At 48.1% G+C, this 141,528-nt stretch overlaps 3 protein-coding genes and 1 long non-coding RNA gene across 16 annotated transcripts in view; 2 read left to right on the top strand and 2 right to left on the bottom strand.

The window, feature by feature from the left end:
• Window positions 1-50,431, top strand: part of PEAK1 (pseudopodium enriched atypical kinase 1) — a 250,264-nt gene extending 199,833 nt beyond the window's left edge. For 10 of the 11 annotated variants that reach the window (XM_074296510.1, XM_074296507.1, XM_074296511.1 and 7 more), the window contains 5 exons: window positions 1-404; window positions 18,537-18,727; window positions 29,357-30,102; window positions 43,526-44,660; window positions 45,589-50,431. The exon at window positions 1-404 is cut by the window's left edge and continues 2,854 nt beyond it. In XM_074296510.1, coding sequence (XP_074152611.1) covers window positions 1-404; window positions 18,537-18,727; window positions 29,357-30,102; window positions 43,526-44,659 — 2,475 coding nt within the window. In that variant the 3' untranslated portion in view covers window position 44,660; window positions 45,589-50,431. Of the gene's footprint in view, window positions 409-18,536; window positions 18,728-29,356; window positions 30,103-43,525; window positions 44,661-45,588 lie in introns of those variants that run through there. The other variant, XM_074296516.1, reaches the window with a different exon arrangement.
• A 10,986-nt stretch (window positions 50,432-61,417) lies between these two features.
• TSPAN3 (tetraspanin 3) lies at window positions 61,418-119,696 on the top strand. Its single transcript, XM_074296504.1, has 8 exons — window positions 61,418-61,543; window positions 89,126-89,372; window positions 107,545-107,736; window positions 107,958-108,032; window positions 112,584-112,685; window positions 113,720-113,872; window positions 114,171-114,254; window positions 118,840-119,696. Exons 2-8 carry the CDS (start codon window positions 89,310-89,312, stop codon window positions 118,930-118,932), a joined length of 762 nt encoding a protein of 253 aa, XP_074152605.1. The 5' UTR covers window positions 61,418-61,543; window positions 89,126-89,309; the 3' UTR covers window positions 118,933-119,696.
• On the bottom strand, window positions 64,536-87,608 carry LOC141558781 (uncharacterized). Of its 3 annotated transcripts, XR_012487141.1 has the most exons (6): window positions 84,707-87,608; window positions 83,468-83,609; window positions 71,362-71,430; window positions 69,210-69,290; window positions 65,882-65,950; window positions 64,536-64,760 (listed from the first exon to the last, which is right to left on the bottom strand). It is a non-coding gene; the product is annotated as an uncharacterized LOC141558781 (long non-coding RNA). The 3 variants fall into 3 exon arrangements; XR_012487139.1 differs by lacking the exons at window positions 64,536-64,760; window positions 65,882-65,950 and adding an exon at window positions 67,621-67,828; XR_012487140.1 differs by lacking the exons at window positions 64,536-64,760; window positions 65,882-65,950; window positions 71,362-71,430 and adding an exon at window positions 67,621-67,828.
• An 8,485-nt stretch (window positions 119,697-128,181) lies between the features above and the next one.
• PSTPIP1 (proline-serine-threonine phosphatase interacting protein 1) overlaps window positions 128,182-141,528 on the bottom strand; it is an 80,515-nt gene continuing 67,168 nt past the window's right edge. Inside the window, exons 9-13 of the mRNA XM_074296503.1 lie at window positions 140,856-140,952; window positions 138,120-138,210; window positions 130,185-130,255; window positions 129,036-129,154; window positions 128,182-128,603 (exon numbers count right to left, since the gene is read on the bottom strand). Coding sequence (XP_074152604.1) covers window positions 128,472-128,603; window positions 129,036-129,154; window positions 130,185-130,255; window positions 138,120-138,210; window positions 140,856-140,952 — 510 coding nt within the window. The 3' untranslated portion in view covers window positions 128,182-128,471. The remainder of the gene's footprint in view (window positions 128,604-129,035; window positions 129,155-130,184; window positions 130,256-138,119; window positions 138,211-140,855; window positions 140,953-141,528) is intronic.

Raw genomic sequence — 141,528 nt, 5'->3', positions numbered from 1 at the left:
GAGGGCAGGAGGGCGGCCGACGCCAAGCCCAAGCGCTGGATATCGTTCAAGAGCTTTTTCCGCCGCAAGAAGACAGAGGAGGAGGACGACAAAGAGAAGGAGAGAGAGAAGGGGAAGCTGGTGGGCCTCGATGGCACGGTCATCCACATGCTGCCCCCGCCTCCCGTCCAGCGCCATCACTGGTTCACGGAGTCGAGGACCGATCCCAGCGAGAAGCCGTCCATCGTGTTCATGTACAGGTGTGACTCTGCGCAGGGCGAGCTGAACGCCGACTTGGACAAGCCAGGGGTGGAGCGCGTTGTGATTTCGGATAAAAGCGAAATGGAAGAGAAGGTCCTGTGGGATGCAGAAAAGAAAAAAAGGAGCCATTCTTCTCCAACTCATGTCCCCAAGAAAATTCTCAGGTAATCTATTTAGATTAGCACCATCTGCTGCTTCGGCGTAGAATGCAAAATGGGCTGCCAGGATGGGGAGCCTGAATGCCAGGATGGGCATAGATCTTTTAGGTGTCCTCAGCAGCTGTTTCCTAGTGTCGAGCTGCAAGCTCTAACCAATATCCATCTTTAGAATTGCATTCCCAGATTAGCATAATATTAGAAAGACCTGAGCATCCCGGGCAGAGGCTGCAGGCTCTGCCTCTTCAGCTGAGCAGGTCTGCCCTGCCCTGCTGCACCCTGGGAAAGCAGAACGGGTCATCGGAGAAAAGGCAGCTGGGTAAGAAATAAACAGTCAGCAGCATGCTGCTGGCAAAGAGCAAGTAGATAAGTGCCGGGGCCGCTCCTCCCCGCTTTGGGAGTGAGACCAGCCCATTGAGACAGTGCCTCAGGTTTTCACAAGCGCCTTCTCCCCTGTCCGGCTTGCTTAATGGGGGTGATGGTGGTTTGATGGCTGTCCTCTTCCTGCTAGACGCCCCATTCCATCAGTCCTCCCTGTGTTGTTAAAACCAAAGGAAAGGAAAGCCAGCCTGCTCTGCCGCCTGAGAGGAAGGGACAAGGCAAGAGAAAAAGGGATTGGGCCAGGGTACAGGCAAGGCAGGAGTGCAGCTAATTGTTTCCCTGTGCGAATGCTTCCCAGGGTTTTCCTTTCTGAAAGGTGGCAGCTTTTCTTTAGAGAATGCAAGGTTAGGTTTGAGATCAGTGAAGGGCCTGGGAGCTCACGTCTCCAACCCTCCTCATGGAGCTGGGGAAGCAGACCCCTCCGAGGTCACAGAAATGCAGTGGCCCTGTGACTCTCAGCCCAGGACCCTCGGTGTTCTTCAGGAACTCTGTGTTTCTCTGGAGAAAAGCCATGGAAGGCCACATTAGTAAGCCTCACATGGGGCAGGACGGCAGATGGTTTATACAGATCAATACATTGCTTTACTTCTTCATTAAGTTAGGGCGAGGTGTATTTATCCATGCCCCCCTCCACAGAGCTTGCCGTTAAATAAAGTCCACTCATTTGTCCTTTATATGGGGTTGGGTTTGGGGGCTTTGGATTTTGTTTTGTTTTGTTTGATTTTGGTTTTTTGTCATTCCTTTCATTGTGTTACCAAAGCCTATTAATTCTGTTTTGAAATGCCACATTGGGAAAATAATTCCGTACTTTTCGAATCTGGTCTCTTCTGGAACTGTGACTTGGCTGCATGATTGGGGGTAAAACAGAAGCCTGGAAGGCTCCAGTTCCAGTCCTGGCTCTGAGCTTTATTTAGTTGGGTGATCACTGAGTTTGCTGCTTTGTTTGCAGATGATACTGGCGCTCCTCCGGTGGGTGCTTTGTAAAGCACCCCATGCAGGGAGGGGGTGCTGGTCTCAAAGGGTCCCACAAAAAATGTCTCAAAATGGGCGTGACCATAGCGCCACCCATTGTGAACTGTAGTAAGAGTCAATATAGAGCACATTCTGTACAGTTGGTGAGGTAGAGAGAATTTTACAGTAAGGAAACTAAAAGAAAGCGGGGGCACCGGGGGAGATGCCATCACCCCTCAAGCTCCAGACTGCTTCTAGCAGAATGCTCTGCCATGTGACCAGGAGCCAGATTTTACAAAGAAGGAAACTGACAGATCTGGGCTTCAGCCCCGGTTTTCTGATCCAAATCCCTTTGTTCTTTCTGCTCTATCACAGTATATCCTCCATAATGCTCTGAAGTGAAAGCCAGGTATGTCAGGCTGGCCTGGGAGGGCGGGCAAAAGCCCTGCCTTCCTGTATCATACTTAGGAGCACTGAACTGTCTGCAGACAGTCCTAATAACGCCAAGTAGTAACTTAAATACTGGATGTCCAAGTGAACCTCGGTGTTGGGAAGGCCCCTGCAAAGGGTCCAAGGCCCAGGCGGCCCTAATAAGTAGGGCTCCTGCTCCTAATGATGGGGAGCTGCTCTCTTGAGAATACTCATTCCCCTTTTATAAGGTTCCAATTGTTAATTACATTAGGCCCGGATAGGCTTCTCCGCGGTGCTCACTTCCTACTCCTGCTTTAGCCTTCTGGGACCAGAAAGAACCATTATGTCTCCACTTCCACGAGGTGTCTTTCCAGAGGCCTGGCGCTCTCAGGCTGCACGTGCCCCTGACTTTCAGTTGCTCCCCTTCCAGGGGGGTTTCCGTCCCATAAGTCCTTCCAGAATGGCAGCCACCCAGCCTTCTTCGGAGGCAGCACCCAGAGCTAGATACAGAGCAGAAGTGTAACCTTCCTCCTTTAGCTGTGCTCTTGTATGCCCCAACACCCTTGTAGGTGAAGGAAATACAAACACAAAGAGAAAACAATCGCACCTTAAAAGTCTAAGGTATAAGACAAGAAGTACGTACAAAAGCATAGATGGAACACATGGCAAGTACATGAGTCCAAATAATTACAAGTCATTAAATGCATTAGTTGGTGAGGAGGGTGATGGCTGGGGGGAATTGAGAAAAACTTGTGCAGAAGGGAATGTTTGAGCTGCATCTCTAAGGAAAAGCAGAGTTCTGTGGCCAAGGCCAGGAAGTAGTGCAGCCCAGGCGTGAGGGAGGGCCAGTACCGAGCACCAAAGCCAGCGTGGAGGCCCACGGAGGAGGCCATGTGGGCAGGACTATGCCAGGAGAGGCAGGGCTTGTGGAACTGGTAAGATAAGTTGGGATTACAGTATAAATGTCTCACAGAGCTCAACAGAGCCATTTGTCCATGATTCCAGAGGCTCTAGGGAACCAGCAGAGTTCATAGAGTAAGGAATTCACTTGGTCAGATCTGTGCTTGGAGAAACGACTTTCCCAGCAATATGCGACTTCTTTTTTTAGCAAAGAATAAGTCAAAACTGCAAGCTCTACCTGCAGAAAGGTGAGGGATGTATCAATTCTCTCCCACAAAATTGTTAAACAGCATTGCCTAAATGGGCACCCAAGTTGAAATCAATACATTTGCATTTTCACTAATTATCCTATTTACTTAGATGCACACTTAGTATTTGCTTGTAGCAACTTGGGGAAGAAAAACATGACTGCCAAATGCCAACATTTGTGTTTCCTGTTTGATGACAGTGTAATCATTAAATTATCATTCCACAGCTGGGAACACACTGTTGAATGAGATGAAAATAAGGGTTTTCCTATAAGCAAATTAAAATGCCAAAGTTAAAATATAGATAGGAGGAGTTAAATATGGAAAATAATGAATTGTCACCGTGGCAGAATCCGAACTCAATCATTCAAGGAAGAGGTAGTCTGACAGAGCTTTCCGTTCCGGGGCCCTTGGTCAAATTTGATTCAAGGACCTGTTGGTTGAAAGCCCCTCTGCCCAACCCCTTTGTGCCAATTTAAGTGTGTTTAGTGGTTCTGAGAAAGCCTGAGTGGTAGACTGAGAGTCAAGAGACCCAGAGAGAGGATCACAAGTAAATAAGACAGGCTTTTATTTAGTGCTGATTTTGCCTCGGGCTTCAGGCCAAGCACTGGGAACACAGAGAGGCTGAGGACAATCCCTGTCTTCAAGGAATCAACACCTCTGGACAAACAAGTTATGGATGGCAGCAACTGAGAGAGGGAAGGCTGGAATTGAGGGGTTAGGGAAGGCTTCCTGGACAAGATGAGGTCAGGAGTTGGAGCAGAGCAGGGAAAGCACACAGCCAGTGAATATACCCGAGGTCAACCAACAGTGAGTCTTGTTCAAGGAACAGCCAGTAATCCAGGGTCACTGCATCAGAGCATATGAGGAGTGGGGTGGAAGGTGAAGAAGACTGGAATAGTAGAGGCGGGAAATGAGGTCATGGGGGGTTCTGCCCAACTGTTTTCTAGGTGGTCCGGGAGGTGATACCTGGAGGCCTCCCTCCCCCCAGCTGGGAGCAGAGAGGAATGGCAGTGTCGGGACTCTGCTTGGGCATCTGAATAGAAGCTGGACTTTCAGAGGGGAGGGTCTTGAGGCAGGTAGACCCATTGCCAGGCTGGTGCCAATGTGAAATGGCCTGGCCTTGCCAGTAGAAGGGGAGTGATGGGAGGCAAGAGAGACTGAGGAGGTGAGGAAGACACGGGCTGGATGGGCCCTCCCAGTAACAGTGAAGTTTGGAAGGGGAGAGGACTTGGGGGAAAGATAACTGAGTTCCATTTTGAACATGTGTTTTAAGGTATCTGTAGGACACCTGCTTCTGGAGGTCAGGAGAGAAATTAAAGGTGGATAAGTTTATTTGAGAATCAACATTGGACTCCCTCGTTCTTGTGCTTCCAGGTGACATGATATAGAGGGAGGAGAGAAGAGGGGCTAGCAGTGAACCCTGTAGGATGCCTACAGCTAGAGGGTATGGCAGGAGACTGAGAAGGAGCAGTCCAGTAGGAGGGATACCCAAGAACCGAGAGAGAAGAGAGCTTGGAGAAGAAGGGCATCAGAGGTTGCAGAGGGCCACAGTGATGAAGATTAAGAAAAGACCGTTGGGTTCAATAATTAAGAGATCATCAGTAACTGGAGAGGGCAGTTTTGATTGTGTTATGGATCCTGTTGAATAAAGGGAGTAAGAAAAAAGGAAATAGAAGAATTGGTTGTCAGCTGCCTTCTCAGGGATGAACACTAAAAACAGGAGAGAGATTAGATGGAGCTCCCAAGGAGAGAAAGATTAGGGGGTTTTGAGGGGGAGGGGGACCTGTGTTTGTGGGCAGTAGGGAAGCAGCCAGCAGACCAGGAAAGGCTGGAAAGAAGGGAAAGAGTGGGGATGGCAGGGAACAGTCTGTGGGAGCAGCCAGCATGCAGTGGGACCATTTGCACTGATAAAGGAGTTGGAAGAGCAGGGAATAATAGGCTACGATAGATGGTGTGAGCTAAGGAGGAGAGAGTTGGTAAGGGGTAAGGGAGGGAAAGTAATACTGCCTAGGAAGGACCCAGTCAGTGGTCGCCTGGTTTTCTCCACCTCCATTCAGCAGCATTTATGTAGGCACGAAGGCGACAAATGTTCAGAGTGACCTGAGGCTGAGGTTCACAGCGCACAGTCAGCCCTTTGATAAGGATGCCAGGAACTAAGAGAAGAAGTGTGATGTTCAACTGGTTCATCATGGAGTTAGGATGCGAAAAGGAGGAGGAGATGGTCTGAGAAGGGAGAGGACTGAGGGGCCGGGTGGACAAAGCAGGGTTTGGCCATGGAAGAGAGAGAGAGATTGTGGTGGAAGTCCATTAGATAAGGGGATTTCAGAATTTATGAACACGGAGATGGTGTATTTTATGGGGATGGTGGGATCAAATATATCGCCATCTGTGGGTATGCCTGAGGTGGAATGAAGAAGTCACGGGAAATAAGTCAGTGAGCTAAGGTTAGGGCTTTGAGGGGTATCTGTATGTATGTTGAGGTCCCTTAGAGTGAGGGCAGGAGGAAAGAAAGGGAATATACTGTATATCTATAGACACCCGTTTCCAGAATTTTGATCAGGGAGTCGATGTGAACCTCAAAGGAGGAGCGGTTACTGAATGATGACGATAGAGCAATAACCTGGAAATGGTTTAGGGAACAAGGAGCATTCCAGTTCCCCCATCTCAACCGGTGAGGAAAATGCAGCCAGGGCTAGGGGGGATGGCCACGGAGATTGCATCATCAGGGGGAAAGTCAGAACCAGAAAAGGAAAAGATTGGGAAAGAATTGAGATGAAAGCAAGTGTATTGTCTATGGACTAGGCATTCTGGAGAGCACAGTGAATGGCATAGGTAGTTTGGGAGTGGGATTTGGGCTGAGTTGATAGGAATAAGGAATTGGGCTGTGAGGGATGGAGAATGATGCTTGGATGGTGATCTATGAGATTGCAGAATCAGTAGAATGGAGAGAATATGATCAGAAAGCAGTTTGTTAATCATTAAGTGAAAGATAATTTCAAGGTTAATAGTATTCTCTCTGGGGGAAGTTCTTTCAGAATCTGGGGCAGTCCAGGTGAGGAGACAAGTACTTAGAGCATGGTTGGTGTTACTCTCCTTCTCTAGCATGGCTTCCATGGGATTGCCATGCCATTACTCTCCTATTCACTGCCAATTTCTGGTGCAAGTGCACCTTGGACATGGATCCCTAAGGTACTCCATTAGAAACTTCCTCTAAGTTCTCATATGCCCCTGTTTTCCCCAGGAATTTCATTCCTCATTCCTCTGCCTTTGACCCCAGGACATTTTGAACCTCTTTAAGTATTCAGAATTATCCCGTATTTCAGAAAGTCTTCAAGAATTCTAGGAGGTATACCCGAAGGCCTCACCCACACACATATATCAGTGGGGAGGGGCAAAGGTTATAAAAATGGATATAATTCAGGACGATGAGAGAACTGAAAAGAGAAACCCAAACATGGAAACTAATTATTGTATCAGACAGTGACAATTTTGAAGGGCTTAAAGCTTTGCTTTCATCTGATCATTCTTTCAAGGGTTAAGTTTGGAATAGTTTTATGTGATTATGGTCAAGATTCTGATATTTCCAATTTCAGTGCTGCACTATTAAGACAGGTCTTATCAAAGTCATCCTTTCATCCCTGAGGCTGTGTTGGCCTGCGAGGATCAAATTCTCATTTCTTCTAAAGGGAAGAAGCTCTAGACAAGAGCTTTCATATCTTGTTGCTCTCCTGAATCTCTTTTGTGCCAAAGAATAAAAGTTAGGGTCCATCAACATTTATAAATAGCACATCTATATTTGCTGACACATTTTTCCTAGAGTTTAGGGAAGGTCACAGAGTCCTTGAATTTAATTCAGAAAGAATGGTGTTTTAGAAAAAACTGATAAACTCTGGACTCTCTTCCTAATTGCGGATTGTAGTAGAACCTACTTTTATGTGGACAGTACCAGAAGCAGGCCATAATTTCTGTCATTCCTCTCATTGTTGAGCAACGTTGATAACTTAGGGGACTGGCTCACGGATATATAGAGTCTTACGTGGACCACAAGAGTAAGCAAGTTTCAACCTCGGAAACAGAACCGTTCATGCTGCCTACTCCTGGGGTTTTTTTTGTTTGTTTGTTTGTTTTATTTATAAATTTTTTGACAGTATATATGCATGAGTAAATTTTTTTTATAACATTATCCCTTGTATTCATTTTTCCAAATTATCCCCTCCTTCCCCTAGATTACAGGTAATCCCATACATTTTACATGTGTTACAGTATAACCTAGATACAATATATGTGTGTAAATCCAATTTTCTTGTTGCACGTTAAGTATTAGCTTCCGAAGGTATAAGTAACCTGGGTAGATAGACAGTAGTGCTAACAATTTACATTCACTTCCCAGTGTTCCTTCTCTGGGTATAGTTATTTCTGTCCATCATTGATCAACTGGAAGTGAGTTGGATCTTCTTTATGTTGAAGACATCCACTTCCATCAGAATACATCCTCATACAGTATTGTTGTTGAAGTATACAGTGATCTTCTGGTTCTGCTCATTTCACTCGGCATCAGTTGATGTAAGTCTCTCCAAGCCTCTCTGTATTCCTCCTGCTGGTCATTTCTTACAGAGCAATAATATTCAATAACCTTCATATGCTATAATTTACCCAACCATTCTCCAACTGATGGACATCCATTCATCTTCCAGTTTCTAGCCACTACGAAAAGAGCTGCCACAAACATTTTGGCACATACAGGTCCCTTTCCTCTCTCTAGTATTTCTTTGGGATATAAGCCCAATAGCAGCGCACCGCTAGATCAAAGGGTACGCACAGTTTGATAACTTTTTGGGCATAATTCCAGATTGCTCTCCAGAATGGCTGGATTCTTTCACAATTCCACCAACAATGCATTAGTGTCCCAGTTTTCCCACATCCTCTCTAACATTCATCATTATTTGTTCTTGTCATCTTAGCCAATCTGACAGGTGTGTAGTAGTATCTCAGAGTTGTCTTAATTTGCATCTCTCTGATCAGGCCTACTCCTGTTTTGAAATGAGTAGAATTCACTCTTTCAACAGACAATTAGGAAATAGGAAGAGCCTGTTGTGCTAGGATGATAACAGAGATGGGGAAGACAGTCCCTGTCTTCAGTGAACTTACAATCTAATGACACAGGATAGTAAAGGCACATTTTTCTATGGCCTGAAATTTGGTAGAATGAAGTGAGAAGGGAGGACACAGCCTCTCTGAGGCCTTCCTTGTATGGACAATACAGATGTTTCTAGTCCCTATTGTATACGATTGGTAGAAATCACACCAAGTACCACATGTGTGATTGATATTAGTGATGCAATGGTAGTTTATGTAAACTTTCAATATTTCATGCAGAGTTTCAATATTTTTTAAGCCCTTTACGTACACTTGTACAGTTGAACCTCACAAGTTCACAAACTGTTTTGACAAATTTTTAGGGCTTTTTTTTTGCAGATTAAGAAACCATCTTGCAAAGATCAATTGAGTAACCTACAACAAGTTAATGGTTAAACCAGGACTAACACATCAATTTCTTGACTCCAACACTGCTTAGCCTTATCTGGCATATTACCTAGTTCTCAAACATACCACTGAATAATTTTTGTTGAAATATTAGGGATTTCTGGTTAGTCTGGTAGAACGGAGCAAACCTTTTACAAATCAGTCTTTACTGAATTTAGAATGATTATACATCTAATAATAAGTGCCTTGGTGATCAAGGCTGATTTATCCACCAACAACATCGATAGTTATATGTTCTCTTCAGTGCGTTTTATGTGAATTTCTTAATTAATCCATACTCGTGTAAATGCTACTCTCCCCATTTTCCAGTTGAGTAATTGGATAAGAGGCTGGTTATTAAGAAGAACTGAACTTGGATCTGAAAACCTCATTCCTAACGTTGTCCTTAAACTAGGTCATTCTTGGACTTGGCCATCATCTACCATAGCGGGAACATGAGATTGATTGAAATAGTCAGACACCATTTAAAAGGCTTCATTCCGTAGACAGACAGTTTATCCCCACGTGGTTTTTCTTGATTTGATTTATTAACACAAGGGAGTAGGATGGGACTGAAAAGAACAAAGCCATTAAGTAGCATGGAGATTTTGTGCAGTGCAGTCCTCAGAAACCAATCATTGACCTCATTTGGGAGAAGTAGCACTGAGTTCCTGGAAAAATGGTCACTTTTCCTTCCCCCAAGTAACCACTCCACTAAGCTGGGGAAGAAAGGCTACACAGTTGAGGGCCAGGTCTTATTCTCCACAAAAATGGTGGCACTGAGAGCCCAGATGTACCAAAGCCAAAAGGATGTTGTAGAAGAGCTCTCTAGGTAGGATTAGACTGGAAGGCCTCAGAATTCTCTTGAGAGTTTGTGAACTCCACCAAGGAAATGGTGGGCACCCCTCCTACCCATGTCCGAGCCTGGTGTCTCGGTGGAGCTATGAGAGCCGGCAGAAGGCTGGCAGGCTGGCTTCCGGACTCATTGGAAAGCACCATGGAAGAGTGGGTCTTGGAGAAGGTCAGTGAAGATGTAAATGGGACTGTGCAGAGGGAAGAAGAGGTTGGATCCCAGCATGAGACACTTCGTAAGAATCTAAGAGAAGGTCAGGAAGCCTGATGATCATGTTGTGGGAGATTGTGGAAGTACATGTGGTGAGAGGCCCCACCCAGCCTTAAGTTTTTTGTTTTGACACTCTATAATCCGGGCTGTATCATGTAGCCTCTCTCTATTTCTCCTTTCCCCTCATGAAGGAAGAATGATATTTACCTGACCTACTTCATAGGACAATTGAGAAAAAAGATCTTCGCCAAAGAAACTAGATCTATGTAAACAAAGGAGAATGGAGACGACCTTGAGTCCTGTGACCTGAGTCCTAGACCGCAATCAGCCTGCTTCACCTTATAAAGCAGAGTGCCGGCCTGGGCTCAAAGGCTGCCTCTGAGACTTACTGGCTGCAAGTAACTTAACCAGTCATTTAATTAGCAAGTATTATTTAGGGTTTCCTCTATATTAAGTACAACATTTGTCCCTGGCCCAGAGTTTGCTCTTTGGTAAATTGAGGGGGTTGGACTGGACCCTCAAGTCCATTCTAGCATTCTGTGGTTCCAGGTGATAGATTTCAAATCAAATCTTCTCATTCCAAGTTCAGTGTTCTGCCTCCTACACCGGCCCCATTGGGTTAGACAGGAGCCACAGTTGTCCCTCGGGGGCAAAATCCTCTATTGGGGCTAATTCTCTGATTCTGATTCTCCCATGTGGTCAGCCACACATTGAAGTCTTACCCAGGTATCGCCATTATGAGGGATACTTTTTTCTTTTGGTTGATTTCCAGTTCTCATCGTTTTCTAACATAGAGTGCATCATTCATGTCATATTGAGGCAAGCAGCAGATGGACAGGCTGTCTGAGGCTCTGTCTTCCCAGGGTGAGTCAGAGAGATCAAACACAAGGACCAAAGCTCCAGAGCAAAATGTTCTTGGGAAATGGTTTTCTCAGTCCTCGTGCAGCCTGCCCCGTTTTTATTTGAATTTATCCCTCTACTCTGAGCTAATGACATTCTCATTCCCCTTATTAATAGTAATTAATAGCATACTTTTCAGGCACTCTTCTGGGATCCCTGAACACTTTCCTCACCATAAGTTATGGAGGGGAATCCCTGCTTTATGAGGAGCCCAAAGAAGAGGAAAAGCCAAGAATAACCTAGACCCTATTTCACAATCACTTCTGGAAGCCCATTCAGATGCTGCTCTCAGTGACTTTATTGAAATCTTCCTTAAACGTATTTTGCTTTTAAAAATCTCAGTCACATTTGTTGTGGTGCAAAATGTTTTGGGTTTTTGTTTAATCAAATCCATCTAATTCATCCCCTATAATTTTGTTTGTTTGCTCGGTAGATAAAATTGTATCCCTACCTTCCCCTCCCCTACACACATAAAACTGAGATAAATAACATCTTTTTCTTTTTAGTTTTTTTATGATTCCTTTTTTTTTTTATGTTTGCCTATGATCTAGCTAGAATTTATTGTAGTAGATGGTGTGAGGTAAGGATCTAATATACATGAGCTTTAGATTTCATAAGATTTAAACACCCAAATTTTCTAGTTTCAGGTATTTCTTTATTATTTAGAGCCATAGAAGAAGGGAATCAGAGGACCTAAGTTTTATTCTCGCCATGATGATTTAGGGGGCATGTCTTTATCTCCTTTAATATCTCCTACAATGGAATGTTTTGAGGATGTTTGATTTGATATTCCTGCCTTAGATGCTAGTCTCCCTCACAAAGTGAAGGCATCTTCAGTGTTTGCTGAACTGAACTGAATGTAATGCCAGAGAAGGCAATAGCTCGTGGGGCGGGGGGCTAACCTGATCATTTACAAGGTGCTTTCCTTAAAATACAACACAGGGAAGGCACCTATTATTTATTGTTCTTTCTTACAGGTAAGGAAACTTAAGCCCAGAGACCAAATCAGATCTGTAGCACTCTCCTAGACCCAAAATCTACTTGTCCGTCTTGGGTGGTCAAAAGTCTGGCCTGTCTCACACCAGCAAGAGACACATTTGTTTTTGCCACATTCTGTCAGACTTACTGAGTGGGAATTCATCAGTTCTTAGTTAAAGCTTAATCATAAGTGTAGAATGGCCAAATAAGAAGCTTGAAGCTTTGTCTCAAAGATTCCAGAAACCTAAAAAAAGGGAAGACTTTGAGATAACGATCAGTGGATACAAGACTTTTCTGGCTGAGAATGCCAATGACTGGAAAAAGCTGAGAATTAAATTGATGACCTGGAAAATAAGATAGGATTAAGAAATGTCAGACTGGTAGGAGGTCCTGGAGGCAAAGAGACAGGAAAAGATGGAGATTTTATTTTCTTTTTTAGTGAATTACAAAGGTGTTGGGATTTGATAACTCAGAAATCTCTACAGTGCATGTGCATCATGCATATGATATTTCTGCAAAGGCCCATCCTTATAAACCTCCCACAAGAATATGAACACACATCTTGGAGTAAGTAATAGTTTTTAAATTAGGTTTAAAGGGTATTTGAGATTAATTTAAAGGTTTTTTTTTTTCAATTTATATTTTTTCACTATCTTTCCCTGAGAGATAGCTGTTTAAAAGTAGTCTAAAAATGTGGATTTGGAAGGTTATAGGTTGGTCCTTGTGCGGAGGCTAAAGGTGTCTGCCCAATCCTAAAAGATGTTCTTTCCGGCAATTTATAACCTGAAAGTGGTTAGATGTTAAGACAAGTAGAACCTAAATTGAGGAAGGATTCAGAAATATAAAGGGCTTTAATCTTTCCTAATGTGGAACTTGATTTGCTTTTTTAAAATATGTTCAGATGTTTAACAGAATTTTTATGAAAATCTGTTTTGAATGAATTTGCCAGAAAAGGGGGGATTATTTTTATGAGATGGTATGGTGATTAATCCTACCACCTGGGTGAGCTTCCCGCAGGAGATTGCTTTTTGCAGCTTTGAATTATGTATGAATATTGCAAGGTGATGGGAGATAAAGTTACCAAGGGATTCATTTGTGAAAAAGACCAATCTGTAACAACATGATTGTTTCTGGGCAGCACCTTGACTATTTGTTCAACCATTTGAGTGAATGAATGAACCCATGTGATATCACAGACAACTAGCAGATATTAGTGGTAAATTCTTAATTTAATGAAAAGCTCATCAGAAGGGCATTTCTGAAGAGCCGTTCTAAGCCTGAGGCAACCTGAGAAACGTGGATATCTGTAGGTAGAAAACAAGAACCGGCGGATGAAGGGACACTGTGAATAGTAGCAGACATAGAAAGGACTCAGGGGCAGGTCTTGGCCAAGAGCAGACTCCTGGCGGGAAGGAGGACTTTCCATTTGCCTTTGTGTGACAGGATGAGAGGATGACTGGGTTTGGAGCCACAGGATCAGGGGTTGAAAGCTCACATTTGCCACTTGCTGCCTTTGGGGCCCTTCCCTCTCTGAGCCTCATTTCTGTATCTATAAAAAATTAGCTCTAGAACCCCATAATCCATTTATAGGGCATTTTGTTAGTTTACTTCTATCTTTTTTTTTTCTTTCTCTTTTTGGTAAGGCAATTGGGGTTAAGTGACTTGCCCAGGGTCACACGGCTAGGAAGTGTTAAGTGTCTGAGACCAGATTTGAACTCAAGTCCTCCTGACTCTAAGACCGGTGCTCTATCCACTGCGCCACTCTGCTGCTCCTGTCAGTCTTTCTAATGATCTTTAAATAGCATATTTATGGTCCGACCTCCCAGTCTTGAGTTTCACTCCCTGGTTGGGTCCTCCCAGTTTCAGAGGAACCTCGAGTTCCCAAGCCCTCATCGGTGGGTTTCCCTTCATGATCTATTGATGAATTAGCCCATCTCTGCTGACTGAGGTGGTAAAGTAAAAACACTTGAGACAAAATATCCTCCCAAAATTCTGTCCCACTTTCTCACGCATGTGCACAAGATCCATGGGAAGGAGAGCGTCAGCTTAGTGAGCACATGTGACGAAGAGGTAAGTCCCAGCTCCTGAAACTCCTGGAATTCCCTTGGCTGGACCGTTTGCTGGGCTCAATGGTAGTTTTTGCCTCAGCTCTTCCTAGCATTGTGACCTATAGCCAGCCCATCCTTGGCTCTCAGTGCAGACAGTGCCCTAAACTGCTCCAGGGATGCTGCTGGGATTCCAGTGGAAAGGTGGAAAATCCTCTGGATCTCCAGAGTTCCCAGTGACCTCCTTTAACCATATGTGGAGAGGGACAGAGAAGCTGAGGTCAGAGCTCAGGCGGTCTCCTCCCAGTCTAAGCAGTGCCTTCTCAGAGATGGCTTTCTCCCTTTTACTAGACTTCCAACCCCCAGCATGACAAATATCTTCAGCCAGTCTGGAATCTTCTGTGCTTTGTTTTCAGTTAATTCGATGGCTCATCAGAATCATCTCAGCGCAACAAGCCCTTTTCACACTTAATTGGAAGCCTTTTGATTTAATTTAATATAGACCTACTCCCTGGTTAAGATACTGGCACTTTAGGTAGGAAGGGTAATTTTACTTAGTCAACATCATCCTTTCAATTGAATATTATTTCTGAAACACACACACACACACACACACACACACACCTGCCCCTCTTCACAGAGAAGGCATTGATGTATATCATGTCAGGACCTCACCCACTCCTCACTAAAAAAAAAAAAATGTAGTTGGCAAATAACAGAAGACAACATGGAACCAGCCGTGCCAGACGCTGCTGGGGGCCTGAGGAGGCAAAGACAAAGAAAAAGCTATTACATTCACATGGGTGACCGTGGGGAGATCCATTTTAGGCAGTTCCTGAGAATGGTGGCCAAATTACAGGGGACTGAGAAGTGAGTGGGAGATGACGAAGGAGACAAGGAAATAGCATTTTCTAAGGGTTGGTAGTGAAAAAAGCAAGATTTGGGGGGATTTGCTTTGTTTTGTTAAGAATGGAAGAGATGTGGATGCATTTGTAAGCCACAGGGAAGATGCCACTGAACAGCCACAGAAGAATTTGGAAATGACAGCGAAAAGAGAGAACAGAGGAGACTTGTGAAGTACCTCCTCCTTTGTACTGACCGTCTTGTTGTGTATTGGGTTTCTTAGAACCCTCTTGTTTGATTGTAAACTCTTTGGGACAGACATTTATTTGCTTCATCTTCATCATTCAGTACATCCCCAAGTAATGAGCACTGGGTTCTGACACATGGTATTCACTACTAGCTGTTTGAATTAAATTGGATTAGATTTATCTGTCTCTGGATTATTCCAGGCAAGATTTGAGGGCCACTTTGTTAATGAATAATGCTATTTTTATGAAACATCATTTTATTAACTTGGATACCTCGTAGATTTTTAGATAGGCATTTATTAAGTGATTCCTGTTACCAGGCATTGTGCTAAGTGATGGAAAGAAAATATAAGGAAGGGAAAAAAAAAAAAAACAACAACCCCTTCCCTCAAAGAGCATATATTCTAATGGGGGAGTGGGGCACATACATGGGAGAAGGGGGGGAGAGGGAGTGTTTCTATATAGGACAGAAAGGACTCATCCAAAATTAATAGATGGCCTAAAATGCATAAAGCTCCTGACAGTTCATGATGAAGAGTTAAGATTTCTTGGTTTCTTTATCCCTGCTGCTTTTCTTTTTCTCTTGTTGCTGGGCAGTGACTCTGCTAACCGATGTGTGATCCTGCTGTCGGTTCTCTGTTGATTTTGAGGATCTACATGTTTCCACATCTAAGCTTGAGCTCCCCAAACCTCTCTGTCCTCCCTCCCCCTGTAGTTATAGTCATACAAAGAATCCTTCTCTCCTCAAGCTTCAAGCTCTCCTGTCTCATGGTTGCACTGAAAGCATTCCACCTTGCCTTTAGCCACTAGTCTTACTGAACCTCAGCAGCCATGAGAAAAAGTGGGTGATGTTATTTTCATGAGCTTTGGGTGGTTCGTTGGTTCCAAATGAAGATCCTGTTAATGGACTGGCTCATCCACCTGGGCCCCACTTCAGATGAATCTGTGAGAATTAATCAGCACCATGTCAGCGTCACTTCCTCTTCTGAAGTTCTCACAGTGGTTGGCCCAGTTCCCAGGCCCTGCCCCGAAGGTAAAGGTGAGGGTGCAGCAGGTGACATCACCCCACAGAATTCAGATCTCTTGCTTGTAGCTCGCCAGAACTCAGTAAGATCAATGGCTCACAGACTCTCTGAACATGATTAACAGACTCAAGAAGGTCCTGAGAGAATTTCCTCTAATGGGGAATTGTGTGAGTGAGTACAGTGGGTGAGTCTTTCTTGATTTTTTTTCCCTGGTCCGTGTTTGGTAGAGCACTTGAGAACTGGTGCTTGTGCTGCATGTGTGTGGGAATGAGCCTGCCGGGAAGGAAGGAGCCTCCCAGACTGAGGTCTGCGTCTGGCAGCTTAGAGGCTTTTCAGGCCAGCAGAGCTGTGGGCACATTGGCTTCCTTCACAGCTCCCAGGTCCCATGAGCAAAGCAGACAGGTAAGTGCAGAACGGCAGGGGCCGAGCCAGCAGTGAGGATCCTAAAAAGGTTCTGACCTCTGTTCAGCGATGGTCTCTTTGCAAGGAGGAAAGAGGTGGAACATTAAGGACCTCATATCACCTTTTTGGGACCCTCTAAAGCTGGCCTCAGTTGGAAGAAAAATATCTGGGGCATTTAGAATTATCTTTTTTAATGGCTGCTATTTCTTTTTTAAAATCACCTTATTCACTGCTTTGTAATTAGAAATGTTTTGCTTTAACTCTCATATCTGGCAAAAGAGCATTTCAGTAGAAAAATGACACTTTTCTGTTTGAAGCATGTCAAATACTAATCTGTGACCCATAATTCTGACTGGAAATCACCTGAAATGTTGTCTTTTTGAAATGCCACATGGACCATTGTTTACTAACATGTTTCTGTGGGTCCAGTTTGTGTCAAATAGCACGGAATACTCCAGGTAGGAAACCAGAGACTGCACACCTCCAAGTTAGGTAGAAGTTCTCACTGTGGTCAAATTAGGGACACTTTTTGGGGTGGAAGAAGGCTTATTTCAAATTGTAAGCTCAAGAGGGAACAGATGCCAAACTGGAGGGATCTTTAAAGACCCTCTAGACCAGTCATCTGTCATTTGACAGATGAGGAAATGGGCCTAGAACCATGACTCGGTATGCTCGCAGTCCTTTGGGTGGCCAGCAGAGTTCAAACCCTTGTCTTCTGATGTTCCCTATAATGAAGCTCTTTCCAAAGAATCCTTCTAATCCTGTGGGTTTTTTTGTTTGTTTGTTTTTTAATTTAATGGCTACCCCATTTAAAACAGACTTTAGATAAAGCTATATCACATTAAATTAGCCTATTTGGCATGGGCTTCCATGTTCAAAGCTATACTTGTAAGAAGTCACTGATGACTCTGTTGCAGGCTCCCTGTGGGAACAGGGGGCCGTTCCCCAGCATTCTCCAGGGGCCCTTATGCTCACGCACAATCACTAAATTCCTGGCTCACTTCCAGTTAGGGGTGGGGAGTGGGTGCAGCTGGTTCTGCCATGCTGTGAAGTTATATTTTTGAATATCTATAGCCAAGAAACTTCAAGGCATACTTTTGTCTTAGTACATGTATATTTTCATTAGAGAAAAACTGATCGGAAGGAACTCCTTGCCCCTCAGAATTGCTCTTTCAAACACATAAGTGATAGGAGCTTCACCACAGAAGGCTAGACAGAGATCTATTTCCTTTTAAAGGAATCTCCTCAAAAAAGTACTCACAACCACCCTCATTGATTACTGCTGGTGGACAAGCTAGAAGTAGCATTGAAGGCTATGTGTATTCTTTGCTCCTGCTACCTTTCATCTACCCAGAAAATAGAATGAGGCCATGATTCGGACATTTAACTGAAATGTTGTCAGTGGAGAAGACGGTTTTAAAGGCCTCTTAGAACTTGGTTCATTTTTTTCTCTTAAACTGTGCCAGCTAAAGCTGAGTGTGGGAGAAGGAGCCTGTCCGTGCCCAAATTTGCCAGATCAGCCCATTCCTTCACCGCACACATGGCAGACTCTCAAGGGCCCAGGTTGGGGTGGGGACAGGAAGCGGGAGCTGCCAGTCGATGAGCTGGTGGGAATGGACGTGCAGGCGAGGCAGGAGAGCAGGATTACCCTGGCAGGCGTACAGCTCTGCTGGCACCTTGGAGTATCTGTGGAAGGAGCGTCAGGGCCCTGGACTAGAATTGCCCAACTTGGGGCAGGAGCTCTCTTTGCTCTTTTAGAGAGAAGACTAGGTTCCCTTAAGACTCAGGTGCCATTTGCAATTATCTGAAGGGTTGGCAGAAAAATTAAACTCTTTTCCGCTTGGTCCTAGAGGACAGAACTCAGACCAATAAGTAAAAATGAAAGCAAAGCAAATTTCCATAAACTGAAGCAGGAACTTAGTGACTCTGCAGCTTTCTGCCAGTGGGCCCAGCTGCCTTTTGAGCAGGTCTTTGGACAGGCTGAATGGCCTTTGACAGTGATGTTGTGGACCAGATTCATGCTTCAGGTGAACCGGGGCCACCTCGGAAAGCCCTCAGTCAGTGAGCCTCATGGGAGAAGACGGGCTACAGCCCCAGGCTTGGGCAGCCCCATTTCTTCAGGGGGGCCCTAGATAAAGACCATTTTCTTTTGTTTCTTTGGGTCGTGGATGATTTTGAGAGACTGAGAACCTGGTGTGACCATGATCTTGTTTGTTTCAGTCACGTGCCCCACGAAGGGACGGTAGAGGGCCCTTCTCGAGTTCCCAGAACAACTCCCGTGAAGGAGGGCGGCAGCAATGCGGTGGGCACGCCAGCCCCGCCCCCACCCACCCCAGAGAGGGAAGAAGGGAAGGAAGAGGCCTCGGACCCTTCAGATGAAAGCCCCTGTAGTGCCACGTACAGTAACCTGGGTAAGTACCACGCAGAGGGCGAGCGTGAGGGGGTCTGGTCCTAAGGACACGTCCCCAATCCAGCAGAGAGGCAGCTCATTGTCTGCCCTGTGAAGGCAGGAGCTGAGGAGGAGCCCACTGCATGCCAGGCCCCGGGGTAACAGAGAAGGGAAAGAGCTGCCAGCGGGCCTGTACATGGGAGCTAGGGCAGCAGCGGTGGCACGACGGACACACATGTGAGCGGCCTAAGGAGAGGCTCCTTTCTGAGCCGAGGCTGGAAGGGCAGGGGCTGCCCGCCTTCTGTGGGAGGCATTCCTCCTTTTCTGCTCCCATGTGTGTGACCCATCACCTGAGGCTGGCAGAGCCCTCTGGGTGTCCTCCCAGTGAGCCAATAAAGGGGGTATCACAGGTGCCGCTGTTGGCATGGGCATCCCCCGCCCAGGGCCTTACAGCCCCATCTCAGGCAATCTGTAGCCTGCCATGATGGTGAAAATATCACCGTCCTGTGGCCAGCCTTGAGATGCCAGGCCGCACTGCCCTCAGCATGCTTTCTCAGCGTGTCTGCACCATGTCCTGACTTGGGGAAGGGCCTTCCGGCGTGAGCACTCCCTCCAGCACAACCCTTGGGAAGCCCGGGATCACCTCTACCCCCGGGGAGACTTCAGAGCTGGTCTCTGTGGCACTGGCCTGCTTTTAAAGTTGCTTAAAACCTGTGAGATCAGGGATCTTGCCCAGCAATGGTTTCCTTTGGGCAACTGTAACAGGAGCTCTTTGCACTGGCATTGATCTTCAGTAACTTAATCCATCGTCTTTGGGCTCCAGGATGATTTCCCAGCCTAATGATAGAATGTCACTTTAATCAGACCTTCCACATTCTCCCCATGTTTCTTAAGCCTATCTCTAAATGTCTGGGAGAAAAAAGATCACTTGTTTCTTCTGTGACATATTGTGTTTCTTTATCAGCCCACTGAGATCAGGTATACATAATGACTTTTTAGTCTGTCAGCAGCAAGTAGGAACTTTCACCCTTCACAGCTCAATAGCTTGGCAAAAGCCCATCCTCCACATTGCTCTCTGGAAGAGCTAATTGCTCTGTGCCTTTAAGGAGAGAATCGTGCTCAGAGCCCAGGCCAGCCTCCTTAATGAAGCCTTCCTTTGGTGGGGAGAACAAGCCTTCAGTGAGCAAACCAGAAAGGAAAAGGCTGCCACGAGGCAGAGGGGATCCCGACGTGAGTCTGGAGAGCCCCACACAAAGCCGAAAGGAAAGAACAAAAGTCCCAGAATGCTCGGGGCTGGAGAGCAGACCAGACGCTCCACCGGGGAAGGATGCTATGGCTTCTCATGGCCGTGAGGCAAGAGCACACCCAGGACTGGGCAAAACAAGGGAGGAAGGGGAGCGTGGCATGCCGGAGCCACAGAGGCTGACCAGAACAATACGGAGCTCTTCTGACTTCCCAGATGTAGTAGAGAAGCTCCTGAGAGTCATCACACCCACTGCAAGTGTAAAGAGAGGGCCAAGAAATAACTAAAAAGCATTGCTGATGCAATGCTTGGGACAACAAGCTAGTGCCCTTAGGAGCTAGCTAGTGTTTTCTATCATTTGTTCCTCAAAATCAAGGCAGATTTAGAAGCAATGATTAGGGACATGGTTTTGAAAGTAAGATCTTTATTTCTGGAACACAACTTAAAAGACAAAAATGTTACATGTAGTTTTCTCCCTTCTTCCATTTACATTTAAAGCTCTTTTGATTACATTTTCAACACATCACGTGTATGTCGACACTTTGGGAATATATATATGTATATGTTAATATGTGTAAGTGTGTGTATGTGTGTGTTTTTGACCTCATGAATATCACTGCATTTTAAGATGAAACCCCTGGCTGGAATATGACTTTGAAAGACTGTGCCTTATCCAAAAGATACAGAATGACTAAAATGGGCCTTGCATGGGCAGGGGTCTCCTGGAGAGGATTAGCTACACACACACACACACACACACACACACACACACACACACACACACACACACACACATTTTATTAAGGAGATACATTCAGATGAGGAAATCCAAACACAGAAAGGGGGATGACCGTTAAGAATATTTTAATTTGCCTTAATTATAATTTTATCCTTCTAAGAAATGTCAGAAAGCCAAAGGAGGAAATTCCATATTAGATCTAATTCTTACCAGTGACTCCTGCAAGTGGTTTCAGAAGTGGAGCTGATAGGACTTTGAGGGGCAGTAACTACATCTTAGAATTTGTGATAGAGAAAGAGATGGAAATCTGAGAACAGTCTTACTTATATTCTGAGTTTGGGGAGAAAAGATCTCAAAGGGATCAGCAGAAAGAAGAAAGAATCTGCTGAATTCAGCCTAGGAAGAGGGAGAAAACTCTTAGGAATTAAATTGTAAGGAAAGAGAGAAACCACTTCAGTGAGTAAGGAAAGGGAGAGATGGCCAAAGATATCACGGTAGATGCACAAGGGAACTCGCCAGTTAGAATTTAAACTTGGTTAAAGGGCTTGTAGATGTGAGGGACCAACGATCAAAGATCTCAAGTGTAATGAATGTAAAGGGGAAAAAAAGAAGCCAGGAAGGAAATTTATCAGTACTACATCTCAAACTCTGCTGTTGATCAGCAATTTTTCAAAAGTTTTTACACAAATAATAGTAGAAATTAGGAGGTTACCAAGTAGTTTTAGGGGAAGAAATCTCTGCAATAAGCTTCTCTGATAATGATCAAATGAGATTATATTTATAAAGCATTTAGGACAGGGCCTAACTCACAAAAGGCACTATATAAAAACTTATCCTCCCTCCTTCCTTCCCCTTTTCTCCTATTCAAGAATTAAGGATTTGGTTTAAATTTACAAATATTAAGATCCATTCCCCAACAGATAAAATAGTCAAAAGATTGGAACAAGTAGTTTTCAAAGGAAGAAATGCAAGCTATTCAATATCTTTATGGAGAAAAGTTCTAAATCATTAATAATTAGAGAAATGCAAATTAAAGTATCTTTAAGATTCCTTTTCACAGATTGGCAAAAAAGAAAATGACAAATGTTAGATGGACTATAGGGAAATAAGTATATTAGTACATTGTTAGTGGAGCTGTTAAAGAGGTCCAGCCATTCTAGAAAGCAATTTGAAATATGCTCCAAAAGTTACTAAAATGTGTGTGACCTTTGACTAGCTATACCACTACTAAATCCATACCCAAAGCTACCAGAACAGAGGGAAAGGATCTTTATCGATAGAAATATTTATAGCCACTTTTTTGTGATAACTAGAAATTAGAAACTAAGAGGATTTCCCTTTATTGAGGTGACTAAACAAATTGTGGTATATGAATATCATGGAATATACCATAAGAAACTATGAAACAGATATTTTCAGAGGAAACTGGGAAGACCAGTATGAAATGATGCAGACTGAAATGAGCGGTACAAGAAAAACAATTTATGCTAATATTAATAATAGTATATGGAAGAAACAACTTTGAAAGAATACACCTATCAGCACAATGATAAACCATGATTGCAAAAGAATGAAGATGAAAGCTGCCGTTGCCTCCTTTCACAGAGGTGACAGATTTAAAACAGAGGGGAACACAAATTTAGGACCTGGCCAATACAGGATTTCACTTTGCTGGATTACATAATGATGTACTGAGGGCATTCTTTTTTATTTACTCAGTGGTGGGAGTTGTACTATAAGGGACAGATTAATTTTTCTATTGATCATATGATGTGCCATTTTTATTTCAGCATAATTTGTTGCTTTGCAGTAATGTTCCTCTGAATTAAAAATCAGGCACCGAACCAGATGCAAAAGAGGAATAGTGAAAAAGCACTAACCATCTTGCTACCAAAAATGGCTATACTGAGGGTCTGTGATAATATTACTGTTGTTTGGAAGAAATTTAACATACTTATTGGGGGGAAAATGTGTTAAATACCCAGGATTTTAAAAAGGCACCATCTGCATTTTTTTAATTGATATGTTGTATAATAAACTTAATTGTTTTGAAGTGCAAATTGAAAAGTTAAAAAAAGCAAGGGCAGGTTACAGAAAAGGAATACAAAAATGTGAACACCATCTTCTAAGAAGAGAACTATAGCTTAAAGTTCAGAATGAAATGAAAGTGGCAAACAAGATTGGGAATCACCTAAAGGGGAAGGGCTTTTTTTTAAGCTGTCTTGGGAGAAAAAGGAAGAAGTGCCCCAGAAACCTGAAAGTCCCCCTTAGCTTGGAATTCACCCATTGGCATCTCCCGTGACTGGACTAGAAAGGATAGTACCAAAATGTTCTCAAGATATAAATAACTAAGATAAGTTAGGAGGACTGAGACTATTCCTAGCTGTTCCTGGGTTCCATCACCAGAGTCGTCTCAATCTATGCTGTCAGTGATTTCTAAGAGAAGAAAGGCGCAGGACTAGAGAAAAGCAAATGAGTCCACAAACTAAAGGCCAGTGAGTTTAATCCTTTGGTTCCCCAGAACTTGCTAAAAGATGTCATTCTAGAGAACACAAAGAAAAGGAGACGGTGGTCAGGATGATCGAGCCCTTTCCTTGTCAGAGGAGGTTACTAACCTGATAGAGCAGGGGAATGCAGCAGCTCTGGTCGGCTCGGAATTGAGTAAAATTTTTGACAAATGTTCATCTTGTTCTTTTAAGAAAAATGAAAGGATGTGGGCTAGACAGTAATGTAATGAGATGGATTCCAAGCTGATTGAATGTGAGGAGTCATTCATTCATGGCTCCATTTCAACGTGTGGTGATGTCTCCAGTGGAATGCCCAGGGATTTATGGTTGATACTGTGCTCTTTAATATTCTATCAGGCACAGATGGCACGCTTATCAAATTTGCAACTAACACAGCTCGAGGGGAGACTTGGAGTACCAAGTCAGGATTCAGAAATGTCTTTTTAGATAAACTTGGGGGAAAAGTTCACCTGAAAAGTCTCTTGGGGGTTGAGTAAGTCTGTGGCAACTCAGAACAATAACGCGTTCTCAGGCCACGCCAGGCGAGGCAGAATGTTCAGAACCATGGGAGAGGCAGGTTCACCTAAAGTATTAGGATTGTTTCAAGGTGACATCTTCTAGAAAGGATATCGATAAACTTGAAAGCTTCCAGAGGAAACAGCCACAGGATGAAGGTGCGTAAGATGACGCCATTTATAGATGAATTAAATGAAGACACATTCTTAACCTGAAGAAGACAGTACTTAGGAGCCTGGAAAAGCTGTCACATGGAAGAGACTTGAAGACGTGGAGGAGCTAAGGGCAAATACCATCTCACGTGTCAAAGTTAAGGGAGGGTGAAAGAAGATAGTAAACAAAGTCAGCTCTTAGAACGGAAGCATTGGAGCGTGAGAGCACTTTAAAGAAGGCTTGGGAAGAGACACAAGTGTTTGAGGAAAATGGAAGACCAGAAGAAAACTGGATAGGATCTGTGAAGATATGACATCGTCAAAGACAATAGAACTACCACCTTGCCTGGGTTTTGGTCCAGCTCCACATGGGCTTCCGGAAAGTAGGGAGGGCGAGAGATTCAGTGAACGCCAGCATCTACTGACTTCTGTGCATGAAATGGTTACGATAATTGTCCACACATGGGCTGTCCTTCCCAAGGATGTGAAACGGGAACAGGCAGGCTTCTTTACAAGTGATGTTCCATAATAAACTACTTTTGCTATTAAGAAACTGATGGATAAGCTGCCACGTTTACTGTTGAGTGATTTAAAAAATAATAATGATGGATAGAGCAAAACACCAGCTTTTAGGGTGATTTGAGGTTTTCTCCAGAAGGCCAAAGGAGCTTAATTCTAGAGGCAGTTGAGTCTGACCTTCCCATTATATGGATTAGGAAACTAAGAGTTGTTCAGTGCCACCCAACTCCTCCAACTCTGAATCCAATGGTGCTGTGTTCACCGTGACAAATACATGTGGCCCATAGAGGGATCAAACCCATAACTTGGGTCTTACCAAAACTAGCTCATCCATATTTTCAAATTATTGACGGTTCCTTTTCCAATGAAGCTTCAGACAAGGAAACATGAGCTTGTCATGGGCGATTGTCTCTCCTATGAAGGAGAGCCAGCAGAGAGCCCGGGTTGGAGAAGTGGCCCCATTCCGTGAGCTTCTCCACCCACACAGTGTGCCAGGAAAATGGGTCAGTGTGCTGGCCGGACTTGAGAAGTCATACCTTATTCACTGGGAATAATTTAAGTGTTGGTTACCATGCCCGGTGGGTCACCCAAGCACCTTCCTTTTTCCTCATAGTTGGGAAGGAGGAAAGCTTGGAATGAAAGTAAGCAGAACTCCGCCACCACTTCTTGGTCCTAATTAGATAGCCATTCCCGGCCTCAGGGTGACAGAGGCTCCTTGTGGGAGGAACTCGGGGATGGTGGGCCACATCTTAGTGTACACAATATGTATATGAATGCACACATACACACAATTTCTGATTTTCATTTAACATTTCAGGAAATATCCTTAGCACAAAGCTTCTTAAACAGTAGATGACGACTCCATCTGGGGTCTCATCACTGAATATGGTGGTCCTGAAATCATGATTTATTATCAGGAAATGTTTGATTTTTATACTTGTTTTATATACCCATGTATCCAGGCCACATAAAAATTTCTCACACAAATGGACTTTGTGAATGGAAAAGGTTTAAGAAGCCCTGCTCTAGCAATTGTGCTGACTCCCTCACTGGCACTTTATGTTGCCATCCTTCATGTAATGTGATGCATTATATGAGCCTTTAATCCACTACAGAATCCATCAGCCCCATGCAGGAAGTGCCTAAGTCTCATCTATATTCCATGGACTCCCACCCAGGAACCTCGCACAGTACCCCACAAATTACAGGGATTTAATTAGATTTATTGGGGGAAGGAGTAGATAATTATCATGGCTTACCTAGAGTCCACTTCCTAGTGTGTAAACAACTTGATTTCCAAAACTGATTATTTCCTTACTGTTCATTTCTCTTGTGCTAATGTTCTAGTAGGCTCCAAGAGCCCTGGTCATTCTTCCCAACTCCATCCTGCAATGGGTAGTTTTGAGCAGCCCTTTGGTTCTGGGAACGGGTCCCTCGGATGCCCTCTTTGCTCTCTCGGTTTCTCCTGCCACTCAGAGCTTTGCACAGGGGCCTGCCTCTTCACAAGCAAAGGGAGAGGGATGGTGATAAAGGAGCTGCTTCCATATGAAATGATTTCTTTTTAAAAAAAAAAAATTACAAAAGGCAAGAGCTGCAGCACAATGTAGCCTTTGTCTTCAAAGAGACACCAAAATGGAGAGTGTTCAATGTTACACGAGGCCTGTTGAAAGCTGAGTTTTTGGACTGGCTCCAGAGGCATGAGAAGAATGTGCAGAGGTGAGAGTTTAAAATAAAAACAGCTCCAAAGCAAAGCATTGAAATGCTGATCCAGATGGTTGGAATTCATTTGGAAGAACTTGCCTTTCTTAGGGGAAAAAGGCTTGGAGGCTTGAAGAACTTCCCGACCTAATAACACAAGCTGTGGGCTTGGGGAAGTGGTTTTATTTGGAGCAAAAAAATCTGCTGACCCTCACATCCCAGACTGCTCTTAGGGGTCACTCGCTACTGCCTAAAAAGCAAGGAAACTGGCATTTATTTCCCACCCTTGTTCTGGACTGTCCCTTTGGTTACGCAGCGTAGCAGGGACTGTTAGTCAAGAAATAGTCTGTTCACGGTCAAGGATCCCAAGCAGGCCAGCAAAAGTCTGACAGCTTTGGGTTCATCTCAGCCACGGAGTATCACAAAAATAAAAAAAGCGCCCAGTCTCTTCTTGAACTTCCTTCAGTCAGCATCTCTGCTGCTCGTTACTGTCTGGCCTTTCCACCTCTAAAAGCCCAGGTTCACTAGACATTCAAGAATGGAGACTTGTCGCTCTCATCTCCCAGAAGCCAAGAAAATGGAGAGGGCTTATGGATCAGGTGGGGAGACCCCGTCCCTGCAGGAAGTGGGCTGGGCAATTCAGTGAATGCCATCCCCTTCTTTCCCTTTGGGACTCCAGGGTAGCAAGGGTGGGAAGGGTGGGACCAAACAATCTCCAAGCTTGTATAGCAAACATTCCTAGGAGGTGAGTTCCTGTTCAGTCAGCCGCAGTGTGCTTCCTTCTATAGTCTCTTTTAATAACGGGTCACTTCCAGCCCTAAAGAATCCTCTATAATAGAGCTCCCTATATTGTCAAAAAATACGACTGCTTTTCAGTAGCGGAATGGGAGATCTCCAGCTCTCTGTGTGTATTGTGGTCATTTACGAGGCCCTTTGTGGTGAATGGGAATGCATTATTATAATTACCAGCGAGTCTGTGTGGGTGCCTGCCCTTGATTCAAGGGGGCATTGTGCTGCGGTGCCGTTTTTCTTTTTTTTTTTTAATCCCTGATTCTTCTCTTTGTTATTTCATTCATTGGGAGCTATTTGCTGAGTCTGTGGGACCCATAGGAGCAGCGTTGTGCCTCCAGATTGATCACACGAGGTCCATAGCATCTCTGTGTGCTTTCTTTGTCTCCCCCACCCCGGCCAGTGAGTCTAGAAGCTGCCAGTCGCTGGTGGCGTGTTCTTCCAGGGAGAAACCCAGGTCCTTGTGGGCCATGGCTGTTCTGTAGTCGAAGAAACGGCCTGCCAGCTTCTACTTGAGGTAGATGAATGATCTTTGTGGGTATTGATGTCTTAAAAGTCATTTCTCAAAGATTATAATTTATTTACCCCAAAAGACGAAAAACAACCACTTGGAACAGCAATTTAGTGCATCTGCTGCGGAACCCTACATCATTCTGGACCTTTGGGGTTAGAGCTGGAGCCCCTGTGATACCTGCTTCTCACTCAGCCGTAGCAGCCAGAAAGGCGGCTGGGTGGCAGAGGATAGGGCAGGTCGCCCAGAATTAGAAAGACCCTTGTCCTCAAACACTAACGTTCTGCTCTCAGACGGTCACTTAACTCCCATCTGCCTCTGTTTCCTCAGCTATCATATAGGGATAATCATAGCCCCTGCTTTGTGGAGCAGTGATCATCTTTGTAAAGCAATCAGCAGTGCCTGGCACATGTTGTGTGCCCATTTGGGGTTTTCCTGGAAGAAATACTAGAGTGCTTCACCACTCCTTCTCCAGCCCGTTCTTACAGATGAGGAAACTGAGGCAAATGGGGTTAAATGCATTGCCCAGAGTCACACAATTAGCAAGTCTTTGAGGTCATGTTTGAGCTCGTCTCCCTGACTCCAGGCCCAGTGCTGCATCTGCTCCACCTCCTCCCTGCCCCATGCCTGACCGTAGTGTATGTTATGTCAGTGTTCATTCCCTGCCCCAAGGGGACCTGGGGGCACCATCACTGCTTTGGGAAGAACGGACATGACCGTGGGAGTTCTAAGAGCCATCACAGATCATCTGTTCCAGCCTCCCACTTTACAAACGAGGAACCTGATCCCAGAAGCCAGGTTGTGGTCCAGAGCATGACTCCTACAAAGCCTGGCGCTCCTCCCTGACTGGCACCAGACACGCCAGGGTGCTTGGCGCACACACATACGCACACACGTGCTCTCATGTAGGCCATCCAGCTTGTCACATGCACACACACACAGTCTTTGCGGCGAAAGACCCCCGTGTCCGTGCACCTGCTCCCAGCACTTGGGGGGCTAAAATGGCAGGTAAACCACTGTCAGGAGTTAGACCCTCTCCAAGGGGACTGGGGGACTCGAGTCCTGTTGCTCTGGTAACTGCAGTCCTCACCCCGCCTCTCCTTCCCTCGGGTTTGTTACAGGGCCCCAGGCCTAAAGCGCTGACGGGGTTCGCTCTGGCCACAGCCCCTCGGCCCTTCTCTGTTCAGCTCCAGACCTGCCCGAGGCTGCCCCCGGCCTCCCAGCTCAGACTCCACACACCTAAAGCCGAGCTCATCACCTTCCCCAGACCTGCCCTTCCTTCTCCTGTCTCTTGTCTCCTCTATGTGGAACCTAGAAATTATCTTTGGCTCTTCTTCCCTAAACCTCCTGTAACCGCTCATTTAGGAAGGTAACTCTTCCACTTCCAACCCCCACCCCGGTGCCCCCTTCTCCATGGGTGGCACCGGCTCCCCTCGCTGCCTCTGCAGACTGTTCAGTGAGCTCTCCCTGCGCCTCGGTCCGGCCTTCTGTGGGCGCCCCTCGGCGACAGGATCTTCGGGGCTCCCTCGTCCAGGTCAGACTCTTTTGCTGAGATGTCTCCCGGCAGTCTCCCTCCCCAGCCTTATCTCAGACCTCTCCCATCCAGGCTCTGCTTCAGCCAGACTGAACCCCGCCTGCCGCACCCTCACTCTAACTGTCTTCGGGGCCTAGATTGCCTCCCTTCCCCTGTGTGCCTGAAGATTTTCTGTCCCAAAATTTAACTTGGGAAAACCTAGATTTTAATAGTTCTTGTAGATAAAAAGCAACCGGAAGTCAGGACTGCCTCCTCTCTAAATACAAGTACAGCCTTCCCTAGAAGTACTTTGTACTTGTCATTTCCTCTGTCACAAAGCAGGTGAACACGATGGGAACATCTCCTGCCCTGCCAGGTCCCTGCTTTCCCAGCTGAACCCCCAGGTCACAGGGCCTCTGATTGCTTTTCCTTTTAATCATGTTTTGTGTTATTCTTTTCAACAGGGCAATCCAGAGCCACCATGATCCCCCCCAAGCACCCTCGCCAGCCAAAGGGAGCTGTGGATGATGCCATTGCTTTTGGGGGAACCCCAGAGCAAGAAGTAGCCCGCCCCTCCCAGGCCACGCCACCCCCCCTGCCAAAGAAAACCATTCTGAGGGCCAACACGGAGCCTCTTCCCAAAGACCTGCACAAGTCCCTCGAGAACAGCCTGTGCCTGCTGGCCAACCCCACCTATGACATGGAGGCCCACTGGGACGCCAGCAGCGGCGGCTCCTCCCTCAGCTACGAGCTCAAGGGCCTGGAGAACGAGTCCTGCGACTCGCTCGACAGGGCGCTGCCCAAGGACAGACGCGCCAGCACCACGGCCCGCAGCGTCTCCAGCCTCACCGCCCTGGGCACCAGGGAGCGGTTCTGCACCAGCACCGAGTCCCTGACGGGCCGGCGGGGGCCTCAGGGCAAGCTGGGCCGGAGCGCCCCGAAACCCCAGAGGACGGTGCTGTACCGCGGCATCGAGAACCGCGAGGAGGTGGTGGGGAAGATCCGGAGCCTGCACAGCGACGCCCTGAAGAAGCTGGCTCTCAAGTGCGAGGACCTCTTCATGGCCGGGCAGAAGGACCAGCTCCGCTTTGGGGTGGACAGCTGGTCCGACTTCCGGCTGACCAGCGACAGGCCCTGCTGTGAAGCCGGTGACGCCGTCTACTACCCAGCCTCCTATGCCAAAGACCCGCTCACCAGCTACGCCGTCAAGGTAAGGAGGCCGCAGTCTGGCCACACCCCACGAGTGCCCCGGCCTCGGCTCATGTGCCAGCCCAGGACCACGGCCATGGCCAGGAGCTTCACTCAGACTCGTGGGGTGAGGTTTCCAGAGCGCGTTTATTACGTTGGACTCTCACGCTGCCCAGAAGCAGCCCTTGTGATTAGGCCCATCTGCCAAAGGGGACCATGTGGCCACCCCCCTACTAAGTGTCTTAGGCAGGATTTGAACTCGCCTCCTCAACGCCAATTGTGAGGTTCCTTCCTCTTGCTGTAATGTAGGGGATAAACACATGCGAATTCAGTATCTGTGATATGCCAGTCACTGTGCAGGGGCTTGTGGGCACAATGGACTTGTGTTCCAGGAGGCAGAAAACAAGTGCATACGAAAAGGCCCTTGAGCAGCATCCTAAAGGAAGAGAAGGGGTGAGGAGGGAAGGCACCCCGGGCATGGGGCTAGTCAGGGCAAAGGCCTGGAGGCAGGAGATGGAGGCTCACGTATGCGGGCCAGAGAGAAGCTTTCAGAGCTGAACAGAAGAGTCTGCATGTACCCCGGGGGGGGGGGGTGTCACAGGATCAGAGCTATTTCAGTATAAGGAGGGGGAGCTGTGATGGGGGGGGGGGCATAAGAACATTATAGTGATCTAGGTAAGAGCTGATGAGGATCTGGCTGCGTGAGGGAGGAGGGAGGGCTGGGTGGGGAGGGAAGAAGGTGGGGCTTCAGCCCTTGAGCACGAGGCCTTCAGGGCACCTAGAAATGGCAGGCGATGGCGGCCCGGAGGCCTGGTGCCCTTAATAGTACGTCTGTAGACCTAGCCGCAGATGGTGGGTGGCTCTCGGGAGCCTGGTTCCTGGAGCTGCTTTACTTCTAACTGGAATCTTGACTCTGCTCCTTCCTGCCCCTTACCTTGTTTAAGGGAAAACTCAGGTCAGTGCCACAGATTCAGGAAGCACACAGTAAGTGCCTAATGTGTGCCAGACACGTTGCTGAGGACCTCCCTGACATACCCGGAGGCCGTGGGTGCGTGGGGACGAGGCCCGGCCTGGGGGTCGGACCCGGGTCTGAGCCGAGTCTGCCCCTTCCAGGATATGTCATCTGGGGCGTTCACTTAGGCAGATTGTCAGCGTTCCCATCTATGAAATGGAGCTAGTCCTACTTGCTGCTCCAGCCTCATGGGCAGGGATTGGATAAAACGTTTTAAAATTTGCTGGAAATTGTAAGAGCAGGAACACCTTTGTTGCATGCAAAACTAGTCTGGGTCTGCGGTTCATCATCATGGGCCTCCTCCTCACCCGCTCTGCACTCCTGTGGTCTCATCTCTTTCTTCTGAGTCCCCAAAGATGATGTGGGCTGCAGGCCCTTGCTCATGTTCTTCCGAGGTCTCCGCCAAGTACCAGCTGCTGGTCTTTATGATGTGACTTTTTATTAAAAGACGCATTTTTAAAAGCCATATTTTAAATGCTCTATGATCTGCTGGCATTCCTGTTCTGGAGCCTTCTTACAGCAGAGGGGGTGATCCTGGGTTCTCGAAGGTCAGGTGAGTGAAATGCAAGCTTTGATGATGTCGTTTCTCCCCGCCCCCCAAGCAGGAGACGACCGGCCTCCCTAAGAGCAGAGAAAGGTCAGCTGCCAAGTGATGGATCTGTTGGCCACAGCAGCTTATAAGCTTGATGGATCGTGTCATGGTGATGAGGAAACAGTGAAGGGGGGACCAGAGGGAGTGCAAGGGGAAGTCCATAAATGCAAGATTTTTCCAGTTCCATGAGCCCTGTTCATTAATTCTGTTCCTTAGCTCCAGAATGATTACATAGCTAGGTGGTTGTTCCAGCTGCATCTGGTATCTAAAGGACATGTGCTATTCTAAAAACCTTTAACGTGTGTTAGAAACAATCACTTTACCTGTCAAGCTAATACACAGGTTGGTACCAGAGCCTCTTAGCTCCATTCTCTGCAGTTTTCTCCCTGAGACCTCTTGTAATTAAGTGTTCCATAGAATGTGAGAGCTGCAAAGGTTCTCAGGGAGGATCTAATATGACCCCTGCCCCCCCTCCCTCCGCAGGGGAGGGAAGGCGTCCAAGAGGTCAAGGGCCAGTTCAACTCGGACCCAAGGCTTGTCTCCCAGGCCTCTGGATTTTCCGTTATAGCCGCATGCTGTCATGTCAAGTGAGTCAGTGTTTGTGAAATGCTTTGAAAACCTCAGTCCCATAGAAATACCAGTTATTATTTAACACACGCATTAAGCAGAAAAGCAAACTGCAGGGAGAGGCCGCTTCTCTGTGGGTAATGGAGCATATTGCCAGAGGAGACATTTTAAGGTAATAGGTGACACCGAGGCGCTGCCCCGTCGATGCGCTGAGTGATGGTGGCCTTCCTGTTACAAGATCACACCTATTCAAGGAGGGTCCTCAAACTCTCTCTTCCCTCAAAATGACTGAGAATAGGGCTTGGAGAACATTATGTGATATTGCCTGGCAGTCTTGTCTCATTTCCAAATCAATGGTCGGGTATTGATTTTTTTATTTGTAATGATACACAAGTAATCTGCAAAGAACAGGTGGTAGGTGCTTATAGGATGTGAGTTACCATCAGGTTTGGGGAAGGATGTGTTACTTAAATCCTTAATGTAACTCTCTTTGATGACGGTGCTTCTGGGCCTTCCCAGAAACAAGATAAATTATCTAACTCTGGGAAACTATTAGAAAAGTAGCATAGCGTGACCGAGGGGGGATGGCCTTGGGAAGCAAGGATGGTTGGGGTCATATCCCGCCCGTGGCATTTACTGTGATCCCCAGGAAGGCCTAGATGGGTGATGGTCTGCCCTGGTGGAGGGAATGCCTGCCTTAGCAGTCGTGGGTCCTGTGGCCAAAGGAACCCCGATCCTCCATCTTTCCCAGCTCATATGGGCTCTAGTCGTCCTAATTTTTAAAAAGTGCTTTCGTGCTCTTGATAAAATGTATCCTCGCTCATATTTACTCAGCACTTTGTGGATGACAGAGGATTGCGGCTTTCCTCACGACTGTCCCATAAATTAGAGCAAGAATCGTATCCCTGTCTTACCGGGGATCAGAGAACAAAGCCCCTTCCTGAAGACTCCAAGAAGGAGAGGCGGTCAGACCAGCATTTGATTCCTGGACATCTACCTGCCTCCGAGGTGTGCTGCCTATGGGTGGGACTTAGTTAGGGTCAAGGGATCAATGACCTTGAAAGTGTCACCGAGACAAATCCCTGTTCAGAGTTCCATAACCTTATTTTTGACCAGAGGGTTTCCCATAAAGTACACATGTGATTCAGCAGCTGAGCGCTGAAAGCGTTGCCTGCTGGCCTGAGCTGCTCAGAGAAAGAAATGCTTCTTTCCTTCTGTCCTTCAAAGAAGGGATTGTGCTCCTGGGCTTGTAGGCCTTTCTCCTACATGTTTGTTCCATTTTGGTCTTTAGATGTAATGATGGAGTTTGATTATTTCATTGCCAACTTTCCCCTTCACGGCGTGGCCATATTTTTGTCTCCGTGCCCCAGAGTCTCCCGCAGGGCCTGGCACACGGGATGGGCTTCACACACTTCTCTGCTGCGGTTGGACATTCTGTAGAATGTTTTTCACAATTGGTATTACAGCCATGGAGCTTTTAACTGTAAGGAACCTTATAGATCATCTGGTTCCATCTGCTTATTTTACAAATGAGGACACCTAGCCCTGGAAAGATTAAATGGCGTGCCCACCGTTCCAGGGGTAACAAATGGCCGAGCCTGGACTCAAGCCAGGGGTCTTCAGGACTTTCTCCCCCTCTTGTTGTCAAGGAAAAGAAGGTTCTACATCTGAAGGCTTGAGTGAAAGCTACAAATTACTGACAATCTCAAAGAATCTCATATTCAAATTGCCAGAAAATCGGAACATTAGCTCCCTCCATTCTTTCTTTCATTCCCAAAGCAATGTTCTTTCCGGTAAATTCCTGTGACCTCCCAACAGTAGCCGTAATCAGTTTTATGTTCCCAGTGAGCTGACTCTCTCCGTGGCAGCACATTAGTGTGTCTGAATGGCGAGGGCTGGGCTGTTTTCACATTAATGGGCGTAGCCACGGTGTGGCAAAGGTTTGCCCCATTTTCCATCTTATGATTGTAAAGTTGAATTTTTGAACGCAAGCATAAAGAGCCAGAAAGTCTCTCTGGTTTAAGAGCCATGTTCTGGCCCACCCTTGGGGTTTGGGGGGATCCAAACTCTGTGATCAGACATGCTACTACCCTTCCCATCTTGGTGTTGTCTGCTGTCAGAGTGGCTAAACCTACTGTCTGTGTGGTTATCCAACTCATTGATTAAAATGCCAAACAGCAAAAGGGCAAGTCCATAATTATGGCCCATTCCACTGGAAACCTCCTTCCAGGTTGGGATGGGGCTCTTAAGGAGGCCTCTTTGTGAGTCCAGCCGTTCAGCCAACTCCAGACCCGTCTTAACTGAATATTAGCACATTGACAGAGGCGCCATCCAGAATCCCTCTTTGGAGAGTAAATGGTTGTTTACGTAACCATCAGTGAGGAAGACATCACCGGGGAGCTGGAAGGGGTGTTAATCAGGCTGGAAGGCAGAGCTTATAGTCCTACAGTGACAAAGGGATGCAGTTTTTGGCATTTAAGCTCATTCACTCATATTGGGGGAGTAGATCAAGAGTGATCAGATATTTGGAGGGCAAGAGAAGTATTAAAATGGCCTGTGAACATCTTTTTACTACTTTGGGCCTCAGTTTCTCTCTGTGTCAAAGGGATTGAATTGGGTAGCCTGTGGTGTCTCTTCAGCACTGAATTACGGGAATCTGATTGATTCTTGTTGTGGCTACTGATCCCTTCCCACTTGTTACTCGTATGTGTATGTACTCGTAGGGGAGTCTGTACTAGATACAGTGCCAGAGATATTTCACGTAAACTTGACCCCCTTCCCAAATCTCAGTGGAACTAGCGAATAGACCTTTGGCTAGAAAACCAGTAAAATCCAAACACAACATCTGCAGGCCCCAAAATGGCATCCCCAGCCCCGTTGTTCCCATGGCTGAGTTGCTTTCTAGGATCTCAGGCCAAAGTTGAAGAGACTTGAAATCATCTCATTTAACCCCCTCATTTTAGAAATGAGGAGACTGAGACTTCCAGTGTATAAAGGGCTTTGTCCAAGGTCTCACAGAGAATAATTCTCCATTCTTTGGACCATATCTAGACCGTATCCTTTGGAACTACTGTTTCTGATAAACGGGCCTTTCTTCAAGTGAGAGCCTGAGTAACTTAACTACACTCTTACAGCCGGCCTGGCCAAGTGCCTTCCAGGAAATCTGACCAAAATTACTTCCAGAGGACCATAACAAATCGAAACTAATAAAAATACAACTAATAAAATTTATCAGTTAATTGCTGTTCTGTCTAAAGTCCACAGAGCACTGCAGATCCTCGCCTTAGCGGCAGCCTGCTAAATCCTTTAGAAGTGAGGTTCTGGGAAAACCGGTATGCCTGTTATTACAGTAGAATGACTTCTTAGCTTTTAGCTCTCCCAAATACCTGGCTAAAAGTCTGGAACAATCCAGGTGACCCATGGAGACCAGCATCTTCTCTAGCTCTGTAGGCTGCAGAATCCCAGTTTATCTTTTTCCAGAGGATGATGAGAAAGCAAGACACTAACTGAAAAAGCATTAACAGAAACAAGTGGGACTGGTCAGAATTTCTAGCTATAGACATGGGTAATTAATTACTAGCTTACTGACATGGAAGGAACTGAAAGTTCCAATTTCTTAATTTAACATAAAACTCTCTACACTGAAACTACCCACAGTGATGAATCAGCAGAACTTCTCTCCTCTCCTACCCCAAACGGCACACGTGTTCCGAGCTGCTGGCACTCAGTAGCCGCCTCATTTCAGGGCCGAATGCATTCCAAAGTGCCCAACAGGCTCCAACCTTGTCCGCTTGCCACACATTGGTGCCATCCTGTGGCCTGGGTCATAACCCAAAAGTAGAGGCCTCCAGGGAGCCAAAGGTTGTTTCACCTTTCACCTCATGCAAGTCCCATATATAATCTCTGCTCCCAAGAACATCAAATAAAGTGAGTTCTAATCTTGACTCTAGGCAGACTCTTGGACAACTTTGTCCCTTGCTTTTCCCAATCTGTACAACTGTGACAAACGTTCCCCTTGCACTCAAACGTCCTGCCATTTTAACTTAAGAATAGAAGTTTCTTTTAGGTTCTAATGTATATATTGTAAAGAGAATCCCCAAGATGTAAGATATGTACAAGGTAGTAAACTTCTCTTCTAAGCATAGGAATGGATTTCTTGAGAATGGACATTTTTATAAGAATTGAAGTTCTAAAGTATGAGGCCCTCCCCAAACTTCCTAGTACATCCTCACTACATAGAATGTTTCTTAGATTAGACACACGTAACATTATATTCACCCTTCATATAATCAGTTTAGTAAGCTCAAGTGCGTGTCCCCCAGGCCCAGGGCATCATGGGTTGTTAGAGATGGAAGAGACCGCTGTGGTCTTCAAGGTCAGGCCCCCAGCTTGCTTTCTTAGTAAGGAAGTTGCGTGCATGTGGCTGGTCAAGGTTACACTGCTGGTTCAGTGGCAGAGCCAAGATTCAAATCCCATTTTCTCTTATCTAGTCTAATTCTTACTTCAGTACCATGATTTTCTATCTCAATCTCCCTTCCTCATCAAATGATTCATAATATGTGATATTATCCCAATTTTCACATTTGTGCGCTCTGGACTGTCCCTTTGTAAATTTAGTTCTATAAGTGTAATGCTCCAGAAGCTCCGAGGTACCGTGCCTTCAATTTCCCTAAATCATAGGATTGTCAGATCAAGAGCCCAAAAGGCTCATGGGTGGGAATGTTTTACATAATCACACATGTATAACCAATCTCTGGTTGCTTATCATCTCAGAGAGGGAGGGAGGGAGGGATAGAATTTGGAAATCAAAATTTTAAATAAAAAAATATTAAAATTTAAAAAAACCAAACAAACAAACACCCAACTACAGGACCTCTTGAGAGAGAGCTGAGGTCCGGAGAGGAAGTGGAAGTGGCCAGTCACAGGACGGGGTGGGGGCCAGGCCTTCCCAGCAGGTCACAGAGCCGACACCTTTGGGGCACTTGCCACAGCTGGGCTGGGCGCCATGTCAGGCTCTGGGAAGGGCCCTGGGTCCTCTCAGGGGGACTGGCGTCACTTTGGGGGCTTTGGGGTTTCCTCGGGTGGCTCTGCCTTTGTGTAATTGGCAGACTGGCCCAACGGTGCCCAATCGTGGTCCACAGCGGTTCTCCTTTTCATCACTCGGCAGTTCCTGCCTGGCAATGTCCCTCTCACTGAAGGTTCATCGAGGCCCAGTAAAATGCCCAGGCGAGGCAGAAGAGCACCCCCTGCCAGCACATGGACGTCAGCCTCCTTGGCTACTGGATCCGGCGTTTCTCACAAGTGGAGAGTGACCCAGCCCCGGGTCCCATGGGTCTGTCTGCAGAGGTGTCTCCACTCCCAGCACTGCCCCAACCATGCACGGAACGTCAGCCATTGCTGCTGATAAGTTCTCTTCCCAGGATGCTTCCCAGGGATGTCCACACTGATAATGAGGCAGATGCACGCGTTTCCAGAGCCAGCTCGTGATTTGGAAGGCTCTGAGGAAAAGTGAGGAAGCGGAAAGGAAAATCCCCATGGAAGGTCTGCAGAGCCGTGTGCCGGCCTCGTTGGGTTCAGTCTGCCATGCCGGGGGACCGAAGCGCCTCCGTGTAATTGTCTTGGGAAGATTCCGAAGGTCTCCTGGCAGGACAAGTGCCGGCCACTGAGGGCCTTTCTCCAGTAAACTGCCAAGCCTCCAACCCTGTCAGGCTGGCCACGGTGTTCGAATGTACACTTGTCTGAGGACTCGGGCAGGCGCTCGCAGGGAGCTCAGAAGCGGTACAAGGGCCCTCTGAAGAATTTGGGAACTGACCGAGACTTGGGAGACGCTGGCCCAGGACCAGTGAGGGGCCCAATCAAAGAAGACACTTCAAGTGCCGCAGAATTGCAGGAGCTCAAAAGAAACGGGAGACGCCCAGATTCAGAGAAGAGCTCCGATGGACCGTTTGTGCCTGACCTGAGGCTGGGATTGGCTGGACATGCTGGGCCTTGACCCCCAACAGAGCGATCCTCTTTGATCCTCTTCAGGCAGCAAGGACAACAGGCACCCAGCTGAGGGTTTCACGCTCGTAGTCGCACACCAGACATGCACAGGGGGCAGTCACCTCCCCACACCTGGGCTTGAGTTCTCCTTTTAAAATCTCAGCATAAGGCTTGGACAGTTCTTCCAAAAATCAGCATCCCCCCTTTGCCTGGAACGTGGGTAGAGCAGTTACCATGAGCAACACTGACATGGGGCCTGCTCCAAAAGGAACAGCATCCATTAAAGTTTTCAGAGATTGCATGTGCAGCGAGACCGCAGGAAGACCTTCCTCTCACCAGTCGAGGCTTCTGGTTTTATTTATAGTTCAACAGATCTTTGCTGTTTCTATTGCTAAACTGAACGTGCAAAGATTATAGGGAAATGCAGCTTGAGACTGTGCCTGTCAGTTTCTCTTCTCCCTTTTCTGAGCAAAGGGTCGCCATGCTGAGCTCTGCCCTCTGGCATTTGAGTATCAGGCTTTTTCCCAGGGTCTTGCAGCAGCAGCATCTTAAAGAAGAAAAGATATGGAAACCAGAGCGACTGGCATTCTTGCCCTGCTTCCTTTTGCCCTGGGATCCTTCTTAACCAGCTGAGCGTCCAGCTGCTCTTGGAGTCCCTTCCCATGAAGGCATGGGTTGGTGCTTGTGGATCAGCCACCCAGTCAGCCAGCCAATTGCCTCTTTCTCTAGAAGTGAGCACCAGAGAGAACCGAGGTCCCCAGGATTCCTCCCCCAAACTCTTCAGCATCCCAGGTTTACCCTGCATGCTATTCTTGGGTACCACTCTGACGTGGAGAAAAGGACCTCAGCAGGAGTGCTTATGCCCTGGCAGGCGCAGCACTGTGTTAGGAATGCTCCCTCAAGTGCTTTGCCAGCTAGGTTTCCCTTCCTGTTCAAGAAATGTCCAGCGCAGAACCTGCTCAGGTTCAAAGCAGTTTTTAAACTATTTCCCAGAATTCTTGGGGGGAAAAAGCATCAGAAAGAAAAGGGAAGGAAGTCATTTACTTAGGCATTACAAAAAGAAGTCTTGTAGTATATTACAAAGCCTTTGAAGTTCATGGTTTGTTCCTACTTCAGAATGATGAAAGGCCAGCAGGCCTACAGAAAGAGCTCCTGGTTGTCAAGGGACCTTCCAGATTACTCTGAAACAACCCTGTGACTATTGTCTGAGCTCCACCCCTATACTGAAGAAGGGACTTGAACGTTTTTCAAAAGAATAAAAAATGAAAAGGCTGAATTCAGAGCTCATTCAGGAGGTTCAAGAAGTGAATTCATTCCCTGGATAGAATAAAACACTGGGCAGAAGAAAGAACGGGACAGAATATTGTCCATTTGTCCTAGCAACAATACTTTGCTTTCTCAGATAACTCTTTGAGGCTAGAAATTTATCATTGGGAGGCAGGTCATTTAGGTTTGTAGAAACTAAAACAGTCAAGTTATTAATATTTGAAAAAGATCTACTATGTAGTGCACAGAACATTATTTCTTAGAATTTAATACTCCTATCTAAATTAACATCATAGTGGGCTCCATAATAGAGATTTATGAGATACCCATCATATGAGAAATCCGATTATGGAAATCTCCATAGGTCTGTGTGCTTAATTGTGACTGTTTTGATGGGTCTAAACCAATTAGAAGCCCTGGTATTTTTCCCCTGTTTCTCGGCCCAGAATTCTCTTTCCATTTACCCTTAAAATCATTGACCCATTAGTCTTCTTCTAAATGTTGCAAGATAGAGAGATTAGGCAATGCTGGCCTGTTCAGCGTAGCTATCTGTGTGGAGACCGTTCCCTCCCATCCACACAGCCAAATGACTGACCGATTTGTCATTCTTTCTTTGTAAATCATTTTGAGAGTTCAGCTGGAGTTGTGAGAAGTGAAGCATAAGTTCAGGTGGGAGTAGCCATCTTTTTATTATCCACTCAAACCTAAAGGTTTAAAGAAAAAAGTAATCCAAATGAGAATGGCTTCCCCTATTTGCAGGCTACAAAGCTGTGGATATCCCAGCAAATCTCGGCTTGATGAGAGTTTTTGTCAGCTTAGTTAGATTTAATCATCCTCCCCCCCCCCTTTCCCGTAGCCATCTACAGGCAGACCCTCATTCCCCCTGGCGTTCTGACACACAGGCCTCTGCCAGCACATTGACCGAGCGATCAGGACGTGGCATCCGTGGAAAGATGGAGGTCGTGGGCAATGACCACCTCTTCTGCTTCCAGACAGATCCACACGGAGCATAACTTCCCAGAAATCTCCTTCAGGGAGCACAGGCAAGAAAAATGACTAGAATTCTCAGAACCAAAAAAAAAAAAAAAATGGTTTTCTTCCTAATTTCTTATTGTAAAAATATGCAAATGTTTAATGCTCATACCATTGTCAAACCTGGATGAGAAGGGAACTCGTTAGGACATCAAGGTTCATTCCTATACAAATAAAAATTTACCTTTCACCAAACTTGGATAGAAACAGAGGCCACTAGCCCATACATAAGGAGCCCTGCGGCAGATGGTAACTTAGAAAACCACATCAAAACATCCCCTAAGTTTAATTTTGTTTTTATTTATTTTGTTAAGCACTTCCCAGTTATGGCTTCATCTCATTTTCAGCACTAAGACACGTGTGTTCATGCAAGTGTTTGGAAAACTAGGGTGTGCTCTCTAAATTTTCGGTCTGGTCATTTGGTCTCTAGATGGTATTTCAGAATAAGGGTTTGATGATGTCTTTGGATTTGTTGAGGTTAATATTTAAGTTATACATGGTTCTAAATACAAGCCAGGGATGTGAGGATGAGAGCTCTTGGATTCCGTCAGGCCCAGAATGTGGGGGCGAGGCTCCGTGCTGGCCCCTCGGCCCAGGGCTGCTGCCGAGGGCCCTCCTGACTGGAGCTCTACTCATCTGGGAAGGGAGGGGTCCTCAATCCTCCTTCCAGTTCAGACCTGAACGAAGGACCCACTGGTGCTGTTTTCCGGCCGTGGGACTCCAAGCTTTGAGCCTTATTTTCCCCATCTAGAGAATGAGTTTGCTAGACTAGCCACCAGGAGTCTCTGACTGTCTCGCAACCTTTGGACCTTCAGCTGGACAGTTTGGTCTTCTCCACAAATGGACCTTGAAAGCTATTGCATGACAAAGTGATGGGAGTGGAGGAGCTCTGAAAGAGCATGAGCCATACGTAAGAAGTTCCTTGATCAGCGTCCCACAGAAATGCTGCAAGGCAGGCGGATGAGCACAAGCCTCGGGGCCCACACTGGCCAGCATGGCAGCCAACCCAAGCAAGCTACAGGGGCCGTCCTCTGGGATGAGGCTCCTGGCAGGGCAAAGGGAGATAGGGAAAGGGTTCACAGTGACCAAAGAACCAAGTGAGAAACAGCCCCACCTTCAAAGAGCTCTGGGCCACGCTCACAACGGAGGCTAGCTGTGATTGGAGAGTGAGTGATTCTTAAAGAGCCCCAACACTTTCTGTGGGAATCCCAGCCCTTACTGGCCAAGCACCTTTTCACACCCCTCCCCCCAAGGCTAATGAAGAAACCAGAGGCCTGGTGAGTAGGGGGTCAAAGTGGACCCTGGAACCCAGAGCCGACCTTTATTCCTATAAGTCTCCACCCTGCTGCCTCTCCACAGTCAGCCCCGAATGAACAACTGTTTTATGATGTCTCTTTGTTTCTGTATTCCTATGGCCCTATCACTGGCAATGAGGCACTCGGCAGCAATAAATATGTATAAATACCATAAACCAGAGAGGCTTCTCTCCCCGGAGACTCCCTTGCCTTTGGTCATCTCTCAGAAAATGTACATTTGAGTGGAAATCAGAGGGTGAGATTCCTCAGAACTGGGGGTCCGCTATTCCCATCCTCCTAAGAAAATGATGCATTTTCTCTTCTTAAATAAAATTGACTAGAAAATGCATCGGGTAAATTTGCTTCCTTTCTGAGTGACTGTGATAACCGATAATGTAAACACTGCTGGCTGTGTTGCTGGGAAGGCTTTGATATTTATGGAGCCAGGAAGCACCCTCAGGTTGAGGAGAGCTTGGAATGAAGGGATTCACCTGGTTGGTGGGGCAGGTTATGGGGCGGTTATGTGCTTTAGTCCCTGGTTCAGTCAATGGCGTGGGGAACGTATTCTCCTGTTGTTGCCTTTATTAGCAGAAGGCCCGGATGCTGCTATAGGACTGTTCGTTTTTCAGATAGTTTTTGAGGGGTGTGGAGGAGTGGACGAGCCCGTCAGTAAGGGGGAGTTCCTTTTGCTCTGTCACTGTAGGACTTACAGAACGAGGGTAGGGAATGCAAGTACATTCTCCCCATTTCAGAGAAGGACCCTGAGCGGCCTACAGAAATTAAGTGATTTATCTAAAGGGGAGCTGGTCAGAATCAGCTTCTCCGATTGGCCTGGAGCCAGTATTGAGGCTGATGACGGGCTTCCCTTTTGAACCCTCAGGACTTCAGATGATCAGAAATAGAGGAAGGGAAGGGAACCCAGAGACCGACATTGCGTAGATGAGGAAACTGAGACCCACCGAAGGGAAGGCACTTGTCACAGGCTGCTCGGGCAGCAGAACATCAGGCAGAAGGGAATCCAGGACTCTTTCTGGCACCAGGATGCCATTGTGGGATTGCCATCAGAACAGAGAATGTATTGCTTTCCTCTGGCAGAATCTTTTGGTGAGAATCCTCCCTTTGTTTCACTCTGCTCCAAAGGCGGGAGACGGATGGCTCACCTCTAGAGTTCTCTCCAGAGCCTTGCCTTGGCATAGGCCCCCCCCAAGAGCCTGGGTTCGGATCCATGGCCCCTGAGCAGCCAACTGGCCCAGCTCTAAGGAAGCATCAGGAGAGGGAGTGAAAAGCTACTAATGGGACTCTATTCGAACTTGTTTCAGCAGGTGTTTATTAGATGCCGCTGGGAGGAAGATGAAAGAACACCTGGTGGGTGGGCCCTCTCTGCGGGACTCCCGGACAGGAGAGTGACTGAGGACGGTTTTTCAGTGGTGAGGGGGGCCCAGAGCCATGCACTGTGGCCCCTCTCTTCTGCTGAGGTGCTTTTTAGAGCAGACTGAGGGTAGGCTCCTTCTCTTTTATGGCTCTTTGCCTGCAAAGCTTCCGGAAGGCCCGTTGGAAAGGGTCTTGAGCCCCAAGTTCCCTAGCCCTGCCAAAAAGAGCTGCTCCCATGACTCACAACTGAGTCCAGATCTGTTGTGTCTTTAAAGTCTGATATTGAAAGTGCAGAGGCCTTTCTAATCCCTTCTTTTTATTTTTCCAGATTTGCAAAAGCAAAGCTAAAGAGTCCCAACAGTATTACCACAGTCTGGCCGTCCGGCAGAGCCTGGCCATTCACTTTAACATCCAGCAGGACTGCGGCCATTTCCTAGCCGAAGTTCCCGTCCGCCTTCTTCCCTGGGAAGATCCCGATGCCCCCGAGAAGGAAGACGATGAAATGGAAGCGGAGGAAGAAGAGGGGGCCGAGCCACGGGGCAGAGCCGCGTCCGCCGGCGCGGAGTCGGCCCAGAGGGGCGGCCCCAGCAAGCAGCGCAGCCACGTGGTGGTCATCACCCGCGAGGTCCCCTACCTCACCGTGGCAGATTTCGTGCGGGAGTCTCTGGCCCAGCACGGGAAGAGCCCCGACACATACGAGCGGCAGGTGTGCCTGCTTCTCCTGCAGCTGTGCTCCGGCCTCGAGCACCTCAAGCCCTACCACGTCACGCACTGCGACCTGCGGCTGGAGAACCTGCTCCTCCTCCACTGCCGGGCCGGCGGAAGCGCCCAGAAGGGCGAGCCCGGCCCGGCCGCTGCGTCCCCGACCAGACTGATCGTGAGCAATTTCTCCCAGGCCAAGCAGAAGAGCCATCTGGTGGACCCCGAGGTCTTTCGGGACCAGTCCCGCCTGGCTCCTGAGATCATCACCGCCACGCAGTACAAAAAGTGCGACGAGTTCCAGACTGGCATCTTGATCTATGAGATGCTGCACCTCCCCAATCCCTTCGACGAGAACCCAGAGCTGAAGGAGAAGGAGTACACCCGCGCCGACCTTCCCCGTATCCCCTGCCGCTCACCCTACTCGTGGGGGCTGCAGCAGCTCGCCAGCTGTCTTCTGAACCCCAACCCTTCGGAGCGCATCCTCATCTCTGACGCCAAGGGTATCCTGCAGTGCCTCCTCTGGGGGCCCCGGGAGGACCTCTTCCAGACGCTCCACAGCCTGGCCAGCCCCAGCCAGAAAAACGCCGTTCTCCAGAACTGGCTGGACATTAAGCGGACCCTGCTCATGATCAAGTTCGCAGAGAAGTCTTTGGACAGAGAGTGCGGGATCAGCCTGGAAGACTGGCTCTGTGCTCAGTACCTGGCCTTCGCCACCACGGACTCGCTCGGCTGCATCGTCAGCATCCTCCAACACCGTTAAGGTGCGTGGGATCGGGGTCCTCTTGGCACCTCCGGCCCTCCCTGGGCCCTGTCCCGTCGCGCCTTCCCTTAGAAAGTGGCTCACCCACGGCCCAGGAAGAGAAAGGATAGGAGAGGGGCGGAGCGTACGGGGCCCGCCTGGCAAGGTCGCCCCCAGCCCTCTGCACGGAGGGGACAGAGTCAGTCTGAAATTCCCCAGAAATTAATCTGCCATAATGTGCAGTTGTCTTCCACCCGAATATCTCCCAGCCTAATGTTTCTATAAATAGAGATGAATGAGAGAAGAAAACATCCCTGAAGGAACAATTTCCTTGGGTGTGAATACAGTGAGCTACGTTTAAATCCCCCCACCCCCACCTTCTGGATAGTCCCTCACTGACTTTTCAGCATGTCATATTTTACATAGAAATATACAGAATTAACTCATCCCCATCAGCAGCAGTAAGCTCACAGAATAGGTGATCTTCCTCTTCCTTGTTGCAAACATCCGTGTGCTCTCCCAGCCCGGCAAGGCTGTGCTCCTCGCCCTGCTGACAGCCTCACCGAGGGCCACATGGTGTAGGGCAGATGGCGGGTGGGTCCCAGCCAGGTAAGCCTCGCCCCTGGACCCGGAGAGAGCCAGGACTGCAGAACTGCTTCCTTTGGTTGCTCCAAAGCATATGTTGTGTAGCCTCCCACCCCCCTACCTCAGTGAGTCTTTAGCCATTTGCAGCCCCTGAGTAGGAAAGTGGATCATTCTGCTCTTCAGGTGGGTCCGGGGGCCTCCCGAGGGGACGGCTGACCTGTCACTGGGCGTGACTCCCTGCACCATCCTCCAGGCTGGGAGGGCGAGCAGAGTCCCAAGGGTTGTTTGTGATTAGGGTCAGGGCGGGCGGCTTCGGCAGGGCCCCGATCTCAGGCAGTAATTGGCTCACTTCCTTCTCTTGGCAGCCCCAGACCGCACTCCCCCAGCAGAGCGGCTGCTAGCTGAGCCCGAAGATGTATGTGGAGGGAGGGAGTCAGCGGCCCTTGAGGTGCCGGCCGGGCAGAGGAGGGAGGGGAGCTGCCCAACGGAAACCTCGGACCTTCTCCCTGCCCTCCGCTGTGGGCCTCCTCTCCATCAGAGCCTCCTCCTTAGGCACCCGGGCCCACGCTCAGTATTACTAGGTTCCAAATCATGCCCAAATGGCTCAGAAGGACGGCGCTGGGAACGGCGTGGACCCGCTGACACCGAGCGTCGCCGAGCCGACGGCCTTCCTTCTGAGCCCCGTGCTTCTCTCCGATGGATAGATGTGCAATTCCTGTATGTATTTTTTAAGCTGTATATTACAGTGTTTACGTTGCAACCTGACCTGAAGCGAGACCTCCAGAGTCCCCCCTTCCTCTCCTGGCACATAAATGAGCTTCAGATAGGAGTGCTTTTTACATGTGTGGATGTTTGTATGTTTATTTCATTCAAAACTGTGAGTAATCCGTTTACTTTGGCCTTGAAAACAAAATAGCCACTTTGACCATGTGTATGTGCTGGGACCATCAATGACCTGGGGTCCCGGGAAGCCTCCCCTCCTCCTCCTCCCCAGCCCCAGGCCCTCAGGCTGAGCCCATGGGTCGGGGGCCCAGATCGCCTGTGCAGGATTACACAGCACGTTAGTGGCCTTGGAAACACTTCTAAACTTTGGTGATTTTTTTTAAGCCTTTCATTTGATTCACTGGTGTCTGTGAGTGATCAGGAAAGGAGAAGGAGAATGTATTTTATTGCAATGTTACTTTTTTTTAAAGGAAACAAGAGATGTTAAAGGGAGTTGGTTAATGATGTGCTTCCTTCCAGTATGTGTCGGTCTTCTCCCCTAGAAAGCCCCTGGGGGGCCCAGGGGCCTTGGTCTGGCTGCCGTGTGCCAGCTGCCCGGGGAAGAATGAACCCTCAGCCTAGTCAGCCCCCGAATTTAGAGCTGTGAGTGAGTGGGGCTCCCCAGAGGCTGCCCCAGCCCTCCCGCTCTACCCGCTAGCTTCAGCTGCTTTAGTTAGAACCCTATGGTCCCTGGCCCTGGGCCATTCCAGCAGGCACGTCCTCCAGCCCACCTGGCCCTTCTCATTACTGACACATCCATTCTAGGTGTCGCTTCTTTTGGCAACTTGCACACAGCACGTTTTGTAGTTTTATATTAGTGCACCTGGTCCCTGACCCTTCTTTACCCCTCAGCTTTCTCGTTTTCGTTCTGTGTGTGCATGTGATGACTTGGATCTCGTCACCAGAACGCTGGCCACACCAGGGTGGATCCCTGGGCCCCCAGCCGAGAGCCTCAGCCAGGGTGCTGTGTGGGGGTGGGGCTCCCCGGGGAGATCTGTGATCCTCGCAGTGCACTGTCGATGGAGCCCGCCTGTTGCCCTGGTGATGCCGGGAACCCTTAGCACTTGTTGGGTGATGGTCCCTGTTGTTCGCTGATTGCTTTGGGGGCAAGCCGAGCTTGCTGTTCTTTCAAGGGGTGAATGCGGACAAGTTGGACGAGGCCCGAGACTTTCCAGAGGTGAAAGATGAATGGTTTCTTCAGGGCAGTGCCTTGGAAAGGGAAGAAAGAACATCTCGGGATTTTCGAAGAATGGATTCCAAAACAAAGCGTTCACACGTCTTCATGATTGTGGCAAATATTTTAAACGTGCTTGAGTTGCAGGAAGCATCCTCCTCCACCTCGGGTAGCCACAGACAGACGCAGGGGTTGGGTGGTGAGCGCCAAAGCCCTTTCAGTTTTCTGAAGTAATGACTACAGTTTGCAGTCGACAGTATTGATTGGAAATAGAGATTTTTTTTTTTTTATTTTCCATTGGAATACTTTAACTTTCTACTCAAGACACTTCCATCTATATCAAGAGAATTGAAAAATCAAGCAGCCTTTTGGACACCATTTAAAGCAAGCACTTTGGTAAAGCCGGAGAGAGAAGGCCGAGCCTCTAGCCTGTTGGGGTTAGCAGGAGCGTAGTAGGGCTGGAGCTGCTTAGACCGAGGATGGGATGTGTGACATAGTGAGTGCCTTGTTAGAATTAGAATCTACTCTTGAAAGAGATTAAAGTCTACTCTTAAAAGAGGATGACTCGAAAGTCTACCCAAATCCTGAGAAGCCTTAAGATTTGGTGGGAGGGAACAGCCTTTCAAATAGGTGCTAACTTGGATTCTAAAAGCAAAGAGCATTTCTGGTAGAAAAGGGAGAAATGGAAATCTGTGGAAGCCGACCGGGAGATGAGGCCATCAGGCCTCGGATAGGAATTCAGAGCTGGGTTCTCTGGCAGGGTCTCAGACTCTGGCTTCAGAAGCTAAAGCTGGGAGGTCTGGAGAGACCCCAACACCTCACCCCTTGCCAAGGTATCCAAGATAGACTGGGGTGGGGTCATGGCCCAGAAGGCAAGCGGAGAGGGGAAGCATGAAACACATTATTTAGAGTTTGGGAAACACATTTTACTTCAGAAGGGATGAGGTGAATCCACCTTTGCTTCCACGCTCCGAATGAGCGGGCAACCTTGGTATCATAAGCCCAGAGATTTTAGAAGAAGTCTCTCTTGGATTTTAGCAGAAATCTTGTTGGAAAGTCCCTGGATCCAAAGGCCTCCCAAAGGCCCCTGGGTCAGACTGTGAGCCACAGGCTTCCCAGAGCCGAGCCGTAAGTTGTCTGACACTGGCTGGGAAATCATCTGCGAACCCCTAAAACCAGCCTTGAGAAGCCTTCCTCCTTCCCAGGCCTCCTCCTTAGAGCTGACATTCTGCTCCAAGTGTCTCTAAACGAGTTAGCAGGAGCTAAAGAGCAAAGCAAATGATCTGCAAAATATGGATCCGACCACAAGAAGCGTGATAGCGCTGACATTTTGGCATTTCGAAGGATCCCAAGAGGCCCCTGGAACTGTGCAAGTTTGAGAGATGTTCCTTCCACCCTCTTCATGCTTCTTGCTCTGTACCTTACAGAAAGAGGAACCGAGGCTGACAGAGCTGAATAATTTTCCCAGGCTCTCCCATCTAGCAGAATGACAGCATAGGACAGGGGAGTGAGGAAGGAGGGCCAAGTCAGAATTTGAACCCGGAGCCTCCTGCGGGCCCAGCACTGCTCTCCCCACTCCAGAAGTCTGGCTCAGCTTAAGGGGTCACTTATTGTTTCACTTCCTTCCTGTCTGGACTGTTCATTTTACCTCATTCGAGTTAATACTCTAAGTCCCCACATGATCTGCAGCCTGGAACTCCAATCGCTGCTCTTAACTGTGCACTGAAATCCAGCTGGCTGCCCTCATCGGTCCCCAGGGAATTGGGCGGGCCCAGGACCCCAAGGGGCTGACGGGGGGAGGCCGGCGTTGCAGAGGCCTTAGGGAGGGAAGGTACCAAAGACACGAAGTCCGGTTTACCCCGATGCTTACGGCAAAGCTTTTGCCAAAGCTGATGCCGGGGAGAGGAGTTGACAGGCATTCCACCTCCACCCTTAAAACAAACAAAAAACAAAAAAAAAACAACAAAAAAAAACTTTATTTATTTTTTTAATAGCAAAGTCATGTGGTAGGAAAGGAGAAAACCACCCCCTCCCCCCAAAAGCCCACCCTAGAGTGAATGTAAGGTTCCCAGGAACCTGACCACCCTTCCCCCCCCCTAAAAACCCTCCCTCCCTCGCGTCTCCTGGAAGGGACAGTCAGGAGCTGTTCCATGGGGCTAAGCTTGTGAAGAAACAGCCCGTCTCTTTGACACTGTATTTGAAGGATTTTTTTTTTTTAATGGTGGTTTCAGTAGGTAGTGTTCTAAAGAATTCTTGGGAGATTTCTTAATGGATTGTGAATGTTTTTATAAACCTTCCTGCAGAGGTGTTTACCACTCAACATTACCATCATGTAATAGTTACTAAGTGCCCAGAAGGAGAAAGGGGCTCGCCAGCTGTCTCCCCCTTTTGCCCAGGCCTGTGCAAAATGAACTCAATTTGCTGCTACAGCACTGGGGAAGCGTGTTCCATCTGAGCTGCCCCCAACGCTCTCCTCCTTCCCCATCTGGGCGCTGCCCCGCCGAGGACAGCCTCCGTGCTGTGGGCCAGCCTCTTAACGCCCATCCCACCCTCTGTATTTTTTTAATCCAAGGTGGTTTCAGGGATTCAGAGGATGTTGGAAATTTTTTTACATAGAAGAAATATATAGACATATATATAAATATATATATATTACTATGAACTTTATTGTATTTCAGAAAATCCACTTTGCCCTTCTTGTGTGTGTGTATATGTGTGTGAGAGAGGAGGAGGAGGAGGAGGAGGAGGAAGAGGAGGAGAGAGGATGGTTGGAGTGCGTGAGGACCCGCACACAGCAAATATGCTTGAATGTTGCCCTACCCAAAGGTTTCAGGGGAGCCTCTTTGAAAGAACAACTTGCTCGGCTTGTTCAAGCCCGAGCAGGCATCCCTTACCCTGCCAGTCTCGTGAGGGTCTGAGATCGCTGGGTTAGGATTCTCTGTCGTTGCCACACAGGACATCGGGGCTCCGAGGCCACCCGCCAGAAGAGACTCTGGCTCTCTCTGGCTTTTGTCCTTGGAATTGTCTTTCCAGTGAGTCTTCCAAGCCCGCCCCCTTGCTCTGTGGAAGCTTTCTGTGTGGAAAGCTTGTTGTCTCAGTCGCTTTATCTGAAGCTTCATCTCGCTGGTTGCCCATTTTATAGATGTATAAATATATAAACCTCCCCCTGTCATTGGGGGGCACTTCTATGCTCTGGTTTGCTGTGGTACTTTGCTGTGGACGCTGTGGCATTCATGTTACTGTGTAAATAAACTTGTTTTATTACACTGAAACCAGGTGTGCTAATCATTGCCTAGACTTCTTTCCTTTTCACATTTCCATGGTGGGTAGGGGGTGGTCAGTCTGCAGAGAGAATTGTCCTCCTAGCATACAACAAGCTGCCTCAAGGACCTTCATGCATTTCCGGGGTGTCTGGAAGGCAGAGGAGGATCATTCCGGGGAAAGCTGGGTTTTCCTTCTTGGAACAAGAATTTGGATGGATGTTTGCTCTGTGCCCCCAAAGTGTTTGGTGCAGGCCCCGAGTCCCAAAGTATCAGGGCTGTGAGAAGGCAGAGACCGCTGTGGCTGCTCCTTGAATCCAAGCCCTTCCTTTTACAGAGGAGGAAATAGAGAGGATACAATCCTGCCCCAGGCCACACAGGTAGTAAGTGGCAGATCCGGAATCCTAGACTGAGAACATCCATCAACTAGCATTTATTAAGCACCAACTGTGTGTCAGACAGTGTAAGCATTGAGGGAACCAAAAAAAAAAAAAAAAAAGAAAAGAAAAGAAAAGAAATCCCTTACTCATTAGGAGGGAAGAGGAGAGTTTCAGAATGAGAGAGCTGGGTGAAAAGTCAACTGGTTCAGTTGCTTCTCTCCTAGCCTCAGTTTCCCCCCTACCCGGTGAGGGATGTTGGACAGTTTGAGCATAGGATCAACCGTGGAGGCCTGGAAGGGCCCCCAGATTTTGCAGAGGATGAATCGGGCCCAAGGAGGGGAGCAGACGTGTCTGAGATCGCACCCCAGCTGTCCCAGCCCAGGTCCCCCCGGTGGAGCAGCCGTCCCCGAGGTCCTTTCTGGCTCCGACATCCTAAGATTCTGTTTTTCCAAGGGTGAAAGACATTCATCTCCACGCTAAGTCTTGCATTTTCTCTTCATCCTCTCCTTAGCCCTTAAGTCCCACTACTAGAAAGAGAAATTACATCGAATTAATAGCAGGCTTTGTGGGTGATACAATTCTTTCCAGCTCTCCTTGGTGCTGAAATTTCTGTGTGCCGCCAGTGCCCTCTGGTGGCCGGACCTCTAAAGTGCAGGCTTCCACCCCAGTCAGGTAGCCTGGCCGTAGCAGTCAGGGTTCCCTGGTGTTCATCACCCTCTGAACCAAACTCCAGCCCCTCCGCCTCGAAGCCACACGACCTCGGATGGGTCCCTTCCCCTCGGGGCCTTTGGCCAGCTCCCAGACCGAGGTGGAGTTCCCTGATCCCTCGGCTCCCTCGCCTCTCGCTGCACTGATGAGCGCTGGGTCTTGTCTGATTTCTGTAGGCGCTGCATACGATCCCAGAGCAGGGAAGGGCTGCAGAGGGCTTCAGTCCATTGCCTTCGTTACAGATGAGGAAGCTGAGGCACAACCAAGCAGTAAGGGCCAGAGCCGGTGGCCAGGACAGATAAAGATCAGGAAGCGCTTACTTAGCACAGAGTCTGGCACAGAGTGAGCTCTGCACGAATGCTGGCTCTCACCAAGAACCTGGGCTTTGCTGCACCCTTAGTGTCAGCGACAGAGATAAGAGCTGGGCGGGGAAGGGAGGGCTCACCGCAGGTGACGGGCATCTACAGATGTAAATCTCTTTGTGCAGGATGAATGAGAACGTGCACTTAGAGCCGCCTGCAGTTCCACCAGACAGGCAGCATCTGCCTTTTTAGCTCTGTTCTTCTTTGACAATCATCCCATCATCGCAGGCTGTTTTCCCTAAATAAAGGATTCGTGTTGGGCCCCAATCCTCGATGGCTTCAGAAAACGCTGTGCTCCCAGCAACCTCACAAGGACTCATAATGCGGCTCCTTTTAATGTCTCAGGCCCTGGACGTGGTGACCAACACACAGTAGGTACTCACGTGCTTGTCGGCCCAATTGGAGCTTTTCCGAGAGAGAGGAGCCAAAGCATGAATGGGGGCTCTCCGAAACTCCAAACTGGGACCGCCCTGTGGGCCGTGATGTTCGCACTCTGGGTCAGAAGGATGGGAGGCCTTTGTTTTTATCATTAGGCCGTGGATCTGCAATAAGCCATCCTGGGGCGGTAGAAACCATAACAACTCCAGTGCTGTTTGCTAGTGGGACCGAGCTTTCCCTTCCTAGCTATTGGCGGTTGCAAGCTGGCTGTTTGGGGAAGATAAGCCAGACCACTAAAGAGAGAAGTAGGCAATTTGAGGGTTGGGACCCAGCAGAAATTGAGCCTAGCTAGAACTGAGTCAACAATCCAGCAGTTTATTGGTCCAAATGGCTGACTTGGGGACGATGCAGAGATGCCGGCCAGCTGATTGGATATAACTGTTAGGGTTTCATCCATGGGAAGGGTCAATTATGAAGGTACATTGGGGCCACTGACTTATGCTGGTCTTAATACCTCAATAACAGCATTTATATATCGTTGGGGGCTAAGCAAAGCCTTTATAAAGGGTATTTTATCCTCACAGCCTCGGGAAATATGTGCTACTACTTCTCAGTTTCACAGTTGAGGAAACTGAGGCAGAGATTAAGTGATTTGTCCAGGGTCGCACAGCTAGTACGTGTCTGACAAGGGTTCGAAATTGTGTCTTTCTGACTCCAGAGCTAGTGCCCTACTCACTGAGCCACCCAATCATTTCCTGCAAAATTAGAGCAAATAGATAAGAATAAGCACAGGATTTAAAGCCAGAAAGGGTATACGTACACACAAATATACGTGTGTGTATATTTGTATATTTGTATGTATATTTGTGTGTATGTATATGTATATATGCTCGCAAAAATGTGTACTTTATGTATATATTTTTGAAAATATTACATAATAGATATACACTACAATATGTATAACTGCATCACAGTATGCTTATTATAGTACATATCGTTTTATTGCATTATAGAAGTACACATATATGATGTGTGTATATATCTATTAAGAGATTGTTCAGTCCTTCCCTCTTGTTTGACAGGCAGAATATAAGAGAAAGAAAGGGACTTGCTGAAAATCTTATAGCTTGTAATTGGCAGAGCCATGACCCCCCCACACCCAAATCCAGGGCCCCGCTGCTTATGGGAAGAGAAGTCAGTTGTTAGTGATAACAGCCCACAATCTATAGGCTGTGTGGTGCAATGGATAGAGTGCTGGCCTTGAAATGAGGAAGACTCCGCTTATTGAATTGAAATCCATCCTCAGACACTTACTAGCTGTATGACCCTCGGCAAGTCATGTAACCCTGCTCGCCTCAGTTTCCTCATCTGTAAGAGAAGTTGGAAAAGGAAATGGCAAAAGACTCAAGAACAACAAAGCTTCATAAAGTTCCTTTCTCATAATAACCCTAGCATTAGTGAAAGTATTATTGTCCCCATTTTTCAGGTGAGGAAACTGAGGATAAAAAAATATATGTGGCTTGCCCGCAGTCCCACAGTTTTTGAGTGGATGAGTCTGGATTTGAACTCAGATCTTCTGCCCCAGGACCGGTGTACTTTCCACTGCAAGCCCACCAGCCGCTAAGCCGCCTGCCTTCTGTCCAATGGTAGGAGGCTCCATCCCTGAAGTGAGAGTAAGCTGCACCTCAGGGTTGCCCCGATGAGAACCAACAAGCCAAAAGCAGCTCTGGGGGCTCCTCGGCGGAGGGGCTCTTTAGTGAGACGGGAGAGAGAAGGCCTACCCAGGACCCCCTGGGGCTTCAGAATCGGCCCCTTTCAGTGAAGGACGAGGTCCTGCGAATTCATTAAGCTGCTCATTACACGCCTGCCTGGAAGAGAGTCATTTTCCTCTTTGCCTGTCTGCTGCCCCCACCGTGATTGGTCGTTGACATTTGATTCGGGCTGGGAGCCAGGCACTCTCCCATTCCCAGGAAGGCTGACACTGCTTCAGCAGAGTGACTGCTTTTAACCTCAGCCACCCAGAGTCTATTAATTTCATACCTGGAATTAGTGGGCACGCGGCAGCTCTTTGAGAGCCCGGGGAAGCTCGTCGGAATCTGCTTTAGAAGGTTCCCAGCCCCCCTGCCTCCCCTCAGAGGCCAAGCAAATTACACCTCCTTTCAAATAAGCCTTCACTACATGCTAGAACGGTAGCTATACATGGGGAAGAAACCGCCTTGCTGCTCAATGAGCTGGCACTCGGGGCTGACAGTTCAGAAATTGTCATTAAGAGCTGCTCCAGGCGATGGCTGCTAAGGCTACATGGCCGGGGCTGCCAGGACCGGCTTCTTCAAAACGGGCAAATCCCAGAGCGTCTCTGGGCTGCCTGGGCTGCCTTCCCTCCACTCCCCGGCGCACCTCCCAGAGCATCGCCGTGGAATCGGGTTCCAGTTCAGTATCTGGCTCTGTCCGTGGGGACGGCAGAGGCTGCCCCTCTACAGACAGTTCTGGGTGCGATGGGAACAAAACATTGCTACATGTGTCACAATCTGGATTCAGAGCCCTCCCAGCAAAAAACAAACCAACAAAAACAAAAAAAAAATTAAATTTTTAAATATTAAGAAAGCCATCCTAAGCCCACTACTCTTTTGTCATAGGATCTCAGGCTTAGCCCAGTATTGGGCACTTAGTAAATATTTGTTGATTAATTGGGCAAGGTCACTTTCTTATCTCAGTTTCCTATGTGTCTTTACATAAGACAGATGTAACACTGCTTGCCCTCTAAATGGCTACTCCTGAGAGCTATTGTGATGCTACAGTGCAATAATGTAGTGTCAGTAAAATACTATTTAAATGAGAGCTATTTCCATTTGTCCTCCATTTAACAGACATCTTTTTTTTATTTTTTTAAAGCTCTTTATTTTCAAAACATGCAGATATTTTTCAGCATTCACCCTTGCAAAAAGCACCCTTGTGTTCCAAATTTTTTTCTCCCTCCCTTATCTCCCCCCTTCCTAAATGGCAAGGCAAGCTGAAATTCTGAAGCATAGATCTGAGCATGTCATCTCCCCTTCCTTCCATTCAGTAAACACCAGTGGCTGTCCATTGCCTTAGGGATTACAAGATATAAGACCCTCAAGTTCCCTTTGCATGTCCTTAAATATTATTGGCTCTGCCCTCACCCTCCTCCACTTCATCTCTTCCTTGGCTTATTATAGCAGCTTTCTTGATCCCTCCTCCCCTTCCTCAAATGTAATCTCACACCCCCTCAGGAGGGACCATAGAGCTCCTGTCATCCATATCGTTTCATTATAGACAATGAATGGGGAAAACTTTAAAGAAGCAAGGTCCCAAAGATAGGGACGCACCCACATTTCCAGGTCTAAATTTCCATACTCTTTCATTATACCATAGTCTATTTTTCATATTTACCCAGATTAAACTTCCAAAAACAGTCTTTCTACTCCTCTGTCCCCTCCCTAAAGAAACCATCACTGGCTCACCATTGCTTACAGAACAAAATCCAAACTCCGTGTTCAAGGCCCTCCCAAATTAAACTAATTTTTCCACTTTCAGAAATACTACAAAGATTAGGTAAAGTGAGCAGATGCCTACATTGCAAAAGCTCAAAGCAGGACACTTGCTAATATTGCTATTTATTATTAATTTTCAAATGCACATGCAGTAATATCAAAAAAATATCCTGCATTCCATGGCTCATAGCTATTTGTTTTCTCATAAATCAAGATATATGGGACACCATAAAGGCCCAGAGCTTCTGTGCGTACAGGAGCACACAGGGGCTATAATCTTCAAATCTAGCCCAGGGCAACAAAATATCTTGTTCCCTGCTCTACCAACCACTTCCCTTCATGAACTTCTGTTCCACCTGGACTGACTCCCCGTCTTCCAAATAAGCTTCAAGTTTTCCCACTGCCACACCTTTGTACAATAGCAGCAGCAGGTTTGCAAGGTACTTTATGTATGTTCTCAACTGATCCTCAAAACAAGCCTATGAGAGAGGCTCTATTATTTTCATTCCCCCATTTTACAGATTAGGGAACAAGGGTTCAGATTAAGGGACTTAATTATACAGTTTAGTAAATTTCAGAGGCAAAATATGAATAGAGAAGGGCTATTTCTGAGGTTTTCCATTTGCTGACTAGCATGCTCCATTATGCTACCTAACTGTCAGATTATAGTATCTTACCCATAACAGACGCTTAACAAATACCTGGAGCAACCAGGTGGTACAGCGCATAGAGAACCAGCCCACAGAGTCAAGAATACCTGAGTTCAAATTGGACTTACTAGCTGTGTAACTGTGACTGGGCAAGTCACTTAACTCTATTGCTTCCCCAAAGAAAGAAAGACACACTTGTTTAATTTAATTGAATCGAATCCCAGAATTGGGATCTAGTTCTGATAATTCTGATTCTGATCATTCTAGTTCTGATAATTAAAATAGCCCTCCACCACTATATATAATGCATAATAACCCTTTACAATATTCTCAGGCAACTTGCATGACCTTCAGCAAGTCACTTTTCACTAGTCTGGGGCTATTTCCTCATCCATAAAATGTGAGAGTTGGTTTAGGTGATCTCTTCCAGCTCTAAACCTATTTTCCTAAAATCTTATGGATGTCACAATGGAGGAACCAATACACGTACAGAAGGAGTCGTCATGGAGGGATGCTTTCATCTGCCAAGTTACAGTAGGGTAGGATATAATCCTAGATCTCGAGTCCAGAAGAACTAAATTCAAATCCGGGCTGAAATACTTACTTGGTGTATGACCCTGGGCAAGTCACTTAACCACTGTCTCCCTCAGTTTCCTCAGGTATAAAAGGGGGATAAAAATATCACTTACCTCCAAAGCTTATTGCTAAGATCAAATGAGATCGATCTGTAAAGTGATTGGTACATAGGAGGTGCTTAATAAATGCCTATCTGGAAGCAATGATGGAATCGATTTCCAGAATAAGGAGGAGAGGAACAGCAAGGAAGGCTGGGGAGAAAGCAGAGAGGCAAGGAGTAGGGACTGGAGGGGAGCAATTGGAATATGGCTACAGTCAGGACCATGAAGACCTAGGGGACCAGTTCCAGAGATGCTAGGGTTCAGATCTCCAGGTCTACGTGAGATGGCTCGGGGGCCAGCAGGGAGACCTTCTGGGTTGCATCTTCCGTGTTTCCGCCAGCTTCTTTTTCTAAGTGCTTCCCATCATCCCACCCTCCTGTCTGTGTGTATACTGTGGAGCTCATTGTCTAAGCCAGGGAAGAATAACATGTTACTGCCTTCTCTCTCCATCTAGTTTGTGAAGGTTTGAAGACAGTGGTTGCTCCTTAAAATCATTTGACTGGAGCATACAGTAAATTTAATTCAACAAGCATTTATTTAACACCATGGTCCATGGCAGAAATTCAAAGACAAAAATGTAACAGTCCCTTCAAGGAGTTTGCCTTCTCATGGGAGGAAACAATATGACATAGAAAACCGAATACAAGACTACAGGCAATAATTTCCAGGAGGAGGGCACAAAATAATGTTAACAATAAATTGGGGGGCAGCTAGGTGGCGCAGTGGATAGAGCACCAGCCTTGAATTCAGGAGGACCCGAATTCAAATCTGGTCTCAGACACTTAACACTTCCTAGCTGTGTGACCCTGGGCAAGTCAGCCTCAGGAAAAAAAAAAAAAAAAAAAAAAAAAACAATAAATTGAGAAACCCAGAGCAAACATAGGAAAAGTAGGATGGGGTGAGAGCAGGACTTGCAGGGATGGAGCTGATGCCAGAGGGGAGGTAGGTCTAAGGGTATGGAGAGGCTGCCAGGGAAGGAAGCTTTACCCCAGGAACACTGGCCTCAGAACCACAGGCAAGTAAGTCATCTGCCCCTTTCCCAAAGCAATGGCCATTACAAATCCCTGAATAAGAGGTGAAAAATGGGAGTGGGCAGAAGAGGTCAAGTCACTGGTCCTGCCCTGATGACCAAGCAGTACTTGTGGGGAGTCCTAAGGTGTGGTCTCCAACTCTCAGGTTAGCTCCAGAGCTCACTGCAATGCTGAGAGACTGTACTGAAAGAGGGAAAATACAAGGTCTGACTAAAAAGTTAAGCTGGAATTATGGACAATCCTGCCAAAAGCAGATTATCTTTTTTTTTTTTTTTTTTTTTTTTTTTAATTAGCAATAGGGAAGCACGGAAGGTTGTTGAGTAGAGAAGTGACTGCTCAGAACTCTGCATTAAAAAGATTATTTTTTAAAACTTGTGGAAGAAAGAAAAAATGGAGGCCAGATAGTTAGGAGGCTATAGGTGAGGGGGTTTGAGGGCTTAAATGAGGATGGAAGTAATGAGCAAGGGAAGAAGGGAGAGCTGGGAAATATATTGTTGAGACAAAAAAACAGGACCGGACAACCCAAAGGATGTGGGGAGTGAGGGACAAGGCAGAGTCAACGACGAGGTGAGATTGGGACTCTGGGTAACTAACGAAGAGGGAAGCTTCCGGAAGAGCCGGCTGAGGGGGAGATGGGTGGGGTGGGAGTGTTTTAAGTGAGGCAATCAAAAAAAAAAAAAAAAAAAACATTTCTGGGAACAAGTGAATATTGTGAAGGAAGGGACTTCCAGCTTTTGCTGCCCCCCTGCACACACATGCCACAGTTGCTGACTGCCTCCTCTCTTTTTGTCTTCACTTTGGGGTCTCTCCTAACTTGAGCTGCCCTACAGCCAGGCCTGGGGAGATCCAAAGGACCAAAGCCTGCCTCAGGGGCTCCCACTCCCCAGCCCGGCCCCCAGCTCTGGGTCCCCTCCTGGGCCCTGGAGCCTGCTCCACATTTCAGGCGGGTGTGTCTGTGGCCAGGCTGCCTCCCTCAGTGGGCCCGCGGAGCAGCGGGGACGTGGCTGACCACGCACAGGAGCCCTGCAAGGAAAGGAAGGAAATAAATGATCTGGAGATGGGCGTCTCCTCGCATCTCAAAGACCGGGAGTCCATCCAACCCCTCTACCACAGGACTTCCGGGCTCTGGTTTCCTGGTGTGGGGATCCCCTCCACCCTGCAGATTGGGGCCCCTCTGTGCTCTGGGGGTGGGCGGCTCCACCTCCCCCCAGGCTACTCAGGGATCGGGGGAGTTACAGCTGGAAGGGATCAGATCTTGTCTAGGGACTCTTCCTGAACCACGGAAGGAATCTGGGGGCCCGAGAGGGAGAGGGCCTGGCCCAGGGCTCCGCAGCATATTGGAGGGGGCTGTGCAGGCCGGCCGGGGAGAGCCCTAGTGCCCAGGTCTATCTCGGAGCCCGAGTGTGAACCTGTCCCGGCTTGGTTAGATGTGGTCTTCAAAGTGTGTGCCGTAGTGCGGAGCTAGAGGAGGAGGGAGAGGGAGGAAGAAGAGGAGCAAGGGGAGGAGGAGAGGAAGGGGAAGGAGGAAGAAGGGAGAGGAAGAAAAGGGGTGTGGGGAAGGAAGGGGGAGGAAGGAGAGGACAAAGGGGGGGGGGAGGAGGAAGGGAGGGGGAGAGGAGGGAGGGAGTGTCTGCGGCACACTTGAACTCAGGCCCTCCGGCCCCAGCCTCTCGGTCCTGGCTCCCTAGCTGCCTCCTGTCATGGGTTCCCCTTCCCTTCGCTAGCTCGGGCTCCGGGGGTCCCGGGCTGCTGAGGTCCCGGCCGGCCCTTGGACGAGGCCGCTCTGCCCGGGGAGCCCCAGCTCCAATCCCAGCCGAGCCCCGCTCGGGTCGCAGGCGCCCGCAGACATGTCCCCCTTCCTTCGGATTGGCCCAGGGTGTCGGGGGCCTTTAATGCTTGGGCCAATCAGAGAGCAGTTGCTAGGCGGGCCAAAGGCAGATCCTGCGGCGGTCCGGTCCCCGGCTTCCCTGCGGGTCCTGGCGCCGGGTGCCTGGGTCAGAGCAGTGGGCGGGGGAGGGGTTGGGTTCGGAGGAGCGGGGAGGAGACGGGGGAGGGCGCTATTGTCCCCGGGAGTTTGGAGAAAGCTACTTGACGTTCCCGATCTGCGCTTCTGGTCGCGTTTCTGTAGGAAAAGGAGGATAAATGGGATTTTCCCGGTGCGCTCGGCCTGCTTTAGGGAGGGCAGGCTGGGCGACTCACCTCTCTGAACCTCAGTTTGCCCCCCCATAAAATGGGGGTGCCGATGCCCGTATTAGCGACTCCCCGGCTTGCTGTGGAAAAAGCATTTTCAGACATAATGCCCCAGCTTTGTCCCCGGAGCCCGGATGTAATGTTTGGGAGGCAGCGCGACTCAGTGGCTGGGCCTGAGGCCCCAGATCCGGGCTGGAAGGAACCCAGAAGTCATATTGCAAAGGAGGGTCCGTCCACCTTGCACCTTGGTGAGATTTGAACTCACAACCTTTGATTCCCAATCCAGCCTCATCCACGGGACCGGCGATCTTCCTAAATCCCAGGGATTATGTGACCTGAATTCAGACACCACCCCTGATCCTTACAAATACCGGCCGTTTAGCATGGCTGTGCCTCGGTTTCTCCGTCTGTAAAATGGGTCGGGGGTAACCATTAGGACCAGCTGTTCTCGCGGACACCGTTAATGTTTTCCAGTGTTGATATTCAGCTGTTTTCCGGTCATGTTTGACTCTCGGTAACCCTCCCGGGCGCTTGCTTAGAAATGATCCTGCCATTTCCTTCTCCAGCTCATTTTACAGATGAGGAAACTGAGGTTTTCAGTCTCCTCCTTTGTAAAGCAGGAATACAACAGCATCTACCTCCCGGATTGCTTTGAGGATCGGATGAGGCGCTATTTGTAAGTACCTGACTCCGTGCCCGGTACACAGTAGGTGTTTAATAAATGCCTGCTCCATCCTGTGAGAACGCATGGGGGAGAGCCCCCCTCCTCCCCACCTAGCCATCCTTTAGGAAAGACGTGCCTCCATCCCCCTGGGGAACAAACCCATCAGCCCCCGGCCTCCCTTCCTCCTCCTGCTACCTGGCCCGGGACCTGATTAATTCTCTCCCGCCTCAAAAGCAATCAAGGGATGCGATCTGATTACTCCCCGTAAACGACTAAACCGCAGAATCTCTTTCATTAATTAATCAGGAGCGCCGAGTCCTGGCTGCGGTTTCTAAAAACAGGAAAACCTCCCTTGTCCTCGGTCCGGCCCCCCAGGCTCGGGCAAACCGGGCTTTCGGGCCCGTCTTTAGTAACAGTAACAAAAATAGACGTGGGAAACGTGGCGGCGGCGGCGGGGCCGCCGGGAGGAAGGCCCGGCCAGCCTCGGTTTCACCGGTGACAGCGGGCCTGACTCCCGGCAGCCCTGGGGCTGGGCCCTCCCCGGACTCTCCTCCCAGAGTCCTCCGCCAGCAGTAAGAATCCCACTCAGTCCCCCCATCCCCGCGCTCTCCAAAATGACGCGAATTTTCGGCGCGCTTTTCTGGGAGAGGGAATCCAATCCCCGGGACTGGGGTCTCCTAAGGAAAGAAGTTATCTCAATCACCTCAGCGCCCCCCCCCCAGACCCTCCCCAGATGACCAGTGACTGGCAGGCCCCCACATTCCTTCTTTGCTCAGAGGCGCAAGGAATAGAGGTGGGGAATCTGCCTTAATTTCTACTTATCTCAGTTTCAAGGAAACTGTAAATTTGTAAAATGGGGATAATAAAAGCACCTCCCTCCCAGGGCTGTTGTGAGGGAATATTTGTAAAGCGCTTAGCACCGTGGCTGATGCCCATTAGGCCCTTTGTAAATGTTACCTACTGTTATTGTTGGGGAACAATTGCTAAAGTCTCTTTGGAAGGGATAGTTCAAGGGCCTTACCATAAAGGGAGGTCCAGCATTACTTGAAAAGCACATCAGAAAAGTGCTGGCAAAAGGGGCAGTCAAAGGGGAAGGGTCCTTACTGAGGTAAGGTAATCCAGGAAGGCTTCCTGGAGGAGGAAGCATTTGAGATGACTGAAGTCCAGGTTTTTAAGCTCTGGCGGTCTATGAACCCCTTCTCAGAACCACATTTTTCAATGCATAAAATAAAATATGTAAGATTATGAAGGAAACCAGTTCTACTGAAATATAGTTATGGGGGCAGGTCGGTGGCTCAGTGGATAGAACCCCAGCCCTGAGGTCAGGATAACCTGAGTTCAGATCCTGCCTCAGACACTTAACCTCAAGTGAGGAAGGAAGGAAGGAAAGAAGGAAGGAAGGAAGGGAGGGAGGAAGGAAGGAAGGAAGGAAGGAAGGAAGGAAGGAAGGAAGGAAGGAAGGAAGGAAGGAAGGAAGGAAGGAAGGGAGGGAGGGAGGGAGGGAGGGAGGGAGGGAGGGAGGGAGGAAGGAAGGAAGGAAGGAAGGAAGGAAGGAAGGAAGGAAGGAAGGAAGGAAGGAAGGAAGGAAGGAAGGAGAGAGGGAGGAAGGAAGGAAGGGAGGGAGGAAGGAAGGAAGGAAGGAAGGAAGGAAGGAAGGAAGGAAGGAAGGAAGGAAGGAGAGAGGGAGAAAGGAAGGAAGGGAGGGAGGAAGGAAGGAAGGAAGGAAGGAAGGAAGGAAGGAAGGAAGGAAGGAAGGAAGGAAGGAAGGGAGGAGGGAAGGAGGGAAGGAAGGGAGGGAGGAAGGAAGGAAGGAAGGAAGGAAGGAAGGAAGGAAGGAAGGAAGGAAGGAAGGAAGGAAGGAAGGAAGGAAGGAAGGAAGGAAGGGAGGAGGGAAGGAGGGAAGGAAGGAAGGAAGGAAGGAAGGAAGGAAGGAAGGAAGGAAGGAAGGAAGGAAGGAAGGAAGGGAGGAGGGAAGGAGGGAGGGAAGGAGGGAGGGAAGGAGGGAGGGAAGGAGGGAGGGAAGGAAGGAAGGAAGGAAGGAAGGAAGGAAGGAAGGAAGGAAGGAAGGAAGGAAGGAAGGAAGGAAGGAAGGAAGGAGAGGGAGGGAGGGAGGGAGGAAGGAAGGAAGGAAGGAAGGAGAGAGGGAGGAGGGAAAGAAGGAAGGGAGGGAGGGAGGGAGAAAGGAAGGAAGGAAGGGAGGGAGAAAGGAAGGAAGGGAGGGAGGGAGAAAGGAAGGAAGGGAGGGAGGGAGAAAGGAAGGAAGGGAGGGAGGGAGAAAGGAAGGAAGGGAGGGAGGGAGAAAGGAAGGAAGGAAAGGGAAGGAGGAAGGGAGAGAAGGAAGGAAAGAAGGGAGGGAGGGAAGGAGGGAGGAAGGAAGGAAGGAAGAAAGGAAATATTTTCAAACTGCAAATTCACAGACTACAGACCCTGAAGGATGGCTAAGGTTTCAGTGAAGTGGGAAGAACAGCCTGAGGAGGCTGAAGGGATGAGGTCATTGTTTAGGGGGTCTGTGCAGGGGCTCAGACTGGGCCCCCAAGACAGGAACTAATGTCCTCTGCAAGCGATCAAGCCTCAGTATGGAGGATGATGTGGATTAGGATCTTGTGGACCTTAAAAGGGAGCAGAGCTGAGATTTAAGGGGTGAGCCAAGCAAAATGAGCGAGCCAAAGGAAGGGGGAGCTCTGGTCCTGCTCTGTGGAAGCTAGGTGTGGGCTCCAGGTCCCCCGAGATACAAGAGGATAGAAATCAAATGAGTCACAGAGGAACTCCTGTGGGAGCCACTGTGGCAGTGGAGGCGCTAAGCTAGGGGTAAGATGGCCACAGGAATCAGGAGAAGGGGCAGGTGCGAGAGAGGTATACTACAGATGTTGCGGATTGTCTTTTGGGGTACCAGAGAAGGGCCCTGACCCTTGGCGCTGGGATAGTCAGGGATGGCTTCCTGGAGTTGGGCTTGGAAGGAGGTAGGGCAGGGTGCTGAGATTCTGGTACTGGTGGACAGAGAGTGTTCAAGACCCATCAGAAAAGAACCAATGCTTCTGCCCTGTCTTGACCCTCAGTTTTATGGGCACACATAAAAGGAGGGGCCTCAGAGGACTTCAACCCCAACCTCTTCGTTTTATTGACTGAGTCCCAACTTGGAAAAGGACTCATCCACAATCACAGTGATAGTAAAGGCCGAAACTTTTATTCAAACCCTGGACCTTTGGCTCCAAATCCAGTGTCCTCTCTTTTTGTAAAAAAAAAAAAAAAAAAAAAAAAAAAAATTTAAATCCCAGCATATATTCTTTTTGTATAATTTTAAAATCCCAGCATCCTTTATTTTTGTAAAAATGTTGTATTCTTTAAAAACCCAGCATCCTTCCTTTTTGTAAAAAAAATAAATTTAAAAAATCCCAGCATCCTTCCTTTTTGTAAAAAAAAATAAATTTAAAAAATCCCAGCATCTTTCCTTTTTGTAAAAGAAAAAAAAAGTATATTTTTTAAAAACCCAGCATCCTTTCTATAGCAGAACCACAGACAACAATCATTTCAGCCACGCGGTTAATTTTATTTTATCGACCATGGCTCCCCCATGATCACCGAACATCTCTCCCTTGTTATCTCCATTTTCTTTCAATGTTTTGTTGCGGTCGTCATGGAAATTCCCCTTTAGCTTGATGGGTTAGCTCCCAGCTCTTGGAAGCATCTTGCAGTTGGTGTGAATGGAGTGTCTCTCTCCATTTGTTCCTGAGTTTTTGTTAATACTCAAAACTCTTCTACTTCCCTCGACCATCTTTGCTCCTAACTAGTCTAAGAGGAAAAAAGCAGACACTTAGCAGAAAAGCCTGTAAGAGGCAGCTTGGTAGAAAGAGCACTGGACTTAAGAGTCAGGACCTGGGTTCGGATCTCAGCTCCATGATCACCTGCGTGAGCTTGGGCAAATCAACTTCCCTGAACCTCAAGCTATTAAAAAATGGCCTTTGAGTTCCCTTTCCATTCTAGATTCTGCTTCTATAATAACAAATCACCTTCATTAAATACGGTCCCCAGGCAAGGCTCTAGGCCTGGAATACAGAGACAAAAATGAGAGCATCCTCACCCTTGAGGAGTTTACATTCTACTGTGGGACTGGGGATAAGGAAGACAGATACGTGTACAGTACCCCTGCCCCCCTCATACTTGGGGCACTCAACTGGCTTCAAGGAATTCTCCAAATCCCCAGCCATTCAAAAGCAAAACGAATGAGGCCCCCATGATGAAACAGAGACTGAAAGTGATTTTCCCAAATCACACAGCATGTAGATGGTGTTATTTGGATCTTCTGACAAACTCTAGCGCTTTTACCCATGCTATTCTGAAAAGTGCCTTCTAATAAACACCAAGTGACCATGAATGGATGGGAATTGGGAAGTCGATCGGCCACTAAGTCAGTAAAACCCTATTAGGAAGCATCACATGAGGAGGTGACTTAGTGGACAGGGCCCTGGTCTTGGAGTCAGGAAGCTCTGAGTTTAAATCCAGCTTCAGACACTTACTAGCCGGGTGACTCTGTGCAAGTCACTTCACTCTGAATGCCTCAGTTTCCTCATTTGTAAAGTGAACTGGAGCAATAAATGACGATCACCCCAGTGCCTCTGCCAAGAAAATCCCAGAGGGGGTCATGGAGAGTCAGACATGACCCATGTCCTATGAGGAAAATCCATTTGTTGGAATTTTCTCCCTCCTGGCTTCAGGGACCACCTCCTCCAGGAAGTCTCCCAGGATGCTCCCAGGTGAAAATCTCTATAGATTTTTCTGAGTATTTTAGCTAGTCTCCCCTCCTCCTCCTTGTAGTCCCCATATCTAAGTACGCATCCCAGGGTGCCTAGGATCTGTGCACTGAAACGGCTGGTGCTAGAACAAACAAGTGTTGGGTTTGATGCTGGCAATACCTGAATTCTAATTCCACCCAAGACCCCCTGGGGTGACTCCCTTGGCCTCCTAGCCTCTGTTTTTATCACCTGTAAAAAGGAAAACTCAGTGTTAACTACTTCACAGAGTTAAGAGGAACAAAAGCAGAGATTCTTAATCTTTTCTTTAGGTTAACTTGAGCAACTAGGTGGTGCAATGGGTAGAGCACTGAGCTCGGAGCCCAGGACCTTCAAATGCTTCCATCTTAGAGGCTTGCTAGCTGGGTGAACCTGACCAAGTCCCTGAGCGAACCCAGTTTCCTCATTTATTAAATGAGGATAATAACAGGACCTCCCTCCCAGGCTTGTCGTGAGCATCAAATGAGATAGATAACATGGTGGTTGTTTTTTAAGAGCTTATTTGGTTTATAGGAAGTGCTCTTTCAATGTGAGCTATTATTATTATTTATGTGTGTGTGTTCTGGACTCCTCTGGGATTCCGGTGAAACACGAGAACCCCTTTTCCGAACAGTGTTTTTAAATATATAAAATAAAATATGTAGCATAACAAAGGAAACCAATTACGTTAACATACAGCTATTGGAATATTTTTTAAAAGCAAGTTCATGGTCCCCAGGCTAAAGTCCCCTACTTTGAGGTGACATAGACGTGTGGCCGAACCTCCGGAGGACAGCCTATTTCCCTCTGGGAGAGCGTGACCCGGCAGAAAGCTTCTCTTTATTCCAAGTGGAAATGGGTCTCCCTGTGAGGGTCACATGGCCCAGCAGTTCTGCCCTGGGTGGGCAACCAGAACAAGCCTCTGATGGCCGCACCACAGTCATGGCTTCCTCCCTTGGGCAAGGCTTCCTTCTCCAGTGGCTGAGGGAGCCAAGGCTGGGGCACAGAGCCCACCCTGAAGCCCCCAGTTGCTGCTCTGTGTGACGCAGGAAGCCTCCACAAGGGCTGCTTCTGATGTCGCCCAGCCCCTCGCCCCATCCCGGTACCCGCTCCCAGCATCCTCCTCCCCACAGTGGCCAACATCAGCAGCACGGTGGCATAATGAGCTTCCCAAGGCATCTCGAGCTCTGCACAAGAGTTCATCCATCCTCCTCTCGCCTGTCGTCTCCCTCAGCCTCAGGGAGCATCCAGGAACCCTTTGCCACTGCTCTCTGGAATGATTTGTTATCCTGATCAGAAAGCAGGGCTGCTGAGCTGGAGGGGCAGGAAGGCAGCCGCTGTGGCTGCTAGCAGTCCTAACAGGCGCCCCGGCCTCTGCCTTCTGCTTCTCTGACTCTCTACCTGCTTCTGTTTCTCTCCTCCTCCTTTTCCCCCTCCTCCTTCTCCTTCTCCTCCTCTCCTCCTCTTCTTTCTTCTTCTCTTATCTTCTCCTTCTCTTCTTTTCTTTTCTTCTGTTTTCTTCTCCTTCCTCTCCTCTTCCTCCTCCTCCTCCTTTCCCTTCTCCCCTTCTAAAGGATTCTAAACTGCCATCCACTACACTGTGACTGCAGAGGGAGAGCAGAGAACCTGGATGGGCTCTTTTGGGGGGCACACAAGGGCTCTGGAGAATCTGGTGCTTTGGAGTGGCTTTCTCTGTGTTGGGATTCCCTTTGTCCCTGAGAATGTTCACCTGAAGTCTTGACCACAGAGAACACTGGTTGTCTGGATAATGATGGCCCTGGACACTTTGTTTTCACGTATTTTATTTCATTTATTCAACCCTTACCAATGAATGGATAAGCACTGAAACACTGAGCTGAGTGCTGAGGATACAAATAGAACCCACTAGATATCCCCTACTCCCAAGAAGCTCACACTCTGATTAGGGGAAATGGCACAAGGAAGAGTTTAGCTGGAAGGCAGAAGAACAGGCTCCCCATTCCCAAGAGTGCGGCAGTGGGACAAATGGCGAGGTCTGGAGTGTCCCTAAGAGTGCAGCATAAATGGCAAGGTCTGGGGTCCTTAGGATGCATCAGCAGATCGATGAAAAGCCTAGAATCACATTCAGACAGTTAAGTCCTAGAGACTTTAGGACGCAGTGGCAGGGAGGTTGGCAAGGGCTCATGGTCCTCCACATCACTAGAAGGCTGATCCCAGATGGCCCAGGTGATATGAACAAGCACGTTACTCTTTCCCTGTTCCTTCCTACCCCTGGCCAGAAGTCTGGGAAGAACGGGCTCCATACTTGGAGAAGGAGTGAAGATGGCATCCTTGCTAGAAGTTCTTCCTGCCTGGTTCTGCCTCTTACCCTCACCCAGCACCGCAGTACATGCTGGAAGAACATCTAGGCGCCTTGTGAATCCTTCCCTGACCTCTTCAGGGTCACAGAATCTGGAAGTCTTGGCCGTTTTGAAATCCCCTCCCGAAGAGCCTCAGTGCCCTTTCCCACTCCTTGGGAAGAACAGGATTGATTTGCCCCTAAAGGGCATCCCCCAGACAAAAATGAGGCAGCCTGGCTGGCAGAGGCAAACTGCACCAAACAGGGCTTGGGAAACCACCCTTTCCCACAGTGAAGAACAATTGGGCAGAAGAGGTGACCAACCTCCCAGCCAGGGTGACCAGGGCTGACTCGGGGCTGGATGGTGAAGCTGGCAAGGATGCATCTCTGGCACCCATCCCCTCCCTTTCACTTGTCACCCTCCTTCTAGGCATCTAGCCTCAGTCTGCCACATTCAAACAGGCTTTCGCCCAAAGCCGGCTACTGAAATCAGAAAACTATTTCATCATTTGGGGGGGACAGGGGTCTAATGATGGTTACAGGTGCTGCTGTTCCCAGAAATACATCTCTCTCCTTCCTTTTTTCACTTTTCTTCCTTCCCTTCTTTTTCCTTCCTACCTTCTTTCCTTCCCTTCTTCCTTTTTCTCTTTCCTTCCTTCTCATTCCTTCTTTCCCTCCCTTTCCTTCCTTTCTTCACTTTTCTTCCTGCCCTTCTCTTTTTCCTTCCTTCCTTCTTTCCCTTCCTCCCTTCATTCCTTTCTCCCGTTCCTCTTTTCCTTCCTTTCTTGTCACCCCTTCTTTCCCTCCCTCTCTCCTTCCTTTCTTCCCTTATTTTTCCTTCCTACCTTCCCTTCTCTTCCTCCCTTCATTCCTTCCTCTCTTTCCTCTTTTCCTTCCTTTTTCTCATCCCTTCTTTCCCTTTCTCCTCTCTTCCTCCTTTCCCCCCTGCTTGCCTGCACCTCCTAACGTTCTTGGCCCTGAATGTTTTTTGCCCTGGATTCAGAGACATGGCACCCCCATTCCCACCATGACCGCCTTCAACGCTGAAATCTGTTTCCTCTTCCTCTTTGCAGAGAAAAGATGGTGGATTGGTAAGAGTACTGAACTTCGAAACCAGGAAGAGCTGGTTTCAAATACGGCCTCAGCAAGTATTACCTGTGGCTATGCTGGACCTCTCCATCAGTCCAAGTGCGCTTCATCATGATATCTTCTTCCTCAAGGAGTCATAAGAATGATCTGAGAATACATGCAAACGGGACTCATTATTATTACTATTATTTCCATCCTATCCATTGTCTCTGAACTCTAGACTATAAGTGGATTTTCTGCGGTTTCTTCATAAGGCAAAAGAGACCAAGGAAATTCTAAAAGACTAGGTAAGATGAAACTCATTAAATGGCTGTTTATTTTTTTAAAAAAAACCTCATCCCAAATTGGATGATCCCTAAGCTTTCTCAGTTAATCTTTTCTTAATTAAATTTTTCAATTATCAAGCATTTAATTTCTCCCTTCTCCTCACCTCCTTCCCATTAGGAGGAGAAAAAACAAAACTTTTTAATGATTCAGCATAGCAGGCCAGCAAAGCAAATCCTCTTGTTACTTATGTCCACAAATGCACGTCTCATCCCACAGTCAGCCCAGCGCTTCTGCCACGCAGTGGGGGGCATTCTTCCTCATGGATCCTCCCAAATTGCTCTTGGGTCTTTTAAAGTTATTCTTTTATATATATATATACATATACACGCTGTTGTTTTTACTCCATACAGCGTTCTCCTGGTCCTGCTTACTTCATTCTGCATCCGTTCATACAAGTCTCCGTAGATTTCTCTGAAACCATCTTGCTTCACTTCCTCTAGCACAGTGGTCTCCCACTGCATTCCTAGACCATCATTTGTTCAGCCGTTTCCCAATCGAGGGGCATCCCCATGGTTTCCAGTCCTTCGCCACCACAAAGAGAACTGTTCTAAATAGTGGGGGCAGACCGAAACTGTTGCCGCTTTCTTTGATGTTCTGGCATTCTAATCTCACCTTGAACGCCTCTTTCTGGGGCGATATCAGCCTTCTCCTGTGCTGGAGGAAGAAAGGGGGGCTTAGGACAGGAGCTGAGAAAGATGTGTTGCAGGAGAGCTGAAGATCAGCCACCATGTTTGCCCTTCAGTGGGGGTCCGCAAAAGACCACAACCCTCGTGAAAAGCAGCTTGAAACAGTTGAAAGATCACTGACTCCGGACCCAGAGGTCTTGGGTTCGAATGCCTCCTATGATGCTTGCTATCTGTGTAATCTGGGAGAAATCACTTCAGTCTCCTCACCTGTGAAATAGGTACAACCATCTCTCCATCAGCTCCTGACGTGGCTGTTAGCCCCTCCCTACTACAAGGCTGCTCTGGTTCTGAACCCAAGAAAAGAATACTTTGTGTGGTTTCCCTAGCCTAGAAGACGCCCTGCTCAGATACATTGTCCCTGGACTTGGAGGCTTCTGCATCTTCGGGGTCACCTCCCTGGAAGCCGAAGATGAGGCGCTCGTGTCAAGAATGTCATTTCCCTTCTCTTCTCTCCAAGGCTCCTTAGAATAATAAACTCTCCGCTTGGCTGTACTTTATTTTTTGCAAAGTCATTAAACTACTTTTGTGGAAACATTTTAATTGAATTAGATTGTTTTCTGATTGTAATAAATGTTAATTAATTGAGGGGGTTGGTGTGTCCTTGTATCCAGTTGGCTTCCTTCATTTTAATGAGAAGGTGAATGCAGAATTATTCCTCTTTTTGCCACAAAACTCTCCCTTAAATTTATTTCTGGTGCTAATGAAGTGATCAAGCGAGTGCACGGGGCAGATTAGGCCACAGACATCCCATTTAATGGGCTGCTCGGCAGAAAGTAATAAGCCTGGTGGCCGCCCATCCCCGCATCCCGTTGTCGTGACCCAGTTCTCTCGGCTGCCCTAATGAGATTCCCCCGAGTCCTCTCAGAAAAGAAACGTTCAGTGTTCGGATGAAGGCCGGCCTTTGTGTCTGAAGCAAATAGGTCAGCTTGGGGAACAAGGCGGATTTCCCCCCATCCGGGCCCGGCAGGCCAGGCCTCCTCTGCTGGGAGACAGCCCCAGCCTTCTCCTGGGGAAGGACAGCTCCACCAGACGGTCTGTGGGTACACGAAGGGAGAAGTCTCAGCAGAAAAGCCCAGAAAGCAGCAGTGCAATGGCTGAATGGGATCCATCTGTTCAGGCACAAGCATTTATTAGGCACCATGAGGTGCCAGGGCAGCAGGATGGCACAGGGGATAGAGAAGCAGGCCTGGAGCCAGGGAGCTCACCTTCCTCGGCACTATTGGCTGTGTGACCCTAGAAAAGTCACTTCCCCTGTTTGCCTCAGTTTCTTCAATCTGTAAAATTGAAGGAAGAAGGAAACGGCAAACTGCTCCAGGATTTTTGCAACAACAACAAAAAGAATATCCAACAACCCAAAAATCAACACACAGCTGAGAGACTGAACAACAACGTGCGGAGCCCTGAGCTAAACACTAGGGAAATGAAGAAAGGCAAAAATCCCCATGGACTCAAGAGTGCAGATTGAAGCACATTTTTTCCACTTAACTATATTCTTATGGCTTTTTTTTTCTCTTTTGATCTGTTTCTTTTTTTGCAACTGAGATTAATATGCAAATGTATTTTATATGATAACACGTGTATGAACTATATGAAATTGCCGACCATCTTCAGAAGAAGGAGAGGGAGAAAAATTTAGAATTCAAAATCTTTTAACAAGAATACTAAAAATTGTCTTGATGTAACTAGGGGAGAATAAAATGTTATTTTTAAAAATTCTAAACTGCTTCCAAAAACAAAGATCTCATTGGGAATCCTTGAGATTATTTTTTAAAAAATTATAATAATCCTTGCCCTCAAGGAGTTTACAGTTTAATGTGGGAGACAACAATTGGGGACATACAAGATACAGATCGGGTAAATGGAAAATCTTCCCCAAGGAAACTTAGCTTTGCCGTGTCTAGCAAAGCCCATAAAAGGTGAAGTTTCAACTTAGTCACGAAGGAGGCCGGAAAAGTCAGGAGGTGAAGGTTGGGAGGAAAGTTTTCCAGGGGTGTGTACAGTCCATGAAAACACATGAGTCTGGAGATGTAGAAGGAGGCCAGGGTCATTGGCCTGGCGGGTTGAAAAGTAATGAAATGTAAAAAGGGAGGAGGCTACTGATAGTATAAAATATTTAGGAATCTATTTGCCAAGGGAAAATCAGAAACTATATGAGCAAAACTACAAAACACTTTCCACACAAATTAAGTCCTATCTAACCAATTGGAAAAATATTAGATGCTCTTGGATAGGGTGAGCAAATATAATAAAAATGACAATACTACCTAAACTAATCTATTTATTTAGTGCTATACCAATCAGACTCCCAAAAAACTATTTTAATGACCTAGAAAAAATAACAACAAAGTTCAAATGGAAAAACAAAAGGTCAAGAATTTCAAGGGAATTAATGAAAAAATAAATCAAATGAAGGTGGCCTACTTGTGCCAGATCTAAAATTATATTATAAAGCAGTGGTTACCAAAATCATTTGGTATTAGCTAAGAAATAGACTAGTTGATCAGTGGAATAGGCTAGGCCCAAAGGACAAAATAATTAATAACTCTAACAACCTAGTGTTTGACAAACCCAAGGACCCCAGCCCTTGGGATAAGAATTCAATGTTTGACAAAAATTGCTGGGAAAATTGGAAATTAATATGGCAGAAACTAGTCATTGATCCACACTCAACAACGTACACCAAGGTCAGGTCAAAATGGGTTCATGATCTAGGAATAAAGAATGACATTATAAATAAATTAGAGGAACATAGGATAGTTTACCTCTCAGACCTGTGGAAGAGGAATGAATTCATGACCAAAGAAGAACTAGAGATCATTATTGATCACAAAACAGAAAGGTTTGATTATATCAAATTGAGATTTTTTTGTATAAACAAAATCAATGCAGATAAGATTAGAAGGGAAACAATAAACTGGGAAACCATTTTTACAGTCAAAGGTTCAGATAAAGGCCAAAATATATAGAGAATTGACTCTAATATATAAGAAATCAAGCCAATCTCCAATTGATAAATGGTCAAAGGATATGAACAGACAATCCTCAGATAAAGAAATTGAAACTATTTCTAGCCATATGAAAAGATGCTCCAAGTCATTATTAATCAGAGAAATGCAAATTAAGACAACTCTGAGATACCACTACACACCTGTCAGATTGGCTAGAATGGCAGGGAAAGCTAATGCAGAATGTCGGAGGGGATGTGGGAAAACAGGAACACTGAAACATTGTTGGTGGAGTTGTGAATACATCCAGCCATTTTGGAGAGCAATCTGGAATTATGCTCAAAAAGTTATCAAACTGTGCCCACCCTTTGATCCAGCATTGCTGCTATTGGGCTTCTATCCCAAAGAGATCTTAAAGAAGGCAAAGGGACCTGTATATGCAAGAATGTTTGTGGCAACCCTTTTTGTAGTGGCCAGAAACTGGAAACTGAGCGGATGTCCATCAATTGGAGAATGGCTGAATAAATTTTGGTATATGAATATTATGGAATATTATTGTTCTGTAAGAAATGACCAACAGGATGATTTCAGAAAGGCTTGGAGAGACTGACATGAACTGATGCTGAGTGAAATGAGCAGGACCAGGAGATCATTATATACTTCAACAACAATACTGTATAATGATCAATTCTGATGAACGTGGCCTCTCCAACAATGAGATGAACCAAATCAGTTCCAACAGAGCAGTAATGAACTGAACCAGCCACACCCAGCGAAAGAACTCGGAGATGACTATGAACCGCTACATAGAATTCCCAATCCCTCTATTTTTATTTGCCTGCATTTTGAATTTCCTTCACAAGCTAATTATACACTATTTCAAAGTCCGATTCTTCTTGTGCAGCAAAACAACTGTTTGGTCATGTACACATATATTGTATTTAATTTATACTCTAACATATTTAACACGTATTGGTCGACCTGCCATATGGGGGTGGGGGGAAGAAGGGAAAAAATTGAAACAAATGGTTTGGCAATTGTCAATGCTGGAAAATTATCCATGCAAATATCTGGTAAATAAAAACTATTAAATTTAAAAAAAGGGGGGGGGGAGGGCCTTGGAGTTGGATTTTTTCCTGGATTTTCTCCTTTGATTCTGGAGACAACAGGAAGTTTGTTGAGTAGGGAGTTGACATGATGACTTTAGTGGCTGAATGGAGGCAGGAAATACTTGGGGAGCTGCGCAGTGGTCCAGGTGAGGGCCTGTACTACAGGATGGGGGCAGAGGAGAGAAGGGGAGCAGACACTTAATTAAGGACTTTGTCCTGGGCCAGGGGCCGTGGCCTGGAGGATGGAGGAGCGAGAAGACCTGGTTGCAAAATTTGCTTGCTACTCTTGATGAAAAGTGCCATCCGCTTCCAGAAAGAGAAGTGATGAACTCTGAGGGAACACTAGAGCAAATTTGCTTTTCCTTTCTCTTGTGCTTCCCCTCACTACAATACAGCTAACGTGGAAATGTTTTGCAGGATTTCATGTATAAACTGGGTATTTCTTCCTTCTCAACAGACAGAGGAGAGAGGAGAGGAAAGGGAGAGAATTTGGACCTGAAAATAAAAATGTTAAATGAAAAAGACAAGACTTGAATGACATTTACAGCTCGGTAAACATGGACCAATCAGCGTGAGGCACCTGGTGGTATGGTACACGTGGCATTGGGCTAGGGATCAGGAAAATCTGAGTTCAAACCTGCTTTGGACACTCACTCACTGTGTCACCTTGGCAAGTCAATTAACTTCAATTTGCCTCGTTTTCATCTGTAAAATGGGAATATAATAGCACCTCATCCACAAGATGGGCGCTCAAACGAGTGTTTGGCACACTTTGAAGCAATGCAAAAATGTTCATTAATAGTACACGGTCATGGCTAGAGCACCAGCTTTGGAGTCAGGAAGAGCTGATGAAAGGGTTGGATTGGAGGACTTCTCTGATCTCCTCCAGCCTAGATCTATGGTTCTATGAACCAAAAGGTTAATTACAAAATAATGATTTTTTGGTAGGCTCCCAAAGGGGAGAGAGGGTTTGGATCAGCCTCAGTGGCAGGAAAGCCCACCACGGGGATCCTTGGAAGCTCTAGGAGGGCAAGTCTTTGATATGTCAGCAAAATAAACTCAACTTCATTAACAGAAAAAGGGACAAGAGGGCCCCACTGGTCAGTTCTGAGTGCTGAGCTCAGTGCTGGGTCCCATCTTGGAGAAGGGATATCGGCAAGCTGGAGCATGAGCAGAGAGGAGCAATGGTGACGGAAAGGGCTCTAGAAATGATGCTGGATGAGTCCAGGCTGAAGGAACTGGGAACCTTTGGAAGAGAAGCCCTCTGGGGGTGCGTGGGGAGGAAACGAAGGCCTCCCATTAAAATGAAGACTTGAGCTGGAATGGAATAAAGTAAGCAGAGCCAAGGAAACAATTGACACAATTTCAAGAATATAAGGGGTGAAAACAACAGCAATAACACAAAACGGTTGCAAATGAATGATGCAAAATTCTAAAAGTTGAGCTTGGCCTGTGGCTCCTGCCCTCCCCTCCTTTTTAGAGGAAGTCAGGGGCTGTGAAAGCTTGCATATATTGTCTGTTTTTTGTTGATGTATTGGTTGTTTTTTGTCAATTTTTTTCCTTCCTCTTTAAAAAAAAAAAAAAAAAAGGATTCTTTTCGGGGACAGAAAGGAGGACAGAGCACTAGCCCTAGCATCAAGAGGACCTGAGTTCAAATGTGACCTCAGATACTTAGTAGCTGTTTGACCCTGGACAAGTCACTTAACCCCAATTGCCTCCCCCATAAAAAAAAAAAAAAAAAAAAAAAGATTATTATAGGGGATCACCTTCTAGAAGGGGCAAGGAAAGTGATATAGGGGGAAATTTTGGCAGTTAGAGGGAGGTAGATTTCAATTCATTAAGAAGAAAATTTAATAATCTGCTGTTTCAAAATGGAATAGCGACCTTGAAAGGTCATAAAACTCCCATCGCTTGAAGTATTCAAGAAGGTTGGATGGCTTCTTTGTAGAGAGATTTCCTGCTCAGGGAGAGTGACCTCCATGACCTCTGAGACGGATGCAGCCCTGACATCTGAAGGTCCATGGCCCTTTCTGTAATCCTTCCAAAGAATGAAAAGGAACCTGACTCTGAAAGGTGTGGGCAGATTCTGCCCAGGAGGAGGCGGCTGCTCATGGAGCTTGTGATGGGCCTGCTTTGTCTCCTACTGCATCCCCTCTCCTCCGGGGACACAGAGCCAGATGTTCCCCCCAGATTAATTACCACAATTAAAGCCCCAAATGCCCTTGTCCCACACCTGGGCGCCCCCGGCTGAGCGCCCAGCCCGGGAGAGGCCATTTGTCAGAAAGTCAGAGGCTCTTAATGACACTTGCTGTCAGGCGCTGGGAGGATGCACTGGCTGATCCCTCCCAGAGCATCTGTCTCCCACCTGCGGGATGCTCCTGGCACAGGGACCTTCCCCCCGAGGACCAGACAGGCAGTTTTCTCCAGGCTTCCATCCCCACTGCGTCACTGAGCCCGACTCCCTGCGAATCCAAGAAAGAGTTCCAGATCTGGGACTGCAGATTCTGGGTCCAATTCCCATCACTCTTTGGGTAAAGATGTCTCCTCAGGTTCCTTGCAGCTATCAACAGCTTATTCCAAGAATCTTGACCTTAAAGTCAATGGATTTAGACTAGAATTTGGCTCAGACACTACCCAGCTTAGTGATCTTGAACAAGTGGATTAACTGTACTGACCAAAAAATTCTGCGTCTGTGACAGGAGCAATAGGTACACTGCTTCTCAGGCCAAGAGTTAACTAGTGATAGATAAAAACAGAAAGCTAGGCAGCAAGCCCTAACTCTAACCCAGCTGCTGCTTAGCTTTCAATTGAACTAAAAAGTTTTGTTCTAAAATATTTCAAAAATTAAAATAAACTCTCCAAAGCCAAAGATGGAATCAAGTGTACATTATAGGCTATTATGTTGTCCCTTAGGCATAAAATGAATTAATTATTGAAATTATAAAGTAAAAATTTAAGCAAAACCAGTGACCTATTACCTCATCTGACAAGCATGCGACCTTTCACACCCAAAGTCACACAAAAGGAGCAAGGCTTGCAAAGGGCTGAATGTTATTTGAAGCTCACAATAATTCTGTGAGGAAGAAAGGAAAGAAGGAAAAGAGCATTTATTAAGCACCTACTATGTGCCAGGCATTATGCATTCGATTGATCCTCACAACAATCCTGGAAAGTAGAATCTATTAATTTATCAGCATTTTACTGAGGAGGAAACTGAGGCTAAGTGACTTGACTAGGGTCATGTATCTAATAAGTATCTGAGGTTGGATTTGAACTCTTGAGGACTCCAGGACCACTGCCCCATCCACTGTGCTGTCTGCTTGCCTCCAATAAGTAGATGCTATGTTATATCCATTTTACGGAGAAGTGAAGCCATTTGTCCAACGTATATTGTGGCAATGCCAGGATCTGACTCTAAATCAAGACCTCTTCTCACCATGATTCAATTTCTGGGCTCACACCTCGCTATCCCAGCATACGGTCAAGGCTGGAGCTACAAAATGCTCCTAGTGATTTTTCAGTTGTCCCACTGGACAATGTTGGGCCTAGTATCTACTCCCTTCCTCCAGCCCCACTCCACTGTGATTTTTAAACCCCTGCCCAGGTGGGTTAAACAGGTTAAACACATGCGCAGGAGGCTGGGAAGAATACTATCTGAAAGGCCACAGATTTGCCTAAAGTGTCCAGATTCAAGGCTTGATGGGTACAGAAGAACCTGAGATCAAATTCCAGACCTCAAAGAGTTCTGTCTTGTTTCCAAAGACTGACAGAGATCCCACAGTCCCTTGGCAGTCTGCGGACCCAACTTCTGATGTCTTCTCCAAGCTGCCAAGTTCATTACTCCCATCTGCCATTTATTTCTCATCCCTCCCACTGGGAAGCAGAAGTTCCAAGGATAAGAGCAAGAAGCGTTACTTCAGCAAACTTCCAGCTCTAGAAGGTTGTAATAGTTGGAACTCTTATTCTCTTCACTAGCACAATGTAGTTTCTGTGTGGTTGTTTGTCCTTCACTTCCTTTCCCCCCAATAGTATTTTATTTTTCCAATTATGTGTAGAGCTAGTTTTCAACACTCATTTTAAAAATTTTTATTTATTTATTTTATTAAAGTTTTTTAATTTTCAAAAGATATACATGGAGAATTTTTCAACATTAACTCTTGCAAAACCTTCTGTTCCAACTTTCCCCCTCTTCCTCCCACTCCCTCCCCAGATAGCAAGTAATCCAATATATGTTAAACATGGTAAAATATATATTCAACATTCATTTTTGTAAAATTTCAATTTCCAAGTTTTTCTTCCTACCTTTTCTCCTCCCTCCCCAAGATAACAAGCAATCTGATACAGGGTAGTTATATACAATCATCTCCAACATATTTCCATTCTTTTTTTTTTTTTTTTTTTTTTTTTTTTTTTTTTGGTTGATTGGAGTTGAGTGACTTATCCAGTGTCACACAGCCAGGTAAGATTTGAACTCAGGTCCTCCTGACTTCAGGGCTGGTGCTCTATCCACTGCACCACCTAGCTGCCCCATGTTTCCATTCTTATCATGTTGTGAAAAACAAATCAGACTAAAAAGGGAAAACCATGAGAAAGAAAAAGCATCCTTCATTTTCAAAGGACCAAGAACAGCTGGGTGACATCTGGACTTGCGCACGAATGGGATTTGAATGGGGCAGAGTTACACAAGGTCATCATCAGCCTTGGTCTTCCAGAGTAATCCAAGTCCAGTGGCGAGACAAAAGTCATCCATCAGGTGGGATCTAGCGAATGGGATCCAGAGGGTGGGATCCAGAGGGGGGGATCCAGAGGGTGGGATCCAGCAGATGATCTTGATGTATTTGATGTGAGCCCTCTTCCTCTAAGCAGAGCTGCAGCCCCTTTCCTGAGCTTCTCTGCCACTGATTCCACTGGGAAAGTCTTCAGGTACTGGGGCAGACACTTGCCCGACTCCTCCACAGCTTTGAGGCGCTGGTCACCCTGAAGGAGGTTTAGACTGTCTGCAGAGAAGGTTTTCCAGGATGTGGCTTCTTGGGAGTTGAGGGAGAGTGTCGGATGGCAGATGGACACCAAAAGTGGGTGAGCAGCCCTTGAGATTTCAGTACAGATCAGATCAGTCAGTCAACAAGCAATCCCTCTGGAAGGCCTCTCCACTGCCGTGAGAATTCAAGCGTCACCCCAGGCCCAGAGTCTTTTCTCAACAAATAAACTAAAAGGAAATTCATCTTCAGCTCCTTTGTATCCCCCCATTATCCCTCCCAGCGCATTCCAACAATCCAGGCTATTTCCTTTCCTCCAGCTCTCCATTGTCCTTTGAGTAACCCCCAGTTTGGGTTCTTCCAAGCTCTGGTTTTCCAGAATTCACCTCCATCTAGTTTCACTGGAAGAACATTCGTTTTAGAAAGACACCTTTGGGTTTCCAGGGTAAGTAAGTCTGGGGTCATTAAGTGCCCGGCACAATTTCCCAGATGTGCTCCAGCTTACATCTTCTCTCCTAAGCTCTGCAGTCTTCCTGAGAGCCACTGGCACACAGCAGAGCATCCTTAAGGAGTCACTGGCGCACCTGCTCCCTCCTCCCTCCAGGAGCCTTTCTGATCTCCTGCTGATCAGTCCGCTCTCTCCCTCTCTCAATCACTTGGCTTTGCCTTGTAGACCTCTGTCCTTATCTGTATGGGAGCCACATTCTCACAGGAGGGTAGGAAACGATTCATTTTCCTCCTCCTATCTGTAGTGACTAGCACGGAGCCTTGTATATAGTAGGCTATTAATAAATGTGTATTGAATTCGCTGGGTTGAATCATTGATGAACAAGCATGTTTTTGTAAATGATGTTACGGTAAAGATGTTCTGTCAAGATCCCATCTGTAGAGTCACACGATTCCATTCAATCCAGCCAGCCTTAATTATGCACTTACCGGGACTAGAGTGGGAGATATAAGACAAGGACAACAGTCCCTGTCCCCAAGGAAACTTCATTCAACTAGAAATTCTACCCTACACACAGTTAAGAAAATACAGACCATTTGAGAAAGGAATGAGCATGGACAACTGGGGAGATGGGAGGAAGGCAAGGAACAGGAAGCAGTTGAGCCTGGGCTCTGAAGGAGCTGAGGGGAAGAGGGAGGAGAGAGCCTGCACAAAGGTGTGCGGGATGGAAAGTCAGTGCCGGGACAGCTCGTGGCCACTTTGGCCAAAGCATGAAGGGGAGAAATGTGGGGGGAAGGCCACAGATTATCCAGGCTACAAAACTGAGGAGTTTTACCCATTATAATAGAAGAAATAGGGAGCCACTGAAGATGTGTGAACACAGGAGGAGCGTGGTCAGTCACTCCTCTGTTCAAATGTAGACAGAAAGGTGCAGAGAGTCCGTCATCTCCTCGGGGCCATGGCACATAAGCAGAGGCCCCTGAAATGTCCAGTAAATATTTAGCAGTTTTACAGCCTGTTTCTGGCCTTTTGAAATAAAACTCTCTGACCTGCTGGAGATCAAAAAGGTCAGATAATGTGAACAAAGAAGGCACATAGACTCTCCTGATCACTACCCACGTCCTTCCACCTCCACAGACCAAGGAGCTAATGAGCAGCTCCTGGAGCAGCCCTTTCACTCTCAATGGTCCCATGTAACACAGGTGGCCTTGAACTCCTGAGAAGATAATCCCTGATTTTTATAGTGAGGAAGGTACCTTCGCTCCCTCCTGGGAAGGACAAATGCAGTGATGAGATGATGTGACCTTCACTCTCTAACAGCTCTCTGGCTGAAATGGTTTTCCCAAAATACCTCCCAGAGGCAGGATCCCATCACTCATGGAAACGGAAAACAAACTTTAAGTCTCGGTAGCTTTATTTACTCACAAGGAAGGCCTCTTACAGAAGCCACCGAATGGCAGGGCTGGAAGGGCTCTCAGAGGAGAGAATGACCAATCCAATGTCAGAGCTGAAGCGCCTAGAATGCTGGAAGCCAGCATTCTTGAGCGTCTCATGGCTCCCAAAGCATTGTACATTTGTTGTTCCATTTCTAATGAACTTAAAAAAACCTTAGGACAGAGAAACATTAAATGTCAGAGGGAGGAGGGACCTTAGAACTTTGGGTGTTCCAGGCTCTTAGGACAGAGTGGATAAAATACGGAGGCTGATTCAGTCCCATCACTTCTGAAAGACACGGAACTCAGAAAGTCAGGCTACTGAGGCCCAGAGGGGATAAAGCCATGACTCTGACTCCCCAGAGGAGCCGGGCTACTTAGGTCTCAAACATAAAGGCTGACCGTCCAGTCATTTCGACTCAGTCGTGCTGACCCGTCTCGGGAATCTGACACACACTAGTTCCATTAGCTCAGCATTGGGGCTCTAAAAATCCACATGGCCCACACCTAGCTCTCAAGGAGCTAACAGTCTGATGGGCTAAAGGGAAGGAAATAAATCATAAAGGGACAGAGAGGTAAGTTACAAAAGAAAGGCCCCAAGTCCCATCAGAAATTTGAGGAGCTTTCATATGGGCCAGTGAATTCTTCAGGGGACTCCCATTCTAGCTTAACAAAGGACCCTCTTCTGCCAGATTGTTTCATTCTCCACTCCTTTCATTTCCCTGTGTTCACACACAGGCTTCCCCCAGAAGGTGCTGAAGTCCTGGCTGCTCTCTGCCTCCTGCCCCGATACGCTGGCCAGCAAGCCCTCTCTTCCCAAGGGGCTCAGTCCTGCTGTCCACTCCAACCCCAACCTTGTCGTGCGCAAGGGCTCCGACATCCAGGTTGGTGCAGCCACTGACTCATGGGTCACAGCGCACCAGACCAGCATCCTCCACTATCTCCGAAGTCTTTCCAAGCTCGTGTTTTTGCTTCCATAACATGCTCCATTCATTTCATCCTCTACCATCCTCTTGTCTTTTTTGCCTTTACTCTTTCCCAGGATCCATCTTTTCCAGTGAGTCCGGGGGGGGGGGTTCTCATTATGTGGCCAAAGTTTTAAGCTTTTGTCCTTCAGATAAAGAGTCAGTTAATTTCTTTAAGTACTGACTGATGTCCATCTTCTTGCTGGGACTTCTCCAGCATCCCAAATGGAAAGGGGGATTTCATCTCAAAGGACATGGCTGCACAGCTGTCATCTTGTCTTCCCTTGATGGAAGGGACTCTGTGTTCAGTACCAAGCCCAGTGCCAAAGATGTCACCTCAATTGTTTCTCATATATGGGACATTCTGTACAGTGACCTGCCCAGAGTCATCCAGCTAGCTCAGTGTCTGAGACTGGAATTGAGTTCAGATCTTTCTGACTCCAGGTCCAGTGAACTCCATCTACTTCAGGGTCATGATAATTAAACCCAGTGACTATGAATTCAATCCTCCTCCATGGGTATCGCCCCTCTCTCAGAAGACTTTGCCTTTTTATTATCCCCACCATAACTGATTTCATCTTCCATTCTCTCTTCTTTTGCTTTGGCCTTGGATGAGGAGATGACCAGGTCTAACCTTTTATCCTGGATGCTGTTCTACCCCCCTTTTCTCCAGGGGTTTCCTCCCCAAGAACATCTCCCACTCCTCCTTCCCAATCTTCCATCTCTCCCTAAACTACAGGCCACTTTCCAGCCTCCAATAAACATCACACCCAGATCTCACCAGGCCTTAGAACGCTTCATCTTCCTCAAACTCTGAGCTCAGTACCTTTCACAATCAACCTTTCAGAAGCACCTAAGTAGGAACCTTCAGCCCCGGTCTCCCCACCCAGAACCCTCATGTTTGTTTCCTTGGGGCCTTGCTTCAGCTTCCAGAGCAGGAGGACAGGGCCAGTCTCCAGCTGGGACAGGAGATAAAGACTTGTTCTCACGGGACTCTCTGGAGGAAGCATTCTGAAAACATTCCAGTTTCACTCCAACACATTTCTGCCCCAGCCTTTCATCCCATGCCTGAGTATCTGCAGCTTGAAAGATGTTGCCAAGAAAAACTCACAAGTCCTCGAGCCAAAAGGTAACTTCAGGGGTCACTTTTTAGCTGGGACCCAAATGGGAATGAGTCCCTTCTACATTATTTCCCCTAAGAGGCTATTAAACTTCTAGTCTCAGGATCCCTTTATACTCTTAATATTATTGAGGGTCCTCCCTCCTCCAGCATTTTTTGTTCTATTTACCAATATTTAAAAATTAAGCCATCTTATTATTATGAAAATAGTTTTGTTCTTGCAGCCCTCTGAAAGGGTCTGGGAAGCTCTGAAAACCACTGCCCTAACAGGTCATTAAAAGTCTGACTGAAGGACCCTTATAAAGAGAAACTTACCACCTAGGAGAGGTAGGCCATTCTATTTAGGAGTAGCTCTCATTGTCAGGAAATCCATGCTTATCCCAGAATGCTCCAAATCTCAGGCTCCCAGCTCTGTCCTCTGGGGCTACTCACTAGGATCCCTCAATTTCCAGAAAGCCTGGAAGGTTGAATTGCAAATAAAATAAAAGGATTTTGTTGTAAGAAAAAGAGACTGAAACTAAGAAGGGGGAGAGAGAAGTGGAGGAGGGTGAAGAAAGAGAAAGAGGGAAGGTAAAGAGAGAGAGAGAGAAAGAGAGAGACAGAGATAAAGACAGAGAGAGAGAGAGACAGAGAAAGACAGAGACAGAGAGAGAGAGAGAGAGACAGAGAGACAGAGAGAGAGAGACAGAGAGAGACAGAGAGAGAGAGAGAGAAAGACAGAGACAGAGACAGAGAGAGAGAGAAAGAGAGAGACAGAGAGACAGAGAGAGACAGAGATAGAGAGAGACAGAGAGACAGAGACAGACAGAGAGACAGAGAGAGAGAGAGAGAGAGAGAGAGAGAGAGAGAGAGAGAGAGAGAGAGAGAGAGAGAGAGAGAGAGAGAGAAATATACACAAAGAGACACAGAGAGGGACAGAGATAGACATGGAAGGAGAGATGCAGAGAGAGACCGAGAGATAAGAGTGAGACAGACAGACATGTAGGGAGTGAGGGGAAAACAGACCCAGAGAGACAAGGCAGACCTCATGGGAAGGCTGAGCAGACTATTTACCTTAATGGACTCCCTCTCACTCAGGGGCCTTTGCTGACTGGCTTCTGACCTCACCACTCAATTGTAAACACTCTCCAGATATCAATGATCTCCTAATGGCTGAGCAAGTGGCCTTTTCTGGGCCTTCATGGTTCTTGACCTCTTGGAAGCCTTTGACAGTATGATCAGTCCTCCCTTCCCCGGGACTGCCCCCCCCCCGACATTGCTCTCTCCCGATCTCAGACTCCCTGGGACCCCTTCTCAGTCCCTCTGCTGGGCCTTCATCCCTGTCCTCTCCCATGACTAAAGTGCTTTTTCCCCTTGGTGATCTCATCAGCTGTCATGGATTCACTCTATCTGAATGCAAAGAGCTCCAGGATTTACAAATCAGTCCATGGACAAGCATTTATTAAGTGCCTAGAACACCCCAGCCACTCTGCTGGGCACTGGGAATACAAAGACAAGGAAGATCCATTCTTAATTAGAATATATCCATCCCTCTCCCAAGCTTGCCAAACCTACCTGCTATTTACCATCACCACCTACTGGTGATCGTGGTCCAGTGGATGTCCCATGGGCACCTCAAACTGGCTACATCCAAGCTGAAGCGCCTTCTCCCCACCATCTACCCCCAGGGGGAAAACAACAAACCAAACTCACCCCCTCCTCCTCTCTCCTGCTGTAAAGGGCACCATCCACGTTCCAGCCCCCCCCTAAGTCTGGGACCTCAGAGTCTATCTCACCAACCACATTTAATGAGTTGGCAAATTTTGGTCAGTTCTGCTTCTAGATCTCCGTACTCACGAGGCTCTGAGCTCATCATCCTTCTCACAGGGCTCCTTGCTGGGTTCCTGATCCCAACCCCCCCCATTCATCCTCCACACAAGTGCCACAGAAATATGAACAAAGCCTGGTGCCCCTCGGCTCCAGAATCTTGGGGGCTGGTTCTCCATCATCTCCTTCTCAGTTTGGAATTTAAAGACTTTCACAAGCTGGCTCCAGTTTTCTTTCCAAACATTTCACGTGACTCTACGCTGCAAGCAAATAGATCTGTTTGCTGATCCCCAACTCTTGCTGCATGTTTTTAAAAAATAGACTTTATAGATATCCCTTATTTTAAAATAAACCCCTTCCCTCAATCCCCTTTCAGAGTGCTATTCCTTATAATAAAGTGGGGGTTTTTTAAATTAAAGTAAAATGAATTACCCTTCATTATTTGCTAAATTCTTTGAGAACTTAGCCCTGCTTTAGTGAGCATTACAATTATAATATACTTTGCTCCTTGCCTTGGAAAACAAGGAAAAATAAATTTAAAAATTCAATCAAACCGATCAATGTTGTTCAGGGGTATCTACCTCTTTGTGATCCCATTTGAGGTTTTCTTGGCAAAGATATCGTGGTTGACCATTTCCTTCTCCGGCTCATTTTACAGATGAGGAAACTGAGGCTTCCAGTTTAAGTAACTTGCCCAGGGTCACACAGCTAGGAAATATCTAAGGTAAGATTTGGATTCAGATCTTCCTGACTCTAGAGTTGTCCAAGGCACTTTTCACTACTCTTTAAAATCCTAGGATGTTTATTGCCACCTCTTCCTAAAAGCCATTCCTGATCCTGCTGGTTGTCAGTGATCTCTTATCTTATCAATTCAATCAATCAACATTTATTAACCACTTACAGCAAACCAGACTAGATGCTATGCAAAAGATAAAGCCTCCACACCCTTAATCCATCCTGGCAGAAGTTTTTCACCTTGCCTTCCTTGCATGTAGAAACTGACAATCCGTGTGTATTGGATTAAATGGAAAATAACCTCCGGTGTCTAGAAGGAGGAAGAGACTTCCACAGAGAAAGCTCCTGGTTTGGCTGGATGGAGTCCATGCCCCCCCATGAGGCAAAATGCGCTTTTGTGAAGCTGAAGCTGAAGGAACCTCAGAGATCAGCTCCAACAATGCCCCATTTCCCAGATGAGGAAATGTTTAAGGGCCTTGCCTTCCCGGAGAATGAGCATCAGAAGCAAGATGTGAAGTGGGCTCTCTGGACCCAAAGCTGCTGTTCCCATGGAAACCCATAAACAAAGGATGGGAAGGAGACCCACGTGGTCTGAATATGATGGAGAATAGGAGAGATGGGGGCAACAGGACATCCCAGAGGTTGAAGATCAGACCCCGGGGCCCCAAGTTACTCAAGACTGTGCTTCTTATCAAGGAATTAACCTTGCCTACTGGGCTTCTTTTTCCTGAAAAGGTTTTTCTTGTGGTTTATTAACAATAACAGCTACCGGTTGTGTGGAGCAAGTATGAAGTAAGGATATGGTGAAGAACTTACCGCAATGTTAAATGCCTTTTCTGTATTCCATCTTCTCTAGGTCTCTGTGACCTGCATAGGTATGTTCAATGTTTAGGCTACTAATTGCTTAGATTTTTTGATGACATTTATGTCTGTCAGGCTATCGATGTTTAGGCTACTAATTGTTTTGTTTTTGAGATATATGATGACATTCAATTAACTGGTGGGGAAGGGGGGCACCTATCCCTCAATGTTCCCCAAACTCATGATGTAATCCTTTTGCAATTAAACCTATAAAAACTATATCTTCCCTTAGTTCTTTAGCCCTGCTACGGTGAGCTTTCTTTCTTTCCCTCCTCACGGTGGAATTGCCCATTCTCATGAGAATTTGTTAAATAAACAACTTTTCTGCTTTTCACTTGGAGAGGTCTCTGAGAAGTCATTTTTGGGTAGGATTTTCTATCCCTCACGCGGTTATAGAGCAAAGGCTTTATAAACACGATCCCATCGGATCTTCCAGGAAGGGAGGCCCTTTTATTATCCTAGTGAGGTAACTGAGGTGGGCGGATGTCAAGTGATTTTCTGAGAAACTCAAGCCGATGAACCTACACTCAGCCACCACAGGCTTTAGAAGGATAGGCCTAAAATGGTTGTTAAACGCTTTAAAATTTAACAATGGGAGAATAAGAGAATATTAATAATAAAAATTAACAATAGGAGAAAAATAAAGGAATAAATGGGAGAAAATAGAACTTTGGAGGTGGCCAAGCAACAGATTGTGGAATATGAGGTTCTGAATTTGGTATCACAGGATCCGAGTTTAAATTCATAATTCAGAGATTCCAGGCCCGTTTCCTCTTCTGTTTAAAAAAAAAAAAAAAGGGTTGGACTAAGCCTCTTTGACGCCTTTCAGCCCTAAATCTCTAAGGAAAGTGGTCGGGCAGAGGGGCTCTTTGGTAACTGCTCTTGGGCCATATTAATGACTATTTACGGGTTCATCCCACAGCCAGTTCTCTCCCGTGCTCAGTCCTTCCCTGTCGGAACCGTCCGGCTCCTATAAGTCCGGACGAAGCCGTGTTTGTGGCAGGTGGCTCAGACCACATCCGGGCAAAGCCGGGAAGGCCGAGGTTTCCCGGCGGGGGGGGGGGGGGGGGGGGGGGGGGGGGGACAAATTCACTCCGTCGTCTCCGTCAGCCGCGCTCCTTTACGAGAAGCCCGGCTCCAACGTGTGGCTCTGGGCACTGGTTCAATCTTGGGGGCCCCTAAAAACCATCTCTTTTGTTTAATTTGTGGCTCTTCCCCCTCAGGAAAACCGCGCCCTTCCACAGAGGACTCGAACTTGTTTCTGTCCGTACGAGGGTCCCAGCTCGCTCCGAAAGCCCTGCCCAACTAGACGCAGAGCCTTTGTCCCCCTTCCCCCACTGCAGAAAGCACCGGAAGGGTCGCGGTTGCCCAGAGACGGGGAGAACTTTCCGCTCTGCTGCGAACCCGCCTCCCCTCGAGCGCTTTACTCCAGCGGGATCGCCGCGGCCGCTCGGGCCCGCCGCGGAGGTCGCCCTGGGGTTTCCTCGGGATGCTCGAGGCGGTGCCCACTTCCTTCTGCGGCCATTTCACAGATGAGCAAACTGAGGCGGCAGGGAGGAGACTTGCCCGGGGCCACGGCCGCAGCCTTGGAATTGGGGGCTCCCTGATCGGCCGCCCCAGTCCCGTCTATAATGTGGAATCTCCTTATCAGGGGAAGTAACCGGGGGGTTCATAGTGAGAGGCCTCAATCCCCTCCCGACGGCCCCCCTAAAGCGTCTCCCCGGGAAGCGTCAATTCTCAGCATCCACCACACTGCCGGAGACCCGCACGGTGGTGACGGGGGCAAATCTCGGGGCGGGGCCGTGTCCCGGCGGCCCCTCCGGGCGTGACTGACGGCTGGGACGGACTCCGCGGCCCGCTGGGGCGGGGCCTCTCCCGGGCCCGCCACCTCCGACTTCTATAATAAAGGTTCACTTCCCTGGTGTAACTGACCCGGTCCCCTTCCCGCGGAGCCCTCGGCTCCCTCCTCAGAGACCGCTCACGAAGGCGGCGCGCGCCCCCGGCCTTTGATGGCTCCCCCCTCCCCTTGCTTCTGCCCCCGCCGCTGCCCGCGCCGGAGCCTCCAGCCTCAGCGCGCCCGAGAACCCAGTCTTATTTAAAGCTCTCCCAGCATCGCCCCCTCCGCCACTGAACCTTTTCTCCCGACTCCCGTCACCGACTCCCCCCTCCCCCAAAGGCCTTCTTGGACCCTCGTGGGGCGCAGGAGCGGGTTCTCTCAGCCCCTCCCCCCGCGCCCGGGCTCGCCCCCGGGAGAGGCGCACTAATTAATAACGGGCGGATTAATTACTGCGCGTGGGGGGCTCGGTGCAGCCGTGGGTCAGTCACTAACGGTCCCGGGGCGGGGAGCAGCGAGGGGCCCCCACCGCGCAGGGCCGGGGACGCGGGGGGGGGGGGCACAGGCCCCAACCAAGGTCACAAAGGTCACGAAGCCCGCGCACAGGCCCGGACGGCCTAGTTCCAGGGCGCGCCCCCAGGCTGGGTTCCCCCGAGCGTGGGCCCGCGCCCCTCCCCCGACCCCGGCCCAGTTCGACCCAGCCCGAGGTTCCCCGGAAATTTTCTTTCTTCAGCTAGCTGTGCCTTTAAGCCGGCATGACGTCACCAGACACGTGCGGCGGGCGGGCCCTGTTGCCAGGGAGCGGCGGCGGCCGAGGCGGGGCGGAGGCGGAGGAGGCGGACGAGGCCGAGGCTGGGCGGCCACCATTGCCCTTGCTCGGAGCGGAGCGCAGCGCCTGGGACCGCCGCCGCCGCCGCCGCCATGGGCCAGTGCGGCATCACCTCCTCCAAGACCGTGCTGGTCTTCCTCAATCTCATCTTCTGGGTAAGCCTAGAGGACCAGGGGTCGGAGAGCGCGGGTCCGGGGGCCCCCTCGGCGCGATGGGAGCCAGGCCCCGGAGGCCGGCGGGGCCCAAGGGCGGGGGAGGGGAGGCCGGGCCCGGAGGGGGGGCCGCGGCTCGGAGCTGGCGGGGATGGGAGGCCGGGCCCGGAGGGGGGGGGGCCGCGGCTCGGAGCCGGCGGGGATGGGAGGCCGGGCCCGGAGGGGGGGGGGGCCGCGGCTCGGAGCCGGCGGGGGGGGGGGGAGAGGGAGGGGGAGGCGGGGCTGGTGCGGCCGGATTCCCTACCTCCCCTCCGTGACTCGGATTAACCCCTTCCCCCAGGGCGGGTCTGGTGGTTACTCCGTAAGTGAGGACCCGAGTCGTGCCCCGAATTGGCGCCCCGTGGACTCCCCCTCCTCCCGTTCTAGGCGGGGCCGGTCCATTGTGTCCCCCCATTGTTAACCACCCCCGCCCCATGGGTCTCCGTGTGGCCCCGCTGACCCCCATTGAGTAAACGTCCGGTTGTCCTAGGGAAGCCCCGTAATTACCCCCCCCATCAGTCACCCCTTCCTCCGATTGCAGGCGGGCCGTGGATTAAACCGCCCCCCCCCATAGATTAGTCTCCCCGGCCCCGGGCGATTAGCCCCGGGTTCTCCCTGATTATTGATCAGCCCGCCGGGTGGTGAAGCCCCCTCTCCACTAATTACCGCCTCCGGCTTGGGCCGGTCCCTGGAGTTCAGCCTCTCCCACCGCGCCCCGGGCGGGTCCCACTGACCGACCCCCGCTAATGAGCCCAGGCTGGTGCTCCCCGTGTTCCCCCATTAATCCCTTTCCCAGGTGAATCTCCCCGTCCCATCCCCAGACTAATCTCTATCGAAGCCCCTTCCTCTATTCTTCCTCCCCTTGTAGAATCCTGTGCATTAATGCCCCTTCCTCTCATCCCTCCATGAACAATGACTGCCCACTGCCAGGCCAGAAAACTGAGGGTGCTCCCCCCTCTTTCCCTCCTCCCGACCTTGCTGCCCCTCCCCTAGGACAGCGCCGCATAGGAGTAAAAGGCTGCAGATTTGCTGTTGGGCAAAGCAAAATGAAGGGTTTCTTGTGTCTGGAGACCGGGCACGGATCCATCTGCCCGAGGCCCCTGCCCGTTTGGGACCTGGGACCTGGGACCTCGGGAAGAGGGAGAGAAGCCGTGTGGTGCCAGGTCTCCGAGAGCTCGGGCCTGCAGCGTGAAAGCCGGGCTTGTGCCGGCGGGGCCACCTTCTCCGCCCCTGCCCGTGGTCCCTGGTCTGAGCAGCCTGGGCACTGCCCTGTCTGCCCCCGCAGGCCCCCCGAGAGGCCAAGCCCAGCTTCTCCCGGGCCCACAGTGATGTTTACTCTCCTCTGGGAGAGGGGCGGGCAGCGGCGAGCTGGCATCGAAGCCGGGCTCCCGGGCTCGGTCTTGCCTCTGACCCAGCCTGGCCACGTGACCCCGGCCAGCACCGGCTGGCCTTGGGTGAGACCACGGGCCCAGGCTCTCCCCCAGGAACTTGGCAGACCTCACAGAGGCCCCCTGAAGACCGGCCTTGGTGCTGGTCCGGACGTGGGCTCCCGCCGGGAGGACGGTCTGGGCCCGTTTAGATGTCGTTGCCAGGAGAGTATTCACAGCTGTGGATTGTGGATGTTGACACCAAGCCCTGTTACAGGGGTCACCGAAAGAAAGCCAGCTTGTGGTGTGACTGTGGAGAGCGGGGGAGGGAGCCCTGACCGGCCGGCGGCTCGGGCCCCACCTTGGGACGGCTTGCTCAGTTGTCGCTCCTTCAGAAGAGGCTGTGGAATGGGGACAGTCCCCCCCCCCCCCAAGTGGGCGTGAACGCTCTTCCTCCTTGCTGAGCGGCCTTTAACTCAGCGTTTCGTACTTAAATGGACGCTGTAGATTCTTGTCCGTGCACACCAGCAGTTGCTCTGTCCCTGGGGGAGCGCGGAGCCGCAGGTGGACGGCTCCATTGAGGGCGATCGGTGGCTGAAGCTCCGTCCATTTCTGCCTCAGTGTCCTGGCGTGGTTAGAAGTTGGGGGCTCTTGTTGCTGCTCTTGTGAGCCCCGAGTGTAGCCCGAGTTTCTGGCCGCTGGACCTCGGAAGAGAGGGCAAGGACGAGCGGTGAGCGCTCCCTGCGGGAGGTGCGGAGGATACCACCGAAAACCAGAAGGGATCCTCAGGGGCCAGAGGCAAACTGAGATCCTGCTGAGAACAGTGATACAATCCCGAGGTGTGGCCAGGCCCAGCAGTTCTGGAGCCTGAGGGTGCAGCTGGTCCTTGATGCTTGAAGAAAAAGTCAGTTTGAGTGACTGAAGCAAGGAAGGGACCAGAAATGTAGCAAAACCCACGGGTCATTCAGCTTAAGGAGGGCAGCTAGGGAGCTAAAGTTGCAGGCTGCATAATTGGGCACCTCTGCCAGCCCAGCTGCTGGTGCCTCTGCCACAGGGCACCCTGAGCCACGCAGGCGCTTCCTGGGCTTTTACTCAGCTTCTGCTGAATTTTGATTTCAGGCTCTAATGACAGGATTAAGCTGAGTACTGGAGAAAGTGCGGCGTTCACAGGTGACTTCATACAAGCTGTAACGTGGCTTAGAAATCCCGCAGCTCCTTGTCTGCCCCGTCCTGCACCTGCTTCCCAGCGTGGGCGCAGGACCCGCGGACCAGGACCGGCCCCTGAGCTCCGGCACTCGGGGACTTCTTTCTCGGTAGCGCCTCAGTTTCTTCAGAACCAGATCTCCTGGCCTGCTTCCCCAGATTCTTGAGGGAGAATCCAGAGCTGCTGTTCGTCCGCTTTCCATTCAGGCCAGTCTGTGGCTGAGGCCGGCTCCCCTGCGCTTGGGCTGGGGTCTTCTCTAAGGGCTTCCTCCGATGCCTCCTTGTAGCATGGAGGGGCCTGGAAGCTCTGCCCAGGAAGCCTGAGGTTCACCCGGCAGAGGCTCCTTCCGTGGAGTCCCACTCGATGGCCAAGCGTCCCAGGAGCAGCCTGGCTAAACTCAGAGGTGCCGGCAGCCCCAGAGAGCCAGAAGTTGTGGCCAGTCAGTCCCAAGCTGCAGGACCTCGGCTCTAATAGGGGACTGACGATAAAGTGAGGAATGGATCGGGAACTTTGTGCCAACTGCAGGGAAGATGGTCAAAGCACATTCCTCCTCAAAATGGTCATTGATCATTTCGCTTTTGTACAGAAAGTTCTTGGCACCCCCACCCCACCCCCACCAACTTCCCCTGAGCTAGGCTCTGCTTTCCCCCCTGGTCTCTGCGGGCTTTCACCAGGCCCAAGTTGAGAGGAGCCTGCTTCCACGTGGGGAGGAGGCCCACAATGTGGACTGCTGTCATTGTCCAGTGATTTAGTTCATTTGGGGAGAAAAAAAGCATGGTTCCCCTCTCTCCCCCATTGCTGGCCGGTTGTCTTTCTGATCACTTCCTGTAAGGATGCCTTTTTTTAACCTTTGCCATCCATTAGCACTCCCCACTCTGAGCAAGTACATTAAGTGGAAAGTATAGCTTTACGAGATCAAAAATAACAATTTGCTTTACAAAAGTATTTCCTGTGGGATTTGTTTAACTGGCAGATCTCCTTAGTGTCTTTATGATGATTCTTTGGGTTTTGGCACAGGATTTATTTGAGCCCTGAAATCCCAGCTGAGGGCCTTCATTTTCCCAATCAGGCCAAATGACTTCATCTAATCTCCATCCGCTAAGCGGCAGCTTTTAGGCTTGAACCCAGGTGTTCTCATCAAAATCCAGTGATTCCACCTCTCAGGGAGAAAAAAAAGCAACAACTCATTTTGCCCAGTATTTCAGGAACACCTCTCCCTCCTTTTGGAGGGTCAAAGGGAGGCTTTGAGGCCTTCTGCTTCTGTTCTGCCTGAGACCTGTAATGTTGAGAGGTAAATGAACTGTCTCTTATGAAAAAGGGACATTTTGTCGGGTGACTGGGTGGATTTGGTGTAGAAGTGAATACTTTCACTTTTTTCTCTTGCTCTGTGCTTTGTAGCATGTCTAAGATTGTCTTGCTTTGAGAACCTCGTCATTTCCAAGTATGCTGCCTTATAATTTTAGGAATGTAGCTGCATGGTGAAGTTGAGCTTCCTGATAGGAAGTGAAGTGATAACCCCCCAATCTAGTTCTCTGGAAATAGAAATAGTTCAAAAAGGAGGCATAACTCGATATCAAAGTCCATTTTGCTTTGACTCAAAAAAGTTTCTCTTTGCCAGGATTTGAATTGATTTATCTTTGAAATTTACTGTCTTTCTCATGCTGAATTTACCACATACAAAATAAGAAAAGAGTAAGATTTTGTAATATCAGCATATTTCTCCCACATTTATGTGTATTTTCATTCGTGCTTTTTGATCTTGTCTTGCCATAAAGAGGGAAGATTTGTAATTAGGCAGGTAAAAGATATTAAACACACATGAGCCTTCCATAGTATCATTTGGCAAGTTATTGCCCCTCCTTGAATATGATTGAATCCCAAATGAGTTATTTTTGAAAGAGAAGAGTTATAGATAGATATATGTGCATGTATACATGTACGCATTCCATTCTTGACCATCTGTATTCTCTTAACTTCAGTTCAGCAAAGCCCTCTTCCCATTCATCCTTAATTGATTCTTTGTCTCACAGTCTATAGAGCTGGGTAAAAAAAAAAACAAACCCTTTTGTTCTCAAACTTCCTCCACCATCCTCTCCTTCTGCTCTTTCTGCCTAGGACCTCGAGCTCCTACTTCTTTATTTGGTGTCTCCATATTCCCTGACCCCTCTTCCCTTTTCTTCTGTATTCCAGGGCCTGAAGAAGAGGCAGCCCTTCTTTGCTAAGGCCCACTTGGTACCCTAACCTCTCATCTCGTTTCTCCAGCAGATTGCCCCCACGTCATTCCCCTTCTTTCCTTGCTCCCTACAAATGTGCCATTCTCCACATTCTAAAATCAGAGGAAAAAGTCTGACCTTATTCTACTCTCCTGCTTTCATCCTTTGTCTCCCTTCTCTCTCACAGCCAGACTTCTACTCTCATCATCTCCACTTCTCCCACGTCTCACCCTGATCTGATATGACTTCTGACCTCAGCCAAGTGAAAATGCTCTCTCCCAGTTCATTGATCTCTTTCTTAACTTGCTAAATCCAGTGGAACTGTCTCACTCCTTGACCTTCTTGACCTCTCTTAGGCCTGTTCTCTCTGGGTTGTTGTGACATCTCTCTATTCTTACTTGTTTGACTGATTTTCTGCTTTCTTTACTAGATCATTTACATTCTGCCCCCAACAGCCAAAGCTTTAGTCTGGACCTCCTTCTCTTTGTTTGGTGTTGATTGACACCATCAGCTCCCATGAATGACCTCCAGATCTGTGTCCAGCTTTAATTTTTCTTTAAGCATCTCAACATGTCCAGAACAACTTATTATCTCTCTTTATATAACCTTTACGAGACATTGTTGTGAAGGTGGTAGCCAGAAAGCTCTACATCTGACTGATTTGGGGCTCTTGTCCTTGTATTCCGGTGTTTAAAGTGCTTAATAAATGTTAGCTTGAATTGAATTTGATTTACATTAAAAACTTTGGATAATAATATTGACAAACATGAAAAGTATATATATATATATATCATCAGGAGAGTTAGTGATATTTCTCTTTTGAAATCAAAGTTCCTTTAGAATGTATTTTTTTTTTAAATATTTTATGAATTTTGCAAAGCATGGTGGCTGTGTGCATTCCTAGCTAAGCAGGACAAACCTGTCTCTTTACAGAGATTGTTTTTATTCCAACCCAGTTTAAAATAGATGAGTCTGAAATAGAAGCTGTAAAATATGGAAGTTTATTTTTGATTCTTTGCAACAACTGTCCCCCCAACCCCCACCCCACAAAACTTTTTTTTACTCAAATACTTATTCTCTCCATTTCCTAATCAAAACGGAAAGGATCTTGAAACTCTTTTATAACCTTGCTGTTTGATTCTATTTGAATGGGAATATTCATCTGTATGTGCACATTTAAAATGTACAATATTTTCATTTTAATCTCAAATTGTGGAGTGAAAAGCTTTGTTCCTTAAAGGAATTTTCTGTGTAGGTAAGCAGGTGGAGGGATCTGGCTAGGATAAGCCTGACAACTGCTGAGATTATGTTGGTCATCCTTCCCCACACCCACACACCTTTGGGTCCTGGACCTAGAAGGGACCTTGATGGGCTGGTTTAGCCCTTGTTTTGGAGCTGAGGAAGTGAGGTCACATGGATGAGAGCCTGGTGCCCATCCACATCCTTCCCAGGAGGCTTGTTGCCCATTGATGCCAGTTTTAGAGCCAGCATCCCTTTTTCTCACTTCTCAGGCATTTTGTTATTTTTAGTTTGGGCATCTTGGGAGGGATGTTTGTTAATAGTGAACATTTCCATACCGTAGCCTGTGCCTCTGCCTTCTGCATTGCCTCTCCCTCAGTTGTGAGGTTTTCTGGCCATGTGGTCGGCCTCTCCCCAGCCTCCTTGATAACACAGACATTCATACACATTTCTTGGGGAGTATTTGAAAGGTAGTCTGCCATCTTATAGTTGTCATTTGTGGCATTTCTCTTCCTGTTGGTCTTTGAGAGTTAAACTGGAAAGAATTCTGGAGCACCGAGCTCAAACTTTAAATTCTGCTATTCACCACCTGTGTGACCTTGGACGAGTCATATTTTTCAGCCTTTAGTTCTCTCTTCCCTAAAGTGAGGTGATTGGAGCTCTTCTGGCTCTCAATCTGTGTGTGACCCATGAAGTTCTGCTTTGCATATTTCTCAGGCATCTACAGTGGATTCAGTGTCGGATGGCCCAGAGTATAGCAATAACTGAGGAATGCCCTAATATGCTACCAAAGAAGTAATTGGGGAAGGGAGGTCATCCTAACTGGGAGTTCAGGCTTATTACATCCTAGCAACATATTTTAGGAGATTTATTTGAGTCATGAAAACCCAGTTGTGTGCATTTAGTTCTTTTCTAAAAGCAGGAGATCTATTCCAACCATGGCATTAAACATATTCTGAAGAGCTCACTAGGAAAAAGCAATGGTTTACAGAATCGTTAGGTAGCTGGTTTGCTGTAGGATAGGGATTGCCAGCCTCCCAGTTAAACTTGAACAATGTCCATCTGACTTCTTTTATAGTTTGTGGTCCTTTATACCTTTTCCTCCTCAGTGACCCTTGCCCTTTGCCTGTGGTCTCTGATAAATCTTTGACAAGGAGGTTCATCCAATGTTCATGGGGCCTGCCCCCAGTTTTCTTGCATTGATGAGCATATGAATTGTCCATTAGTTATTCTCCACAAGACTAAACCATCTCCTTTTCTTTTTTTAACTTGATTTTTTAAGGTGGTGTAGTGGGTAGAGAGCTAGCCAGGAAGCCCTGGCTGTGTGCCCTAGACCAGTCACTTGCTAACCTTTTAGTGTTCTAGGCAACACCCTAAAGAGAAGCAGATTTGCATTGGTGGAGGAAGTTGCTTCCTTGAGAGTAACCTTTACTAAAATGACATCACAAGAGGAAGAGAAGGGAGTAAGCCTTTACAAAGCACCTACTGTGTTCCAGACTAAGCACTTAATAAATATCCTATATTTGATTCTTACAACAACCCTTAAGGTAGGTGGTTTGGTTTTTTTTTTTTTTTTTCCTATTTTACAGCTGAAGAAGCTGGAACAAACAGGCCAAGAGCCTTGCCTGGGGTCCCGCAGCTAGGAAGTATTTGAGCTGGACTTGAGCTCTTGGCTCTTATCACGGGATGACACCTGCTTCACAGGTCCAGGTCCCATCTTTATCTTTTTAAGTTTTACACCACCTTCATTTCTGAATGTATTTTCCCCTCCTTTACAAAATGAGCCATCTTAACAAACATCATAACAAATTACATTTTTAAATGAAGGAAAACAATTAGTAAAATCATTCCACAACCTGAAACACCCCCCATCTTTGAGAGAAATGTGCATTTGCTCAGAGCTCTGAGATATGAAATATGATCGTTTTAATTTGTTTGGTTTCATTTTTTTTTGTTCTTTCCAAGTACATTGTTCTTGATGATTTTGCATGGTTTCTCTTTTCCCACAACCAATTCTGCTTATTACACTATGCATCCATTTGTTTGCAGTTCTTGATTATTACACAAAGGGTTATTATGACTATCTTGAAGTCTTTAATAACTTCCTCAGGAGGTAAATACCTGGCCATGGTATTCTTTTGGGGTAGGTGTGTGTGTGTGTGTGTGTGTATGTATGTGTAAATAAAAGGGGGGGGGGACTTTTCACTAGCTCAGCAATTTGCTTTCTTAATATGTGCCTTTCTTTCCACAGCCCCACCAGCACTGAGATTGTCTTTCTTGTGCCATTTTTGCCATTTGCTGCCTCCTCCCGTTCTGGTCATCCATTTCTCTGATAGTTTCTCTGCTGCTTTTACAACACATCATTGGGAATGGTTGCAGCCCATTTGGGCCACTCTGCACCTTTCCATTTCCCTTTGGATGAGTCACAGTGGCAATTCTTTGGTGACTAATAGTCCATGATTTGCAGCCATGTGACATCAGTGGAAAATTGGTATTTAAAAGATGAGTTTTTGTTTGAGGGAGCCAGCTCTTGGAATAGTTTAAAGTACTTCTCCATTTCCCAACTGCACTGTAGTTCTTCTTCCTCGTCTTCACCTCTAGGTTTGGGTCACTAAAGCCTGGCTACTCTATGAAGATCCTAGGAAAGAATGATCCAGAACATTGATTATAAGAAGAGCCAATCAGAATAACCCTGAGTTTTCCCTTCAACCCCAGTAGACTGGTAAAAATGATTAAAAGGGTCAGCAGAGCCAAGGTACACCATGACTACTACAATGTGAATGAAAAGATCAACCATCACAAAACAGTTGTAAATTAATTTTCAAATTATGAAGAACAAGCCTGGCCCCAAATAAGAGTTATGAGAAAACATATATCCCTTTAACCCCTCCTTTCCAGGGCTGGAAGATAAAGTGGGGGTAGGGAGGAGTCTGTGGTTGTGAGATATTGCATATAATGGTGTTCCTCCCCCAGTGCTCTAATTAGTTTTGCCTAATTTTTTTCTTCCACTTTTTCTTTTAAAAAAGTTCTTCACATGGCCCTCTAGGAAGGCTGCAAAGAGAAATCCAAGCAATGTCAAAACAAAAGATACCAATACAAATCTATTTTAAGATCTACAAAGAATTAGTGAGGGGGAAAGGAAGATGGCCAATTTCTGGACATAAGCTTTGGGTTCAAAGTTGTTGAAAAATTTAAGAACATTGCCCTCTTCCAGTTTTTACTTGAACTTAATGGTAAGAACAGCTTATTAACCAACTCTGTTTAACAATAGAATGACTTTCTTGTCCATAGTCCTTTTGAAAGGATGATATTCACTGAAGGATTTGAAATTATGTTTAGAGCCCATCATCAGAAAATATTTGAAGGTTGAATTCAAAGCCAGTCCAGGCTCTAATCCAGAGTGCTAAGAGGAATAAATTATAGGATATTGGGAAATCTAGATTGAAGGGATGCTCATTTACCCCCCTGATTGTTAAAGACAGACTTGAGATTTAATTCATTTTAAAGCAATAATAATGAGTCCAACAAACCATAGTTAAGAATATTTTTAGTTTCCAGGAGAGGGGTTGAGATCATTTGGATTTCTTCTTGATACATAACATGTGATTTATGGGAGCTTTGTACTGGTAAAGGCATCTGATCCTCTCAGTCATGAGCGGCTGCCACCACAGAATAGCAGGATCAAAATGAAACCTATAAATAGACCAGCTAGAGAGAATGACAAGTGGAAATTTTATTTTTAAAAAAGGTTGGTAATTTAGGACCAAAGAATATGTAGCAAGCATTACAAATTGTAAAGTGGGTAATTTTGATTATAAAAAATAGAAAAATTTTCACCCAAGCAAAACTAATACAACCAGAATTATAAGGAAAGAGAACGAACTAAGGAAAAATTCTTAGAAAAAGTATTTCTGATAAAAGCCCCATTTGTTAAATATGGAGAAAACTGAGTTAAATTTATAATAATATAAGTCATTTCCCAATTGGTAAATGGTCAGAGGATGTGAACAGGCTCAGGCAAAGAAATCAAAGCTATCTAGAGTCACAACATGCTTTAAATCACTATTGATCAGAGAAAGGAAAATTAAAACAGTTTTGAGGTTCCCTCTTACACTTGTCAGAGTGGCTAATATGATTTATAGCAGCTCTTTTTGTGGTGATTAAGAATTGGAAATCAAATGGATGCCCATCAATTGGGAAATGGCTAAATAAACTGTGGCATATGATTCTAATGGAATATTATTGTGCTGTAAGAAATGACAATCAGGGTGATTTCAGAAAAAGCTGAAAAGATATGAATTGGTGCATAGTGAAGTGAACAGAATCAGAAAAATATATACAGCAACAATGTTATTCCATGAAAAGCTTTGAATGGCTTAGCTATTCTCAGTAATACAGTGATCTAGAACAATTCCAAAGGACTAAAGATGAAGTATACTATCAGCCTCCCGAGAAAGAACTGATATTATTTGAATACAGACAGAAGCCTGCTATTTTTTACTTTCTCTCATTTTTTTTTCTTTTATTCAAGTTGTTTTGCACAAAATGACTAATAAGGAAATGTTTTACATAATTGCATGTGTATAACCTATATCTGATTGCTTCCCATCTCTCAGGGAAGGGGGAAGGAAAGGAAAGGGAAGGGATAGCATTTAGAACTCAAAACTTTAAATAAAAATGTTCTTTTTAAAACTGGGCAATAAAAAGGTAATCATTTCCCATGTATTTGGACTCTTAACATGGGTATAAGAATTACTTGTTATTTAGAACCATAGGCTGTAAATTAATGAATAATTGGTAGACTTAAGGTCAGAGTTTTAGTATCAGATTTTTTAGAGCCCTTGTTGATTGAGAGTGGCACAGTCCGGCCCATTCTGATTGTGTGAGTCTCTCTAGCATCCCAGCTTAATAATTCTCCCCCACTCCCTTCCTTAGCCAAGGACCTTCCCTCTAGCTAGTTCTGTCCTTAGTTCCAGGAGTACTTGCTTTATCTTTCCCCATGTGATACTATCAGGGAGGAGTTGGGATGGTGATACTAGGAATCAAACTTTAAGAGTAAATTTCTTTGCTTTGTCCAGAGTAATTTATTTCACAAATCATGAGTCAAATAGAAAGTATTTATATGAAGTGTCCTTTGTTATTTTTGCTGAGGCAATTGGGGTTAAGTGACTTGTCCAAGGTCACACAGCTAGGAAATATACATACATATATATATATACATATATATATATATATATACACATACACACACACACACACACACACACACACATTTAATTTTATTTATTTATTTATTTGCTGGAAAGTATATGTGCCTGAAAGTTATAGTTGATAGCAAGGCTCTTTTGAATTACATCTTCCTCACAGTGGCTTGAAGGTTTTCAAGTATAATCTCCTGTGTTATTTTACATGAAGAACACCTTAGCAAACTAATATTGGAAACACTCATCACAAGGTTGACCACAGTGGCATTTTTGGCCACAGCTGCTCTCAAAGAGCCTCAAGGTGACATTTATGGAATCAGACTGTCCTTACTATTGTTCCATATGCTTCCTCCTTAAGTTTACAAATGGTCTGTACTCTTGAGTATTGCAACATTAATTAGTTCATTCCTTTCAGAGAAACAAAAACTAATCTGTCTCCCTCCCCATTTCTAAACAAGTGCTCCCTGGAAAAAGCTGCTTTCTGTAGGGGCATGTTGCCGGATTTACAAAACATTATGGGCACATGAACTGGAGGAGGGACCAAAAGGGTACAGGGCCATGATCCTGGAGATAGCCGTTTCTTGGGATCTATACTGTAGGAAGGAAGAAGGGGAGGTGGAAAACTGAAGTCATCTTTCTCCTCCTTGTCCCCTATCTCCAGTTGGTTTTGAAAGTTCCAAGCTAGTCCTTCAGGACACCAGTGAGAGATGACCTAAAAATCAATTTCCTCCTTCCAAGCCCTGCAGCATTTTTCTTGCCCTCTTTCTCCCCTTCACCTTAATAACCATCTCCGTGACTGTTGGGAAAAAGCCCCAAACTTGAACAAATCCCAGCCCCTCTGATGCATGTTCATGGCAAGGTTTAAGGGTAGTTTGGTTTGGGCCACTATAATAGTTCTCAGTAGTCACTGTTAGGTACAATGTACCATACATACAGTGTAACCCACAACTTCAGAAACCATTCTATATAATTCTTATTTCATAACTTGCATATTGATTTTTGTCAAGAGAAGGAATTAGTCAAGCTTCTGTAAGCTTCCATGTCTTCCACTTACACATAATTCGATTTATATAAACTCACATCAACCTCACATAGTTGAAGGGTATTGGTTGTGTCACTAGGATTACTACTAATGAGTTGCCTCCTTGGAACTAATCGCTAAAATGGAGCTCTGCTCTGCTCCCAATTCAGCTGAGTTAAATTGAGTTCTGACTAGTCTACAGCCTGGGCAAAGAACTACTTTACATTCTATTAAAAGGATAGACAGTTTTACAAATGGTGTCTGATATTAGCCTGCCTTTGCGCTCTTTCTCTGTCTGGTGGCATCTGCTGCGGCCCATTTGTCTCTCTGCCACCCTTTGAAATCTATTTCTGACAAGTGCCTTAAGCTGGGAGGAGAGTGACATCATTGGAAACCATTCACTTGCCTCATTACCAGGCAACACTTAACAATGTAATTCCCATGTTACAAGAATCCCTTCAGGCTCATCACTCTTCATTCCATATCTTCATTGTAAATATCCAGGACTCTTCTGTGTAGTGCACTGAAAATCAGCTGCTATTTAACTTACATGTTTTTAACCCCACTTTTTCTTTTTTTTCTGTAGACCAAAATAACACATTTGTCAATTCTGGGTATGCAAATAGAGTTTTCTTTGACTTCAGATTTGCATGTGTGCCTTCCTTTCTGTAAAGGATTATGGCAATGATTGTGAAGGCTTCAACAACCCGATGAAACGCTGAAAAGTGGGCAAGCACGTAGCACGAAGCTTTGCATGTTGGAAAAATCACCTAGTAACGTCATTGGCCAATAGAGGAGCAGGGCAAATTATGGAATCTTTGTCCCTGCATGCTTTCAAAAGGAAATTTGCTGAAGCCTTTCTTAGCAAATGGCTGCCTTTTGCCTTCTTGGAGCCTGGATTCAGATGAATTCTCCCAGTCCTTTATAGGTCCATTATTACATATATTTTTAAAAACTATTATTTCTTTTATAGTTTAAAGTAGCATAAAATGCTTTGAAATTTCACTTTTTAAAGAAAACAGACAAAAATTCATTGGCCCAGGCCAGTGCTATACCCTCTTGCCCTTGCTGGTGGCTTATTTTAAGTTATAGAAGCTCTGAGCTGAAGTTGGACCAAAGTCGATTCTTTGGCTGTCCTTACTAAGTTTGGGACCAATATAATGAGCTTGGGAACAAGGCCACCAAGCTTTTAGGGCAGTAAATCGCCCAATTGGGGGTTCCAAAGCAGGTTATTAAAGCTTCCATGCTAAGCAGCACTGGCTGCTGTATCTCTTGCTTGGCTGAGATGGTCTCCAAAAACAAAGAAATAATGGGCTGATCTGTATGAGGTAAGGGTAACAAAGGACCCTTGTGTGGATGTGGTGTCTGAACTCAATAGAAAATCAGCTAAAGGAGACACAGGGGTGGCTAATAAAGTCAAGTACAATAAAGTTTCATCAGTTTGCATTTCATTTAAAATTTTGTGAATAATGCCTAGGCTGGGTTGAAGTTTACCTTTAGCTTTGTACTATTTATGAAGAATCATTTGATAACCACATTATAAGCAAGAGTGCAGGCTCTTCATTCCTGTTTAAGTGAGCACATCTTTTTTCAGGACTTTTAAGTGTCCTGTGAAATTAGATGCTGATAATATTGTGGCTTAATTCTTCAATAAAAAGATTCTATCTAAAACTTTTAATGTTTTATTGAAATTAATAAAATTGTAACCTTCCTATAATCCAGACTTTTTTTTTTTTTTTTTTTTTTTTTTTTTTACTACTTGAACCTCACTTTTGTGTTATCTGAATGAGTGTGGTTTTCTCTACCTGTGTATGTGTATACATATCTTAGACATGTGCAGGGTCACGCCCACACATTTACATTGGTATTTGCTACATTGGATATGTACCCTTATTTTTGCCCTCAGGGTCTTTGTCCAGGCTCTTCATTACACTGCCTGTGGGATAATGTGCTAGTCTCCTGCTACCTGGGATCCCCTTTGTTGTGCTAAGCACCCACAAGGTAGGATGCTGAGATGAAATGAGAAGCCTCCTGAGCCAGCCACAGACTTGGTGGGGGGTGTAGCACTTCCTTGGGCTCCAGGAATTTAAAACCAACCTACCAAGAGCTAGAGACTATACATACAGAAAGGCTGGTCCAGTAAGTTGGAGCCTGGTCAGAGGGCCCCAGTCTGTTTTTTCTTACAGAAGTAGAGAGTCCCTGAAAATATGGGAGCATGCCAATCATGTGGTTAGCTTTGTGCCTTAGGAAGTTAATTCTGGCAGCTGTGTAGGGTGAAGAATAGAGTATTGGAATTGCTGTCAGGAGACCTGGGTTCCAATTCTCTGCTGCTTATTCTCTCTTGGTCTGGTCTTTCTCGTGGTTGAAGTGATTGTCTAGAGCCTCTCCCAGGCTCTCGAGTTTATGGTCCATGGAAGGATGAACTCAAAGAAGAAGAAAGTGATGGGGAGCCATGATGCGGGAACAAGTGCTGAATTTAGAATCAGAGGGCCCAGATTCTTGCCAAAGCAGATCCCCTGTTAGTGTTCATGTTTCCTCTTCTGTGACATGAGGGACTAAATGACCTCATAAAGATCCCTTATAACTTTAGCTTTCCTGGTGGAAGGATCACAAGTTGAGAAGGGACCTTAGAGCTCATCTGAACCAGTCTTTCATTTTGCAGAGTACTCCATCAAAGGCGCTTTTAATAGTCAAGAAGAGGGTTGTCAGTGGAGAAGAAGAGATCATTGTTTAAAAAAAAGTGCAGGGAAAATCTGGGATTGGGCAACCAGTTGAGTCTTTGTTCTTCCTCACGCGCCTATCCGAAGATGTCTGAGGCTTCAAGTCTGGGAGGAGAGGCAAGCTTAGATGAGAACAATGAGGAGACCAGTTTTGTACATGTTGAATTAGAAGTCCTAATGGGATATTCAGGTGGACGTAGCCCAGAAGCAGTCAGAAAGGAGGCCCTGATGTCCAGGAGAGATGGGGAGATTCAGATTTTAGAGTTTTCTGCACAGGGAAAATGAGTGGACCTATGGAAGAAAATGAGATCACTGAGAGGCGTTGTAATATTTAGGATTTGGGAGGATAATAAACCATAAGAAGATCTTAAGAAGGAATTGTCAGAACCAAGAGAGCTAAACAAATTTACTTTATAAATCCCCAAATATAATTTAAATTGAGGTATCTTAAATACTTGCAGTTGTGTCCTGCTATTCTCAAGCAAATGTTTTCTGCCCTGATATCTCAGAATAGATAGTAAACGTGAGCCTGGAAGTTAGAAATATGTTCTCATAGCCACTTTAACTTCCTTCTCTCTCCTGTGCATGCATGTGATTTTTAAAGCCTTTTGAAGTGCCATATTGCAGAGGGATAAAAACAATTCTCCAGAGCTGCCAAGTTCTGGTTGCTGTGGGAACCAAAGCTGTGAATTGCTTAACTCCTACACTTAATTTCTGGAGAAAAGTGCTAATGAGCATGTAATCAGTGGCATTTCAAGGATCTCCAAGCATTTAATCCAAAGCCGCTCTCCTCCCCTGAGCTCTGTTGTCAAGACATCTGCTGAGGACAGTCAGTAAATTGCTTGTCCTGAGAGAAGGCATGACTCAGGGGCTGCTGCCAGCAAGTGTTACTCAGATATTATTCTCTGTCCCTTTAAGGTACTGACCAGGCCTGATTGCTTGAAACACCAGATGTGTGTTAGTCAAGTCCTGGCTGGATCACACGCTCTCTTTGTCATTTGTGCCTCTTACCTCCCTTCTGGCACTGACCACCAGTGCTCCTGGCTAACAACCACCCCATAAGGAGAGGCTGTCAGGGATTCAGCAGGCCACACAAAGTCTCCTGGCCTTGTCTGAATATTGTGCCCAAGAACACTGCCCAGCTGGGGGCAGGGGAGACGCAGGTGTGAAGAAAATGGACAGAGCAAGCAGGACCAGAAGAAGGCCTTTAAGAGAAGGTGGCATTAGACCAGATGGCTTCCTCACAATCCTGTCCAGCTCCATTCTGCTTTAGAAGCAGAAAATCCATGATATTGATAAGCAAGTCATTTAATTTCTTAACTTTAGAAATGGAACTTTTCTTTGAGGTGCCCTTAACTGAAGAACCTGAGACAAATCCTCATAGAATTGGATGAAAATGGATTGTTACCCAAGAGGAGATGGTCAGAACCGCATGCTGAGCCCAGGCTGGGAGTCATTTACACTTGGGGGAACAGAGCCCCTTTCTTCGGCTGCAGTTTGAAAAGGACGGTGTGATTGTTTCTGCTTCCTGTGAGATTCTTGGTTTTTTTGCACTTAACCTTTTAGAACAAATGCATTCACATGTAGTGACATTGGCTGCTGGAGTAGCAGAAGCATTCATGCTGCTTTTCTGGCTCCGTTTCTTCCCAAAGTTCTTTAAAACCGGACTAAGTATCTCAGAACAACAGCTGACACCCAGTCTCTCAGTGACACAGGAATCTCAGGGAGCAGATCATCTCTCTCTGAAGCAAAGTTCTGTAAACATGTTCTGTCTTGTGGTCATCTCAGCACCTCTAACCATCAGTGCTTTATTAGTTCGTGATACAGGGCATAGAGCCCTGGGGCTTGGTCATGGAAACTCCCATTCAAATCTGACCCTCCATTTGCCTCAGTTTCCTTAATTATAAAATGGGGATAATTATAGAACTTCCTTGTGGGGTGGTTGTGAGGATCAAACAATGCATGGCACATAGTAGGTGCTATGTAAATGCTTAGACAGTGTTCATCATTTTGTAGCCTTGCTACCTAGCAACAAGTTTCACCAATGGTAGATCTTTAATAAATGTTGATTTATTTGTTTTTTTAGTTGTCTGCAGAGGACTTGTTTTCCTTTAAGGTCCGTGAGGGCAGGGGTGGCATATTTTTTTATCTTTCTAGCGACAGTGTTCACATAATAATACGTGCTTGTAAAGGGTCTGTCCTCTGCTGCTCTTGAGCCTCCAATATTTTGGGGTAGGGGTTCCCCATGTAAAGGATGCTGACCCGCTCTGATTGAAACAGTGTGATCACCCAAAGGTAGCTTGGAGAACAGACGCCAGACTGCTGGCATTGTTCAGATGATTGAAATAATGTGTGGAGAAGAGAAGGTAGAATTTTGTTGGCCCCGAGATTGGAAGTTCCAAAACTGCCAACAACTCGGAGGCATTGCAGTGTGGAATGGGGATCACCTTGGGAAGCAAGAGGAGCTTCTTTGCCAACAAGATGGCCCCTGCCTCAAACAAAACAGCCTTCTGTTCTCCATAAAGGAAGGGGGTAGCACTAGCCCAGCTCAAGCTGACCAGGAAGAAAGCATAGCCTCCGGATGCTTTGTTTTGAAAGGATACATAGCTGCTTAAGTACAGACTTCACATGGAGAGGTTCGAGAAGGGAATGGGCATAGAAATCTGGAAAGAGATTTCAGATTGGAGGAACTGAGATAAATGTGTGTGAGCTGAAGCTTTATCAGCTCATAGCTCTAGAGTGGGAAGGGGTCATTGTGTAAGCAGGCTGCCCAGTGACTACAATAATGTCATTGAAAGGAACTTGAAAGGAAGTCAAACTCTGAGTAATTGTAGGGACGGGATCAGAATGTGTGTTCACTCTCAGACTCAGCTGGTTTTGCATAACTTTTTTTCTTTATTACGGAGGCTTATTTCTGGGAACAAAGGGTCTCTAAAATGCGATGGAAAAACAAAGATACTTGTATATGTGTAAAAGAATAAAACTTGTCCAACTTGTTTTCAGAATACTTACCTAATAATGGGGTGAACAATCAGTTGGTCGGCCTCACTGATCTATGTGTAGTGGAGAAATTAATCATGAAATCATAGCTTACCAGCTAATAAGAAGAAGGTTGCTGGAGTGGGGGGGGGGATGATTTTTGCCACTTTGTTCATTTTTTTCCTGCAGGCAGCAGCAGGCATCTTGTGCTATGTGGGAGCCTATGTCTTCATCACTTACGATGACTATGATCATTTCTTTGAAGACGTGTACACGCTCATCCCCGCTGTTGTGATTATAGCCGTAGGAACCCTCCTTTTCATTATTGGACTAATTGGATGTTGTGCCACCATTCGAGAAAGCCGCTGTGGACTTGCCACGGTAAGTTAGGATCTCACTGACGCCATGCTTCAGAATGCATGTCCCTGCTCAATGTCTTGGCCTTTTCTTTCACAGCTCACGGAACACTCTGGGATTATTAATGTGGATCTTCTCAAACTGTCTCCGTATTTCACTTTAAAATTAGATGAGTTTTCTATTGAGTGATTGGGGTTTATGCTTTTACGTTTACATATTGAATTTCCTCAATTTTTTCCTTGCAGTTTGTGATCATCCTGCTGTTGGTTTTTATCACAGAAGTTGTCGTCGTGGTTTTGGGATATGTTTACAGAGCAAAGGTATGAATTTTAATTTTGTTGTCTTTCTTCAATGTGGGGTAGGCCCTAAATTTGAAGGATGTTTTATGAATCATTTATGTTCAGTTAAAACAGCATTCATTTCAAGTGATGGTAAAAATGTTTGTTTTTTAAATCACAAACTGTTTAGTTCCAGCTCCTCTTTTAAAATTTCTCAACTATAACATTGATCAGAAATTATTCATTCAGCCTGTGATATGGGAGAACACATTATCAATTCGATTACAGTTTTAGGATTTTGAAAATGACATCACAGTTTTAGAGGTTACAATGCAAATTGTCTTGGGATGAGCCCTTGAAACTCCTTCCAAGAAGTTGTCCATACCACTGGTGTTGGCCCATTGAACCCAACACAGAACCTGACACAGGGGAGAATTTTGACTTTGAATGTTATGATGAGGTTACCTAGAAATGATTTTTTTTTTTTTTTTTTTTTTTTTTTTTTTTGCTGAGGCAGTTGGGGTCAAGTGACTTACCCAGGGTCACCCAGTTAGGAAGTGTTGAGTGTCTGAGGTCATATTTGAACTCAGGTCCTGCGCCACCTAGCTGCTCCCTTATAGAAATGACTTAAATAAAAACAGATATGAAAGTAAATTTTATGTAAACATGAAAAGGCAAAACCAGTTGGTTTTATGTTGTTTATTTCTAAGTCATTTTAGTTAGAAAAATTCTGTGCTACCCTATTGGAATCCTGAGCAAATTTGATTTTATCCTGCAATAGAGATCAGCACCACATTACACAGATGTGATTTCTTTAGGGGACTCTCATTCCCCACTGTACAGACCACCTCTTTCTGCTTCCTTTCTTCTCCCTTCCCTCCTCCCCTGTTTCTTTCTATCTTCCCTAATTTTATGCCACAAGCCCTGTGGGTAAGCTACAGTTTGCTACTCCTGGTTAGAGAATATTTAGTTGGAATGTAAGTTTATAAACAGGGATGAGAGTATCATCAGACCCTGTGGCTATGCCTTTGTTGTGGATTTACGTCTGTATCCTGAAATGTCATTTACTATTTAAATCTGTTGAAGTGATAGAAAAAGCAGTAATTGTGTGGTTAGAAAGAATTATCCTGCGGTAAATGAAGACAGGGGGAATCCTATCACTGGGATTTTTCTGCTTTTAGGACAGTGGGTTTGTTCCCTAAATCTGTCCCAACCCCTTTACAGCAATCCGAAGGCAATCTGAGTTTTAGCTTTAAAGATTACAGCATAATTTCCATGTAAATATTGTGGAGATAGAAGGTAATGGATCTATATGGAGTCTGGAAGAAAGATATTCAAAGAATAATTGGGAAGGAACGGGTTACCTGAAGTTATCAGGGCGGACAAAGCCTCCTCCCTGGATTTTGACCTTTTGACCAACAAGCAACAACAGTGTGGTATGGTAGGAGCGGCACCTGTTCTATGTGGGCTGGGCAGGTTTCCTTGTAGGGGTGTGGGAGGAATAGGGAGGCTGCTCCGGTCCTTCTTGGCCCCGTGGGGGCTGGGGGCCCGAAGCTTTAGCAGAATTGTTATTGCTCTGCAGAAAGACCTGCTCTTATCTGAATTACTAGCTTTAACTTTTGAGATTTTTGCCTCTTGTGTCCTTTCTCGTCAGTAAAGAAATTCTTTATTGTATTTATGATCTGTGGCTATTTCATTGCATTTTAACTTGAAAAGCCCACGTCTCTGAACTAGCCTTTGTTAGACTTGACCCAGAAGAGCTGGTTTCATAAGCAAACTTCTGGGAAGATTGGATTCTGCTTAGCAGTTATTCTTTTTTTGGGTAAATTGGTCACTGGCTTTCCAGTTTATCAGCCAGGAGGTTGTTGATTGGCTTAGTGGAAGGTGGTTTCCCCAAGGCCCCAAAGGTGAACTGATAAAAGTCCAGTTCCTGGCCTTGCCCTCCAAAGGTGCAGATTTCCTAGAAAAGTTGCTGGCTTTTTCTCCCCGGAATAATTGCTGTAAGTTCCTTGAGAGCAGCAGGGCTTCATTTTTTTCTGGGCATTCTCAGTCTACCTAGTCCAGTGCCTAAACATAATAGGTGCTTGCTAAATGCTTGTTTATGTGAAATATAAGGTAAAAGACTTTGTGGCCAACAGCTTGTTTCGTCTGCTAATTGTCCAAGTGACAAAAATGTCATCCAAAAACAAATCCTTTTTTTCCTGCTGCTGATGGTAGCTGTTGAGGTCTGTGACCTGAAGCATAATTTCTCGGGGCTGACTTCTGCGTTTCAGCTCACCCCGGCTTTTTGGCTCAAGGTCTAAACGTTACATGAATGAAATCATGGATTGTGTCGTTGATGTGGGCCCATTTGAAGGCAGCATTTTGAGCTCTGATGTTCCAACTGATATGTCTTGTAAGAGAGAGAAAAGACTCTGAAAACACACTGGGTGAATTGATTTTGGGGGAAAAACTAGATTCAGTTAATTTATAATTTAGGGCATCTATACTGAGGGTGTTGCATAGCTATATTCTCCAGGGTAGAAGTAGTTGTATGAAATAGCTCTTCATAGCTCTATAGGAGTTTGCTGCTAACTTCAGTATTGCTACAAAAAGACACCAATTTCCAGTTGGATGTAGAGGATAAAAAAAGGAAAAGAAAGATTTTGAGTAGTGAACAGACATTTTCTAGATTGATAATGCTTTTAAATTTTTCTTTATTTTGTTAAATTTTCCCAATTACATGTAAAAAGCATTTTTTAAAAATCTCAAGTTCCAGATTTTCACTCCCCCTCATATCCTTCTCTTCTCCTTGAGAAGGTAATGTGAGGCCATGCAGAACACATTTCCATATTACCAATCTTGCAAAAGAAAACAGTAAAAATATTAAGTTTTTAAAAATTATGTTTCCACACAAGGTTTTGCAAGGATGAATTGAAAACTACCTTTACATGTATTTTGAAAAATAAAAAGCTATTATTATATTTTTAAAAGTAGGCTTCAGTCTGTATTCAGAATTTGAGTACTTTCTCTGGAGATAGATAGCATTTGGAGTTGTCTTGGATCATTGTATTATGGGAATAGCCAAACTGTTCACAGCTGATCATCATACAATATTGTTGTTACCGTGTATAAAATGTTTTCCTGGTTCTACTCATTTCACTTTACATCTGATCATGTCATTCTTTCTAGGTTTGTTTGTTTGTTTGTTTGTTTGTTTTTAAACCATCCTGATCTTCATTTTGAGGCAATTGGAGTTAAGTGACTTGCCCAGGGTCACACAGCTGGGAAGTGTTAAGTGTCTGAGGCCAAATTTGAACTTGGGTCCTCCTGACTTCAGGGCTGGTGCTCTACCCACTGCACCACATAGCTGCTTCTGATATTAATTTCTTACAGCACAGTAATATTCTGCCACAGTTTGTTCAGCTATTCCCCAAATAATGGGCATCTCCCAATTTCCAATTCTTACGCTTCATAAGCATAATATTTTTGTACAAATAGATTCTTTTTCTTTGATCTCTTGGGATACAGACCTAGTAGTGGCTAGGTCAAAAGGTATGTACAAGTTTTATAGCCCCTTGGGCATTGTTCCAAATTGTTCTCCAGAATGGTTGGACTAGTTTACAACTCCACCAATTCTTTAGTATTCCTTTTTTCCACATCCCCTCTAGCATCTGTCACTTGCCTTTTCTTTTATGTTAGCTAATCTGATATGTGGGAGGAGGTATCTCCGCATTTCTCTAATCAGTAATGATTTAGAGAATTTTTTCATGTGACTTTGCTAGCTCTGGTTTCTTCTTCTGACAACTGCTTATTCATACCCTTTGAGCATTTATGAACTGCAGAATGGGCCCGTATTCTTTAACTCAGTTCCTGATATATTTGAGAAATGAGGCCTTTATTAGAAAAACTTGCTGCAAATTCCCCCCTCCCCCAGTTTCTTGTTTTCTTTCTAATTTTGGCCACATTAGTTTAGTTTTTGCAAAAACTTTCTTTATTTCATGGAATTGGAATTACCCATTTCACTTCCTGTAATCTCTTGTTTACTCATAAACTCTTCCCTTATCTGTATATCTAACAGGTACATTTTTTCCAGGCTGACCTACTTTATTGTTATATCACATCTAAATCATTTTTCCATTTTGACCTTATCTTGCTAAAAGTTGTGAGATGTTAGTCTATACTTAGTTTCTGCCAAACTGATTTCCAGTTTTCCAAATAATTTTTGCCAAATGTTGGGTTCTTCCCCAAAGCTTGGATCATTGGGTTTATCAGAGACTAGATTCCTAGTCTTTGTGCGTTGTATACCTAATCTATTGTACTGATCTACCACTGTTTCTTAGCCAGTATTAGATTATTTTGATTGTTATTGTTTTGGGATGTAGTTTGAGATGTGGCACTGCTAAACTACCTTCTTTCCCATTTTTTGTCCTTGATTCCCTTGATATTTTTGACTTTTTGTTCTTCAGATGACTTTTGTTACTACTCTAAGAAATAATTCTTTAGTAGTTTGAGATGGTAAATAAAGGTATTTAAGCAGTTCTCGAGCAGCTGGTTAGGTAATTTGTCTTTCCCCACATCACTGAGAGAACTAATTACTTGTATTGTTTTTAGGTGGAAAGTGAGGTTGATCGCCGCATTCATAAAGTGTACAAGACCTATAATGGAACTTCTCCGGATGCTGCCAGTCGGGCTATTGATTATGTACAGAGACAGGTGAGTTTAGCACACTGGCCTGGATTTCTATTTGCTTTTGCACCATTAGGAGCCCCCTTGCCCAGGAGGCTCCTGGAGCTTTTTCCTTCTATCCCTGGGGTCCATGAACTTGGTTCCTTAATAATAGTCTGACAACTGTTTATTTTCACATAATCAGTTTTTTCCATGGTCCTTTCAGTTTGTCCATATATAAATGAAGTTAAGCCCCTCTGCTCTGTACCCCTTGTGCAGTTTGATCTAATCACCTCATGAAAGCCAGTCCTTTTTCATTGTATGGAAGCATCTGATTTCAGTTCCCCAGCCCAGCCACATTGCCAGGGCTCATATACTTTTTCCTTTAGTGCCTGGGGCTTCCTTTGGGAGGTCGGCAAGTTGTTGTGTTCTTTTAGGAATGGGTCTGGAGCCTGTGGACAAGTCAATTTTCACATTTCATCCTGTAGTAAAAGTGAGCCAGCATATTTTATATTTAACACATGAAGATTTTTATGGACTATATTTGCTAAAAAAAAAATCAGCTCTGGAGAGAGAAGTTTTTACCATACATGCTGACTGTTCTGGAATAACTATTTTAATAGCTCTGGTTCATGCTGAATGGTCTGGAAAAGTTATTTTAATAGCTCTGGTTCGTAACCATAAATGTGACCTTTGAAATTGCTTGCCTTCTGCCTTCCTCAGTTCCTCAAAGATCTGGGGACAGGCTTCCCACTGAAGACAGTCACAGCCCCCTGATCCCACCATCCCTTGTGGGGTGGTCTGCAGGAGTCCTGGGGGGTGGGCAGGTCCCAGCTGGCTATGGGATACCTTATACCTGGGACTACTACAGCCCATGCTGTGGAGGCCTTCCATCTGGCGTTCCTGTGGCCACCACTGGCAGAGAGGAGGCCTTGTCTGTAAAAGGAGCACCCAGGACCTGCCCTCTTTCAGAAAGAGGGCTTTGGTCACCTTTAAAACACTCTGAATTTAGGCTCTACCCTTTGCTCCCCAGCCTGCCGCACCTTTTGTGAGAAATCAGATGTTCTTTGTCTTTCCTCTAGCTGCACTGTTGTGGAATTCACAATTACTCAGACTGGGAGAATACAGACTGGTTCAAAGAAACAAAAAACCAGAGCGTGCCCCTTAGCTGCTGCAGAGCATCTGCCAGCACTTGCAACGGGAGCTTGGCCCACCCTGCGGACCTCTACTCGGAGGTGAGTCAGACTGCTCGGGTCCCACCGACTCCTGTGGCTGCCCAGAAATGCGGGGCTTGTTCCCTGGGGCACTGTCAAGTGCATCCTTCCCAGCAGCCACTCGTGTGGCCGCCTGCCTGGTTCTAGGAGGGAGAGTCAGCCCCGGCCCTCAGGGGCCTGAGATGGAGCCTCCCCCCCCGGATTCCTTGATTTCACACTTGCTCTTCTCCCTCCTTGCTCTTGCCCTTTTCCACTTCTGACCATGGGCAGTTTGTATCTCTGAGGGGAGAATCTCATTCTGGGCATCTTCTGCCCCCAGGGTTGCGAAGCCTTGGTTGTGAAGAATCTCCAGGACATCATGATGTACGTTATTTGGGCGGCCTTGACATTTGCTGCTATTCAGGTAAGACTCCTGGTGGGACCTTTCCCAGTAAAGCCTCATACGCTTAGATGGGTCCAGCCCAAACCACTGAGGACCCAAAGAAAGGGAAACTCTGAGAGCCAGAGAACCTTAGATGGAGGACTAATTGAAGCTGCCTAGGAGCTTCTCCGTGCTGCTTGTGACAAAACAAAACTTTTCCCATTGGATGAAGCCGTTGTTTTCAAATTGGCTTTGCTTTAGTTGAATTCTTTTACTAGAAATTAAATGATCTCATTTCCCTCCATCTCCAACTAAAATGCCATTATGGAAATAGAGCTGGTGATTAAAACATTTTTTTTAGCCATTGGATGAGAGTGTAATATCAGTCATGTGAGGAGCTGTGATGCATGAGCCACATTATCAGTGATGTGCCATGGGAGTCTTGCCTTCATCCCCATCTTCATCCTTTATGACCCAGGTTTGTAACCTCGGAGTGTCTCCCTTGGCATTCACTCTCCCTCCCCTGGCATGGGCCAGTGGTCGCCAGGTCTCACCAGTGCTGTCTCCGCACACTCTTGTCTGCCCCAAGCTTCCTCCTCATTTGGCCATCTTCCCCCCCATTTCTGCCCTTACCCCCTCTTCTCTGGGCTTCTGCAGTGACCTCCTAGTGGGACTTCTCCCTTCTCCACTCCATCTTCCTTACAGCTCTAAGGAGTAGGACCCCTGCTTTGTAGACTCCACTGGCAGGACCTACTGAGACCCATTGCACTTGTGCAGCCTTGTTACCCAGGCCTCCCTTGCCCATGTTCAGGGTTCTAACCTCCTGGCCCCAATGCGGTTTCCTCCTCATGGCTCTGCATAGGCTTTTTAGATTCCCTCTCCTCCCTTCCACTGTTTAAATCCCTTGCGCTCTTCTGTGCTCACCCACTGCCATTTTTTGTATGAGACTTTCAGGTGGGATTTGTTTCTGCTTCTGTCTGAATCTCTTGTCTTGAATCCTAGTAGGGAAGAATTGAGGGTAGGGCCTTTTTCTGTCCTTGAAGCCCTCCAATACTTAGCTTAGGACTGTTTTGAGAGCTTAATAATTTGCTTTTTGATTAATTGGCATATCTAGTAATTACTGTGTTCATAGCAAAACCAAACAAAGGAGTAAGCTCTCTTCATCTACCCTGAAATCAGATAGTTGCAGTTTAAAAATAAAGGGGTTTGGGATTACTAATTCCATGTAAATTAAAAATACTGGAGAATTCACAATTATATTGTTTGGAAACTCAAGTTTGTAGTCCCAAAAGTTCCCTCACAGACCTAGTGCTGAGAAGGGCTTTCTGCTCTGCTTCAGCTACGCTGCCTCATCCGAACAGTTGCCTCTGTATTCAAAATGGTGTAGTGGCTAGAGGATCAGCATTAGAAGCAGGGCAGCTTGAGTAAAAATAACACTTCTGCCACAGGGGGAGTCACTTGATAATAATATTATTAATAATCATAATGAACACGTCTTCCTAAAGGGAAGGGAAGAAGCATCAGGTTGGCTGATAAGGATGGACCTAGATAAGGTAAACAACTGAAATCTTTGTAGATAGTTCATGACAGAAGCTACACTTGAAAAGAATTTCACATTTGTGCTAACATATGTATTATACATAAAATTGTTGAAAATGTATTACACATAAAATTGTTGAAACTGCTTCAGTCAAGATCTCCCCTAGAAAATTAGATCTCCCTCATGTTTCATTTTGGTAGTCCAAAACTGTTGCCTGTATAACCCAATATGAAATATATCTGTCTGTACTATCACCCTTGTTACATAGTCACAAAATCAGTACTCAGTAATACAGACACAGTCATATAAAGAGCTTGGCTTTCTAATGAGTCATTACTAAACTGTTTAAATACTAGAAAAGTACACAATCCACCTTGTTGATATTTGAAAAAGGCATTCCCCATTAAATGCATTAAACTTGAACTACCATAGACAAACAAAATCTATATAATTTAAGGAACTTAGGTTTGAACTAGCAATTAAACCTATCCTCTCTAGCATAATTTTAAAATGCCCACGCACTCTCTTAAAATAAATCCTCCAGGCATGAAATCTGTTTTAAAAGAAGCTATTAAAGTATTTCAAGGAAATCTAGATCTGATCAAAGAAAAAGAAAATTTTCTCCTTATTTTTCCATATAATAGTCAATTATTGTGAAAAAAACTGATCACTTGGCCTTCGTGCTATGTGCTTTTGAAACTGGACTCACTTAGTCATTGATTGCCGGGCTTAAGGGAGGAGTACCCAGTACAACAAGAAGCTACATGTTCCATTATGAGATAGCTGTTCACGCCAAGCCTAAATCTATTTTTCCAACTCCATGTAATTCCTACTTCTCCCTTCTTTGGGGCTAACCAAGACAAAGCTAAACTCTCTTTCTCTCTTCCGCATTTAATCTTTGAAATACTTGGAGAGAGATCTTTTCCCTATAAACCTTTTCTTCTTTAAACAGCTCCGATTTGTAACTGCTCATGATAGGATTTAGCTGGAGGCCCTTCAGTACCTTGGTGGTCACCTCTGATATTACAGAACAGGGTTCAGATATAGTCTGGTAGAAGGACTATTTACCCTTGCTCAGGTACTATGGTTCTCTTAAATGTCAGTCAGCTTTCAGAGAAGCATTCTTGTTGAGAGTTGGTTTAGTTCAACTCCTCATTTTATAGATAAGAAAATAGTCTGATGTTTAATAGAGCTATAATTCTTGCCATAATATTTGGATAGCCCTGAATATAGGTTATGAAAGTGACTGCAGAAAATTGCTAAATGATATTTTTAGTAATTGCATTGTGAATTTTATGTACCCAGAATTGTCGTTGAGCAGTTAACTGTTATCAGATTTTGACTTTTAGTTTTATAGATAAACGTCCATGGCAGGAAATATTATCACTAACATCTTCATGTAATAAATAATATTTCTAAATTTTTCACTTGAAATTTTTTTTTATTATACTCTGTACAGCCCCAAAATTTGTGAAGTCATTGGGAATCCATGAATAGAGTTTCTATAAACTCATTAATTAATATTCAGGTGAATTACTAATTTAGCATGTTGCCTGAAATTACCAATATTGAGTTTTTTGGTGGGTTGAGGTGTTGCCCCCAGTTCTTTAGAAATTCTACTTTGTTTTGTGGAGGAAGATCAGTTATTCTTAACAACAGAATTCTTAACAATATAATCACATTCCATTTGGGCAAGACTAATGGAAATGTGATTCAGGAATGGTAAAATTTTTAAATGGAAGAATGGAAGGAATTTTTGAGACAAAGTAGGATCCTGTTAAGTGAAGTAAAGATGATCAGGGACCAGGAGACAACTCGATGGAATGGAAAGAATAGGGGTTCTAGAATCAAGGATTCCAAATATAAGTATCACTTTTTCTGCTTACTCTACTTCTGTGGTCTTTAGCGTATCACTTAACTTCTGGAAAATGAAAGAAGTGGAAGAGATGAGTGATCTGTAAGGTCTCTTCAGTATTGTAAAATTTCAACCTGACATGTTATTTATCCTGACACGATATCTATATCTACATCATGATTTTCCTTATAAGTCGTCCCTGCTTGGTTTTAACAGATTGTCAAAAAGAAATCTCAAATATGCAGCCTACAGTCTTCCTGAGTGTGACCTGAACCAGACTAAAATAAAATAAATTAAAATACAATAAAACCCAGGCAACATTACATTTAAAAACTATATGATTATGAGTATATAGTTTAGTGGACCTCTTTTCTATTTGAGTTTGGTATAATTGGTGTAAAGAATAATGAAGCACTTTTTTTTCCCCCCAGCTGAGGCAATTGGGGTTAAGTGACTTGCCCAGGGTCACACAGCCAGGAAGTGGTTAAGTGTCTGAGGCTGGATTTGAAGTCAGGTCCTTCTGACTTCAAGGCTGATGCTGTATCCATTGAGCCACCTAGCTGCCCCTGAGGCACATTTTAAAAAGATGTTTTCTAGCTTAATTTAAAAAGGTATTAGTCTTAACTTAAATAATTTCAGTTTTGGTTTAGAATCACTTCTCATACCATTGTGCATGGAAGATGTCCCATGAAAGGAAACTAGGGAACTGAGTGTCCTGTGAAAGTTCTATATGGGAAGTCTTGTTATCTCTGCAGCTGAGCAGGTCTTTTACATGTTCAGGTTTAGTGTGCTTTTACTGTTTGGAAAACTGTTGGCACCTGAGTGAACTCAAGGAATCTTTGAAATATTTTGAATTCAAATGAAATTTGTGACTATGGCCTCAAGGGGCATCTGTTAAAACAACAGAAGTCTTAACTAAAATGTTTATGCACCTGGGGAATATCTGGAGTTGGAAGAGCAGATCTTACAGTGATTGGGCCCATCTGTGTAGGTCAGGTTTCCTGGGTCATGGTGCAATGAGATCCTCGAGGTACACAACCTGAATTGCCCCCCTAGCCAGGCTCAGCGACTCCAGGAAGTAAAGGAGAACCTTTGCTGTACACTGTAGCTTCCCTTTTGTTCAGCTCCCATCTGGAGCAGAAGTCCAGGATTTCATGGAGTCTTCTTGCTCTCCCTAAGCCACGGGGTACTTCTAGCTCCTTAGCCAAGTGTCGATCCTTCTCTCCCAATAGCTCCTGGGCATGCTCTGTGCATGCATCGTGTTGTGCCGGAGGAGTAGAGATCCTGCCTACGAGCTCCTCATCACTGGAGGGACCTATGCCTAGAAGAGCCTCCCCGAGCTCCTCCGACTTGTTTCCCCTCCCTGGAAGGTGGGTCGGGCCAGTCTCCTGCAGCCACTCTCCTGCCTCGGTAGACTTAGCTCAAGCACACCTTGCACAAAAGAGAAACGGTTCTCGTGGACACTGGTGAAGGGCACAGACACGCGGTTTTCTGTGAGCCCTCCAGCCCCCCGTGACCTTTTCCCCCACGCAGCTCTGTGCATTTAAAAAAACATGCTGGGAAGCATTCTGATTTTCGAGTCATTGTCCCGTTGGAAGCAGCATGATGGCTTTGAAAGGTGGTTCCCTCTGAGCGAGAGCCCAGTGACTCTGAAGTCCAGTAGAATCTTTGAAAGCTTCTCTTGATGGGACTCCGGCCCAGAGGAGGACCAGCTGGCTAGCTGCATGAAGGGTCCCGAGGATTGCCCTTCACCACTGTCCACTTTTAAAACATGTATATTGTAGTCCGGTATGATCGAAATTGTACAAAATGACCCAAACTGTAGAACCATATGACGTGTATCTTAGATCCTCTCCATTTGAAGGCATCTTCCAAACTTTAGTGTTTTTTAAATAAAAGCTGGCTTTTCAGGAGTATAATGTATGCACTACTGTTCTATAATGATATGTGTGTGTGGTTTTTTTATGAGTGTAGGTCTTAAATTTGAAAATAATGTACCAGTGTAGACTAGTGAAATAGTATGTAAAAGTGATCTCTGCTGTATATAGTAAACCTGACTAAATAAAGTCTGTATATCCTCCCTCCAAAATGGGGCGTTTTGTCTTCATTTGAGGTCTGGGGAAGACACAGGTGTTTTTATTTCAGAGTTTTTGTTTTCATTATATATTTCTTTTCTTCATCATTTCCCAATTACATTTATTTTTTATAATTGCTTTTTATTTTCAAAATGCACGCAAAGATAGTTTTCAGTTTTCAGTCTTATGAAACCTTGTGTTCCAAAATTCCCCCCTCGACAGCAAGTGATCCAATATGGGTTAAACATGTGCAATTCTTTGTATCTGTTTCCACTTGAGGGAACATTTATCATGCGGCATAAGAAAAAGTTCAAAATAGGGAAAAAATGAGAAAGGAAAAAAGCAAACAACAAAAAAGGTGAAAATACTATGTTGTGATCCATATTTGATCCCATAGTCCTCGTTCTGGATGCTGAAGGGTCTCCCGGGTCTATTGGAGCTGGCCTGTGTCTCAGAGTTTGGGCAGAATGAGGAACTTGAGGTTCTGGTGCCTCTTGAGTTGCATCCAAAGAACCACAAATGGCTTTTCCTTTCCCCTACTTGACTAGGACCTAGCCCGCTAACAGTGATGGTGCCTTCTGTTGGTAGAGCTCCAGGATTTCCAAAAGGCTTTCCCTAAAAGTCCCTGAAAGTCTCACCAGCTCCTCCATGGTCTGGTCCGCTTGTAGTGCAGATGGGGTTCATAATTTTACTCCACCTGCCCCCCCGGGGTTCCCTCCTCTCTGCTTGGATGTCTCAGGGGTGTCTCCCCAGCCTTGCATGAATGTTGTGGGGTCGGCTCGGTTACAGGCAGGGCTGACCCCCAGGAGCGGGTCCAGCCTCTCGGGCTGCTGTGTTCTGGGGAGAGCAGCCTGGCTCAAGAGTCCAGAGCCTAGAGTCCTGGCTTTGCCACTTTTCAGCTGTGTCCCATACCTGCCTGAACCTCAGTCGCCCAAGCCTCAGAATACTGAGCCTGCTGCCCAGCGGCATTGCAGGGAAGGCATTCTGGGCTGAGATGCCCCTGGCCCACATTTAGTGGGGAAGCCCAAACCTCTGGATCCAGGAGCGGGTTCAGGGCCCTCCTCTGGCACTTCGTCCCAACCCTAGCTGGGACTCAGTTTCCTCATCTGTAGAAATGAGGGGCTTGGAACAAGGGAGTTTGGGAGCTTCCTGCGATTCCCTGCAGGGATGACGGAGCCTATTCATCTTCATTCCTCCCCTCGTGGTCCCAGATTGTGTCTAAGGGGGGGACGTCCCCGGGCCTAGGCTCTGGTGCCTCCTTTATGTATTTCTCCTTCTGGGTTAAGTGCTAGAAGATTCGCCGCTGACCCTACCCCTCTTTCATTGGGATCTATGCTGTGAGGGCAGCAAACATTGATTTTTTTCGACAGCCCTCAGCTCCCCAGTGCTCAAGGCCTCTGGGAAGGAGACCCCCGCAGGCAGGAAGCCGGGTCCAGGGGGCGCTGACTCTCCTTGGCGTGCCCACCTCTTCCCTTTTCTGAAGGTGCTTCGGGTCCTTGCAGGCTCCTGGGAACCTCCTGGTGCTAGAACCCTTGCTCTCACATCGTCAGGGTTTCTCTCTCTCAGAGGTGTCGGGGCTGAAGGACCGACTGAGATGCTCACAAGCCTCCTCTCTGGGGCCCCTCCCCGTGATTTCTCCACAAGCCCAGCTCCAAAAGCTCCATTTAAAACAACATTCCCCCCCCCCCGCCACAGGGCCCCCCTGGCACACAGGGCCCCCCGTGTGCCAGGTGCTTTTCTCGAAGAATACTGGATCCTTACCAGTGAAAGGAAGTGGCTGATCCTGCTCTGACCGAGCCGAAGGTCGGGTGGCTTTTCCCAGCAGCGGCACTTTATGAATCCATCTCTACTTACGGCCGATCAACGCCCGTGGTGACCCCTAGGCCTTATCACGGCTGAAAGGTCGGGCCGGGCGAGTGGGGAAGATCCCTGGTTCTAAGGGCCACAGGGGCCGGTGGGCCCCTTCCAGGGCGGGGCGGAGGGCTGAGGAAGGACGGCTTTTTACGAGCTAGGGGTCCACGCTGGAGCTCCCGCAGGAACGGAAGGCGTGAGGGCAGCCTGGTTGCAGAAGCTCTGTCCCTCCCTGCCCGGGAACCCACCAAGTTCTGACTGCCCGTTCCAGCGAGCTGGCCTCGGGTCCATTTCCGGGGGCCCTCCTCGGGTTCCGGCCTTCAAACCTGGGCCCCTCCGTCGCTGGCCCAGCCCGAGGCCTCCCCCCCACCCCCTCCGCTCCATGAATCACCATCCCCGGCGGTGCTCTTGGGGCAGAGACGCCTTTTTACTTCTGTCCTCGCAGTTTAGTGCAGCCAGTGGTGGATAACCAGGCATTTCCTTGTGCTAGAGCTTTGGGGGCAGCTGGTGGGAGGAAGAACCACGGTTCCCTCTCGGGGGGTTGAGAGGCTCGTGGAGCCTTTTGTGCCCGACATTTCTGCTCGAAAGAGGAATGGGCCAGTGCGGGATGGGGGTGGGACCCCCTGGGCTCCGGGCAGAGCAGCCTGTGGCCATGACTCGGGAGCGAAATCAGATGATTTCCTGATTGTGTCCTAGCCAAGCTTTCGGTTCCCCCTGACCCTGCTCCGTTCCTGTTGGGCGAGAGCGGCTGAGAATTACCCTAAGAAGAGATGATGGCGGGGGGGAAGGTAGGGACCACAATGGCGGCCTTCAAGTGCTGGTCAGAGGGATTAGGACGATGGCAGAAAGCAGCCAGGGAGTTAGCTGAGCCGTCCCTCAGTCTCCCTTAGTGTTACATCAAGCCTCTGAACAGACTCTGGAGGGACAGAACCCACGAGATGGATCGCATAAGATGACTAAGGGGAGTTCAGGAAAGGTCAGTCTCATTTAGGTAAAAGGGGCCAGCCGTGGGAGGCCACGGCACAGACCCACACCCGAGATCCCTCGGTCCTGCCCCAGCAGCCGGTGGCCCAGGAAGCCAGCTGCGAGACCTCCAGCCCCAGCGCCACCCCTGGAACCCCGGCACAACAGGGCGCGGGCCGGGCCACCCCGAAACCCCCGTGGGGAAGTCAGTGCCAGACCCCGACTCCAGGAAGTGTGACTCCCTGTGCCCCAGGAGCGGAGGGCCAAATAGCCTAAAAGAAAATATCCTGACCGTAGAAAGCCACTGTGGCGACAGGGAAGGTGGGAGCACAAACGAGAAGAGGACAGCTCCGTGCGAGTCTCCAAGGAGAGAATGAATCGGACGCCCCAAAAGCCCTCTTAGGGGAGCTTGAGAAGGGTTTTAGAACGGAGAAGAAAAACCGGGAGGAGAAAGGCAGGACGGTTATGAAAAGGCAACAGTTTGGTGTATTTCCGTGCCGTGGACACAAAAACATCCCTGGAACCCCCAAATCATCGTGACCACCAAAATACTTGTCACGAGCTTCTCTGAGGAAGACGTGGCTACAGACTAGCCGTAGCCCTGGACAGGTCAGGAAACTTCAGTCAGTCCTGTGCAAGCCCAAAGTCTCGCTGGCTAATTGACTAAAGGGGGCTCCGCCGGGAAGTCCCTGTCGGTCACGAACTTAAATGCTTTGACAAAACCCAGCCTTCTGTTCCTCCCCAAAAGAAAGAAAAGCAAGAGCTGATGATAAATCACGTCCCGTACCGGTTACTTTTTGAATCCTTTATGATTTGCTCGAAGGAAAACAATTTTAAAAGTACAATTGGCTGAATGGAAAAGGAAGTAGAAAAGTTAACTGGAGAAAAGAATTAATCTTTAGAAAGGAGAATTGGGCAAATGGAAGAAAACGACTGTGAGAACGTCAATAGAAGAGATGTCAAGTTCCTCATTGACAAGGGATTGGGCTGGTTCTGGGCCGGTCCAGAGAACAGAGCTGAGAGCAGGAGCTAACGCTTACAAGGGAACTCCAAGCGAATGTGAGGGGAAGGGGAGAAGTAGGACCGGACGGAACGGATGAGTCGAACCCCGAAGGCCGCTGGCCGTCCAGTCACATGAGACTCGGAGTCAGAGCCTACTTCCGGCTCTCAGTATTGGGGGATCTTAATCACCCCCTCTCTGAGCCTCGGTTCCCTCCTCTCCAAGCTGAGGGGCTCGGAGCTCCCAGGGCCCTTCCAGATCCTGACCTTCCCAAGTCGCAGCTCTCCGGACACCAGGCTCCTAGAACCGAGGATGGAGACCTGGAAGGGACCTCGGACCGCGGCAGCTCACGGTCTCCCCCACGCCCCAGGGGCGGCTGCCCTCCGAGCCCCGCTTTGCAGGCCCCTTGTCTGGCCTGAAAGAAGGGCCGGGCCGGCTCCAGGGGGGCCTTCCCGGCTCCCAGCTGCTTCACCGCGTAGCTCCATCCGTCGTCAGAGCAGAAACGGCCCTGAAAGATCATCTGGGAACAAAGTCCTCACTTTTACAGATAAGGAGAGCGGGGCTCGGGAGGAAAGGCGGCAACACCATCCCGACGGGCCAGAGAGTCCGCGGTGGCACAGCGCCGATGATCAGAACCCAGAACCGGGTCGGGCCTCGATCCGGGGCTCGGCTCTGGGAGCGTGAAACGTGGTACCAGAAAACAGGGGGCTCTTTGCGTCTCTTTCTGCCCATCCCCGACCAGCTGTACGATTGCTACAGTGAAACAGCAGCTGGCAGTGGGGAGGTGCCCGGCGCTGGTGGTGTGGGGGGGCGCCCCCTGCCCCTGGCGGCTTCAGGCTCCGGCCTCCCATCTCCTCCTCCTGCCCCCGGGCTCCCGCAGTCTTCCTGAAATTATTCCCTGGAGGTGGGGCTGCTGCCTTGGAGGCTGGGGGAGGGGGCAATGACAACAGCAGCAGCAACAATAATTATAATAAATGTTTTTAACATGTTTCCAAGCCCCTTTCTGAAGATAGTCCTGTGAGCCACCAAAGAGAGAACGCCTTATTGTACCCACTTAACAGATGAGGAGACAGAGGCAAAAGCCACCTGCCCAGAGCAGCCGGCCGGGGCTCTTTGTGAGTGTGCGGTGTGGGGCGGGTGTGGGGCCGGGCGAGGGCGTCTCCCTGCCCTGCTCAGTGACCGGGCAGAGCCCGGGCCTCGGCCACTGCTGAGTCTGCGCTCTGAGGCGTCGAGGAGCGTTTCCGGCGGCTCAGACCGCTGGAGACCCCGGAAAATCCCCGTCAGCGTGGGGAGGAGGGAGCTGGAGGAGGCCGTGGGATGAAGGCGGGCAGGAATGGTGTGTGAAGCGCTTAGCAGCCACGAAGGCCCCCAGTAAATGACAAGCAGCGTTCTTAGGCGTAGTGGTGGTGATCACAAATGGGGGGCTCCCTCGGCTCTTTCCAAACCAGGGGGTCCAGGCCCCCGGGACCCCGGTTGTGACTTCTGCACCTGCACGTGACCCAGCAGGATTTGAAGCAGGCGCCTCCCGGCCCCCTCCAGGGGTGTCCGCCCCCCACTGCGGCCCAAGCAGGGGGAAGCGGAGAAGTGTTGGACAAAACAGACGGCCCAGAGCTGTAACAGCTGCCTTTTCTCCATCAGCATGTGGCGGTCCCGCCTCTGGGAGGGAGGCCCCAGTCACAAACTAAAGGAGACATTTTGGCCTTTCCCGTGCCTACAAATCTAGGGGAGGAACCTCGGCCGGCTCCTGTGCTTTGTGCCAGGCCGGGCTGTGGGCCGGCCCGTGGGCCGGCCCAGGACTAAGGGGAGGAGGGCGTCGGGCCAGCAGCGGCCCCAGGCCCACGAGGTAAGTATAAAACAAGGGGTGGGGAGGGGAGACGCCCACCGAGTATGTGAAGGAGATTTGAGGAAGGGGGATTCTCCCTTTCACTTGGGGGGTGGGACAGGGGCAAGGCCTCACTGAGGGGGCCCCTGAGCTGAGCCTTGAAGGAAAGGAAGGCTCACAAAGGCGGCATCGTAGAGTGGGGGGTGCGCTGGGTCCGAATCTCAGGGAGAAGTCGTGTTAGGGCGTAGAAGGCTTGCAACAGAGGGGCAAAGCGGGAGCAAGATCAGAGCTGTTTTACTAAGGGGAAACTGAGGCCGTTGTCAGTGGGCAGCCAGGTGCCTGAGTTTGAGTTCAGACGCACAGTATGACCCGCCCAAGACGGATCCCTGACCCTGCGTGCCTCATTGCTAAAGTGGGAATAATGGCCCCCAGCCCCAGAGCAGAACCTGTGAAGCTCTCCTCCAACCTTTGCGCGCCCCTAAGTGCCGGTTACACTTAAACCCTCGTGCAGTCACACTGTGTGCTGAAAGGGGGAGCGCAGCTTCTCAAAGCTCACTGCTCCATTACAGTTGTGGCCCTTCTCCCTGGTTTGGGGTCCTTCACACAGCAAAGAGCAGCCCCCACACGCCGGCTTCTCTCCCGGGCCAGAGTGACCTCGCCCCCTCCCCTCCAACTCCACGTTAGCCTATTACACGGGCAAATCCCAGCAAGATGAACGTGAAGCGGCCCGGGATAACTGCAAGAGCTAACTTCCCATCAGTCCCTATGGCCCCCCTCAGACAGAGCTCGGGCCATTCTCCGGTTCTGTGATCTCCTAGGAAATGACCAGAGCCCATCAGGGAGGGGGCTCAGAGCTGGGTCCGTGGGTGCGTTACCGTGGCCACTTCTCGGTTTCAGACTTCAGGTGAGTCTCGGGGGCGGGGGGGTCCCCAGAAACCCTCTCCCAGCTCTCTCTGTTCCCGGGCAGTGGCAGGAGCCGGGGGGTCTCAGAGGAGGCTGAGACAATTCTACAACGTTTCAGCCTGAGGCCCGATCCTTCCTCGGCCTCCGCCTCTCCTTGTATTGTGCTTTTCGGGGTCATCCGTGACCAATGCCTGGAGTGGAACGCGCTAAATAAGGCCGACCAGGCGAAGGTGGCGGGACTAGTTTCTAGCGCCCCGGAATCAGAGCTGGGAGAGACCCCCAGGTTACCCAGTCCAACTTCTCATTTGGGAGACGAGGATCTGGAGGGGGAATGGCTCGGCCGGGTACAGACTGGCAGCCGGAGCCGGGATCTGCAGGAGCACCCCGATGGAATCTCGTTTAATCTCAGCAAAAGGAGGAAAAGGAGACACGAGGTCTGTCATGGCAATGGAGTCGGTCTAGTCAGTTCTCTACACTAGGAGAGAGGGACCACAGAAAGATCTGGTCTGGGGATCCAGTTAGGAGAAGAACCCGCTGAGTTCCACATACTTTATTAAGAACACAATCGGGTTGTTGGGAACGGCCACGGCTCACCCTCCCACCGGGGGCTTTTAGAGGAATTCGGACCTGTAGGACTTGTACAGAACCAGTGGGACTTCTGTACCCGGGCCTGGGGACTGAGGGGGAGCCCACACGGCCCAGGTCTGCCCCACTGACCCAGGAGACTGACCAGGACAGCTGCATCCTGCAGACCTTCGAGGTTTGCAAAGCTCATCACAGCTGAACTGAGCCTCGCAACCCCTGGGAAGTGGGTCCTGTAACGGCGCTTTTAGCAGACGAGGGAACTGAAGATCAGGGACAGCTAATAAGTGTCAGAGGGAGAATTTCAACCCAGGTCCTCTGGGCTCTAATCACCCTGAAGGCCAGGATGATGGCACAGCCCTAGTCCTAAAGGTCATCCTCTACTCCCAGCAATCCCCAAGCAGCAAAACCCGCTACAGCATCATGGCGAGCAGTTGTCCGGTCCCTGCTTGACCTCTGGAGCACCCATTCTGCTTTCTGATGGCTCCTTTCTTCCCCCGAGATTACCTCCCATTCATCCTGTGTGTATATCACCCATCCACCCATCAGCCATCTCTCCATCTCTCTCCTCTCTCTGCCTGTCTCTCCTCTGTCTCTGTCTTCCTCTCCCCCTCCTCTCTGCCTGTCTTGTCTCTTCTTTCTTCCTCCTCCTCCTTTTTCTCTCTCTCCTCTCTCTCTCTCAATATTTGCTGCTGCTGAGGCTTGAGAGCCTCCTTCGGAGGTGGGGGGAGAGGAGGACCACCTGGGTTTAAATCCCATCTCTGACATGAGCTGACTCTGTAGAGTGAGGAGCTGCCCGAAGGTAATAATAGCAACAACAGGAAGAGCCCTTTTGAGAGGGGGCTTTAAAGTCTGCAGAGCATGTGAGCAGCCGCTTTCTCCTCACCTATGAGGGGTAACGGGCAGTATGACAGGAGAAACTGAGTCCCTAGGAGGGAATGTGGATTGCCAAAAAGTGCCCCAGAAATAACACAGGTGGGCAGCTCTTTTAAGGCTAATGAGCCCGAAGGGAGTGGGGCCCCCAGTGGTGTCCACGCTGTAGGTCTGACCCCCTCCCTTCACCCCCTCTTTTTTAGTCTGGCTGCTTCTTTCCCTGCCCCCTGCTTAGCCCTCAGACCCCTATTCTCACCCTCTATTCCTGCTTCCTTTATGCCTTTGCTTACAATACTGTCTCTCTCCTGCTAGTCTGAATCATCTACCCCCATTCCCCCCCCACCAGATATTTCCAGGATTCCAGGATCAGCCTACATGCCCCCTCCTCCAGGAGTGAGTGTGTGTGTGTGTGTGTGTGTGTGTGTGTGTAGTAGATGTCCCAGGTGGAAGGGACCTTAGAACAGAGAATTTCGGAGCTGGAAAGCTCCTTAGAACACACAATGTCAGAGTTGGGAAGAACTTTAGAAATCATCTAGTTGAATTCTTCAGTTCCAGGATGGGGAAATAGCGTTTGGGAGGCCGGCAGGATGTGGGTTGTTTGGACTTGGGCTCTAAGCGTCTCCCGAGTCTGCTGCCCGCCTTCCCACAGGGCTTTTCCTCCTCCCCAGGGCCCCCCGAAAGCGGGAAACTCAGCCTTGGGATGGGAGGGGCCCCACAGGGAGGTCCCGGGGTGGGAGGGCGCAGTTCCAGGCCAGGGGCAGGACCTGGACAGGGGGAGGGGGAGGGGCCGCTTCCTCAGAGCTTCTCCAGGTAGGAGCCTGGCACGAAGCCCTTCTGGCCGTTCCTCTCCACTGTCCACCAGCCGTCCTGCCCCTCCAGGACGACGGTCAGGATGTCTCCAGCAGTGATGTCCAGCTCATCCTCGTTCTAGAAAGGAATCGGGGCAGTTGTTAGGTCAGCAGGGCCTCCCTCCCCCACGAGGGGACATGCGACCTTAAGGTGGAGCTCCCGCCGCTTGGGGACAGCTCTGTTGGGGGGCAGCTTTTGCTTTCATGAAGCTGACCTAGACTGACCCCCTCCCCCCCCATATGCTTCGTCCAGTTCTGTCCTCGGGGGTCAACCTCACACAGCCTCCTTTCTCCAGAGCCTCCCCTCTGTAGCCTCCTCTCCTTATCAGGATGCTCTGCCAAGTGACTTTATGTTAGGGGAATAAGGGGGAAAGAAGGGAAAGAGCCTTTTTTAAGCACCTACTATGTGCCAGGCGCTGTGCTTTGCAGATAGTCTCATCTGATCCTCACGACCACCCGCTCTTTGTCCCCATTCTACAAATGAGGAAACTGAGACCTGCCCTGCACCCACCTGGGCAGTGTAGTCATAGAGCGCTCTGTAGTCATGAGCCGGGGCTTCGGGGGCTGATCCCGTCTGCAGGATGTCTGCGTAGACGATGTCATTGGTCTGCAGGGGGCCCGAGATCAGACCTGCCGGAGGGAGCGGAAGGAGACTCCTGGGCGCTCCTGGCCAACCCCGAGGGCACCAGGCCAGGACCCCCAGAGCCCCTGTAGCACCCACCCCCAAGCCAGAGCGGGCCCTCTGGAAAGGCAGGGGGGGAGGGGGGAGCATGGGGGGAGAGGGAGAGGAAGGTGATGTCTGACTCGCACTGGGGGCGGGCCTTCCCTTCTCTCCTCAACCCGGAGGAGAGCGAATGCCCGGTACTATGGCTCGTCCCCTTTTGGAGCTGCCCGAGCCCAGAGCAGTTAAGCATCTTGCCCAGAGTCACACAGCCCCAGGTTTGCCCGGAGCCTCTCTCACCTGGTGGAGTCAGCCCCCGACCCGCTCCCTCCTGTACTTCTCTCTTCTCTGTCCCTCCGCCTCTCCTGCACTCTCACCTTCTCCCTGCCACCTGGCTCTCTCTGTCTGTGTGTGTGTGTGTGTGTGTCTGTCTCTGTCTTTCTCTGTGTGTCTCTCTCTGTCTTTGTCTTTTTCTCTGTCTCTGTGTCTCTTTCTCTCCCCCCCCCATTTCTCTCTCTTCCTCTCCCCCCTCACGCCTCCCTTGGCTTCCCCTCCCCAGGAGTATGGGGGCCAGTCTGGCTGGGATGGCTCCCTCCCCCCTCCCTGCCTGGTCCCAGGGCCCCGGGAAGGGCCTCAGCTGCTCAGCTTCCCTGCCACTCATTCTCCTAAATGAAACTCAGGAAAAGCTCCCAGCTGTCCCGGGGCCGCCCAGGCCCAGAGTCTCTGGGTTCTGGGGAAGCCAAGCCCACACAGTCCTTGAGAGAGGCCCAGAAGGGGAGCGGGTTCAGGGCCCAGGCCTGTCACCCCACGGAGGTGCTGGGTGCCCTTGGCCAAGGGCTCCTCTTGTCTCCTGGCTCCAGGTGCCATTGCTGTAAAGGAGGAGCCGGCCGGTGCTGCTTTCCTCACCCCTCCTTCCACCTCCTGGGAGCACCCCCCAAGGACCTGGGGCCCCACACTCCCTTTCTGTCTCCTTCTATCCAGAAAGGAAGGTCCGGTTACCTGCGGGAGGGGCGGAGGGGACCGCGTTCTCCGGGGTGTTCTTGGGGCTCCCGTGTAACAGGCCTGAGAATCTGTGGGGTCAGAAGGAAAGAAAGCTGGGATGATTCCTTCTCAGACACCCCCATTCCCCAGTGACCTCCTAACAACAGCCCCGAGAGCTGGGGAGTGTCAGTGTTAGCACACCCATTTTACAGATGCAGAACATCGGGAGAGGGGAGCACAGCTAAGAAGCCTCTGAGCCGGGGCTCCAACCTGCTCTTCTGTCTCTGAACCTCCTGAGGATGCCCCGGCTGGGGTCATTGTGGTCAGAAGCCCCGAGTTCTAGTCTCGGCTCCACCACTCTGTGACACTGGGCAAATTACCAGGCTCCTTTGGGCCTTGCTTTTCCTTGTCATTAGGATGTGAGGATTGGATCAGGAGATGAGCAAACTATTGATCCATCAATCAATAAGCATTTATTAAACACCTACTGTGTGCCAGGCACTGTGCTAAGAACTAGGGATACAAAAAGAGGCAAAAGTCAGACAACATCTAAACAAATGGATACAAAGCAAGCTATGTACAGGAGAAATAGGAAATAATAGAGAGAAGGCAGTAGAACTAAGAGGAGTTGGGGAAGGTTTCTTGGAAAAGATGGACCTTACAGGAAGCTGGGGAGTTCAGTAGGCAGAGCCCCCAGGCCACCCCACTAGGGAGTTAATAGTGGAATTTAAAATGTTTAAATAAAGCTTTATTTTATTTTTAATAATTAAGCATTATTTAATGTTATTTGAAAACACAAAAACCATTCTCTGCCAGATGTGGCCCAAGGGCTGCTGTTCGCTGACCACAGGCTAGAACGGCCTCTGTGTCTTGGAGCTTGGGCATTCTTCCTCTATGAAAATGCCTGGTCTGGAGGATGGGAAGATCCTCAGCTTCCCGACCCCAGCCCCATGGGCAGAGACTCCTCCTGCAGCCCCCCTCCCACCGTGTGTCCACATGTGACTCCCATAATTCAGTGGGACAGCCACGTCCCACAAAACCGGGAAGTCCCTATGTTTCTGTGGACCCCCCTAACTCTCCTCTCGGCGATTTTCCTCAGCCCCCGTAGCTCGGGTCCTCCCTGAAGTGAACAACCATTGTCCACCTTCACAGTCCCGACCATCGGTGAGCCCTCGCCACATCACAGGCTCCTCGAGCTGGACGTGACCCCAAAGTCCTCAAGCTGCAAAAGTCCTTTCTACTCTGTCCCAGACCGGGGCTCATCCAGCCTGCTTGAATACTTCAACTGACGAGGCACTCACTATCTACCAGAGCACAGCTGTGACTGTCAGAAAGATTTTCCTTTTCCAAAGGAAAACTCTTCCCCTAAATTCCTATCTCTGTTCCCTGTTTTTTCCTCTGGTGTCAAGAGAAGAAGTCTCCCTTCTCCTCCAGGCTGCTCCTTCGAACACTGGGAGGGGCTCCTCTCAGTTCCCTTCTCAAGACAAACACTGAGGGCCGTGGGTCTCCCCCACACTGAGGGCTGTGAGCCTCCCCCCCAAGACAGAGGGCCGTGGGCCTCTCCCACACACAGAGGGCCGTGGGCCTCCCCCCCACACCTAGGGCCGTGGGCCTCCCTCACACACCGAGGGCCGTGGGCCTCCCCCCCCACCGAGGGCCGTGGGCCTCCCCCACACACAGAGGGCCGTGGGCCTCCCCCCCACACCTAGGGCCGTGGGCCTCCCCCCCACACAGAGGGCCGTGGGCCTCCCCCCCACACAGAGGGCCGTGGGCCTCCCCCCCACACCTAGGGCCGTGGGCCTCCCTCACACACCGAGGGCCGTGGGCCTCCCCCCCCACCGAGGGCCGTGGGCCTCCCCCACACACAGAGGGCCGTGGGCCTCCCCCCCACACCGAGGGCCGTGGGCCTCCCCCCCACACAGAGGGCCGTGGGCCTCCCCCCCACACAGAGGGCCGTGGGCCTCCCCCACACACAGAGGGCCGTGGGCCTCCCCCCCACACCTAGGGCCGTGGGCCTCCCTCACACACAGAGGGCCGTGGGCCTCCCTCACACACACAGAGGGCCGTGGGCCTCCCTCACACACACAGAGGGCCGTGGGCCTCTCCCACACACAGAGGGCCGTGGGCCTCCCCCCCACACAGAGGGCCGTGGGCCTCCCCCCCACACTGAGGTCCGTGGGCCTCCCCCACACACAGAGGGCCGTGGGCCTCCCCCCCACACTGAGGTCCGTGGGCCTCCCCCACACACAGAGGGCCGTGGGCCTCCCTCCCACACAGAGGGCCGTGGGTCTCTCCCCCCCACCTAGGGCCGTGGGCCTCCCTCCCACACAGAGGGCCGTGGACCTCACCCCCCCACCTAGGTCCGTGGGCCTCCCCCCCCCACTGAGGGCCGTGGGCCTCCCTCACACACAGAGGGCCGTGGGTCTCTCCTCCAAATTATCCCTTCTCTCTCTTAAAGCAGAGTCCTGGGTTCAGATTAGGGTTTGTGGGCTGCCTTCTTTTACTGATTTTCATTGAGTCCACTAAGACCCCTGGATCTTTTCCATACAAACTCAACTGGCCGCCCCCATCCTCTCCTCAGTGCAGTTGATTTTTCACTCCTGTTACCATATAAACTGATGGACTGAAGATGACCCTTTTATCTGGGGGAACTCAAAGTCCCAATAGACTGGAACTGTGGGAGTGGGATTTATTGGCCATCTTTCATTGCTAGATCCGGTCCTCATGGTCTCCCCTTCCCCGTTCCACTTCCCCTCCCCCCAGGACAGGCGTGAGCTCCCTCCACGTGTGGACTCCATTACTAGAGAGAGCATGGGGGGTGGGGGAGACCTCAGACCCGTGGGAGCTGCGTGATCCTGGGCCAGTCCCTTCGCTGTGTGCCGTCTGCCTCAGTTTCCTCGCCTGTAAAACGGGGACAATAATAGGCCTGCCCGCCAGCACTGTTGTCAGGGAAGTTTTGTTGGGGAGGTTCTGTATCACTGTCAGTGTGGAGCCTCCCCCTCCCAGGGAGTCTCCAAGGCCTATGACCCTTCATCGGGCTCCGGGAGAGGGACAGGCCCTTCTACATCGGGAAGCAGAGGAATCTCCGAGGGGCTACGGAGTGGGACTGGGGGGAGGGGCGGGCAGTCTGGGAGTGGGAGGGGCTGAGGCTGGGGAGAGGGGAGATCCGTGGGGGAGGCCAGAGGGGGGAAGGGCGGCGCTTCCCCTCCCCCAGACAAGCAGCATCCCCCAGGAAAGCCGGGGCAGCTTCCATTGCTGGGGGCGCTTACAGAGTCCCCCGCCTCAGGGAAAGCGGGGAGGGATTTGAGGAACATCCCCGCAGGGGTGCTGCTGCAGTCCCGGGAGCAGGGTTCAAATTCAGCCTCTGCGGCCGCGGCCCAGTGATCTCCCACTCCCACGTGGCCTAACTGACCCCGCCCCCTGTCCTTGCCTGGGCCTCGGCTTCCCAAGCCCACAGCGCCCTGCTTCGGGCCCTCCGCTCTGCGCGGGAGGCGGGGGCTGCCCCGGGGCCGAGGTTAGCACTGACCGTGCAGGGCACCTGTCTGTCCCGGGTCCCGGACCCTTCTGGGTCTCACAGCGACCCCGCGGTGGGGGCGAGCCCAGGCCCACAGGACGGAGGGCCCCTCCCTCTGCTTCTCTGTCCGGAATCTCCCCCGATTAACCTCCAAAGGGCAGCGGGAGTCAGCGTCGGGTGGGGGTCGGGGCCCGGGTTCAAATCTCCCGTCACCTCATGGGACCGTGAGCGGCCTCTTTTCCGGAGGGGACCCGCCCGGCCCCCTCGAGCTGGGACCCCCTTCCCGCCGCGGCCTTTCCTGGAGTGGGGCCGAGCCCTCCTGGAGGCCGCTCTGGCCCAGTCTCCCCCTCCATCCCTCCGGGCCGGCCCTCAGCCCCCGCCTGGGCGGGGACACAAGGAAGGGAAGGGACCTAATGCCAGGAGCCTCTTAACTTTGCAGCCAGACACGTTCGGCCATCAGACGCAAGCTCCTGGGGCCGGATTGTGGTTGCCTCGTGTATGGACTCGGGCGATGCTTGTCGGGAGGGGGTGACGTCATGCTTCCCGGAGCCCGCGCTGCCTCCCACTCCCCCGCTGGAAAGCCTGAGGACTACTCCGTCTGTAGCTTTATAAAGGGCTCTTCTCTCGGGGTTCCGCTTTATTTTTCAGCCGCAGTTCTCCTGGGGAGTGCGCCCTCTAGCGTCGGAGGTTTACAAGCACGTCCTTATCCCCCCTGCTGAGGCGGACCGTACCAATACCGGGAGCCTCAACTGAGAGGGGGAAATGGGGGGGAGGGGAATGGGTCCGAGGCCGCGGGGCTGCGATGGAGACCTCTGGACCAGCACCGGGACAGGCCTACGGGACCCACTAGGAGCTGGGGGAAAGGTGTAGTGACCGGCCAGCCCAGGGGGAGGGGTTCTGGGGTCTGATGCCCCCGAGCGCTAAAGTCCTCATGATGTCAGCCCGTTGTACTGGGCTATGGCGTCATCCCGTTGTACTGGAGAATGACGTCATACTGTTTTACAGGAGTGTGTCAAGGGACAAGTTTAGAGCGTTCGATCAGGCCTGACTCTGGGGTTCTCTGGGCAGAGATCCAGCAGCGCTGGCCATGTGCTTCTCCACTCATTTTACAGACGAGGGCACTGAGGCAGGCAGGAGTAAGGGACACAGCTGCTAAGTGTGTGAGGCACATTTACACCGGGAAGCTGTCTCCCGGCTCCAGCCCCGCGCTATCCCCACACCACACGGAGCGCATGCGCACAGGCAGGGAGCGGTTGTCTTGGTGGGGGCGCAGGTGGCGGCAGGGATGGGGGAGGCGGTGGGGAGCCAGAAGTCCTTCCCAAGCCCCGCTCTGTGCCGGCGGGAGGCCGCGGCCTCCGCTTTCCCTCTAATCATCCTCGTGGGCGCGGAGATCCCCGGCACCGCTTCCCGCCTTTCCCTGGGGACCCCTGGCGCTTCTCCTAGAGATTTCAGTGGGGGAAGCTGAGCCTGAGCCCCAGAGAGGGGTAACTGTGTGCTTGTGGGAGAGTGCACGCGCGAGTGTGTGTGCGCATGCGCCACAGTGTGCGCGCCATCCCCCACGTGGCCCGGGCTGGTGACGGGCGGGGATGGCAGACTCTCCCTCCGGCACTCAAGGCCTCTGCCCCCCGCGGCTTTTGCCCCAAACTCCTCTAGGCTCCCAGGGAGCTGATTTCCGCGGGACTCCCGAGTGCGGACGCTCCCTCCGCAGCTGCAGGCCGGCGCCTTGGGGGAAGTTCTCGGAGAGCTCCCGGAGTCGGACTCACTGGCTGTTGACAGGGCCGCCCGGGGCACGATGGCTGGGGGGTTTCTGAGTGACGGCGGCCCTTTCTGTCTGGGATTGACGGGCTCAGGGTCCCCAGGGAGAGCGTGTCTGTCACAGGCAGAATCCGAACCCGGGTCCTCGGGCCGGCTCCCTACCCACTGCCCCACCCTGCCTCTCATAGACTCTTCCGGCGCTCTCCGCCCTTCCCTTCGAGTTCAGGACCCCCCCCCCCCAAGTTCCTCGCGGCACCTCCTCCTCCAGGCAGCCTTCCCCGCCTCCTTTTCAAAGCTCCCAACACTCCGTCTCTCCACGTTTGACAGCATTTCCTGCCAAAATGGAGATGAATGATTGGGGGACCGGGGGTGCAAGGCAGTCAGGGTCAGTGGCTCGCCCGGAGCTCACAGCTGGTGAGCGCCAAGCGCTGAGGCTGGAGAACTCGGTCCTCCTCCGGGGGGTCCCTGAGTGCGGCCCCTCTCCGGCTCCCCGCGGCACCGAGGCCTGCGGAGGGGGGAGGGGAGGGGGTTGTGCTGGATGGCCGAGCCCCCGCCTCTGGATCCCCAGAGGGCACGACCTGGGTGGGGAGGCCGGGCTCCCTCCCCCGGCACATCCCCCAGAAATGGCCGGTCAGAGCCCGCCTGTGGGAGGTCCCCCAGTCCCCGCCCTGGGAGGCGACCACACTGAACTTGCTGCCAATGAGTGTATTACCCGCTCTGAGGGCCGGAGACCCAGAGCTGGAAAGGTCACTGGATTGGGGGGAGAGCCCTGAGCTCCGCTCCCCCCTTCTCTTTACCTCAGGCTCCCTGTCTGTAAAATGGGGGGGTTCTGAACAGGGCTCCCCATCCCCGCACGACAGAGATCTGTGGTTGAGAAAGCGGGGAACAATGTTACACTTACGGGGGGGGGGCTGCATGGAGAACTCCTCACCCCGGACCGCCGCCCTTAACCGCTCAGTGTCGGACAAGGCGAGGTGCTGCCCTGTGTCAGAGAAGGGAGTTCCCACTATGGGAGTTTCCCCCATCAGCAAAATCAGTCTAGCCTCTGTTTGCTCATCTGTAAAATGGACACGATGCTATGCGCCCTGAGAAGCAGATGGAGCGGAGCTGAGAGGCGGGTCTGGTCTCGGCCCAGGGAGGAAGTGCATTAGGGGAGCTCGGGAGGGGACCTGGCCTTGACGCCTCCCGGCTGTGGCCCCGACCCAGACAGACTGTCTCCTCACTTGTGCAGTGGGGATAGAATGCAGCGCTTTAGGAAGCAGGACCCGGTTTGGAGACTCTCGGGACTAGGAGCTTCCTCCCGGCCGTCCCTGGACGGTTTTCTGTAACTATTCCTTAAGGGGCTGCAGAGTCTGAGCAGAGCGTACTCTCGGAAGGCCCCGGGCTCAGCCGCAGGGGTCGGGAACGGACGGGATTCCGCCGCTAACACTTCGGACCGGGCCCTGGAGCTCCGGCGCCTTCTCTGTAAATGGTATCACTGCGTTCGAGCCCGTCTCTCCTGGGATGGAGGGAGGGAGGAAAACATTCTGGAAATCCCAAAGCGCTAAAATGACGGGGAACCGTGATTCGGCTTTGATTCTGGCCGGGCCGAATCCTCCGTTCGGACCAGAGGGGCCCGAGAAGATGGAGGGAAAAGTAGGGGGAGAACAGTGGACGGCTCGGACACAGACAACGCAGGGACGGCGCGAGGCTCGGGCGCGAGGAGCAAGCCCGGCCGTGGCTGTGAGGACGCGGTCAGCAGGCGCTTTCTCTTGGCCAGCCATCCCTCCAGAGGAGGACTCCGGGCCGGAACAACAGGGAGCGACTCAGGCTTTAAGCAGCGATAAAACATATTTTAAGACAAGAAGGTGTCGGGAGCAGGCCAGCTCGCCACCGGGCTGGGGGAGAGGGCCCAGGTGGAAACTCCGCCGGAAGGTGCTGGGGCTCCTTCTCAGTGCACTGCCGCAGGTCCCAGGCTAGGGGGCGTTTGTGGGAGCAGTTTCTCCTCAAGGCCTGGAGCGGGCAACAGGACATTTGCAGGCACGAGCACAACATGAAACACAGAAGTGGGAAAGCGGGTTAGAAGTACGGACAGAGAAACAAAACCGCCCTTGGGAGACGCTGCAGGAGGAGAAACGTGCTCCTGGCCCGGCCCGCGGAGAGAGAAGGGTTCGCGTGCAGCCTGAACCTCTCTGCGCCACAGCCCTAAGGCCACTAGGTGGCAGAATTCTGGGGGACCTTCACGTGGGCACCCTCTCCCACCCGGAGTTCCCTCATTGCACTGAGGTGAAGAAAAAATTCTCGGTAATTACTGGTGAGCTCTGTTGTTTCTATGCTGCTCAAGGGCCGCAAGTGCCCCAATGAGCCACCGGCTAAATTCAGGCACCCGGGACAACGGTTCTGTTGCCCCATCTTTGTTGTGGCTTTTTCTGGAAAGTAGAAGTTCTAACAAGGTAATTACATGAAACCGGACAATGGAACAGAGTCCGCAGAGAAGGAGCTTTCCTAGGGATACTGCGTGATTACAGGAGGGGGAAGGGAGGAAACATTGGCCAGCTAAAGCGATGATGTGCTCATGGGCCCTTGGGAGCAGGCGGCCCCAAACTTGCGTCCCCGGGCTGCTGCCTTCCTTTGGCTGTGAGGGGAAGGGGCTCGGCCGGTCCGAGGGCCACCACCCTCTGCCCCCGGAGCCCCAGGGTCCTCACCTCTTAATCATGCCGCAAGCGGGGTAAAGGCTGGGACTGTGCGAGCCTCCATTGGGGTTTCGATCGTTGTAGTTCTCATAGAGAATGGGCTCTGGGGGTGTGGTAAAGAAAGGGGGACAGGTGAGGAAGGGTCCTCCCATTCCCGCCCCTCACCCCACTGTCCTGGGAAGGGAGGGGCCTCCTTGCCTGGGTAGAAGTGAGGGGAATGAGGGGGTAGGGGTCTCCGCGTTTGGCAGAGGGCTGCTCTTGGCAGTTAGGAGAACCTGGGTTTGGACCCTGCCTCAAACACTCACTGGCTTTGTGATCTCGGTTACCCTGAGCCCCGATTTCCTGCTCTACAACGAGGAGTCCACGACCTCAAATACTTTCCAGCCCTCACGTAGGATTGGGCATATCTTTATATTTGGGGGCCTCAGTACCCATATCTATAAAATGCGGGGGTCAGACCTAACACCTTCAAATTCACTTCTGGCTTTGGATCTCTGAGCCAAGGGGAATCATCCCCCCATCTACAGCATCGTTCTTACCGCAGAAACCCAGGTCTTGTACCTTGCCCCATTTTACAGATAAGACTGAGCTACAGCGAGGTTATGGGTGACTTGCCCAGGATCACCCAGCAAGCAAACGTGAGGGCTGGGACCCAAACCCTGGTCTGTGGGCTGGCTCTACAGGCACAGAGGGAGGCCGCCCCCTCACAGTGACCCTCTGCTCTTCTCAGTGCCTTCTTAAAGGGCGATAGTTAGATCTGAACCCAGTACTCTGGCTGGGAGTGACCTGGGGACCCCCTCACGGTTTGCCTCTTTTCATTCAGTCCAGCATCAAACTTCTTTTCTTAGTCCCAATTCTTATCGAGCTTAAAGCCCGTTAAAAATGCTCAGATCTTCACTAGAGAAACTCAAGTCTAATGGTTCCTTCTCCCTCCGCTCACAAAGCCAATTTCTAGATTCCAAATGTGACTATAATTAGCCCCACTGACCTTCATTTTACTCAATAAAGTACTCTAGTCTAGTCTGTCAAGACCTTTTTGGGGTCCGAATCTGCCAAGCTGCAGACTGGCCTGGCTGCCTAGCTTGGGACCACCTATGGACTCAGCGTCCCCTCTGACTTTATTAATAAAAATGTTAAACTTGGGCAGCTAGGGGGCGCCGTGGACAGAGCACCAGCCCTGAAGTCAGGAGGACCCGAGTTCAAATCTGGTCTCAGACACGTAACACTTCCTGTGTGACCCGGGGCAAGTCACTTAATCCCAGCCTCAGGGAAAAAAAAAAACAAAAACAAAAACCCAAAACTCCACAGGATCAAACATAGACCCAGGGCCCCTCCCCCCACTGAAGATCTTCCAAGCTGACACTGATCCATAAAGCGACTCTGAGCCCAGTTGTTCAACCAGCTTCAAATGCATTTAATTGTCCAAGATTTAAACTACGTGTGTCTTTTTTCACAATAAGACAATTATATTTTCTGTTATTAGCCTTTTTCACCCTTAATGCTAATGCTTTCCCTCTGAGAGTTCCTCCAATTTACCTAGTTTATAGCTTGTTTGCATGATTTCTCCCATATTAGATCCTGAGCTCCCTGCAGGGAGGAACTGGCTTTTGCCTTTCTTTGTATCCTCAGTGTCAAGGATATAGAAGCTGCTTAATTCATGCTTATTGACTTCTCACTTGAGAACACTTTGCTAAAACTTTAAATTAGTATAAATTAATATTATAAAATCATATGTTATATAAAAATCTAAATAAGTATTTATAGTATGCTTCTGAACTACCAGCTCAATAAATCAATCGGACAGGACCTTTTCTTGATGATGCTGTGCTGGTTCTCAAGATGCTCTATGAAGCTGGGATGATACACGCTATCTCTAATCTATATTCTTGAGCACTAGGGGGTGCAATGGGGAGACCCCAGGAGCCTGAAGGCAGGAAGACCTTAGTTCAACATACTTAATCTGAACAACACATTTTTTTGCCTCAGTTTCCTCATTTGTAAAATGGGGACAATAATAGCACCTATTTCCCAGAGTGGTTGTGATGCTCAAATGAGATATTATTTTTAAAGGGCTTAACACTGCTCCCGGCACAAATAGTTATCATATAAATGTTAATTATTATTATTATTTTTGTTAAAAAGTTGTAATTCACTTGTGTCCCACTCTTTATGACCTTTGAACCATAGCATACCAGTACTGTCCATGACTTTTCTTAAAGCAAACAGGTTAAGTGACTTAGGATCACACAGCTGGCAAGCATCTGAGACCAAAGACCTGAGTTCAAATCCAGCCTCAGATACTTCCTAGCTGTATGAGCCTGGGTAAATCACTTAATCTGTCTGAGTTTCCTTGACTGTAAAATGAGTATAATAATAGTGCCTGCCTTCTAGGAATATTGTGAAGATCAAATGAGGTAATAATAGTAAAGTGCTTAGCACATAAATGTTTCCTTCCTTACTTCATTGGTCCCTTCATTGATCTTCACCCAAATATTCTTCGCCATTTCTCCCTTTCCTCCATTCACTGTGGTTCTTAGATTTTTCTCTCCTGAGTATGATTTCTTATTATGCAGCATGGCCCCATTATAAATAGATTAAAAAAAAAGAGTATCTCAGGGCAACATTCTGTGGCTCCTCTGGGCTGTGGGTGTGGTATAGAAGTCTCTCTTTGGGCTCATCTCAAGCCCATTGTGCCCCTTCCCTTTCCCTGCCCTCACCAATCCTGGGAAGAATTCACGCTGGACTCACCTGGCCGTTCTGTTCCCGTCATTTTATTCTGGATGAAGAAGTCGATGTCTGCCTCTATACTGCAGCCCTCTAGACTTATCCGGACCTCTTCATAGAACTGCGAAGGGACAACATCCGTCATGTGGGCGAAGAGAAGGAACAGTGAGCAGGAGCCAAGAGACTCTGGCTCTGGTCTGCTACTACTTCCCTGCATGACTTGACGTAAATCCCTGGCTCTCTCTGGAGCTCTATTCCTTTCTCTACAAAAGAGAGCAATCATCTCTCTGCTATCCAGCTTGCCCAAGAGTACTGAGGTTCAGATGAGATCTTATTTAAGAAAGCTCTTAGCTGGAAGTGAGGCTATGGCAGCAAGGTGGTATGGAAATAGAGTGATTTCCAGTCAAAAAGACCCAAGTTTGAATCTTGTCGCAGGTTTTAATTGTGTGATCGTGGGCAAATCACTTAGATCTCATTTCCTCATACGTAAAACAAGGGATCATGAAAGCAACTTTGTGATTGGGAATGGACTATACTTCACTGGTAAAAACTCCCAGATGAGGAATCTTCCTCCACCCCATGCAAGTTAGCATCTCTTCTGTAATTTAGAATGCTGAAAGGTGTCTAGATAATTCCAACAGTGGAAAATGCCATGCACATCCAGAAAGAGAGCTATAGAGACTGAATGTGGATCGAA

The sequence above is a fragment of the Sminthopsis crassicaudata genome, chromosome 2 (genome assembly GCF_048593235.1).
Source record: "Sminthopsis crassicaudata isolate SCR6 chromosome 2, ASM4859323v1, whole genome shotgun sequence".
Classification (NCBI taxonomy): Eukaryota; Metazoa; Chordata; class Mammalia; order Dasyuromorphia; family Dasyuridae; genus Sminthopsis; species Sminthopsis crassicaudata.
This window is presented reverse-complemented; position numbering and strand designations above follow the sequence as displayed.

What these genes read in the sequence shown, in the direction of transcription:
- TSPAN3 (XM_074296504.1), top strand. Translation starts at nt 89,310, where the DNA reads ATGGGCCAGTGCGGCATCACCTCCTCCAAGACCGTGCTGGTCTTCCTC. An exon ending in GCCGCTGTGGACTTGCCACG is followed by an intron (nt 107,737 to 107,957) that starts GTAAGTTAGGAT and finishes TTTTCCTTGCAG; the next exon opens with TTTGTGATCATCCTGCTGTT. An exon ending in TGACATTTGCTGCTATTCAG is followed by an intron (nt 114,255 to 118,839) that starts GTAAGACTCCTG and finishes CTCTCCCAATAG; the next exon opens with CTCCTGGGCATGCTCTGTGC.